Raw genomic sequence first — 144,179 nt, 5'->3', positions numbered from 1 at the left:
GTCATTTGGATGTAATGATGTAACTACATACCTGCGTAACACATGCATTACATGTGGCTGTTGTTAGCTAATAATAGTCATTTGGATGTAATGATGTAACTACATACCTGCGTAACACATGCATTAGATGTGGGCTGTTGTTAGCTAATAATAGTCATTTGGATGTAATGATGTAACTACATACCTGCGTAACACATGCATTAGATGTGGCTGTTGTTAGCTAATAATAGTCATTTGGATGTAATGATGTAACTACATACCTGCGTAACACATGCATTACATGAGGCTGTTGTTAGCTAATAATAGTCATTTGGATGTAATGATGTAACTACATACCTGCGTAACACATGCATTAGATGTTAGCTAATAATAGTCATTTGGATGTAATGATGTAACTACATACCTGCGTAACACATGCATTAGATGTGGCTGTTGTTAGCTAATAATAGTCATTTGGATGTAATGATGTAACTACATACCTGCGTAACACATGCATTACATGTGGCTGTTGTTAGCTAATAATAGTCATTTGGATGTAATGATGTAACTACATACCTGCGTAACACATGCATTACATGTGGCTGTTGTTAGCTAATAATAGTCATTTGGATGTAATGATGTAACTACATACCTGCGTAACACATGCATTAGATGTGGCTGTTGTTAGCTAATAATAGTCATTTGGATGTAATGATGTAACTACATACCTGCGTAACACATGCATTAGATGTGGCTGTTGTTTAGCTAATAATAGTCATTTGGATGTAATGATGTAACTACATACCTGCGTAACACATGCATTACATGTGGCTGTTGTTAGCTAATAATAGTCATTTGGATGTAATGATGTAACTACATACCTGCGTAACACATGCATTAGATGTGGCTGTTGTTAGCTAATAATAGTCATTTGGATGTAATGATGTAACTACATTCCTGCGTAACACATGCATTGGATGTGGCTGTTGTTAGCTAATAATAGTCATTTGGATGTAATGATGTAACTACATACCTGCGTAACACATGCATTAGATGTGGCTGTTGTTAGCTAATAATAGTCATTTGGATGTAATGATGTAACTACATACCTGCGTAACACATGCATTACATGTGGCTGTTGTTAGCTAATAATAGTCATTTGGATGTAATGATGTAACTACATACCTGCGTAACACATGCATTAGATGTGGCTGTTGTTAGCTAATAATAGTCATTTGGATGTAATGATGTAACTACATACCTGCGTAACACATGCATTAGTGTGTTAGCTAATAATAGTCATTTGGATGTAATGCTGTAACTACATACCTAGTAACACATGCATTACATGTGGCTGTTGTTAGCTAATAATAGTCATTTGGATGTAATGATGTAACTACATACCTGCGTAACACATGCATTAGTTGTTAGCTAATAATAGTCATTTGGATGTAATGATGTAACTACATACCTGCGTAACACATGCATTACATGTGGCTGTTGTTAGCTAATAATAGTCATTTGGATGTAATGATGTAACTACATACCTGCGTAACACATGCATTACATGTGGCTGTTGTTAGCTAATAATAGTCATTTGGATGTAATGATGTAACTACATACCTGCGTAACACATGCATTAGATGTGGCTGTTGTTAGCTAATAATAGTCATTTGGATGTAATGATGTAACTACATACCTGCGTAACACATGCACTAGATGTGGCTGTTGTTAGCTAATAATAGTCATTTGGATGTAATGATGTAACTACATACCTGCGTAACACATGCATTAGATGTGGCTGTTGTTAGCTAATAATAATCATTTGGATGTAATGATGTAACTACATACTTGCGTAACGCATGCATTACATGTGGCTGTTGATAGCTAATAATAGTCATTTGGATGTAATGATGTAACTACATACCTGCGTAACACATGCATTAGATGTGGCTGTTGTTAGCTAATAATAGTCATTTGGATGTAATGATGTAACTACATACCTGCGTAACACATGCATTAGATGTGGCTGTGTTAGCTAATAATAGTCATTTGGATGTAATGATGTAACTACATACCTGCGTAACCACATGCATTAGATGTTAGCTAATAATAGTCATTTGGATGTAATGATGTAACTACATACCTGCGTAACACATGCATTACATGTGGCTGTTGTTAGCTAATAATAGTCATTTGGATGTAATGATGTAACTACATACCTGCGTAACACATGCATTACATGTGGCTGTTGTTAGCTAATAATAGTCATTTGGATGTAATGATGTAACTACATACCTGCGTAACACATGCATTAGATGTGGCTGTTGTTAGCTAATAATAGTCATTTGGATGTAATGATGTAACTACATACCTGCGTAACACATGCATTACATGTGGCTGTTGTTAGCTAATAATAGTCCATTTGGATGTAATGATGTAACTACATACCTGCGTAACACATGCATTACATGTGGCTGTTGTTAGCTAATAATAGTCATTTGGATGTAATGATGTAACTACATACCTGCGTAACACATGCATTAGATGTGGCTGTTGTTAGCTAATAATAGTCATTTGGATGTAATGATGTAACTACATTCCTGCGTAACACATGCATTAGATGTGGCTGTTGTTAGCTAATAATAGTCATTTGGATGTAATGATGTAACTACATACCTGCGTAACACATGCATTAGATGTGGCTGTTGTTACTAATAATAGTCATTTAGATGTAATGATGTAACTACATACCTGCGTAACACATGCATTACATGTGGCTGTTGTTAGCTAATAATAGTCATTTGGATGTAATGATGTAACTACATACCTGCGTAACACATGCATTAGATGTGGCTGTTGTTAGCTAATAATAGTCATTTGGATGTAATGATGTAACTACATACCTGCGTAACACATGCATTAGTTGTTAGCTAATAATAGTCATTTGGATGTAATGCTGTAACTACATACCTAAGTAACACATGCATTACATGTGGCTGTTGTTAGCTAATAATAGTCATTTGGATGTAATGATGTAACTACATACCTGCGTAACACATGCATTAGTTGTTAGCTAATAATAGTCATTTGGATGTAATGATGTAACTACATACCTGCGTAACACATGCATTACATGTGGCTGTTGTTAGCTAATAATAGTCATTTGGATGTAATGATGTAACTACATACCTGCGTAACACATGCATTACATGTGGCTGTTGTTAGCTAATAATAGTCATTTGGATGTAATGATGTAACTACATACCTGCGTAACACATGCATTAGATGTGGCTGTTGTTAGCTAATAATAGTCATTTGGATGTAATGATGTAACTACATACCTGCGTAACACATGCACTAGATGTGGCTGTTGTTAGCTAATAATAGTCATTTGGATGTAATGATGTAACTACATACCTGCGTAACACATGCATTAGATGTGGCTGTTGTTAGCTAATAATAATCATTTGGATGTAATGATGTAACTACATACCTGCGTAACACATGCATTACATGTGGCTGTTGTTAGCTAATAATAGTCATTTGGATGTAATGATGTAACTACATACCTGCGTAACGCATGCATTACATGTGGCTGTTGATAGCTAATAATAGTCATTTGGATGTAATGATGTAACTACATACCTGCGTAACACATGCATTAGATGTGGCTGTTGTTAGCTAATAATAGTCATTTGGATGTAATGATGTAACTACATACCTGCGTAACACATGCATTGCATGGGGCTGTTGTTAGCTAATAATAGTCATTTGGATGTAATGATGTAACTACATACCTGCGTAACACATGCATTACATGTGGCTGTTGTTAGCTAATAATAGTCATTTGGATGTAATGATGTAACTACATACCTGCGTAACATGCATTACATGTGGCTGTTGTTAGCTAATAATAGTCATTTGGATGTAAAGATGTAACTACATACCTGCGTAACACATTCATTAGATGTGGCTGTTGTTAGCTAATAATAGTCATTTGGATGTAATGATGTAACTACATACCTGCGTAACACATGCATTAGATGTGGCTGTTGTTAGCTAATAATAGTCATTTGGATGTAATGATGTAACTACATACCTGCGTAACACATGCATTAGATGTGGCTGTTGTGAGCTATTAATAGTCATTTGGGTGTAATGATGTAACTACATACCTGCGTAACACATGCATTAGATGTGGCTGTTGTTAGCTAATAATAGTCATTTGGATGTAATGATGTAACTACATACCTGCGTAACACATGCATTAGTTGTTAGCTAATAATAGTCATTTGGATGTAATGATGTAACTACATACCTGCGTAACACATGCATTAGTTATTAGCTAATAATAGTCATTTGGATGTAATAATGTAACTACATACCTGCGTAACACATGCATTACATGTGGCTGTTGTTAGCTAATAATAGTCATTTGGATGTAATGATGTAACTACATACCTGCGTAACACATGCATTAGATGTGGCTGTTAGCTAATAATAGTCATTTGGATGTAATGATGTAACTACATACCTGCGTAACACATGCATTAGTTGTTAGCTAATAATAGTCATTTGGATGTAATGATGTAACTACATACCTGCGTAACACATGCATTAGTTGTTAGCTAATAATAGTCATTTGGATGTAATGATGTAACTACTTACCTGCGTAACACATGCATTACATGTGGCTGTTGTTAACTAATAATAGTCATTTGGATGTAATGATGTAACTACATACCTGCGTAACACATGCATTAGATGTGGCTGTTGTTAGCTAATAATAGTCATTTGGATGTAATGATGTAACTACATACCTGCGTAACACATGCATTAGATGTGGCTGTTGTTAGCTATTAATAGTCATTTGGATGTAAAGATGTAACTACATACCTGCGTAACACATGCATTAGATGTGGCTGTTGTTAGCTAATAATAGTCATTTGGATGTAATGATGTAACTACATACCTGCGTAACACATGCATTAGTTGTTAGCTAATAATAGTCATTTGGATGTAATGATGTAACTACATACCTGCGTAACACATGCATTAGTTGTTAGCTAATAATAGTCATTTGGATGTAATGCTGTAACTACATACCTGCGTAACACATGCATTACATGTGGCTGTTGTTAGCTAATAATAGTCATTTGGATGTAATGATGTAACTACATACCTGCGTAACACATGCATTAGTTGTTAGCTAATAATAGTCATTTGGATGTAATGATGTAACTACATACCTGCGTAACACATGCATTACATGTGGCTGTTGTTAGCTTATAATAGTCATTTGGATGTAATGATGTAACTACATACCTGCGTAACACATGCATTACATGTGGCTGTTGTTAGCTAATAATAGTCATTTGGATGTAATGATGTAACTACATACCTGCGTAACACATGCATTAGATGTGGCTGTTGTTAGCTAATAATAGTCATTTGGATGTAATGATGTAACTACATACCTGCGTAACACATGCACTAGATGTGGCTGTTGTTAGCTAATAATAGTCATTTGGATGTAATGATGTAACTACATACCTGCGTAACACATGCATTAGATGTGGCTGTTGTTAGCTAATAATAGTCATTTGGATGTAATGATGTAACTACATACTTGCGTAACGCATGCATTACATGTGGCTGTTGATAGCTAATAATAGTCATTTGGATGTAATGATGTAACTACATACCTGCGTAACACATGCATTAGATGTGGCTGTTGTTAGCTAATAATAGTCATTTGGATGTAATGATGTAACTACATACCTGCGTAACACATGCATTAGATGTGGCTGTTGTTAGCTAATAATAGTCATTTGGATGTAATGATGTAACTACATACCTGCGTAACACATGCATTAGATGTTAGCTAATAATAGTCATTTGGATGTAATGATGTAACTACATACCTGCGTAACACATGCATTAGATGTGGCTGTTGTTAGCTAATAATAGTCATTTGGATGTAATGATGTAACTACATACCTGCGTAACACATGCATTACATGTGGCTATTGTTAGCTAATAATAGTCATTTGGATGTAATGATGTAACTACATACCTGCGTAACACATGCATTACATGTGGCTGTTGTTAGCTAATAATAGTCATTTGGATGTAATGATGTAACTACATACCTGCGTAACACATGCATTACATGTGGCTGTTGTTAGCTAATAATAGTCATTTGGATGTAATTATGTAACTACATACCTGCGTAACACATGCATTACATGTGGCTGTTGTTAGCTAATAATAGTCATTTGGATGTAATGATGTAACTACATACCTGCGTAACACATGCATTACATGTGGCTGTTGTTAGCTAATAATAGTCATTTGGATGTAATGATGTAACTACATACCTGCGTAACCCATGCATTAGATGTGGCTGTTAGCTAATAATAGTCATTTGGATGTAATGATGTAACTACATACCTGCGTAACACATGCATTAGATGTGGCTGTTGTTAGCTAATAATAGTCATTTGGATGTAATGATGTAACTACATACCTGCGTAACACATGCATTACATGTGGCTGTTGTTAGCTAATAATAGTCATTTGGATGTAATGATGTAACTACATACCTGCGTAACACATGCATTAGTTGTGGCTGTTGTTAGCTAATAATAGTCATTTGGATGTAATGATGTAACTACATACCTGCGTAACACATGCATTAGATGTGGCTGTTGTTAGCTAATAATAGTCATTTGGATGTAATGATGTAACTACATACCTGCGTAACACATGCATTAAATGTGGCTGTTGTTAGCTAATAACAGTCATTTAAATGTAATGATGTAACTACATACCTGCGTAACACATGCATTACATGTGGCTGTTGTTAGCTAATAATAGTCATTTGGATGTAATGATGTAACTACATACCTGCGTAACACATGCATTAGATGTGGCTGTTGTTAGCTAATAATAGTCATTTGGATGTAATGATGTAACTACATACCTGCGTAACACATGCATTAGATGTGGCTGTTGTTAGCTATTAATAGTCATTTGGATGTAATGATGTAACTACATACCTGCGTAACACATGCATTAGATGTGGCTGTTGTTAGCTAATAATATTCATTTGGATGTAATGATGTAACTACATACCTGCGTAACACATGCATTAGTTGTTAGCTAATAATAGTCATTTGGATGTAATGATGTAACTACATACCTGCGTAACACATGCATTAGTTATTAGCTAATAATAGTCATTTGGATGTAATAATGTAACTACATACCTGCGTAACACATGCATTACATGTGGCTGTTGTTAGCTAATAATAGTCATTTGGATGTAATGATGTAACTACATACCTGCGTAACACATGCATTAGATGTGGCTGTTAGCTAATAATAGTCATTTGGATGTAATGATGTAACTACATACCTGCGTAACACATGCATTAGTTGTTAGCTAATAATAGTCATTTGGATGTAATGATGTAACTACATACCTGCGTAACACATGCATTAGTTGTTAGCTAATAATAGTCATTTGGATGTAATGATGTAACTACTTACCTGCGTAACACATGCATTACATGTGGCTGTTGTTAACTAATAATAGTCATTTGGATGTAATGATGTAACTACATACCTGCGTAACACATGCATTAGATGTGGCTGTTGTTAGCTAATAATAGTCATTTGGATGTAAAGATGTAACTACATACCTGCGTAACACATGCATTAGATGTGGCTGTTGTTAGCTAATAATAGTCATTTGGATGTAATGATGTAACTACATACCTGCGTAACACATGCATTAGTTGTTAGCTAATAATAGTCATTTGGATGTAATGATGTAACTACATGCCTGCGTAACACATGCATTAGTTGTTAGCTAATAATAGTCATTTGGATGTAATGCTGTAACTACATACCTGCGTAACACATGCATTACATGTGGCTGTTGTTAGCTAATAATAGTCATTTGGATGTAATGATGTAACTACATACCTGCGTAACACATGCATTAGTTGTTAGCTAATAATAGTCATTTGGATGTAATGATGTAACTACATACCTGCGTAACACATGCATTACATGTGGCTGTTGTTAGCTAATAATAGTCATTTGGATGTAATGATGTAACTACATACCTGCGTAACACATGCATTACATGTGGCTGTTGTTAGCTAATAATAGTCATTTGGATGTAATGATGTAACTACATACCTGCGTAACACATGCATTAGATGTGGCTGTTGTTAGCTAATAATAGTCATTTGGATGTAATGATGTAACTACATACCTGCGTAACACATGCACTAGATGTGGCTGTTGTTAGCTAATAATAGTCATTTGGATGTAATGATGTAACTACATACCTGCGTAACACATGCATTAGATGTGGCTGTTGTTAGCTAATAATAGTCATTTGGATGTAATGATGTAACTACATACTTGCGTAACGCATGCATTACATGTGGCTGTTGATAGCTAATAATAGTCATTTGGATGTAATGATGTAACTACATACCTGCGTAACACATGCATTAGATGTGGCTGTTGTTAGCTAATAATAGTCATTTGGATGTAATGATGTAACTACATACCTGCGTAACACATGCATTAGATGTGGCTGTTGTTAGCTAATAATAGTCATTTGGATGTAATGATGTAACTACATACCTGCGTAACACATGCATTAGATGTTAGCTAATAATAGTCATTTGGATGTAATGATGTAACTACATACCTGCGTAACACATGCATTAGATGTGGCTGTTGTTAGCTAATAATAGTCATTTGGATGTAATGATGTAACTACATACCTGCGTAACACATGCATTACATGTGGCTATTGTTAGCTAATAATAGTCATTTGGATGTAATGATGTAACTACATACCTGCGTAACACATGCATTACATGTGGCTGTTGTTAGCTAATAATAGTCATTTGGATGTAATGATGTAACTACATACCTGCGTAACACATGCATTACATGTGGCTGTTGTTAGCTAATAATAGTCATTTGGATGTAATGATGTAACTACATACCTGCGTAACACATGCATTACATGTGGCTGTTGTTAGCTAATAATAGTCATTTGGATGTAATGATGTAACTACATACCTGCGTAACACATGCATTAGATGTGGCTGTTGTTAGCTAATAATAGTCATTTGGATGTAATGATGTAACTACATACCTGCGTAACCCATGCATTAGATGTGGCTGTTAGCTAATAATAGTCATTTGGATGTAATGATGTAACTACATACCTGCGTAACACATGCATTAGATGTTAGCTAATAATAGTCATTTGGATGTAATGATGTAACTACATACCTGCGTAACACATGCATTACATGTGGCTGTTGTTAGCTAATAATAGTCATTTGGATGTAATGATGTAACTACATACCTGCGTAACACATGCATTAGTTGTGGCTGTTGTTAGCTAATAATAGTCATTTGGATGTAATGATGTAACTACATACCTGCGTAACACATTCATTAGATGTGGCTGTTGTTAGCTAATAATAGTCATTTGGATGTAATGATGTAACTACATACCTGCGTAACACATGCATTAGATGTGGCTGTTGTTAGCTAATAATAGTCATTTAAATGTAATGATGTAACTACATACCTGCGTAACACATGCATTACATGTGGCTGTTGTTAGCTAATAATAGTCATTTGGATGTAATGATGTAACTACATACCTGCGTAACACATGCATTAGATGTGGCTGTTGTTAGCTAATAATAGTCATTTGGATGTAATGATGTAAGTACATACCTGCGTAACACATGCATTAGATGTGGCTGTTGTTAGCTAATAATAGTCATTTGGATGTAATGATGTAACTACATACCTGCGTAACACATGCATTAGATGTGGCTGTTGTTAGGTAATAATAGTCATTTGGATGTAATGATGTAACTACATACCTGCGTAACACATGCATTAGATGTTAGCTAATAATAGTCATTTGGATGTAATGATGTAACTACATACCTGCGTAACACATGCATTAGATGTGGCTGTTAGCTAATAATAGTCATTTGGATGTAATGATGTAACTACATACCTGCGTAACGCATGCATTACATGTGGCTGTTGATAGCTAATAATAGTCATTTGGATGTATAATGTAACTACATACCTGCGTAACACATGCATTAGATGTGGCTGTTGTTAGCTAATAATAGTCATTTGGATGTAATGATGTAACTACATACCTGCGTAACACATGCATTACATGTGGCTGTTGTTAGCTAATAATAGTCATTTGGATGTAATGATGTAACTACATACCTGCGTAACACATGCATTAGATGTGGCTGTTGTTAGCTAATAATAGTCATTTGGATGTAATGATGTAACTACATACCTGCGTAACACATGCATTAGATGTTAGCTAATAATAGTCATTTGGATGTAATGATGTAACTACATACCTGCGTAACACATGCATTAGTTATTAGCTAATAATAGTCATTTGGATGTAATAATGTAACTACATACCTGCGTAACACATGCATTACATGTGGCTGTTGTTAGCTAATAATAGTCATTTGGATGTAATGATGTAACTACATACCTGCGTAACACATGCATTAGTTGTTAGCTAATAATAGTCATTTGGATGTAATGATGTAACTACATACCTGCGTAACACATGCATTAGTTGTTAGCTAATAATAGTCATTTGGATGTAATGATGTAACTACTTACCTGCGTAACACATGCATTACATGTGGCTGTTGTTAACTAATAATAGTCATTTGGATGTAATGATGTAACTACATACCTGCGTAACACATGCATTAGATGTGGCTGTTGTTAGCTAATAATAGTCATTTGGATGTAAAGATGTAACTACATACCTGCGTAACACATGCATTAGATGTGGCTGTTGTTAGCTAATAATAGTCATTTGGATGTAATGATGTAACTACATACCTGTGTAACACATGCATTAGTTGTTAGCTAATAATAGTCATTTGGATGTAATGATGTAACTACATGCCTGCGTAACACATGCATTAGTTGTTAGCTAATAATAGTCATTTGGATGTAATGCTGTAACTACATACCTGCGTAACACATGCATTACATGTGGCTGTTGTTAGCTAATAATAGTCATTTGGATGTAATGATGTAACTACATACCTGCGTAACACATGCATTAGTTGTTAGCTAATAATAGTCATTTGGATGTAATGATGTAACTACATACCTGCGTAACACATGCATTACATGTGGCTGTTGTTAGCTAATAATAGTCATTTGGATGTAATGATGTAACTACATACCTGCGTAACACATGCATTACATGTGGCTGTTGTTAGCTAATAATAGTCATTTGGATGTAATGATGTAACTACATACCTGCGTAACACATGCATTAGATGTGGCTGTTGTTAGCTAATAATAGTCATTTGGATGTAATGATGTAACTACATACCTGCGTAACACATGCACTAGATGTGGCTGTTGTTAGCTAATAATAGTCATTTGGATGTAATGATGTAACTACATACCTGCGTAACACATGCATTAGATGTGGCTGTTGTTAGCTAATAATAGTAATTTGGATGTAATGATGTAACTACATACTTGCGTAACGCATGCATTACATGTGGCTGTTGATAGCTAATAATAGTCATTTGGATGTAATGATGTAACTACATACCTGCGTAACACATGCATTAGATGTGGCTGTTGTTAGCTAATAATAGTCATTTGGATGTAATGATGTAACTACATACCTGCGTAACACATGCATTAGATGTGGCTGTTGTTAGCTAATAATAGTCATTTGGATGTAATGATGTAACTACATACCTGCGTAACACATGCATTAGATGTTAGCTAATAATAGTCATTTGGATGTAATGATGTAACTACATACCTGCGTAACACATGCATTAGATGTGGCTGTTGTTAGCTAATAATAGTCATTTGGATGTAATGATGTAACTACATACCTGCGTAACACATGCATTACATGTGGCTATTGTTAGCTAATAATAGTCATTTGGATGTAATGATGTAACTACATACCTGCGTAACACATGCATTACATGTGGCTGTTGTTAGCTAATAATAGTCATTTGGATGTAATGATGTAACTACATACCTGCGTAACACATGCATTACATGTGGCTGTTGTTAGCTAATAATAGTCATTTGGATGTAATGATGTAACTACATACCTGCGTAACACATGCATTACATGTGGCTGTTGTTAGCTAATAATAGTCATTTGGATGTAATGATGTAACTACATACCTGCGTAACCCATGCATTAGATGTGGCTGTTAGCTAATAATAGTCATTTGGATGTAATGATGTAACTACATACCTGCGTAACACATGCATTAGATGTTAGCTAATAATAGTCATTTGGATGTAATGATGTAACTACATACCTGCGTAACACATGCATTACATGTGGCTGTTGTTAGCTAATAATAGTCATTTGGATGTAATGATGTAACTACATACCTGCGTAACACATGCATTAGTTGTGGCTGTTGTTAGCTAATAATAGTCATTTGGATGTAATGATGTAACTACATACCTGCGTAACACATGCATTAGATGTGGCTGTTGTTAGCTAATAATAGTCATTTGGATGTAATGATGTAACTACATACCTGCGTAACACATGCATTAGATGTGGCTGTTGTTAGCTAATAATAGTCATTTAAATGTAATGATGTAACTACATACCTGCGTAACACATGCATTACATGTGGCTGTTGTTAGCTAATAATAGTCATTTGGATGTAATGATGTAACTACATACCTGCGTAACACACGCATTAGATGTGGCTGTTGTTAGCTAATAATAGTCATTTGGATGTAATGATGTAAGTACATACCTGCGTAACACATGCATTAGATGTGGCTGTTGTTAGCTAATAATAGTCATTTGGATGTAATGATGTAACTACATACCTGCGTAACACATGCATTAGATGTGGCTGTTGTTAGTTAATAATAGTCATTTGGATGTAATGATGTAACTACATACCTGCGTAACACATGCATTAGATGTTAGCTAATAATAGTCATTTGGATGTAATGATGTAACTACATACCTGCGTAACACATGCATTAGATGTGGCTGTTAGCTAATAATAGTCATTTGGATGTAATGATGTAACTACATACCTGCGTAACGCATGCATTACATGTGGCTGTTAATAGCTAATAATAGTCATTTGGATGTATAATGTAACTACATACCTGCGTAACACATGCATTAGATGTGGCTGTTGTTAGCTAATAATAGTCATTTGGATGTAATGATGTAACTACATACCTGCGTAACACATGCATTACATGTGGCTGTTGTTAGCTAATAATAATCATTTGGATGTAATGATGTAACTACATACCTGCGTAACACATGCATTAGATGTGGCTGTTGTTAGCTAATAATAGTCATTTGGATGTAATGATGTAACTACATACCTGCGTAACACATGCATTAGATGTTAGCTAATAATAGTCATTTGGATGTAATGATGTAACTACATACCTGCGTAACACATGCATTAGTTATTAGCTAATAATAGTCATTTGGATGTAATAATGTAACTACATACCTGCGTAACACATGCATTACATGTGGCTGTTGTTAGCTAATAATAGTCATTTGGATGTAATGATGTAACTACATACCTGCGTAACACATGCATTAGATGTGGCTGTTAGCTAATAATAGTCATTTGGATGTAATGATGTAACTACATACCTGCGTAACACATGCATTAGTTGTTAGCTAATAATAGTCATTTGGATGTAATGATGTAACTACATACCTGTGTAACACATGCATTAGTTGTTAGCTAATAATAGTCATTTGGATGTAATGATGTAACTACTTACCTGCGTAACACATGCATTACATGTGGCTGTTGTTAACTAATAATAGTCATTTGGATGTAATGATGTAACTACATACCTGCGTAACACATGCATTAGATGTGGCTGTTGTTAGCTAATAATAGTCATTTGGATGTAATGATGTAACTACATACCTGCGTAACACATGCATTAGTTGTTAGCTAATAATAGTCATTTGGATGTAATGCTGTAACTACATACCTAAGTAACACATGCATTACATGTGGCTGTTGTTAGCTAATAATAGTCATTTGGATGTAATGATGTAACTACATACCTGCGTAACACATGCATTAGTTGTTAGCTAATAATAGTCATTTGGATGTAATGATGTAACTACATACCTGCGTAACACATGCATTACATGTGGCTGTTGTTAGCTAATAATAGTCATTTGGATGTAATGATGTAACTACATACCTGCGTAACACATGCATTACATGTGGCTGTTGTTAGCTAATAATAGTCATTTGGATGTAATGATGTAACTACATACCTGCGTAACACATGCATTAGATGTGGCTGTTGTTAGCTAATAATAGTCATTTGGATGTAATGATGTAACTACATACCTGCGTAACACATGCACTAGATGTGGCTGTTGTTAGCTAATAATAGTCATTTGGATGTAATGATGTAACTACATACCTGCGTAACACATGCATTAGATGTGGCTGTTGTTAGCTAATAATAATCATTTGGATGTAATGATGTAACTACATACTTGCGTAACGCATGCATTACATGTGGCTGTTGATAGCTAATAATAGTCATTTGGATGTAATGATGTAACTACATACCTGCGTAACACATGCATTAGATGTGGCTGTTGTTAGCTAATAATAGTCATTTGGATGTAATGATGTAACTACATACCTGCGTAACACATGCATTAGATGTGGCTGTTGTTAGCTAATAATAGTCATTTGGATGTAATGATGTAACTACATACCTGCGTAACACATGCATTAGATGTTAGCTAATAATAGTCATTTGGATGTAATGATGTAACTACATACCTGCGTAACACATGCATTAGATGTGGCTGTTGTTAGCTAATAATAGTCATTTGGATGTAATGATGTAACTACATACCTGCGTAACACATGCATTACATGTGGCTGTTGTTAGCTAATAATAGTCATTTGGATGTAATGATGTAACTACATACCTGCGTAACACATGCATTACATGTGGCTGTTGTTAGCTAATAATAGTCATTTGGATGTAATGATGTAACTACATACCTGCGTAACACATGCATTAGATGTGGCTGTTGTTAGCTAATAATAGTCATTTGGATGTAATGATGTAACTACATACCTGCGTAACACATGCATTACATGTGGCTGTTGTTAGCTAATAATAGTCATTTGGATGTAATGATGTAACTACATACCTGCGTAACACATGCATTACATGTGGCTGTTGTTAGCTAATAATAGTCATTTGGATGTAATGATGTAACTACATACCTGCGTAACCCATGCATTAGATGTGGCTGTTAGCTAATAATAGTCATTTGGATGTAATGATGTAACTACATACCTGCGTAACACATGCATTAGATGTTAGCTAATAATAGTCATTTGGATGTAATGATGTAACTACATACCTGCGTAACACATGCATTACATGTGGCTGTTGTTAGCTAATAATAGTCATTTGGATGTAATGATGTAACTACATACCTGCGTAACACACGCATTAGATGTGGCTGTTGTTAGCTAATAATAGTCATTTGGATGTAATGATGTAAGTACATACCTGCGTAACACATGCATTAGATGTGGCTGTTGTTAGCTAATAATAGTCATTTGGATGTAATGATGTAACTACATACCTGCGTAACACATGCATTAGATGTGGCTGTTGTTAGTTAATAATAGTCATTTGGATGTAATGATGTAACTACATACCTGCGTAACACATGCATTAGATGTTAGCTAATAATAGTCATTTGGATGTAATGATGTAACTACATACCTGCGTAACACATGCATTACATGTGGCTGTTAGCTAATAATAGTCATTTGGATGTAATGATGTAACTACATACCTGCGTAACGCATGCATTACATGTGGCTATTAATAGCTAATAATAGTCATTTGGATGTATAATGTAACTACATACCTGCGTAACACATGCATTAGATGTGGCTGTTGTTAGCTAATAATAGTCATTTGGATGTAAGGATGTAACTACATACCTGCGTAACACATGCATTACATGTGGCTGTTGTTAGCTAATAATAGTCATTTGGATGTAATGATGTAACTACATACCTGCGTAACACATGCATTAGATGTGGCTGTTGTTAGCTAATAATAGTCATTTGGATGTAATGATGTAACTACATACCTGCGTAACACATGCATTAGATGTTAGCTAATAATAGTCATTTGGATGTAATGATGTAACTACATACCTGCGTAACACATGCATTAGTTATTAGCTAATAATAGTCATTTGGATGTAATAATGTAACTACATACCTGCGTAACACATGCATTACATGTGGCTGTTGTTAGCTAATAATAGTCATTTGGATGTAATGATGTAACTACATACCTGCGTAACACATGCATTAGATGTGGCTGTTAGCTAATAATAGTCATTTGGATGTAATGATGTAACTACATACCTGCGTAACACATGCATTAGTTGTTAGCTAATAATAGTCATTTGGATGTAATGATGTAACTACATACCTGTGTAACACATGCATTAGTTGTTAGCTAATAATAGTCATTTGGATGTAATGATGTAACTACTTACCTGCGTAACACATGCATTACATGTGGCTGTTGTTAACTAATAATAGTCATTTGGATGTAATGATGTAACTACATACCTGCGTAACACATGCATTAGATGTGGCTGTTGTTAGCTAATAATAGTCATTTGGATGTAATGATGTAACTACATACCTGCGTAACACATGCATTAGTTGTTAGCTAATAATAGTCATTTGGATGTAATGCTGTAACTACATACCTAAGTAACACATGCATTACATGTGGCTGTTGTTAGCTAATAATAGTCATTTGGATGTAATGATGTAACTACATACCTGCGTAACACATGCATTAGTTGTTAGCTAATAATAGTCATTTGGATGTAATGATGTAACTACATACCTGCGTAACACATGCATTACATGTGGCTGTTGTTAGCTAATAATAGTCATTTGGATGTAATGATGTAACTACATACCTGCGTAACACATGCATTACATGTGGCTGTTGTTAGCTAATAATAGTCATTTGGATGTAATGATGTAACTACATACCTGCGTAACACATGCATTAGATGTGGCTGTTGTTAGCTAATAATAGTCATTTGGATGTAATGATGTAACTACATACCTGCGTAACACATGCACTAGATGTGGCTGTTGTTAGCTAATAATAGTCATTTGGATGTAATGATGTAACTACATACCTGCGTAACACATGCATTAGATGTGGCTGTTGTTAGCTAATAATAATCATTTGGATGTAATGATGTAACTACATACTTGCGTAACGCATGCATTACATGTGGCTGTTGATAGCTAATAATAGTCATTTGGATGTAATGATGTAACTACATACCTGCGTAACACATGCATTAGATGTGGCTGTTGTTAGCTAATAATAGTCATTTGGATGTAATGATGTAACTACATACCTGCGTAACACATGCATTAGATGTGGCTGTTGTTAGCTAATAATAGTCATTTGGATGTAATGATGTAACTACATACCTGCGTAACACATGCATTAGATGTTAGCTAATAATAGTCATTTGGATGTAATGATGTAACTACATACCTGCGTAACACATGCATTAGATGTGGCTGTTGTTAGCTAATAATAGTCATTTGGATGTAATGATGTAACTACATACCTGCGTAACACATGCATTACATGTGGCTGTTGTTAGCTAATAATAGTCATTTGGATGTAATGATGTAACTACATACCTGCGTAACACATGCATTACATGTGGCTGTTGTTAGCTACTAATAGTCATTTGGATGTAATGATGTAACTACATACCTGCGTAACACATGCATTAGATGTGGCTGTTGTTAGCTAATAATAGTCATTTGGATGTAATGATGTAACTACATACCTGCGTAACACATGCATTACATGTGGCTGTTGTTAGCTAATAATAGTCATTTGGATGTAATGATGTAACTACATACCTGCGTAACACATGCATTACATGTGGCTGTTGTTAGCTAATAATAGTCATTTGGATGTAATGATGTAACTACATACCTGCGTAACCCATGCATTAGATGTGGCTGTTAGCTAATAATAGTCATTTGGATGTAATGATGTAACTACATACCTGCGTAACACATGCATTAGATGTTAGCTAATAATAGTCATTTGGATGTAATGATGTAACTACATACCTGCGTAACACATGCATTACATGTGGCTGTTGTTAGCTAATAATAGTCATTTGGATGTAATGATGTAACTACATACCTGCGTAACACATGCATTAGATGTGGCTGTTGTTAGCTAATACTAGTCATTTAAATGTAATGATGTAACTACATACCTGCGTAACACATGCATTACATGTGGCTGTTGTTAGCTAATAATAGTCATTTGGATGTAATGATGTAACTACATACCTGCGTAACACATGCATTAGATGTGGCTGTTGTTAGCTAATAATAGTCATTTGGATGTAATGATGTAAGTACATACCTGCGTTACACATGCATTAGATGTGGCTGTTGTTAGCTAATAATAGTCATTTGGATGTAATGATGTAACTACATACCTGCGTAACACATGCATTAGATGTGGCTGTTGTTAGCTAATAATAGTCATTTGGATGTAATGATGTAACTACATACCTGCGTAACACATGCATTAGATGTTAGCTAATAATAGTCATTTGGATGTAATGATGTAACTACATACCTGCGTAACACATGCATTAGATGTGGCTGTTAGCTAATAATAGTCATTTGGGTGTAATGATGTAACTACATACCTGCGTAACGCATGCATTACATGTGGCTGTTGATAGCTAATAATAGTCATTTGGATGTAATGATGTAACTACATACCTGCGTAACACATGCATTAGATGTGGCTGTTGTTAGCTAATAATAGTCATTTGGATGTAATGATGTAACTACATACCTGCGTAACACATGCATTACATGTGGCTGTTGTTAGCTAATAATAGTCATTTGGATGTAATGATGTAACTACATACCTGCGTAACACATGCATTAGATGTGGCTGTTGTTAGCTAATAATAGTCATTTGGATGTAATGATGTAACTACATACCTGCGTAACACATGCATTAGATGTTAGCTAATAATAGTCATTTGGATGTAATGATGTAACTACATACCTGCGTAACACATGCATTACATGTGGCTGTTGTTAGCTAATAATAGTCATTTGGATGTAATGATGTAACTACATACCTGCGTAACACATGCATTAGATGTGGCTGTTGTTAGCTAATAATAGTCATTTGGATGTAATGATGTAACTACATACCTGCGTAACACATGCATTACATGTGGCTGTTGTTAGCTAATAATAGTCATTTGGATGTAATGATGTAACTACATACCTGCGTAACACATGCATTAGATGTTAGCTAATAATAGTCATTTGGATGTAATGATGTAACTACATACCTGCGTAACACATGCATTACATGTGGCTGTTGTTAGCTAATAATAGTCATTTGGATGTAATGATGTAACTACATACCTGCGTAACACATGCATTAGATGTGGCTGTTGTTAGCTAATAATAGTCATTTGGATGTAATGATGTAACTACATACCTGCGTAACACATGCATTAGATGTGGCTGTTGTTAGCTAATAATAGTCATTTGGATGTAATGATGTAACTACATACCTGCGTAACACATGCATTAGATGTGGCTGTTGTTAGCTAATAATAGTCATTTGGATGTAATGATGTAACTACATACCTGCGTAACACATGCATTAGATGTGGCTGTTGTTAGCTAATAATAGTCATTTGGATGTAATGATGTAACTACATACCTGCGTAACACATGCATTAGATGTGGCTGTTGTTAGCTAATAATAGTCATTTGGATGTAATGATGTAACTACATACCTGCGTAACACATGCATTAGATGTTAGCTAATAATAGTCATTTGGATGTAATGATGTAACTACATACCTGCGTAACACATGCATTACATGTGGCTGTTGTTAGCTAATAATAATCATTTGGATGTAATGATGTAACTACATACCTGCGTAACACATGCATTAGATGTGGCTGTTGTTAGCTAATAATAGTCATTTGGATGTAATGATGTAACTACATACCTGTGTAACACATGCATTAGATGTTAGCTAATAATAGTCATTTGGATGTAATGATGTAACTACATACCTGCGTAACACATGCATTAGATGTGGCTGTTGTTAGCTAATAATAGTCATTTGGATGTAATGATGTAACTACATACCTGCGTAACACATGCATTAGATGTGGCTGTTGTTAGCTAATAATAGTCATTTGGATGTAATGATGTAACTACATACCTGCGTAACACATGCATTACATGTGGCTGTTGTTAGCTAATAATAGTCATTTGGATGTAATGATGTAACTACATACCTGCGTAACACATGCATTAGATGTGGCTGTTGTTAGCTAATAATAGTCATTTGGATGTAATGATGTAACTACATACCTGCGTAACACATGCATTAGATGTGGCTGTTGTTAGCTAATAATAGTCATTTGGATGTAATGATGTAACTACATACCTGCGTAACACATGCATTACATGAGGCTGTTGTTAGCTAATAATAGTCATTTGGATGTAATGATGTAACTACATACCTGCGTAACACATGCATTAGATGTTAGCTAATAATAGTCATTTGGATGTAATGATGTAACTACATACCTGCGTAACACATGCATTAGATGTGGCTGTTGTTAGCTAATAATAGTCATTTGGATGTAATGATGTAACTACATACCTGCGTAACACATGCATTACATGTGGCTGTTGTTAGCTAATAATAGTCATTTGGATGTAATGATGTAACTACATACCTGCGTAACACATGCATTACATGTGGCTGTTGTTAGCTAATAATAGTCATTTGGATGTAATGATGTAACTACATACCTGCGTAACACATGCATTAGATGTGGCTGTTGTTAGCTAATAATAGTCATTTGGATGTAATGATGTAATTACATACCTGCGTAACACATGCATTAGATGTGGCTGTTGTTAGCTAATAATAGTCATTTGGATGTAATGATGTAACTACATACCTGCGTAACACATGCATTACATGTGGCTGTTGTTAGCTAATAATAGTCATTTGGATGTAATGATGTAACTACATACCTGCGTAACACATGCATTAGATGTGGCTGTTGTTAGCTAATAATAGTCATTTGGATGTAATGATGTAACTACATTCCTGCGTAACACATGCATTAGATGTGGCTGTTGTTAGCTAATAATAGTCATTTGGATGTAATGATGTAACTACATACCTGCGTAACACATGCATTAGATGTGGCTGTTGTTAGCTAATAATAGTCATTTAGATGTAATGATGTAACTACATACCTGCGTAACACATGCATTACATGTGGCTGTTGTTAGCTAATAATAGTCATTTGGATGTAATGATGTAACTACATACCTGCGTAACACATGCATTAGATGTGGCTGTTGTTAGCTAATAATAGTCATTTGGATGTAATGATGTAACTACATACCTGCGTAACACATGCATTAGTTGTTAGCTAATAATAGTCATTTGGATGTAATGCTGTAACTACATACCTAAGTAACACATGCATTACATGTGGCTGTTGTTAGCTAATAATAGTCATTTGGATGTAATGATGTAACTACATACCTGCGTAACACATGCATTAGTTGTTAGCTAATAATAGTCATTTGGATGTAATGATGTAACTACATACCTGCGTAACACATGCATTACATGTGGCTGTTGTTAGCTAATAATAGTCATTTGGATGTAATGATGTAACTACATACCTGCGTAACACATGCATTACATGTGGCTGTTGTTAGCTAATAATAGTCATTTGGATGTAATGATGTAACTACATACCTGCGTAACACATGCATTAGATGTGGCTGTTGTTAGCTAATAATAGTCATTTGGATGTAATGATGTAACTACATACCTGCGTATCACATGCACTAGATGTGGCTGTTGTTAGCTAATAATAGTCATTTGGATGTAATGATGTAACTACATACCTGCGTAACACATGCATTAGATGTGGCTGTTGTTAGCTAATAATAATCATTTGGATGTAATGATGTAACTACATACTTGCGTAACGCATGCATTACATGTGGCTGTTGATAGCTAATAATAGTCATTTGGATGTAATGATGTAACTACATACCTGCGTAACACATGCATTAGATGTGGCTGTTGTTAGCTAATAATAGTCATTTGGATGTAATGATGTAACTACATACCTGCGTAACACATGCATTAGATGTGGCTGTTGTTAGCTAATAATGGTCATTTGGATGTAATGATGTAACTACATACCTGCGTAACACATGCATTAGATGTTAGCTAATAATAGTCATTTGGATGTAATGATGTAACTACATACCTGCGTAACACATGCATTAGATGTGGCTGTTGTTAGCTAATAATAGTCATTTGGATGTAATGATGTAACTACATACCTGCGTAACACATGCATTACATGTGGCTGTTGTTAGCTAATAATAGTCATTTGGATGTAATGATGTAACTACATACCTGCGTAACACATGCATTACATGTGGCTGTTGTTAGCTAATAATAGTCATTTGGATGTAATGATGTAACTACATACCTGCGTAACACATGCATTAGATGTGGCTGTTGTTAGCTAATAATAGTCATTTGGATGTAATGATGTAACTACATACCTGCGTAACACATGCATTACATGTGGCTGTTGTTAGCTAATAATAGTCATTTGGATGTAATGATGTAACTACATACCTGCGTAACACATGCATTACATGTGGCTGTTGTTAGCTAATAATAGTCATTTGGATGTAATGATGTAACTACATACCTGCGTAACCCATGCATTAGATGTGGCTGTTAGCTAATAATAGTCATTTGGATGTAATGATGTAACTACATACCTGCGTAACACATGCATTAGATGTTAGCTAATAATAGTCATTTGGATGTAATGATGTAACTACATACCTGCGTAACACATGCATTACATGTGGCTGTTGTTAGCTAATAATAGTCATTTGGATGTAATGATGTAACTACATACCTGCGTAACACATGCATTAGTTGTGGCTGTTGTTAGCTAATAATAGTCATTTGGATGTAATGATGTAACTACATACCTGCGTAACACATGCATTAGATGTGGCTGTTGTTAGCTAATAATAGTCATTTGGATGTAATGATGTAACTACATACCTGCGTAACACATGCATTAGATGTGGCTGTTGTTAGCTAATACTAGTCATTTAAATGTAATGATGTAACTACATACCTGCGTAACACATGCATTACATGTGGCTGTTGTTAGCTAATAATAGTCATTTGGATGTAATGATGTAACTACATACCTGCGTAACACATGCATTAGATGTGGCTGTTGTTAGCTAATAATAGTAATTTGGATGTAATGATGTAAGTACATACCTGCGTTACACATGCATTAGATGTGGCTGTTGTTAGCTAATAATAGTCATTTGGATGTAATGATGTAACTACACACCTGCGTGACACATGCATTAGATCTGGCTGTTGTTAGCTAATAATAGTCATTTGGATGTAATGATGTAACTACATACCTGCGTAACACATGCATTAGATGTTAGCTAATAATAGTCATTTGGATGTAATGATGTAACTACATACCTGCGTAACACATGCATTAGATGTGGCTGTTAGCTAATAATAGTCATTTGGGTGTAATGATGTAACTACATACCTGCGTAACGCATGCATTACATGTGGCTGTTGATAGCTAATAATAGTCATTTGGATGTAATGATGTAACTACATACCTGCGTAACACATGCATTAGATGTGGCTGTTGTTAGCTAATAATAGTCATTTGGATGTAATGATGTAACTACATACCTGCGTAACACATGCATTACATGTGGCTGTTGTTAGCTAATAATAGTCATTTGGATGTAATGATGTAACTACATACCTGCGTAACACATGCATTAGATGTGGCTGTTGTTAGCTAATAATAGTCATTTGGATGTAATGATGTAACTACATACCTGCGTAACACATGCATTAGATGTTAGCTAATAATAGTCATTTGGATGTAATGATGTAACTACATACCTGCGTAACACATGCATTACATGTGGCTGTTGTTAGCTAATAATAGTCATTTGGATGTAATGGTGTAACTACATACCTGCGTAACACATGCATTAGATGTGGCTGTTGTTAGCTAATAATAGTCATTTGGATGTAATGATGTAACTACATACCTGCGTAACACATGCATTACATGTGGCTGTTGTTAGCTAATAATAGTCATTTGGATGTAATGATGTAACTACATACCTGCGTAACACATGCATTAGATGTTAGCTAATAATAGTCATTTGGATGTAATGATGTAACTACATACCTGCGTAACACATGCATTACATGTGGCTGTTGTTAGCTAATAATAGTCATTTGGATGTAATGATGTAACTACATACCTGCGTAACACATGCATTAGATGTGGCTGTTGTTAGCTAATAATAGTCATTTGGATGTAATGATGTAACTACATACCTGCGTAACACATGCATTAGATGTGGCTGTTGTTAGCTAATAATAGTCATTTGGATGTAATGATGTAACTACATACCTGCGTAACACATGCATTAGATGTGGCTGTTGTTAGCTAATAATAGTCATTTGGATGTAATGATGTAACTACATACCTGCGTAACACATGCATTAGATGTTAGCTAATAATAGTCATTTGGATGTAATGATGTAACTACATACCTGCGTAACACATGCATTACATGTGGCTGTTGTTAGCTAATAATAGTCATTTGGATGTAATGATGTAACTACATACCTGCGTAACACATGCATTAGATGTGGCTGTTGTTAGCTAATAATAGTCATTTGGATGTAATGATGTAACTACATACCTGCGTAACACATGCATTAGATGTTAGCTAATAATAGTCATTTGGATGTAATGATGTAACTACATACCTGCGTAACACATGCATTACATGTGGCTGTTGTTAGCTAATAATAGTCATTTGGATGTAATGATGTAACTACATACCTGCGTAACACATGCATTAGATGTGGCTGTTGTTAGCTAATAATAGTCATTTGGATGTAATGATGTAACTACATACCTGCGTAACACATGCATTACATGTGGCTGTTGTTAGCTAATAATAGTCATTTGGATGTAATGATGTAACTACATACCTGCGTAACACATGCATTAGATGTGGCTGTTGTTAGCTAATAATAGTCATTTGGATGTAATGATGTAACTACATACCTGCGTAACACATGCATTAGATGTGGCTGTTGTTAGCTAATAATAGTCATTTGGATGTAATGATGTAACTACATACCTGCGTAACACATGCATTACATGAGGCTGTTGTTAGCTAATAATAGTCATTTGGATGTAATGATGTAACTACATACCTGCGTAACACATGCATTAGATGTTAGCTAATAATAGTCATTTGGATGTAATGATGTAACTACATACCTGCGTAACACATGCATTAGATTTGGCTGTTGTTAGCTAATAATAGTCATTTGGATGTAATGATGTAACTACATACCTGCGTAACACATGCATTACATGTGGCTGTTGTTAGCTAATAATAGTCATTTGGATGTAATGATGTAACTACATACCTGCGTAACACATGCATTACATGTGGCTGTTGTTAGCTAATAATAGTCATTTGGATGTAATGATGTAACTACATACCTGCGTAACACATGCATTAGATGTGGCTGTTGTTAGCTAATAATAGTCATTTGGATGTAATGATGTAATTACATACCTGCGTAACACATGCATTAGATGTGGCTGTTGTTAGCTAATAATAGTCATTTGGATGTAATGATGTAACTACATACCTGCGTAACACATGCATTAGATGTGGCTGTTGTTAGCTAATAATAGTCATTTAGATGTAATGATGTAACTACATACCTGCGTAACACATGCATTACATGTGGCTGTTGTTAGCTAATAATAGTCATTTGGATGTAATGATGTAACTACATACCTGCGTAACACATGCATTACATGTGGCTGTTGTTAGCTAATAATAGTCATTTGGATGTAATGATGTAACTACATACCTGCGTAACACATGCATTACATGTGGCTGTTGTTAGCTAATAATAGTCATTTGGATGTAATGATGTAACTACATACCTGCGTAACACTTGCATTACATGTGGCTGTTGTTAGCTAATAATAGTCATTTGGATGTAATGATGTAACTACATACCTGCGTAACACATGCATTACATGTGGCTGTTGTTAGCTAATAATAGTCATTTGGATGTAATGATGTAACTACATTCCTGCGTAACACATGCATTAGATGTGGCTGTTGTTAGCTAATAATAGTCATTTGGATGTAATGATGTAACTACATACCTGCGTAACACATGCATTAGTTGTTAGCTAATAATAGTCTTTGGATAGTTCAATTAAATGTAAATCCTATCTTAACAATAACATGATTGCAAATTGTTTGTGGCCTCTCTTGGACTGCTTTTGTACGTGTGCACGTGTTCTCTGCACGTACGTGTTGACCAGACAGGGTGAGTGACCGCCGTAAACACCAATCATTTTATACGCACTGGTTATTACACAACCTTAGTAATTGTAAAAGTAATAGTCTTTATGCCACAGTGCTAAACAACCATCTGCCCATATCAAACCTGACATTTTTGGGAAAAGTCCTGGAGAAGGTGTCTCCCAATTCTGGTGATGTGCAATACCACTGATTTTTATTCAGAACCGATACCAAGTAAAATCCATGCCGGTATCGGCAATATGGGTCTGATACTGATACTTTGCGCAAATATACTGTACATTATGGGTCTCGTATTGTTTAAAAAGTAGTGTAATTTAAGTGTTGCTGATCTTGGCACCACCTTAAAGGCACCTGGAATGCTGTCCTCCGAGTCCTCCACCATAGGGAGGATCTTAGTTGTGGCATTTCCAGTTTTGCTGGCTTCAATGCCACAGTGTACAGCCAGCTTGGCGTAGATTGAGTGGAATTGCTGTGTGTTGGCATTGTTGTTGCAGCCTCCTGTTTATAATAAGAGAAGAGAACATACATAAGATTGTGCATTAGCACCCTCATCTTACATTCTTATTGACATATACATATATAGTTATTAATATTGTATTTCTTGAAATGCCTTATGCCTATATAAAAGATGAAACAATCAAAACGTTTCTCTTCGTTTCATATTTTCAGTTATCAACACACAGCACATGATTTATGAAGGTGAACAAATGTAACAAACAATCCTTGATGTGATTAAATGAGTGACTCATTAAAATATATTTTTTTTATTATTTTTTAAGTTTAAGTCTCAACGATAGTCACACACACACTCGGTGTGGTGAATTTATCCTCTGCATTTAACCCATCACCATGTTCAGATCCTGGGAGGTGAGGGGAGCAGTGAGCAGCAGCGGTGGCCGCGCTCAGGAATCATTTTGGTGATTTAACCCCCAATTCCAAGCCTTGATGCTGAGTGCCAAGCAGGGAGGTAATGGCTCCCATTTTTATAGTCCTTGGTACGACTCGCCCAGGGTTTGAACTCTCCACCTTCCAGTCTCAGGGCGGGCACTCTAACCACAAGACCACTGAGCAGGTCTTATAGACTCTCCACCTTCCAGTCTCAGGGCGGACAATCTAACCACAAGACCACTGAGCAGGTCTTATAGACTCTCCACCTTCCAGTCTCAGGGCGGACACTCTAACCACAAGACCACTGAGCAGGTCTTATAGACTCTCCACCTTCCAGTCTCAGGGCGGACACTCTAACCACAAGGCCACTGAGCAGGTCTTATAAACTCTCCACCTTCCAGTCTCAGGGCGGACACTATAACCAGAAGGCCACTGAGCAGGTCTTATAAACTCTCCACCTTCCAGTCTCAGGGCGGACACTCTAACCACAAGACCACTGAGCAGGTCTTATAGACTCTCCACCTTCCAGTCTCAGGGCGGAGAATCTAACCACAAGACCACTGAGCAGGTCTTATAGACTCTCCACCTTCCAGTCTCAGGGCGGACACTCTAACCACAAGGCCACTGAGCAGGTCTTATAGACTCTCCACCTTCCAGTCTCAGGGCGGACACTCTAACCACAAGACCACTGAGCAGGTCTTATAAACTCTCCACCTTCCAGTCTCAGGGCGGACACTCTAACCACAAGGCCACTGAGCAGGTCTTATAGACTCTCCACCTTCCAGTCTCAGGGCGGGCACTCTAACCACAAGGCCACTGAGCAGGTCTTATAAACTCTCCACCTTCCAGTCTCAGGGCGGACACTCTAACCACAAGGCCACTGAGCAGGTCTTATAAACTCTCCACCTTCCAGTCTCAGGGCGGACACTCTAACCACAAGACCACTGAGCAGGTCTTATAGACTCTCCACCTTCCAGTCTCAGGGCGGACACTCTAACCACAAGACCACTGAGCAGGTCTTATAGACTCTCCACCTTCCAGTCTCAGGGCGGACACTCTAACCACAAGACCACTGAGCAGGTCTTATAAACTCTCCACCTTCCAGTCTCAGGGCGGACACTCTAACCACAAGACCACTGAGCAGGTCTTATAAACTCTCCACCTTCCAGTCTCAGGGCGGACACTCTAACCACAAGACCACTGAGCAGGTCTTATAGACTCTCCACCTTCCAGTCTCAGGGCGGACACTCTAACCACAAGACCACTGAGCAGGTCTTATAAACTCTCCACCTTCCAGTCTCAGGGCGGACACTCTAACCACAAGGCCACTGAGCAGGTCTTATAGACTCTCCACCTTCCAGTCTCAGGGCGGGCACTCTAACCACAAGGCCACTGAGCAGGTCTTATAAACTCTCCACCTTCCAGTCTCAGGGCGGACACTCTAACCACAAGGCCATTGAGCAGGTCTTATAAACTCTCCACCTTCCAGTCTCAGGGCGGGCACTCTAACCACAAGACCACTGAGCAGGTCTTATAGACTCTCCACCTTCCAGTCTCAGGGCGGACACTCTAACCACAAGACCACTGAGCAGGTCTTATAAACTCTCCACCTTCCAGTCTCAGGGCGGACACTCTAACCACAAGACCACTGAGCAGGTCTTATAAACTCTCCACCTTCCAGTCTCAGGGCGGACACTCTAACCACAAGACCACTGAGCAGGTCTTATAGACTCTCCACCTTCCAGTCTCAGGGCGGGCACTCTAACCACAAGGCCACTGAGCAGGTCTTATAAACTCTCCACCTTCCAGTCTCAGGGCGGACACTCTAACCACAAGACCACTGAGCAGGTCTTATAAACTCTCCACCTTCCAGTCTCAGGGCGGACACTCTAACCACAAGACCACTGAGCAGGTCTTATAGACTCTCCACCTTCCAGTCTCAGGGCGGACACTCTAACCACAAGGCCACTGAGCAGGTCTTATAAACTCTCCACCTTCCAGTCTCAGGGCGGACACTCTAACCACAAGACCACTGAGCAGGTCTTATAAACTCTCCACCTTCCAGTCTCAGGGCGGACACTCTAACCACAAGACCACTGAGCAGGTCTTATAGACTCTCCACCTTCCAGTCTCAGGGCGGACACTCTAACCACAAGACCACTGAGCAGGTCTTATAAACTCTCCACCTTCCAGTCTCAGGGCGGACACTCTAACCACAAGACCACTGAGCAGGTCTTATAGACTCTCCACCTTCCAGTCTCAGGGCGGGCACTCTAACCACAAGGCCACTGAGCAGGTCTTATAAACTCTCCACCTTCCAGTCTCAGGGCGGACACTCTAACCACAAGACCACTGAGCAGGTCTTATAGACTCTCCACCTTCCAGTCTCAGGGCGGACACTCTAACCACAAGGCCACTGAGCAGGTCTTATAAACTCTCCACCTTCCAGTCTCAGGGCGGGCACTCTAACCACAAGGCCACTGAGCAGGTCTTATAAACTCTCTACCTTCCAGTCTCAGGGCGGACACTCTAACCACAAGACCACTGAGCAGGTCTTATAGACTCTCCACCTTCCAGTCTCAGGGCGGACACTCTAACCACAAGACCACTGAGCAGGTCTTATAGACTCTCCACCTTCCAGTCTCAGGGCGGACACTCTAACCACAAGACCACTGAGCAGGTCTTATAAACTCTCCACCTTCCAGTCTCAGGGCGGACACTCTAACCACAAGACCACTGAGCAGGTCTTATAGACTCTCCACCTTCCAGTCTCAGGGCGGACACTCTAACCACAAGGCCACTGAGCAGGTCTTATAAACTCTCCACCTTCCAGTCTCAGGGCGGACACTCTAACCACAAGACCACTGAGCAGGTCTTATAAACTCTCCACCTTCCAGTCTCAGGGCGGACACTCTAACCACAAGACCACTGAGCAGGTCTTATAGACTCTCCACCTTCCAGTCTCAGGGCGGACACTCTAACCACAAGACCACTGAGCAGGTCTTATAAACTCTCCACCTTCCAGTCTCAGGGCGGACACTCTAACCACAAGACCACTGAGCAGGTCTTATAGACTCTCCACCTTCCAGTCTCAGGGCGGGCACTCTAACCACAAGGCCACTGAGCAGGTCTTATAAACTCTCCACCTTCCAGTCTCAGGGCGGACACTCTAACCACAAGACCACTGAGCAGGTCTTATAGACTCTCCACCTTCCAGTCTCAGGGCGGACACTCTAACCACAAGGCCACTGAGCAGGTCTTATAAACTCTCCACCTTCCAGTCTCAGGGCGGGCACTCTAACCACAAGGCCACTGAGCAGGTCTTATAAACTCTCTACCTTCCAGTCTCAGGGCGGACACTCTAACCACAAGACCACTGAGCAGGTCTTATAGACTCTCCACCTTCCAGTCTCAGGGCGGACACTCTAACCACAAGACCACTGAGCAGGTCTTATAGACTCTCCACCTTCCAGTCTCAGGGCGGACACTCTAACCACAAGACCACTGAGCAGGTCTTATAAACTCTCCACCTTCCAGTCTCAGGGCGGACACTCTAACCACAAGACCACTGAGCAGGTCTTATAGAAGCGTTTACACTGCACACCAAATCTGATTACTTTTTGCCCTCAAGTGACAAAGATCTGATTTTTTGTGACAGTCCAAACTCTCCAAAGTCCTTCAAATCTGATCTTTTGGCATCAGATTGAGGCCACATCAGGAAGTAGTCCTGATTCAAATTGGAATGTCATTTTTTTAAGTGGAACTTCTGTCTCAACGTAATGCGACCTGAATGTGACTTGCTCATCAGCTTTGGGCGAGCTACGTCATTCGTGTGTGCCGTGGATATTTGTTTGCTCACCACAACATCCGCTTTTGGTGAGCAAAGACCACCACATTTTGGGTGCATCACTTGTCAGTAGTGTTTAAATAATAGGCTACATATAATATATATATTTATTTGTATATATTATTTACTTTGTTTCCAAAGAAATAGCGATTGTTGAAGGACGGGAATTCACTCTGTGGCGAATTGAAAACTAAAGCTCCTGTAGATCCACGCTGATGTCCGTGTCTCCTCTGACTAAACACTGCATGAACGTAGCGGCCGAGTGCATCAAGTCTAGATGCAAAATTGTCCTAAAAATATACTTGATTGCAAGTTTATGAGCTGAAGTACAATAATAATTGGAGTTATTATTAGGAAAACTAACATGAAATGACTCAGTTGGTCCCCAACATCGCGTCTGTTGATTGCTTGTCCACACTCTCTCTAGACACCACTCTGGTCACCTTAGCTAGAGACCACCCCTAGTGGCCACCTCAGGTAAATGCTTGAGTGGCTTTTCTGGGAAATCACGTGACCTGGCAAGCACAACAGGTGTGTCAAGTTTGCAACCCAACTTCCTCATCAGCTGTTTTTCTTCAACTGAAGCCCAACCTATCCATTGAACAACTAGTCAAACATTTGACTTGATAAGACATCTTGAATGAAGATATCTCAAATCAACATCTCTACATCTAGAAATGAGCAGTGCCTCTGAAGCTGGAAATAAGTGTTTTATTCTGAAAACAATTAGGGAAGGCCAGTTTATTTATAGAGCACAATTCAAAGTGCTGTACAGAAAATGACAAGAAGGCAACAATAAAATGGAAGTAACCATGGAAAATACTTCAAAATAAAAGAAGAATAATCCTCATAAAACAAGGTTCTCAGAGCTAACATGTCAGAGATGTACTTTGGCACAAGACCATGAAAGGACTTGTACACAAGGAAAGCTGAGTAGCTACAGGAAGCCAGGACTGATATGGACTGATATGATCATATTTCCTAGTTCTAGTCAGGACTTGAGCAGCAGCATTCTGGGTTTACTGCAGTTGCTTTACAGCTGGTTTAAAGAGCCAAGTGAAAAGAGCATTACAGTAGTCCAAACTGCTGGAGACAAAGACTTAGTCTCTCCAAGTCTGATTCAGACATTATTCCTCTGATGTTGACAAAGTGTTTCAGGTGGTAAAAGCTGCCGATGTTATCGACTTCATGCGGCTGTTAAAGTTCAAGTCTGAGTCCATTATTACCTCCAGATTTATCACCTGATTATTAGGTTTCAGTGAGAGTCTCAAGGTGACTAACAATAGTTTCTCTCTGCTAAATCTAAATGGATTTAGTTTAAGTCAACCACATCACACAACATTTTAGTCAGCTAAAATGACAGTACATTTAGTCCACTCAAATAGAAAGTATAAAAGATAAGGTCTCTTTAAAGTTGATTTGAAAGCAGGTTTATCTAGACTATTGTACCTGCAAAACATTTGTTCAACAAAAGTAGCATGATCTAAAGCCTTTGCTAGGTTGGAAAAGTCAAAGATTTGTCCAATTCTGTGACATTAATGAGATTTTAAAGGACTTGTTGATGTTGATGTGTTACAAACCTCTTCCTTGTTTATAAGCTACATACAACATCAACTGTTCTTTGTTCATGCACATCATACATATCAATAAAGTGTTTGGATGTATTAATTCAATCAATGAATTGTTGGTTGCCAAAAAGTGATGCAAAGTAATATTTTGTTACTGACACATCTCATCTGTGCATAAGTGACTAGAATAACTTGGGCAAACTTTTTAACTGGCAGGCCACATCATCACACGCAGGCTTGACAACTCTCTGAAAAAATAAGTAGGAGACATTTTGTTGGCAGATTGTCTTCATCTCTACTGGCATGGTGATTTTTATGTTTGTTTGCTTGTTTTTGCCTTCTTTATTTATGTGTGTCAGAAATATTGTATGTAAATTATCAAAAAAACTTTCCGTTCTCTGAGTTCCCAGTGAACAGACGGAAGCTGTCTTTGTTGCAATAATCCAAAGGCTTGGAAAATACCACTGTGTACGATGGGAAGAGACGGGAAGGGTTAGCTATTGTGATCCAAGACTTGCCCAAGCTCGATCCAGGACCAGTACAAGCCTGAGGTATCTTTTTCTTTTGTGTTAATGTGACCGAAAACAATGGCTGTTTACATACCCCCATTCCTTTAGAAACAGCTGCTGTTATGTAAACAGGGAATATCCAAATAAAAGAGGAGACGTGAACATTTTTCCGTGAGCGCGTGGGTGACACTGTAAGAGGTTACAGGTCGACATGTTTCTCCTCAAACCGAGCAAAATTGAATTCCGTCTCTATTTCCTTGCTTCCTGTCTTGTTTAATAGATGTCATCGATGTTTGAACGTGACATTGTGAAAAACATGTTTTACTATTTGACTGAAACCTGTATTTAATTACACACGTCTCGGAGTAATAAGATCACATTGTAATAAAAACATGACCAAATAATTAATGTATGAGTGCAAAATAATACAATTAATAGAATTAAATCAGTAAATGTCTTTCATTTTTTCCCATGAAAGGTCGCCACAGCACAACAATCATGATGATTCAGATCAATGTTTACCTTCCCATCCTGACCTGGAATCGTACCCACACCCACTGTCACACACAGCAGATGTGTATACCATTCCACTACTAGCATCAACAGAAGAACAGGTGAATTACGTTATTTTACTCTCTTAAATTTGCAGTCATTTCCATTAAATATTGTGTTTTAATAAAGAGCTCTGTCATTCATTCTTTCTGTTGACATTTGACAAAATATTTCAAATTGTCACTTTTCCGACAAGGTAAAGGCTTAAGATCATTTAATACTTGTTTTGCATGACTGCAAGCTAAAAGTGTTATCATGTGTGTAATGACAAAGCACCTCCAAAACAGATTTGTATTTGACAAGTTTTTACTGAATAAAACCCCCAGAATGTACATGAAACATTGTACACATAAAACACTGAATATCAAGAGTATATGAACGGCCTACCTTGTTTACTTCCCAAATGACATCCTCGGCATGTTTGGCAATCAAGCAAAAATATGATTATGCAAAAAGGAACGGAAAAAACAGCAAATTGTTTCAAAAATATAAATATTTGACAATGCTTTGTCATAAACATTTTGTGTCACTGTCCCCCTCCGTCACACTAACTGGTAAGGTTGGCTACCCAATTCAGTACTTTTGTAGGTGATGACCCGATTCCCTCAGTACTATCAATTATGTAAAATCAAGTTGGATACCTGTATTGCATGTGACGTCATGTCTGCTTTCAGACTAAACACCGGCTCAGGTAAACAATCACTCAAGCAGCACTCAGGCCGGACTCAGCCAAACTCCCTCTAAGTCACCTTGCCATTTTCAACACCAACACAGTGCTTAATAAAAAAACAGCGCAAACATAAAGTAATGCGACACTCTTCCAAAATGCGCTAGCTTATTGTTAATTTACATAGGATTTGCCAAAGACAGGCTACTATTTACATGAAGGATTTTACATGGCGATTTCAACACCTTGGAATTTGGTAAAGGAAACAACTAAGATTATAGTTCGAATTTTACAATTTTGTGTAATAACTATTCTTACAGTATTGACACTTTGTAGGGGGCAACCTAAAAAGTTAATTTCCTGAAAAAAAAAGCTACTTTCTAGTTTGACAACATAGCATAAATAGTTATAGAGTGCTGCCATCTAATGGTCTTGGAAGTGCAATTGCATTGCAAATGAGACTAATGTCATCAGAAAAGAAGATATAACAACTGGACAGCAGTTCTCATAATCAACATTCTTAAATGTTACATCAAAAACAATTAATATTAGCATACGGAAGTAGTTAAAAATGGTACTATTGTTCCAAAATATTGTTAAAAATAATGATGAGATGTGACAAGGTGATATTCACTGATAAGCAGCTGTCTATTGGTTTGAAAAGGAAAGAAGAAATCCTTGTCAATGTGATGACACATGAGCCCCAAATGATGACATCACAACTACATGGACACAAAGATCAACATCTGACAAAATATTGTTGACAAATGCAGATTGAAGGTGTTTTGTCAGCCACAAACAGCCAAAGAAGACATGGTGTAAGACGAGGAGCAATTAGTGCAGATGTGAAAGAAAAGTCCAAGTGTGATGAGGTCCCTCAGCGATGGAGACATCTCTCTGTGTTCCAGTGCACAAAGCATCCTGGAGGAAGAAGATGACTCAGCACATTCCCAACAAAAGCAGGTGCAGATGTTAGCAGAGTGAACATCATCTTCACACAAAGTCAGAAGAACATTTGGAGGTGCGTGAAAAAGCAAAGTCCTCACTGTGCTGTGTGTCACTCAGCCTTCAGCCTTCACGTCTCTCTGAGAGCTGGTTACCACCGTCACCAGCTGGCGGAGCACAAAACGCACCGTGAGCTGCTTACGCTGCTCATGCTAAGCCCACACCTCACTCTGGTGAAGGAAGTCCATCTTCACTCATATCACATCTTTGCAGCTGGGAATTCTGCTCTTCTACTTCCTGACTAGTCTAAGACTAAGTCTCCAAACAGGTTCAGCTTGGCTTCAAGGCTCATGTGCAACCAACCCTCCAGTGTCTTAGTCAGGTCAAAAGTTTCCATACACCTGTAAAGAACATCATGTCATGGCTGACTTCAGTTCCCAATCATTTCTACAACTCTTATTTATTTGTGATGTAGTGATTGGAGCACATACTTGTTGCTCACAAAAAACATTCATTAAGTTTGCTTCTTTTATGAATTTATTATGGGTCTACTGTACATGTGAGCAAATGTGCTGGGTCAAAAGTGTACATACAGCAATGTTAATATTTGCTTACATGTCCTTTGGCAAGTTTCACTGCAATAAGGCGCTTTTGGTTTTTCACGCCTCTTGACAAAATTGGTGCAGTTAAGCTATATTAGTTGTTTTTCTGACATGGACTTGTTTCTTCAGCATTATCCACACATTTAAGTCTGGACTTTGGGAAGGCCATTCTAAGACCTTAATTCTAACCATTCCTTTACCACTTTTGAGGTGTGTTTGGGGTCATTGTCCTGTTGGAACACCCAACTGCGTCCAAGACCCAACCTCCAGGCTGATGATGTTAGCTTGTCCAGAAGAATTTGGAGCTAATCTTCCTTTTTCATTGTCCCATTTAAAGCACCAGTTTTATTGGCTGCAAAACAGGCCCAGAGCATAATACTACCACCACCATGCTTGACGGTAAGGATGGTGTTCCTGGGATTCAAGGACTCACCTTTTCTCCTCCAAACATATTGCTGGGTATTGTGGCCAAACAGCTCACTTTTTGTTTCACCTGACATGGCATGGACAAAGATAAGGCTTTCTGGAGGAAAGTTCTGTGGTCAGATTTAACAAAAATTGAGCTGTTTGGCCACAATACCCAGCAATATGTTTGGAGGAGAAAAGGTGAGTCCTTTAATCCCAGGAACACCATGCCAACCGTCAAGCATAGTGGTGGAAGTATTATGCTCTGGGCCTGTTTTGCTGTAAATGGAACTGGTGCTTTACAGAGAGTAAATGGGACAATGAAAAAAGGAGGATTACCTCCAATTTTTTCCGGACAACCTTAAATCATCAGCCAGGAGGTTGGGTCTTGGGCGGAGTTGGGTGTTCCAACAGGACAATGACCCCAAACACACGTCAAAAGTGGTCAAGGAATGGCTAAATCGTGTTAGAATGAAGGTTTTAGAATGGCCTTCCCAAAGTCCTGACTTAAACGTGTGGACAATGCACAAGAAACAAGTCCATGTCAGAACTGCCCCAATTTTGTCAAGAGAAGTGGTCAAAAATTCAAGCAGAAGCTTGTGGATGGCTACCAAAAGCGCCTTATTGCAGTGAAACTTGCCAAGGGACATGTAAGCAAATATTAACATTGCTGTATGTACACTTTTGACCCAGCACATTTGCTCACATGTACAGTAGACCCATAATAAATTCATAAAAGAAGCAAACTTCATGAATGTTTTTTGTGAGCAACAAGTATGTGCTCCAATCACTACATCACAAATAAATAAGAGTTGTAGAAATGATTGCAAACTGAAGTCAGCCATGACATGATGTTCTTTACAAGTGTGTGTAAACTTTGACCAGGACTGTACATGAAGACAGACACGCTCAATGGATTGCGCTCTCTATTTTGCTCATTTCAGAGACTCTGGGCAGGAGTTAAGTAGATGAGGTTTGCACATGTTTTAATACACACAAACCTTTAATAGATCAGGCCCTTGATGTTCATGATCATGAGCACTCATCAAAAGTTGGCTGTGATACTTTCTATTGTGTGGGCTTACACCAGTATCAAGCTACTCCTGATGGAGGGAAGCTTTTATTTCCCTGCTAAACTTGTAACACGTGTCTACATCACACCTTCAAACAGCAAGTTTGCAAGTTAACCCTTACAAAGATACCAACAATCCAGAATGTAACAGAAAGTCAATATTATATTGAATATAGCGGACATAAAAGGTGTATAACAAAGATGAATCAGTCATAAATGATCGTCTTTGTGGGGGTAAACTTACAAAGTGTGCTTTGTTTATTGTTCTGGTTTCCAAGAAAGAGAAGATGCTTTACTTACCAGAAGTTAAGATGGCAAAAAAAAAGGAGAGAATGGAGGTAAAGATGGAGAAAAAAAAGGAAACAATTAAGGTAAAAAGAAAGAGAAAAGGTGAGCATGAAGGTAAAGATGGAGAGAAAAGGAGAGAATGGAGGTAAAGATGGGGAGAACAAGAGATAAGGGAGGTACAGATGGAGCAAATGAAGGTAAAGAAGGAGAGGGAAGGAGAAAATTAAGGTGAAGAAGAAGAGAAAAGAAGAGAATGAAGGTAAAGATGAGGTGAAGAGGCAATAATGAAGTTAAAGATGGAGAGAAAAGAGAGAATAAAGGTATAAATGGAAAGAATGGAGGTAAAAATGGATAGAAAAGGAGAGAGTGGAGGCAAAAATGGAGAGAAGAACATGGAGGTAAAGATGGAGAGAAATTGAGAGAATGGACGTGAAGGAGAGATAAGGCGAGAATGAAGTTAAAGATAAAGAGAAAATGAGAGAAAGCAGGTGAAGATGGAGAGAATTGTCATAAAGATTGAGAGAAAGGTTGAGAATAAAAGTAAAAATGGAGAGACATTGAGAGAATGGGGTAAAGAAGGAGAGAGAAGGCGAGAATGAAGTTAAAGATAAAGAGAAAAGGAGAGAAAGAAGGTAAAGATGAAGAGAATTGACAAAGATTGAGAGAAAGGTTGAGAATAAAAGTAAAAATGGAGAGACATTGAGAGAATGGGGTAAAGAAGGAGAGAGAAGGTGAGAATGAAGTTAAAGATAAAGAGAAAAGGAGAGAAAGAAGGTAAAGATGAAGAGAATTGACATAAAGATTGAGAGAAAGGTTGAGAATAAAAGTAAAAATGGGGAGAAAAGGAGGAAAATAGATAGAAAAGGAGAGAAATAAGGTAAAAATGGAGACACAATGGGAGAAAGAAGATAAAGATGGAAAAAAATGAGAGAATGAATGTAAAGGAGAAAATGGAAGTAAAGATGGAGAGAAAAGGAGGGAATGGAGGTCAAGATGGAGAGAATTGACAAAGATTGAGAGAAAAGTTGAGAATAAAAGTAAAAATGGGGAGAAAAGGAGGAAGATGGAAAGAAAAGGAGAGAACGAAGGTCAAACCCGATAGAAAATGAGAGAGAGAAGGTAATGACGGAGACAAAAGGGGAGAATGAAGGTAAAGATGGAAACAAAATGAGAGAATGAAAAGAAGGAGAGGAGGAGAAATGGATGTAAAGATGGAGAAAAACAGAGAGAAAAAAGGTAAAGATGGGGAGAATAGGAGTGAATAAAGGTAAAGATGGATAGAAAAGGGGAGATTGGAGGTAAATATGGAGAGAAATGGAGAGCATGAAGGGAAAGATGGAAGAAAAGGACAGAAAGTGAGAATGAAGGTCAAGATGGAGAGAATGGATATAAAGATGGCGAGAAAAGGACAGAATGCAGGTAAAGATGGAGAGAAAAGGAGAGAATGACGGTAAAGATGGAGAGAAAAGGAGAATGAAGGTAAGGATGGAGCGAATAAAGGCAAAGAAGGAGAAAATGAAGGTAAAGATGGAGAGAAAAGAAGAGAAAGAAGGGAAAGATTCAGAAAAATGAGAAATGGAGGTAAAGATGGAGAAAAGGGGAGAACATTGTAGTAAAGAAAGAGGGAATGGAGGTTAAGATGGAGAGAAAAGGAGGTGAAGAGAAAAGAGTATGGAGAGAGAGAGAGAGTGTAATGTGAGTAATGTTCCTATAGGGGGAGTGCTAACATGTGAGAAGGTGAAAGTACAAGGTGTGCTTCTACCTGTTCTCATTAGGACCTTCTTCCCATACTCCACATACTTCTTCAAGTAAGAAGGACATATCTCAGTGTAATAATACTTAAGGTCGTCTAGATGAAGTGTGTCCTGGTCCCACTTGAGTTTGGTGGGGAAAGCTTGTTGTTTTGCTGCAGTAAATGTCCATGTCTTCATGTCCAACGATATGAAATCTTCTCCATCATAACTGAACTGATGCCAACCTTTAACTTCATCAGTCTCATCATTCCATTCACATCCTGTCATCTCCTGGAAAGTGTGAACACCTGAGAGACACAAAGTGTTGTAAAGCAGAGTGAAACTAACACACAACATGTCTTGGTTGCAGCTTATTATGGGATGGACGGAGACAAGGTAATGTGTGTTTTTAATACACTACCAAAATATCAAATATATTAGAATAGTAGAAAGTTCAACATAAACAAACCTCCAGTTTGGTTGAAATGCTTCCTAAGTCTTTCAATGTTGTCTTTGTAGACATGTTCTCTAACAAGATTGTACTCTGTTTCTATCTTCCAGTAGTTTGGATCCTCTGCTGTGATTTTGTTCATCCAGTCCTGTTTGGATTCTGTTTTCCTGATGTTGCTGTCATAGTAACTCACCTCAACTTCATCAACATAACCAACCTCCACATACTCTGGGAAGTTTGGAACTTGAGAGCATGCGGTGGTGAAATACTGCAGCGTGTGAATCACTGAAAGACAAAACAACATTTGATTCTTGACTTTCATGTTGAACAATTCCTATTTGAAATGATGCTGTCTTCATTTCAACTTCAAACACGGCTGCTTCTCCCAGTAAACAATCACTTCCTGTTCCAGGAGACAATAACAGCGTGTGTCTTTGATGTCATGCATCTCACATTTCTACCTCACTTTAAGACCACACACATGAACAACTGCACTTATTTCAAGTGTCAAATAAATAGATGACATTATTGCCGGCAGAGAAGTGAAAGTTGTTTTTCCAGGTGAGGGGAAGTTCCAACTAGTGATGTCACTGCCAAAGCATGGAAATATAGCACCGCCTGATGGAATGTTGGCAATGGAATACAACAACAATATTATAATACTCTTCTTTTACATATTAGGACTATTACCGGTAAAAAAGCATTTAAGAATCATATTGAGTCACTTTTTAGACTTAAGAGTTCATCTTTCATGTTTTTTCTTCTCTTTTATTGTAATTAGACGTGTGTACTGTTATTTTGTATTTTTATTTTTCCTTTCTTTTATTTGTAAATAAATGTGTGCATTATTATTTTACTTTGAACTTTTGAAAAGAGGATCCCCATTTGCCGTGTGTGCGTCGGCTAATGGGGATCCTCAATAAACAAACAATAAACAATAATCCATCCATCCATTTCCTACCGCTTGTCCCTTTGGGGTCAATTATATCCATTATTTCACAATAATTCCCACCAATAAAGTGATTTTTGTGTACATTAAATACTTCTGATCTACATCTCATCTTATAACTGATACTCCTGATTGTTTCCTGGATTAATTATTGTCATTTTCCTATTTAAAAGTGAAACCGACGTTTGCGGAAATGCTAAAGTAAAAAGTTGGATGTATGTTGCTGTTAAAGTGAGACAACTTGAACAAGTTTGACTCGTTCAAAGTTTGAGCAACAAAAGAAGATGCAAACTATTGACTGATGAGAAGAGAAGAGCGTCAATAATAATGAGAAGAAATAAAAGAGAGTATTTTGTATGGACTGAGCATGTAGGAATGAGGTGTATAAAGTTGTAAAGAAAGTGGACTTACCAGGCGTCACGCTGTGTGTTTGTACAACTAGGAGGAAGAAGCAAAGCAAGTTCATCATTAAATGTCACAAAAGTGCGGAAGTCCAGAAAAAAACAAAGTTTCTAGTTTTAATCCTCAGAGAAAAGCAAGGCGACGACAACTTGCTTGACGAGTAAACATGAAATGGACGCCAAGGCGGAAACCAGATTTTATATCAAATCTCCCCTGAGCCAATGAGAATTGTACACGTCATTGTCACCAGGTAAGCTGGTTTGCTTTGCGCACACATTTGCTAACGGCTGATTTCGGGGAAATCACGTGACTTGAAATCACTTCCTGGAGGAGGATAGAAATATTTGACAGCAAGGCAGTTCCTCCACTGCAGCTAACACATGAATATTAACTCCATAAAAGTCATGTCATCATTACAAGAATAAAAGTGTCCGAGGTGATGTCATGTTTCTTGAAGCAGCTTTATTATAATACACACACTAACTTTATAGGAACAATACACAACAACTAGATGAACATTTTACATAAGTGATATTGTAGCGTCTAAGTCAGGGGTCAGCAACCTTTTTGAAACCAAGAGCTACTTCTTGGGTACTGATTAATGCCAAGGGCTACCAGTTTGATACACACTTAAACAAATTGCCAGAAATAGCCAATCTGCTCAATTTACCTTTAATAAATAAATCTATGTATATAAAAAAATGGGTATTTCTGTCTGTCATTCCGTCGTACATTTTTTTTCCTTTTACGGAAGGTTTTTTGTAGAGAATAAATGATGAAAAAAAAACACTTACTTAAACGGTTTAAAAGAGGAGAAAACGGGAAAAAAAAAAGAAAATTAAATTTTGAAACATAGTTTATCTTCAATTTCGACTCTTTAAAATTCAAAATCCAATGGAAAAAAAGAAGAGAAAAACTGACTACTTCGAATCATTTTGAAAAAATTAAAAAAAGAATTTAAGGAACATGATTAGTAATTTTTCCTGATTAAGATTAATTTTTGAGTTTTGATGACATGTTTTAAATAGGTTAAAATCCAATCTGCACTTTGTTAGAATATATAACAAATTGGACCAAGCTATATTTCTAACAAAGACAAATCAGTTTCTTTTAGATTTTCCAGAACAAAAAATTTAAAAGAAATTCAAAATACTTTGAAATAAGATTTAAATTTGATTCTACAGATTTTCTAGATTTGCCAGAATATTTTTTTATTTATTTTAATCATAATAAGTTTCACAAATATTCTTCGTTGAAAAAACTGAATCTATTATAAAGAATTAAATTAAAATGTATTTATTATTCTTTATAATATTAAAATGAATATACTTGGACATTGATTTAAATTGTCAGGAAAGAAGAGGAAGGAATTTAAAAGGTAAAAAGGTATATGTGTTTAAAAATCATTTTGAAGGTTGTATTTTTTCTCTAAGATTGTCTTTCTGAAAGTAATAAAAAGCAAAGTAAAAAATAAATGAATTTATTTATGTCAGACATGGATTATTTGTGCTCCTTCGACGCAGAGGGATTACAGGACGAGCCAGGCGTGAATTCAGGTACATGTGTTTTATTTATACTCAAAATACAATAAATAAGGCAAAACAAAAAGCGCGCTCGATGGCGGATAATAATCTATACTAAAACTTAGAACAAAAACAGCACAATGGCAATACTATCTATAAACAAACAAAAGATACTATCAAAGGCATAGATACAAACACAAACTTACTTGGCGTGGATGAATCGAAAAGCATGGCATAAAGTATGAAAGGCAATGAAAGCGAAGTTCCCAGACTGATGAACAGAAAGAAAAATGACTTAAATACTAGCTGTGATCATCAGGAACTGGTGCGGGACTGAGGGCAGGGGCGTGACAAGGTGGGCACTAATGTGTTGGCATGGAAACAAACAAAACCAGGAAGTGCAAAACGTGACAATGTCCAAAATCAAAACAAAACATGATCCATAGGTGTGACAATTTAAACAAGTGAAGACCAAGTCTTTCAAATATTTTCTTGGATTTTCAAATTCTATGAGTTTTGTCTCTCTTAGAAATAAAAATGTCGAGCAAAGCGAGACCAGCTTGCTGGTAAATAAATAAAGTTTAAAAAAATAGAAGCAGCTCACTGGTAAGTGCTGCTATTTGAGCTATTTTTAGAACAGGCCAGCGGGCGACTCATCTTGGTCTAGAGTCCCATTAGGCTTCTGTTTATTTACCTGAATCCGTGCAGAAAAGGTTTAGCAACAAGTATGAAAGCGATCATTAAAAATAGATATTTAAAATGGGATGGAGTGGATTTTTGTACTCTTGATAAAAATATTGTTTTTAAAGATTTAAAGCATTTATGATCAGCAAGACGTTACTGCTCGCTGCGACCTCACTTCATGTGACACTCACAAGGATTTAGAGAAGAAAGCATTAGATGCACCAATGTCTTTACATCTGAGGATTCCACTAATTAAACATTCATCCCTGAAAGACAAAGTTGGATTTATTGGTGCTGCCGAGATCGTGACGCTAATGAGGAAAAGGATACGTTTGTTTGCAGTTGATTTCCTGCTACAAATAATAGTCTCATCTACAATTCATCGTTGGGACTTAAACTTAAAAAAAATGATACCAAAGATGTATTTTAATGAGTCACTCATTTAATCACATCAAGGATTGTTTGTTACATTTGTTCACCTTCATAAATCATGTGCTGTGTGTTGATAATTGAAAATATGAAATGAAGAGAAACATTTTAATTGTTTCATCTTTTATATAGGCATAAGGCATTTCAAGAAATGCAATATTAATTACTATATATGTATATGTCAATAAGAATGTAAGATGAGGGTGCTAATGCACAATCTTATGTATGTTCTCTTCTCTTATTATAAACAGGAGGCTGCAACAACAATGCCAACACACAGCAATTCCACTCAATCTACGCCAAGCTGGCTGTACACTGTGGCATTGAAGCCAGCAAAACTGGAAATGCCACAACTAAGATCCTCCCGATGACGAAGGACTCGGAGGACAGCATTCCAGGTGCCTTTAAGGTGGTGCCAAGAGTTCTTGTCCAGCACGACTATGCCAACTGGACGCCATCTCAGAACTGTCCGTGTCACATACATTGGTGGCTGGGTGGTAAGAAACATTCTCACCAGGCTAACATGTCACACATGTAGATTTATCTTAGTTACACAAGTTCTCACACAGTCATACCACTTATTAAAATGAATAAACAATGGCGGACTTGTTATGTCTTCCATGAATATTCATGGTGTCAAGGTGTGCAAGTTGCAGCATGTACAAGTTGAACAATAGGGTCCCAGAATAGAGCCCTGAGGAACCCCACAGGTCATAGCCATTTGGTCAGAAACACCGTTAGCAATTCTAAGAAGTGGATATTCCCACCCAGTTTTGTAACCTCTGTAATAAGATGGAATGGTCAACTGTGTCAAAGGCAGCCCTCAGGTCCAGCAGAACCAAGACTGAGACTTGTCCTGCATCTGTTTACAGGCAGACATCATTTGTCACCTTATCACTGTTTCAGTGCTGTGGTGGGACCTAAAGACTGATTGGAAAGTATCAAACACATTGTTGAACAGGAGAAAGTCACCAAGCTTTTGCTAGTGATGTACGGATCGATACTGAAATTTCAATACCAGCTCTTTATGCTCTAATATTGATTCTCAAGTCAAAATATTGATATTTTAGTTATTTGAGATCATGTATATCATTAACATGAACACAGTGTAAAGTTACTAAATCACTGAGATCTTGTCCAAATGAAACGTGATTGGTGGGAACTACTTTTTCTCCCGCAGAGGTAAGTACGTAGCGCAGCGGCACATTGTGCTGGGCTCAGTCTTTCAGAATTTCCGGCAAGTAAATTGTGTCAGTCAGTATTCTAAAAAAGCAGGTGTATGTTTCCTTTTATGTAGACTATTTGAAGACACTTCATACAGAGTTGAATATAGACAAGATAATGCATTTAGAGCAGAATAACACTACTATTTGTTTCGCCCTCTGACTTTATATCGTTTGAAAATGATTCCCCAAGATCAGCAGCACTCAAAACACACTACTTTTTAAATATTACCAGTTCCATTAAGTATCAGTATCAGACCCATATTGCCGATACCAGCCTGGATATTACTTGTTATAGGATCTGAATAAAAATCAGTGGTATTGCACATCACCAGATTTGGGAGACACCTTTTCCCAGGATTTTGCCCAAAAATGTCAGGTTTGATATGGGCAGATGGTTGTTCAGCACTGTGGCATAAAGACTATAACTTTTACAATTACTAAGGTTGTGTAATAACCAGTGCGTATAAAATGATTGGTGTTTACGGCGGTCACTCACCCTGTCTGGTCAACACGTACGTGCAGAGAACACGTGCACACGTACACAAGCAGTCCAAGAGAGGCCACAAACAATTTGCAATCATGTTATTATTAAGATAGGATTTACATTTAATCGAACTATCCAAATGACTATTATTAGCTAACAACAGCCACATGTAATGCATGTGTTACGCAGGTATGTAGTTACATCATTACATCCAAATGACTATTATTAGCTAACAACAGCCACATGTAATGCATGTGTTACGCAGGTATGTAGTTACATCATTACATCCAAATGACTATTATTAGCTAACAACAGCCACATGTAATGCATGTGTTACGCAGGTATGTAGTTACATCATTACATCCAAATGACAATTATTAGCTAACAACAGCCAGATGTAATGCATGTGTTACGCAGGTATGTAGTTACATCATTACATCCAAATGACTATTATTAGCTAACAACAGCCACATGTAATGCATGTGTTACGCAGGTATGTAGTTACATCATTACATCCAAATGACTATTATTAGCTAACAACAGCCACATGTAATGCATGTGTTACACAGGTATGTAGTTACATCATTACATCCAAATGACTATTATTAGCTAACAACAGCCACATGTAATGCATGTGTTACGCAGGTATATAGTTACATCATTACATCCAAATGACTATTATTAGCTAACAACAGCCACATGTAATGCATGTGTTACGCAGGTATGTAGTTACATCATTACATCCAAATGACTATTATTAGCTAACAACAGCCACATGTAATGCATGTGTTACGCAGGTATGTAGTTACATCATTACATTCAAATGACTATTAGCTAACAACTAATGCATGTGTTACACAGGTATGTAGTTACATCATTACATCCAAATGACTATTATTAGCTAACAACTAATGCATGTGTTACGCAGGTATGTAGTTACATCATTACATCCAAATGACTATTATTAGCTAACAACTAATGCATGTGTTACGCAGGTATGTAGTTACATCATTACATCCAAATGACTATTATTAGCTAGCAACTAATGCATGTGTTACGCAGGTATGCAGTTACATCATTACATCCAAATGACTATTATTAGCTAACAACTAATGCATGTGTTACGCAGGTATGTAGTTACATCATTACATCCAAATGACTATTATTAGCTAGCAACTAATGCATGTGTTACGCAGGTATGCAGTTACATCATTACATCCAAATGACTATTATTAGCTAACAACTAATGCATGTGTTACGCAGGTATGTAGTTACATCATTACATCCAAATGACTATTAGCTAACAACTAATGCATGTGTTACGCAGGTATGTAGTTACATCATTACATCCAAATGACTATTATTAGCTAACATCTAATGCATGTGTTACGCAGGTATGTAGTTACATAATTACATCCAAATGACTATTATTAGCTAACAACAGCCACATGTAATGCATGTGTTACGCAGGTATGTAGTTACATCATTACATCCAAATGACTATTATTAGCTAACAACAGCCACATGTAATGCATGTGTTACACAGGTATGTAGTTACATCATTACATCCAAATGACAATTATTAGCTAACAACAGCCAGATGTAATGCATGTGTTACGCAGGTATGTAGTTACATCATTACATCCAAATGACTATTATTAGCTAACAACAGCCACATGTAATGCATGTGTTACGCAGGTATGTAGTTACATCATTACATCCAAATGACTATTATTAGCTAACAACAGCCACATGTAATGCATGTGTTACACAGGTATGTAGTTACATCATTACATCCAAATGACTATTATTAGCTAACAACAGCCACATGTAATGCATGTGTTACGCAGGTATATAGTTACATCATTACATCCAAATGACTATTATTAGCTAACAACAGCCACATGTAATGCATGTGTTACGCAGGTATGTAGTTACATCATTACATCCAAATGACTATTATTAGCTAACAACAGCCACATGTAATGCATGTGTTACGCAGGTATGTAGTTACATCATTACATTCAAATGACTATTAGCTAACAACTAATGCATGTGTTACACAGGTATGTAGTTACATCATTACATCCAAATGACTATTATTAGCTAACAACTAATGCATGTGTTACGCAGGTATGTAGTTACATCATTACATCCAAATGACTATTATTAGCTAACAACTAATGCATGTGTTACGCAGGTATGTAGTTACATCATTACATCCAAATGACTATTATTAGCTAGCAACTAATGCATGTGTTACGCAGGTATGCAGTTACATCATTACATCCAAATGACTATTATTAGCTAACAACTAATGCATGTGTTACGCAGGTATGTAGTTACATCATTACATCCAAATGACTATTATTAGCTAGCAACTAATGCATGTGTTACGCAGGTATGCAGTTACATCATTACATCCAAATGACTATTATTAGCTAACAACTAATGCATGTGTTACGCAGGTATGTAGTTACATCATTACATCCAAATGACTATTAGCTAACAACTAATGCATGTGTTACGCAGGTATGTAGTTACATCATTACATCCAAATGACTATTATTAGCTAACAACTAATGCATGTGTTACGCAGGTATGTAGTTACATCATTACATCCAAATGACTATTATTAGCTAACAACTAATGCATGTGTTACGCAGGTATGTAGTTACATCATTACATCCAAATGACTATTATTAGCTAACAACTAATGCATGTGTTACGCAGGTATGTAGTTACATCATTACATCCAAATGACTATTATTAGCTAGCAACTAATGCATGTGTTACGCAGGTATGCAGTTACATCATTACATCCAAATGACTATTATTAGCTAACAACTAATGCATGTGTTACGCAGGTATGTAGTTACATCATTACATCCAAATGACTATTAGCTAACAACTAATGCATGTGTTACGCAGGTATGTAGTTACATCATTACATCCAAATGACTATTATTAGCTAACAACTAATGCATGTGTTACGCAGGTATGTAGTTACATCATTACATCCAAATGACTATTATTAGCTAACAACAGCCACATGTAATGCATGTGTTACGCAGGTATATAGTTACATCATTACATCCAAATGACTATTATTAGCTAACAACAGCCACATGTAATGCATGTGTTACGCAGGTATGTAGTTACATCATTACATCCAAATGACTATTATTAGCTAACAACAGCCACATGTAATGCATGTGTTACGCAGGTATATAGTTACATCATTACATCCAAATGACTATTATTAGCTAACAACAGCCACATGTAATGCATGTGTTACGCAGGTATGTAGTTACATCATTACATCCAAATGACTATTATTAGCTAACAACAGCCACATGTAATGCATGTGTTACGCAGGTATGTAGTTACATCATTACATCCAAATGACTATTAGCTAACAACTAATGCATGTGTTACGCAGGTATGTAGTTACATCATTACATCCAAATGACTATTATTAGCTAACAACTAATGCATGTGTTACGCAGGTATGTAGTTACATCATTACATCCAAATGACTATTATTAGCTAACAACAGCCACATGTAATGCATGTGTTACGCAGGTATGTAGTTACATCATTACATCCAAATGACTATTATTAGCTAACAACAGCCACATGTAATGCATGTGTTACGCAGGTATATAGTTACATCATTACATCCAAATGACTATTATTAGCTAACAACAGCCACATGTAATGCATGTGTTACGCAGGTATGTAGTTACATCATTACATCCAAATGACTATTATTAGCTAACAACAGCCACATGTAATGCATGTGTTACGCAGGTATGTAGTTACATCATTACATCCAAATGACTATTAGCTAACAACTAATGCATGTGTTACGCAGGTATGTAGTTACATCATTACATCCAAATGACTATTATTAGCTAACAACTAATGCATGTGTTACGCAGGTATGTAGTTACATCATTACATCCAAATGACTATTATTAGCTTACAACTAATGCATGTGTTACGCAGGTATGTAGTTACATCATTACATCCAAATGACTATTATTAGCTTACAACTAATGCATGTGTTACGCAGGTATGTAGTTACATCATTACATCCAAATGACTATTATTAGCTTACAACTAATGCATGTGTTACGCAGGTATGTAGTTACATCATTACATCCAAATGACTATTATTAGCTAACAACTAATGCATGTGTTACGCAGGTATGTAGTTACATCATTACATCCAAATGACTATTATTAGCTAACAACTAATGCATGTGTTACGCAGGTATGTAGTTACATCATTACATCCAAATGACTATTATTAGCTAACAACTAATGCATGTGTTACGCAGGTATGTAGTTACATCATTACGTCCTAGAAGCTGAAAGAAGGAGGGATATGCTGTGTGAAATCAATTGGAAAGTTAGCGCCCTCTAGACATCTGTGTAAATGTTGCAAACAGCCCCTTTAAGGCCTTTGCAAATGTTCCAGTCTGAAGTGAGACCTTAACGAGATGAAGGAATTGTGCTGACAAACTGCTCAGCACAGACTTTAGACATCTAGTGGGTAACTCATCAAGGTGTGTATGTTAATGTTAGATATGTGCCGTCTCCAAGCAGAAGAACATATTTCACCTTGGCTCTTGTTCGCTTTCTGCTGACTTCACCCATTTTATAGTTTTATTTCTGTTTATGATAGTCACCTTTGGCAGTTCTGCCTTGCATAGGTTAGAGTCCAAGCCAGGGATAAATTCCAAGCCAGGGTTGGTTCAGGAAGTAAAAACTAAAGCTGAAACAATTCATGCCATTGAATCGCTGTGGCCAAACTACTAAAAGTGGGAGGAGAGGAAAAGTGTGAGGCTGAATCTTCAGGTGGCAAAGCATCCAAGAAAAGGAAAGTGAAATGTGAAATCAGACACGGTAAAGCCAAACATTGACTGGACGCTTGTTTCAAGCCACTTAACCGCAGTGATTGATTACTTGTATTAGTAGATTGCACATTACAGTACATATTCCGTATAATTGACCACTAAATGTTAACACCCAAATAAGTTTTTCGACTTGTTTAAGTTGGGGTCCACGTTAATCAAGTCATGGTAAGTGACCATCATGAAAGATAAAGATGGTACATTTCAACATGATAAGATCTGCTGCTATGAATATTACTGAGTTACCTGTTACATCTCAGGACAACAGGTGTGTACTTGTGGTTTAAAGACTACTTTACACGCTATGTCAACCTTTTCCAGCGTGTCTTTACAGTAGCAAAATGTATGTTTGAGGACTATATCAGACAACATGGGTTGCCAGAGTGTAGTCACACAGACCAGGTAGGCAATTGGAGTCAGACCTTGTAAAACACTTTGGAAAACCTTGCTGGAATAGTTACCTCTACTGCCCCCCAGTGGCCGTTAGAAAGGATGCACACATTTTGTGTTGAAGTCCTTAAAGCTGTCTTTCACTTTTTGTCTTGTCCTTTGTGTCCCAGATGAAGTCGTGAGTGGCTCGGGGGAGGATAGGCGGGACATTAGCTTTTCTTTTTTACAAGAACTTTGCTGACAAAGTGCAAGTGTTTGTGGGCGTTACTGTACATGTTGGTATTGTTGTACAGACTTGACCTTTAAGCTGATACTGAGGGCGACTGTGTTGACTAGTTTGATGCGTGCAAATGATTCAATGTCCAGTACTGTGGAAATATGTTTGGATATGACAATCGGTTTATTTTAAGCTATCAAACTGAAATCAAATGTAGACTATAGAACATAAAGTATGCTGACCTTGGCTTGAATGGAACATTGTCACAGCAGCGAGACCTGACCACGCACGGCACCGTCCTAAACTGTTTGTGTCCTCCATGCAATCGCCCCGAATACTCCTACCTGAACCCGATTAAATGACGTTACCATGGCAACTGGACCATAGCAACCGTCCCATCCCTGTCAACATTTCCTGGTACTCAAGAGGAAGTGGGCGGAGCAATCTGCCAAAAAGGAAATTCCGCATCAACAGAGCCAGCAATCAAATGGAGAAAACAAAATAAAAACAAAATAAACAAATAAGGAAATTTGGCTCCAACAAAATGCAAAGTAAATATCTGTAGGATGATGTACAATATTGGCTTTTGCCTGACACTCCGAACTTTGATTGATATTGATATTGTTTTGGGGATGTTTAAAAAGAAAACACATTAAACACAAAACCCAATATTGGAATTTTTTGTTTTATCCACGAATGTAAGTTCGTAAAAAAAAAAAAAAATAAATAAATAAAAATAAACATCCTTCCACAAACAATTCAGCCATTTTCTCCCACTGTTATATTGCATAAAGGTCTGGGGACATACATATAAAATAATCACAACACAATCATCATACTACAAAAGAGAGTAATGAAGATAATTAATCAAATGGATTATAGAAACCCAACAAAAAAATCATGAAGTCACACATTTTAAAAATGAATAAAAGACAACTGTTTAAATGATGTATAAAGTAAATAATAAAATGTTTCCTGAAGTGGTCCAGAAGATGTTTCAGATGTGAACCAGTACATATGTATATCATATAAAGGTGATAATCTATGGGGTTATTAACAATTACAAATACAAGTATGTAATATTTTCATATTTCAAACTATGTAATCTATAAATGTAGAAGCATATCAAACAGATTGTTAGACAAACAACAATGTCACACATGTTATATGTGCTGATGTTGTTAGAAAGTCAAAATGAAAGTCTGGACAGTTTATTTCAAATCCTGCAGTTTCATTTGCTGCTGCTGTTCTCACCAGCACACTTGTGTTTCTTACACTGCTACTCATTAAAGACAGCACCGTTAAAGACAAACCGTGGATCACAAGAGGAATACTGAAGTCTTGCAAAAAGAAAAATTATCTTTACAGAAGACATTTAAAGCACAGAACCAAAGAAACTGAACACAAATATAAAACGTACAAAAATAAGTCAACACAAATAATAAAGCACTGCAAGCGAACATATTACTGTAACCTATTAGAACAACATCAAAATAGCATCCAGCGTACGTGGAAAGTTTTAAATGGTATCATTAAAAAAAAAGACATGACACATAAGGAACATCCTAGCTATTTTATAGAAAATAATCTAACTATAAATGACCCTAAAGGGATAACTGATGCTTTTAACAACTTTTTTGTAAATGTTGGACCTCATCTAGCAAATGAAATTGTACAACCTGAAAACAGTGCAAAATTTAATGAACAAACCATTCAAAACTTTTGAATCGTTTTTTATTTCCCCCCGTAAATGAAAGTGAAATCAAAACAATTGTAAATTCTCAGGAAAACAAGAAGTCAACAGACTGCTGTGACTTGGACTTTTCTCTGATCAAGGAAGTTGTTGATTTTATAGCTGTTCCCTTCACTTATATTTGCAATATTTCTTTTATAAAAGGTGTCTTCCCAAAGAAAATGAAAACGGCAAAAGTCATTCCCATCTTCAAAGTGGAGATAAGCATCAGTTCACAAACTATAGGCCTATTTCTTTACTCTCACAATTTTCAAAAGTCCTTGAAAAATTATTTGTGTCAAGACTTGACAGTTTTATTGATAAGCATCACTTGCTAAGTGAACACCAATACGGTTTTCGATCTAACAGGTCCACTTCCATGGCAGTGATGGAAGTAGTTGAGGAGGTAACCACTGCAATTGATAAGAGGGACTTTGCTGTTGGTGTTTTTATTGACCTGAGCAAGGCCTTTGACACCATCGATCACACATTGCTTTTAAACAAAATGCAGAGGTATGGTGTCAGAGGTCTTGCTCATGATTGGTTGAAAAGTTATCTTGGTGGCAGAGAGCAGTATGTGTATATGAACAATGTAGATTCAGACTAAAAGATCATAACACATGGAGTACCCCAAGGTTCTGTGCTGGGACCAAAATTGTTTTTACTATATATTAATGATATTTCCAAAATCCTTAAAAAACTCAACTGTATTCTTTTTGCTGATCATACAAGTCTGTATTATTCTGGACAAGACCTTGACCAACTCCTAGAGACTGTAGAGACTGAACTCCACATACTAAAGCAATGGTTTGATGGCAATAAACTATCAATCAACCTAAATAAAACTAAATATATAATTTTTGGAAATAGGAAAAATAACATACAGCGTCATATAAGAATTGATGATATGGAGATAGAAAGGGTGTATTTAATAACATTTTTGGGAATCTATATAGATGATAAATTAAATTGGAAACTGTACATAAATATACTTAAGACAAAGATGGCAAAAAATATTGCTATGTTACATAAAATTAAAAACTCTGTGAATCAAAAGGCTCTTATCATGTTATATAATTCTTTCATACTCCCATATCTTAATTATTGTGTTGAAATCTGGGGAAAGAATTACAAATCAAACATCAACTCTATATTTTCACTTCAAAAGAAAGCGATTAGAATTGTAACTTATGCGAATTATCATGACCATACCAATGCTCTGTTCATTCAATTAAAAACATTAAAACTGCACCATCTTGTTGACCTCAATACTACTATTGTGGCTTTCAAAGCTCATAACCACATGCTGCCTGGGTGTCTACAAGTGAGATTTAAACCCAGAGAGAATCCCTATGACCTCAGAGGTTCAGCCTTCTTTCAGAAAGCCAAAATAAGAACAAGCTTAAAAAGTAGATGTGTTTCTGTTAGAGGAGTTCAACTGTGGAACAGCTTGGATGATTCCTTCAAATGTTCCAGTTCCATTCACACATTGAAAAAACACTTTAAGACCAATGTCTTGAAAAAATATATCACTCTTGAATTAACATTGTAGTTAATACTATGATGAATGTTAATTAAAAATTAAACATGAGATATAAATAATAATAGAAGTACAATTGTTTGTATATATTGTATATATAATTAGTGCAAAGGTCTTATATGTACACAGGGATATTTCACATGCCTGTACTGTGTATAAAATTGAACTACGTTCATGTTGTTTATTATGTTGTTTATAATAAGTTGTGCAAAGGACATTTTGTAATTTTCCGAAGTTTATTTTGTACTTGAAATTGTTTACAGGGTTAGGCACAATAAGTGTTTAAGTTCAGCCTAAACCCTTTCGGTCTGTAACATTTTTAATTTTCAATCTCTGAATGTACAACTTTTTATTTTCAATCTATGAATGTACAACTGTTTGTTTGCTTTGTTGACCATTGACCGAAGAACAATAAACTTGAACTTGAACTAATTATTAGTAATAAAAGACACTTGTATATGTACATATCATGTATAATTGTGTGTGTAAACACAATAAGAGAAGAAGAATGGCGCCACATATGCTGTGTCCACATGTTGTCTGCTCACTATACATCCATTCATTGTTACCTCAGCAAACATGACGCAAAATACTTGCATATGTTTTTGAGAACGACAACGACTGAATGTCTGACGACAAACAAAAATAGAAATGTTGTATTATTACATGTTATAACATTCTTTGTACAGTAGATGACGCCCTTGTATTGTGCAAATGATCAAAGAGGGAAAAAACACCTGAAGTCTTGTGACTGACATCTATTCTGCTTTACTGGATCACACTTGGGAGAGTTTTGCATCATAATAAAGTACATTCAATACTTGTTGAAATTCCCTTTTAAAAGACTTCAAAATGTAACGCTTGCCAAAAAGTAATTTGGAGTATTGAAAAAAACGTAATGAACTTCAATATGATTTATTTCATTAAAATAACTGAGATTTAGGTTGTTTTTATTCCAGAAAAGATGTGTCAGTAAGTAAATATTTTCCACATCACTTTATGTTAAGTGCCATAATGTTTAGTTATGGGCTGATTCCAGGTTTTAAAAAGGTATTGAAACAAGTCAACAGTACTGAATAAGTTGTATTATATTTTTTAAATTTTTCCAATATCGATGCAGCAACTATAAAGCAGAAAATACGTGTCAATCATTTAGAAGATACTGCAAGTCACTTTTTTGCTGGCATCATGTCGTAATTAAGGGGTTATATTTCACATAAAGTCTATTTTTTAACGTTAAGGGTACTTATAGTGCTATACTATTTTAACATATTTCTGAACAATATAACAATACATAATATAAGACTACTAGATAATACAATTTATTATATCGCTTTTTTAAAGCACGAAACATCTCGCGAGAGCAGAGCAGCGGCGTCTCGTGACGTCAAGTGTGCCAACTGTCGTAAAAGCACATGGAAGAAGGACAAAGAAGTGAAGGCGGACGCTAATAAGTTAGTGTTGTTATTTGTTCGCTATGATGTAAATATTTATGTCGTAAAGAGACATATTTAATTATTTATTTCAGGGTAGAACGTCTCAGTCTGCGAACATATTTTCGTTGCTTTGCTAGTCAGGACTATAAAGCTGAGAAGCGTCACGTGCTAGTTAGCTTAGCTTGTTAGCTTAGCGTGTTAGCTGCTAACAAAGAAACGCAGACGTAATCAACACTTCGCTAAGTAGAAATCAAATGTGAGTGTAAAGTGTTGTGATTGTGTGAAAATGTGCGAAAGAACGGGAGCAAAGTGTGAGGAGGAACTTTCCAAAAGAAAAGAGGAGGACAATCAACTACTGGACGCTGTTTTCAAGAAACATCAAGTTGTGTTACACATAAAAGGTTTGTTGACTTCTTACTCTCACATCTTTACTAACTTTATATTTGATTATTAACACTATTCTTAAACATATTGTGTATAAGAAAGTAAATTGTCTTGTGGGGATGATGCACTGCCTCCAACTCGTACCTTTTTAAATGTCTTAATACTTTTAAATACATTGCCTCTCAATTTGTAACCTGTAAATATTAAGAAGCTTACAGAATATGTTTTTGTTGTTCTTATTATTATTCCACAGACATTATTACATGTCAAATTTAGAGGAAAAAAACCCCAGCATGTTTAAAGGAGATAAAATAAAAAGACTACTGAGTACATTTTGTTAATCAACTAATTCTAAATTGGATGTTATTTTAGAATGCTTAAGTGCAGTTCCCCTCTAATAATTTTGATTGACGGTACAGTTTGATGGTTGATAGGCGGAACCTTTTAATTGGCTATTGTCTACAGACGTCCACAAATTCAGAACACTCGATGTTTCCACAGACAAATACATATAAATTCTCAGATGAAACAGTCTAGAGAGCCAATTCCAATTCACTAGATGGTCAAAGTTAATGTAAACTTTTCAACTATTCAACATCATCATTGTCAAATGCTTACAATTACCGTATTTCCTTGAATTGCCACAGGGCATATAGTATGTGCCTGCCTTGAATTACTGCCGGGTCAAACTCGCTTGGCAAAATAATTAGCACATGCTTAGTATTACCGCGGGCTTCACGGTGGGAGAGGGGTTAGTGCGTCTGCCTCACAATACAAAGGTCCTGCAGTCCTGGGTTCAAATCCAGGCTCGGGATCTTTCTATGTGGAGTTTGCATGTTCTCCCCATGAATGCGTGGGTTCCCTCCGGGTACTCCGGCTTCCTCCCACTTCCAAAGACATGCACCTGGGGATAGGCCCCTCCCACCTCCAAAGACATGCACCTGGGGATAGGTTGATTGGCAACACTAAATTGGCCCTAGTGTGTGAATGTGAGTGTGAATGTTGTCTGTCTATCTGTGTTGGCCCTGCGATGAGGTGGCGACTTGTCCAGGGTGTACCCCGCCTTCCGCCCGATTGTAGCTGAGATAGGCGCCAGCGCCCCCCGCAACCCCAAAAGGGAATAAGCGGTAGAAAATGGATGGATGGATGGATAGTATTACCGCCTGGTCAAACTCGTGACGTCACGAGTGACACTTCCCCTGTCATCATTTTGAAAATGGAGGAGGCTGATTTCAATACCTGTAATTTTAAATCGCATAAAGGGAAGAAGATTAAGAGCTATTCAGTAAGATTTAAGGTCCAAGCTTACATCACACTCAAATTTTTACTGCATGCCTTTGGTAAGTGCCGGAAGGAGAAGAGGTTTTAAAATAATTAGCGCATGCTTACTTTTACCGCATCCCTTTTGATAAGCACAGGAGTGAGAAGATGTTTTAAATTAATTAGCGCCCCGGCGGAAATTCAAGGAAATACGGTATACAGTATGTATACAGACAAAATTACCAGAAATATCATTTTGTATTTCAACTATTTTCCCTCAAAGAAGCTTTGAGGCTAGAATGTGTGTTTTTTTATTACTCGATTAATTGAGCAAATAAATCAATGGATTAGTTGATTACTAAGATCATGGATAGCTGCAGCACTAATTATATGTGATCATGTGGGATCTCTTTGTGCAGCCCTTTGAGACACTCGTGATTTAGGGCTAAAAAAGTAAACGTTGATTGATTGATTCATAAAAACGAGACCGTTTAGCCACACACTATTTATTAGAGGTTTATGTCAGTGGCGTGTAGACTTTTTTTGAAGCAGTGTAACATTTCATCTGGTCTGGTTTTATTATTTATGTATGGAAAGTCTGGAATCTATACCAAAATGTATGTTGATTCTTTTCGGTACTTTTTGATACTTTTCTAAATAAAGGGCACCTCAAAAAAATGCATTACTGGCTTTATTTTAACACAAAATCTTAGGGTACATTAAACATATGTTTATTATGCAAGTTTGTCCTTAAATAAAATAGTGAACATACTAGACAACTTGCCTTTTAGTAGTAAGTAAACAAACAAAGGCTCCTAATTTAATCTGCTGACATATGCAGTAACATATTGTGTCTATTAAATTCTATTTTTTTGTCAAAATTATTAAGGACAAGTGGTAGAAAATTAATTATTAATCTACTTGTTCATTTACTGTCAATGTCTGCTTGCTTTATATCTTAACATGTTCTATCTACACTTCTGTTAAAATGTAATAATCACTTATTCTTCTCTTCTTTGATACTTTACATTAGTTTTTGGGTGATACCAAAAATTTGGGAATCAATCCGATACCAAGTAGTTACAGGATCATACATTGGTCATATTCAAAGTCCTCATGTGTCCAGGGACATATTTCCTGACTTTATAAATATAATATGAAATAAAAAAACTAAAGAAGATTTTGTGATGATAAATATCGATGTAATCATAGTATCGACGAGATACATTCCTGTACTTGGTTGCTTGCTTATGGTTGTCCATCGATTCGATGATGACCATCTTCTTTTATTTGTGAGTCTGCTGATGTTTGAACAGTCCGGTTCCTGGATCCACAGATACGGTTACAGACCGGGCATGTGAAGGAAGTGCTGGGGGGAGCAGGGGTGGCTCGGCAAGCATGCCTCTTCGCACGCTTTGCTGCACGGTGTTGTGTGCGCTGTTCCTCTATATAATCCACTCCCTGTGAGGAGTGGGAGCGCCAGAGGTCTCGGCAGGAAGCAAGTTCCTCCAGTGAAGAGGGGTTGATCTGGCATCTCTTCATTGTGGTCTTCATTTGGTCTTTGAACCGCTTCTTCTGCCCACCAGCACTGCGTTGGCCTAGGTGCAACTGACCATAGAGGATTTTGCGTGGGAGTCTATGGCTGGGCATTCGGATGACATGCCCCAACCACCTGAGTTGATGTCGGGTCATGATGGACTCCACACTGCAGCTGCCTGTGGAGTTTGAGGTTGCTGTTCTGAAAAACCCTTCTCCTTAGACGACCAAAAGATGCTGATGCTTGCTTGAGGCGGTTCTGGATCTCGTCATCCATTGAGCAGGTGTCAGACATTATGCTCCCCAGGTATTTAAAGGTGGGCACCGTGAGCAGCTGTTGCCCTGCTGCTGTGAGGGTTATTGTGGGGCTTTGTGGGAGGTCAGCACTAGACTGACAGAGTACCTCTGTCTTCTGGGTGTTGATCGTCAGTCCCATTCTGGTATATGCAGTTACAACTGCCGAGAGGATGTTTTGCAGAGCCTGTGGTGTATGGGCAACCAGGGCACAGTCATCGGCGTATTGCAGCTATATGATGGTCTCTGAGGTCCGCTTGGTAGTTGCCTGTAGCCTCCTGATGTTAAACAGGTTACCATCAAGCCTGAAGTCTATGGTAACTCCAGCCTGCTCCTCCATCCCCCTACGTAGCAGTGTTGTGACACAGACGAGGAAGATATTGAAGAGAACTGGAGCCAGCACACAGCCCTCCCTCACTCCGGTTTTCACACCAAAGGGATCTGAGCGGTGTCTTCCCACTACCACTCGGGCCATCATCCCAGAATGGAACTGTGCAAGGATAGTGAGAAACTTGGGTGGACACCCAAATCTCTTCAGGACTTGCCACAGTAGGTCCCTGTTTACTGTGTCAAATGCCTTTGAAAGGTCGACAAAGGCAATGAACAAGTCCTTGTGCTGCACCCGGCATTTCTCTTGGAGCTGACGTGTCACAAAGATCATGTGAACTCTCCCCCTGTCCTTCCGAAAACCACACTGCGACTCTGGGGTGACCCGTTCTGATATTGCGGGGATGAGTCTGCGGAGCATGACCTTGGCAAGGACCTTTCCAGCAATGGCCAACAGAGAGATACCCCTACTATTGGAGCAGATGGATTTGTCTCCTTTGTTCTTGTAGATGGTCACAATGTTGGCATCTTTCCACTGTTGCGGGACACACTCTCGTCTCCACACCTCTGAAATGTAGAGATGCAGTGTCCGTGTACAGAGGTAGCCTCCTTCCTTGTCAGGTCCAGGGGATTTATTGTTTTTCAGGGTTTTGACTGCATGCAGGATTTCTTTGAAGGTTGGGGGGAGGTCGAGATCTGGCAAGCTAGGATGTTCAGGGAGCTCTGCAAGGACAGTTGGGTCCACTGGGGTAGGCTGGTTGAGCACGGTGTTAAAATGCTCAGCCCACCGCTCCACTATCATAGCCTGATCCTTGATTAAAGATGTTCCATCAGCAGATCTAACAGGTGCCAGGGAGCAGTTTCTGGGGCCGTAGATGGTTTTCACTGCATCAACGAAACTGTGCATATCATTTCTATCAGCGTGAGACTGGATTTCATTGGCCTTTGAGATCCACCAATCATCTTTCAGTTTTCTGAGAGTTGTTTGGGCCTCAGAACGAAGGGCTTGCCATTGCCTTTTATGGAATTGGGATTGTGGGTTGTTCAGGGTGGCTCTGTGTGCCTTGTGCATTCTCTACAGGAGGGTGGAGATCTCTCCAGCATTCTGGTCGAACCAGTCCTGGTGTTTCTTAGCTTTGAAACCAATGACTTGGGCTGCAGTGTCAAAGAGGATGGTGGATAGGGAGGTCCACTTCTCATCCATCCCAGACTCTGGGGTGATCAGCGGCTCAATGTCTGCCAGCTTCTCAGCTAGGGAGCGACGGAAGTTGTCACGGGTGTCGCTGCTGGAGAGTCTGGCACAGTTGAGTGTTTTCCTCTTAGGTGCACCGTGACGTGTTAGGGGCCGAACATCCTTTCTGACCTTTGTCAGAATCATGCGGTGGTCGGTCCAGCAGTCTGCCCCTCGCATAGCTCTTGTAATGAGCACGTCCTTGAGGTCAGCCCTCTTCACGAACGCAAAGTCGATCAGGTGCCAGTGTTTGGACCTGGGATGCATCCAGGATGCCTTATATTTGTTCTTTTGTTGGAAGATGGTGTTTGTGATGGTAAGATTGTGTTCCGCACAGAGACTAAGGAGTCTCCTGCCACTGGGGTTGACTTTTCCAATGCCGTGGGCGCCTGTCACACCATTCCAGTTTTGCGTGTTCTTTCCGACTCTTGCATTGAAATCACCAAGCAGCATGGTTTTGTCACTCCTGACTGAAGATGTCATCGAGTGCCTGGTAGAAGCAATCCTTCTCTTCATTATTGGATGGCAGAGTTGGTGCATAGGCACTTACCAAAGTGACATGTCTGGATTTTGCAAGGGAGATGCGAAGAGTCATGAGCCTTTCACTTACACCCACTGGTGATTCTGTGAGCTTGAGCAGAAGGCTGTTCTTGATTGCAAAACCAACTCCGTGAAGGTGTTGTCCGCCCATGGGGTATCCTTTCCAAAATAATGTATAACCCTCTCCTACTTCATTGAGTGAGCCTTCCTCGAGGAATCGGGTCTCACTGAGTGCTGCCACATCCACATTGTAGGGCTTTAACTCGCTGGCAACAAGTGCTGTTCTGCGCTGTGGTCTGTCCGGACTGGCATCCAGGAGTGTCCTTATGTTCCATGCTGCAATTCTAAATGGTATAATCTTTGTATTTCGACCGCGTAATGGAATGTCCCGACAGGTGCGGTTTCCTGCCCGGGTACTGTGTTGAGTGGGCAATCTTTAGGCCACTATTTTCTAGGCCTTTCCCCAATTGGGGTGAGCAGTGCGGTCCCTAAATAGGGGCTGCTCAGACGCACAGGAGTCTGCCGGAAACAGCAACCACTCAATCCCAGCTGCTAACGACCGTTGTCCTGTGCCGCTGACGTGCAGAGTTCCAGCTAAGAGCTTCCAGCTCATTCAAACCTGCCCCCGTTACTGGACGCTCCATCGCCGTCAGACTTTTGGGGTCGGAGACTCAGGTAAAGAAGATACCTGCGCAATGATGGTTTTTAGAGCGGCATGAAGGGTGCGCTTTTCCCAACGCCACTACCTTGATTGTAAGAAGATCGTTCCAGTGGCAAGGGAGACCCTAGACGACCGGCATCTTCTTACAGCTGCAGGAAGCTGCCGGAATCCAGGTTTTTGGGAAACCTCCTCAAAGCTTGCCGCCACCAGCTTGCTTTTCTGTCGGGGTGTGCTCCCTTAGCCTTCATCCACTTTTACAGCCATTGTGGTGCTTCTCGCTGCTACCATCTTCTGCCTGCTCCACCGTTGAGGTCTTCGGGATCACTCTTAGTCTGGCCTCTACCCTTCGACCTGTTCGACTTGGGTAACCCTGCCAGGAGTACAAGACTCCAGCCGACATAGCTCTAGGGTTCATGGAGACATGCAAAGTGCCCCACCACGATAAGGTGGTGATCCTTTGTTTACATTGTGACTCTGGTGAGCTATTGTATCTTCCTACAGTGTGTAGTAAAGCATGTTTAGCTATTCCTCATCCTGCAGTGATGATAATACTTGTAAGAAACTTACTTTATTTGTCGCCATGGAGACGACGATTAGTGATTTAGAAGCAGCTAAAATATTGTCGACTGCAGAATGGGCTTTAGCTGCTAGCTAGCTTGCAATGTCTTAAAGCACCTCTTCCTCGGGGTGTTACAGTTATAACTTTACCTTTATTGTTAGTTTTAGACCAAAATGCGTCCATTCTCCTTTCTCTGTTTACACACTGTGTCTGCTTGTAAGTGCTGTGTGTGTGTGCGCTGCCGAACATGCTCCTCTACCCGTAAACCAGCAATGACACAGCATGACAACAGGGGACAAGGGGGGACCGGTACTTTTTCGAGGCGGTATCGTACCAAATATGATTCATTAGTATCGCGGTACTATACTAATACTGGTATACAATACAACCCGAGAAAGTCATTTACAGTATGATGTGCAGGACTTCTTATTTAGATGTTATTGGATCAGTTCACTGTCATTTTCATGTAACACATGTTGTATTTGTTTTGTTCATACCACGGGTGTCAAACTCATTTTAGATGGGGGGCCACATGGAGAAAAGTCTACTCCCAAGTGGGCCGGACTGGTAAAATCACGGCACAATAACTTAAAAACAGAGACAACTTCAGATTTCACAACAAAATTAGGCATAATAATGTGTTAATTACACAACTGTATATATCGGTATCGGTTGATATCGGAATGGGTAATTAAGAGTTGGACAATATCGGAATATCGGATATCGGCAAAAAAGCCATTATCGGACATCTCTAGTCGTTATTTATACTTTCTGAATAAATTATTTGATCATGTTCATCAGTCCACTCATTGGTGTTTATTATCAATCTATCAAGATAATAAAATATCAACATCAAATTACAGGATGTTATTTATGTAGTCTGCTAATTTTCCTCGACTGCTGCATTAACATTGTGTTTTTGTTTTTTTCCCATATGTAGCATCATCTACAACAGGGGTCGGCAACCTTTACCACTCAAAGAGCCATTTTGACCCCTTTCACTAAATAAAAAAAACAATGGGACCCACAAAAATCATTTGGAATTTTAAATGAAATAACACTGCAAACAGAGTTTTTTTTTGCTTTGTGTTATGTATAAACCAGAGGTCTCAGACACGCGGCCCGCACCTTAATATGAAAATGTAACGTTAGTGCGACCTGCAAGATTTATATGAATGCCGCTTGACGGCATCACACTAGCCAACCCTCCTAATTCTCCCGGGAGACTGTTGAATTTCAGAGCATCTATTCTCGTGAATGTCGGCTGGTTTTCACCCTGACAACAATAATAAGGGCATGCTATGATGGTGGTATCTTTAATGGCCCCTACAACCTGTGCTAACAGCTTACCGGCCCAGTCGCATGTTGATGTGTCTGCAGTGCATACTTGTTCAACAGCCATCCAGGTCACACCGACGGTACCCGTTTAAACAACTTTAACACTCTTACTAATATGCGCCACACTGTGAACCCACACCAAAGAAGAATGACATCCGGAGAACATCTGCAGTGTAACACAACATGAACACAACCAAACAAATACCCAGAATACTATGCATCACTGACTGTTCCGGGTAGATTATACACCCCCCCCAACCCCGCCTACCTCAACCGACGCACAGGGGGGGGGGGGGACATAATCCATACTTGCCAACCCTCTCCGATTTTCCGGGAGGCCCCCGAAATTCAGCGCCTCTCCCGAAAACCTCCCAGGACAAATTCAGGCGGAGCTGGAAGCCACGCCCCCTCCGCGTCGACAGCCTGTTTTCACGTCCACTTTCCCACACTATAAAGATCGTGTCTGTCCAATGATGTTATAACTGCAGAATGATGGAGGGCGAGTTCTTGGTTTCTTATGTGGGTTTATTGTTAGGCAGTTTCATTAACGTCCTCCTAGCGCGGTAATAACACACCACAACAGCAGTCACGTTTTCGTCTACCGTAAAGCTGTTCGTCTGCCGTAAAGCAATGTTGTGACACTCTTAAACAGGCAATACTGCAATCTACTGTACATAGAATAGAATGTAGAATAGAATGTACTTTATTGATCCTTGGGAGAAATTCAGCTCCACAGTTCACTCACAATAAACAATTATAATAAAAAATAATATATATAATATATTACATATATGATATATGAAAAATATACATTTATTCTACATATATTCTACATTCTAGGAGCTTTGCTAGACTTCTTCTCTCTGACACCACCGAAAGGATCACCACTGCCAGCTTCAGAGTTTCACACAGTTTTATTTTCCTTTTCCACACAACAGTTCGGCTTCTGCTTTTCAGCTCCCACACAACAGTTCTCGTCCTGCTGTGCAGCTCTCTGCCTCCTTCCTCCCTCATGGTCTCCAGGGCTGCCAAATAAAGGAACTGGTGATTAGATAACTCATTCCAGCTGAGGTATCCACTCACCTGTTGCCGCTTCGTGGCCGGCCCCTGCACATACCCCACCCGCAGGGAACGCATGCGTCACGCCCCTCTCCACATCAAGTATTTTTTATATATTTATGTATGTGTATATATATATATATATATATATATATATAAAATAGTTGACTCTTAACCACACCCCGCCCCCCAACCACGCCCCCCACCTCCCGAAATTGGAGGTCTCAAGGTTGGTAAGTATGGTATAATCTACCCGGAAGAGTCAGTGGTGCATAAGATTCTGGGTATTAGTTCTGTTGTGTTCATGTTGTGTTACAGTGCGGCTGTTCTCCCGAAATGTGTTTGTCATTTTTGTTTGGTGTGGGTTCACAGTGTGGCGCATATTAGTAAGAGTGTTAAAGTTATTTATACCACAACCATCAGTGTAACCTGTGTGGCTGTTGACCAAGTATGCCTTGCAGTCGATGATGTGTGCTATCAGGGGTCACATGCTACATGTGACCTGCCGGCACGCAGATAGCATGGCGTGAAGGCGGGCGCGACGAAATGTTTTAAAGATCGTTAAAAGCATTGTCACCATGACACACCTTCAAAACAATTATGCGGGTGTAAACCGGAGAATGTTAGCCCAGGGATATTTCTGGGAAAGGTACTGCAATCCGGACAACCTCCGGGAAAAATTTTGAGAGTCGGCAAGTACACAGCTTAGCCACATCAGAGTGATCAAAGAACCAGCATGCGAGAGCGGGTTGCCGACCCCTGATCTACAAAGATACACAGAATTTTTATTGTGACATCTAGTGGACGCATTCAGAACAGCCGTTTCTTTCATTAAAACATTTCGGCTCATTTTTATGTTTAGCAAACTCATTCCGCGGGCCGGATAAAACCTATTCATGGGCCTAATCTGGCCCGCGGGCAGTACGTTTGACACCCTTGGTTTATACAGTTTATACTTTGGTTATTTCCGGTTGTTTCCGTGTGCCCAAATAGGATCGGCCGGATAAGAGGAAAAAAAACAAGAGAGCGGGAGACTTGTGAAGACAACAAAACTATTCTAAACTCAACTGTAACTGGCATTACTTTGCTAGCGTGACAAATGAGGCTGATGGTTCTGTAATTTTGGCACTGCCTTGAATTCTCTTTCTTAGGGAGGGGGGTCAATTTTTGGGGCCACTGCTTTGTTTCCCAAAATCTTTTGGCAGAAGTGTGTCAGTGCTCTTATAGTGCTTTATATATATATATATATATATATATATATATATATATATATATATATATATATATATATATATATATATATATGTGTGTATTTAAAGTTAAAGTATCAATGATTGTCACACACCTACTAGGTGTGGCGAAATTTGTCCTCTGCATTTGACCCATATACTGGATACAATCATGTTCTGCTAAAATACATCAACTAATAGTTAATACGTTTCTTAACTAAATTGCCGACAAATTTAAAGTGCACATAAAAAACAGTTTCACCACTTTTGTCAGAACTTCTCTATGACTTCTTCTGTTTGTTTGAGGTTGTCAATACTGCCACAACTGGTGGAAAAGTGTATTACAATTGAGTACCATACAAAACACAGCCGGGAAACATGTGTTTTTGCACTCTATGCTTGAGACAGGGTGTTTTAAACTAAGTATAATCATATGATGTTGGACATGGGCATTCATTTTTTGAAGTGGTATTAAAAATGGCATTAATTAATAGACAGAAACATTATATTTGCTGGTACTTGTAGAAACCCTGCTGCTGCCCGTCAACAAAAAGTTCCACCTCCTCTCTGTAGTGCTTCTCCTTGTCGTCATGTATGAGACCCACCACTGTTGTGTCTTCCACATACCTAACCAAGTGGTTTGTGTTGTACTGAGCACAACAGTCATGGGTCATCAGGATGTAACAAGTAAGGGGCTGAGCACACAGCCCTGTGGAGAGGCTGTGCTCAGCATAATGCTGTCTGATCTGTTATTGCCTCTCCGTACAAATAATTAAAAAGTCCTTTATTTAGTTTTGCAGGGGTGTTTCAGTCCTAGTGAGTCCATTTTGTTGATCAGGAGCTGTGGGATTATGGTATTGTAGTCCAAACTGAAATCCACAAACAGCATCTGGACCAATGTGGTCATTTTTTTCCCCCAGGTGTTGCGGGGACAGGTGTACTGCGGTGGTTATGGCATCCCTTACCACCACCTCGTGTGAACATGGAGTGAGTGAATGCTGGATTCTCACTTCTCTGTCAAGCGCTTTGAGTAAAAGCGCTGCATAAATCTAATCCATTATTAGTCTTATTATTATTATCCTTGGTGAAACACTTGGATATGCAAAGTGAAGGGGGGTTGGGTAGAGGTGATGTGACCTTTGACCAGCCTGTCAAAGCACTTCATGGTTAGATTATGAATTAGGAACGCCTTGATCAATGCTGATTAGTTCTTAGAAGGACTTTTCAAATTGGCCCCCCTCAAATTTCCTAGCCTGTTTCTTTTACTCACTGTACCACTTTTGAAGTCATTTTAGAGGCTGGGACAAAAGGAAGTCTTTCTTGTGTTTTTATTAACTACACACTTTTAACACAACACACAAAAGAACTCATTAACACGTTAACAGTGTCAGTCCAAAACTATTTCTATTCTCTCTTAATTGTATTGACTTATTGACCCAACAGATGTCCAGCAGCCCCCTCACATAAAAAAGGAAGAGGAGGATCCGCTCGTCCGCCCCGGCTTTTCAGCTTTGTGCGTCGTCTTCTTCCTTGCGCTCTCAGTCTCTCGCGATCAGCGTCAGATTCCCTCAAGCTCCTTCACTTCTCTTCGCCTCTTCCCCTCACGACCACAGCTGCCGCCCTTTGACACAATGCGACAGGATTGTTTAATCGTGCCCAGCTGGGCGATCTACTCACCTGATAATATTTGCGACGTCAATCTTGGCGCGTTCCGCCTTGCTGCTTGCTCGCCGTCTAAGCCTCCTCGCTGCCATCTTGCAACGGGTGTGCCCTGCCTCGCTGTCGGACTGCCGGCTCCGCCTCTCCACAGTTTGCTTGGGCATTTTGCAGGTGTGGCACCAAACTGAGATGTTGACATGCAGATTTCCAAGCACTCCTCATTATTTTAAATTGATGCTACACATTAGCAGTGCTGCTACTTTTTGGAGCAACGCGTTTGCCGCATACTTGACATATTATGGTTGTCTGTTCAACATCTTCCTGCTTGAAGCCAAACCACCGCCAGACGATGGACTCCCTGCTGTTTTTCTTTGGAATTAAATTTTCCTTCATTTGTTACCAGATTAGCACCTTCTTTCTCACGTATTACCACTCGCACCACACCGTTAGCACCACAGCTAACGTTATAATGCCGCTACCTGTCTGCTCTGCGAGGGCGTATGACGTTGCACACGCGACAGTATGTGACGTATGTGAGAAGGTGCGCTTGTTTTATGTCTCTGTGAGAAGGAGAGACAAGGAGTGAGAAGAGGATGTAGTGTAATGCCCGCGGCTAAAAGCAACTGCGTGAGAATCTATACTCCAATACTAACAATATAGTCATTTTCTATAGCGCACAGAGACAAACCCACGATATATGGAGTATATTCCATACATTGCCCAGCCCTAATTCTAACTCATAAATATAAATAAAAGTCCACTTGCAATGGAGCCAATGGGAGGTCCTCTATAACCATCCAAAAAAGGCCAACCAAGTATTAGTTGAGTTGAGTTTGAGTTTATTTGGAACATGCAAGCATCCAACATGTTACTTCACAATTTCCAGTTTGTCTTTTCAACATGTTGGAAAAGGAGTAGGAATAAGCAGAGCTTATTAAAGGGGAACATTATCAGTAGACCTATGTAAGCGTCAATATATACCTTGATGGTGCAGAAAAAAGACCATATATTTTTTTAACCGATTTCCGAACTCTAAATGGGTGAATTTTGGCGAATTAAACGCCTTTCTGTTCATCGCTCTGGAGGCGATGACATCAGAATGTGACGTCGCCGAGGTAACACAGCCGCCATTTTCATTTTCAACACATTGTAAACTTTGGGTCTCAGCTCTGTTATTTTCCGTTTTTTCGACTATTTTTTGGAACCTTGGAGACATCATGCCTCGTCGGTGTGTTGTCGGAGGGTGTAACAACACTAACAGGGAGGGATTCAAGTTGCACCACTGGCCCGAAGATGCGATAGTGTCTGCCGCCAGACCCCCATTGAATGTGCCAGAGTGTCTGCACATTTTACCGGCGATAACAGACATGGCACAGAGATGTATGGATAACCTGCAGATGCATTTGAAACGATAAAGTCAACTAAATCACAAAGGGGAGTTTTGTTGATGTTGACTTATGTGCTAATCAGACATATTTGGTCGCGGCGTGACTGCCAGCTAATCGATGCTAACATGCTACGCTAATCAACGCTAACATGCTATTTACCGGCGGTGCGAAGACAGACATGGCACAGAGATGTATAGATAACCTGCAGATGCATTTGCAATGATAGTCAACGAAATCACAAAGGTGAGTTTTGTTGATGTTGACTGCCAGCTAATCGATGCTAACATGCTACGCTAATCAACGCTAACATGCTATTTACCAGGGGTGCTAAAGCAGACATGGCACAGAGATGTATGGATAACCTGGAGAGACATTTGCAACTATATCAAGTTTCCTTCCACCCACATTTAATGCGAAAAAATCACTTGCCAATCGACGGATTTAAGTTGCTCCAGCGTCACAAGATGCGAAAGTCCTGAGCGTTTGGTCCGCACATTTTACCGGCGATGCTAACGCAGGTATTCGGCCATGCTATGGCTATGAATAGCGTCAATAGCTATTCGCTCAATAGCTCCAGTTTCTTCTTCAATACTTTCATACTCCAACCATCCGTTTCAATACATGCGTAATCTGTTGAATCGCTTGAGCCGCTGAAATCTGAGTGTGAATCCGAGCTAATGTCGCTATATCTTGCTGTGCTATTCCCATTGTTTGTTTACATTGGCAGCACTGTATGACGTCACAGGGAAATGGATAGTCGCATCGCAAATAGCGAAAATCAAGAACTTTAAAGCTTTTTTTAGGGATATTCCGAGACCGGTAAAATTTTGGAAAAAAAACTTCCAAAAATACAACAAGCCACTGGGAACTGATTTTTATTGTTTTTAACCCTTTTGAAATTGTGATAATGTTCCCCTTTAAATCCTACCCCTTTTCTTTTACATAACAGTTGCTAAAACTGTTGTTCACTTCTATTTCTCAATTTATTGACAATAGTGAAGTGAAGTGAATTATATTTATATAGCACTTTTCTCTAGTGACTCAAAGCGCTTTACATAGTGAAACCCAATATCTAAGTTACATTTAAAGCAGTGTGGGTGGCACTGGGAGCAGGTGGGTAAAGTGTCTTGCCCAAGGACACAACGGCAGTGACTAGGATGGCGGAAGCGGGAATCGAACCTGCAACCCTCAAGTTGCTGGCACGGCTGCTCTACCAACCGAGCTATACTCCATAAGTAATCACAATAAAAATAAATAAATAATTCTCAGTGAAGTAAGTTCCATTTCATATGGTGAGATGAGTAAGAACATCTAGAAAATGAATGGATGGATGAAATACATTCAGAATGTTTATTATCATGGTTCTTTTTCTTTCTACTTTGTAAACACTTTAGGTTTGAAGAGTTTCTTGAAGTGGATGATATTAGTACATTGTTTGATTGCTTTGCTTAATCCATTCCATCATTTAATTCCACATCCTGATATACTGAAGGTCTTAAGTGTTGTACGTGCATACAAATGTTTGAAATTACATTTTTCTCTAAGATTATTTTCCTCCTCTTTTTTTTGAGAATATTTTTTGTACATTCTTGGCTAGCAAGTTATAGTTTGGTTTGTGTATAATTTTAGCTGTTTGCAAATTCACTATGTCGTGGAATTTCAGTATTTTCGATTCAATGATTAAAGTGTTTGAATGTTCTCTATATCCAACATGATGTATTATTCTAACTGATCTTTTTTGTAACACAGTTAATGAATGAAGTGTACTTTTGCAGTTATTTCCCCATTTTTCTGCACAATAACTCAGATATGGTAACACTAGTGAGCAGTAGAGAATATGAAGTGATTTTTGGGCCAGAACATGTTTTGCTTTATTCATTATTGACGTGTTTCTTGCTGCTTTATGTTGTATATTTTTTATATGAGATTTCCAGTTCATTTTATCATCAATCATTATAATTTTTATCATTTTAATTTCTATTCCGTCTATTTGTAATTGTGTTTGACATTTCTTTTCTACTGTTACCAAATAGCATTATTTTAGTTTTACCGAGATTCAAAGAGAGTCTGTTTTTGTCAAACCATCTTTTCAATTAAATTTCTTCTGTTATTATTTGTATTATCTTCTGTGTGTTCTCTCCTGAACAAAACACTGTTGTATCATCCGCAAATAATACTAACTTTCAATATTTTATAACTTTACAAATGTCATTTTCTATAAAGATTGAATAATGTTGGTCCTAGTATTGATCCCTGAGGTACACCACAGGATATATTTAGTGTTGTAGAAGTGTGTTCGCCTAGCTTCACGTATTGTTTCCTGTTGGTTAAATAACTTCTAATCCAGTTTAAGACCAGCCCTCTGGTGCCATATCGTTCTAGTTTTTTGATGAACATATTGTAATTAATTGTGTGAAATGCTTAAGTTGGATCCATAAACACTGCTGCCGCATATTTTTTTTTTTACTATCTATTGCATTGGTCATTTCTTCTGTCATTTCTATTACAGCCATCGTAGTTGAAATATTAGCTCTGTATACATATGGGTTCTCATCTAATATTCTATGTTGGTTTGTGGAACTCTCTAATCTGTTATTGGACAGTTTTTCCATGATTTTAGAAAATATTGGAAGTAAAGAAACAGGTCTATAATTTGTAAATTGGTGTTTGTCTCCAGTCTGATGAATTGGTGCAATTTTAGCTATTTTCATTTTGTTTGGGAATTTACCTGTTTGAGATGATGGGTATTTTTACGCTGCTTTTGCAGTGTAGCGTGTAGTGTAGCTTGCTACAATTCTCTGAGGATAGCTTAGCTACATTTAATGGAGAGTAACTTATAGCCTAGCTTACTACATTTTCCAGGTAGTTTGCCCATCACTGTCTATTTGGCCTGGATTAGATAGTACTTTTTTTATTCCGTCAGGAGAGTTCCTTCAGGAAAATTAAAATTTTCAGCACAATCCCATTCAAGATTAGACAAACATTAAAGGGAGACAGAACAGGATCGTTGACGGGTCTGCCGGCTTCCAGCGCCCCTTACAAAAAAGATGAGATACAGGTAAACAAGGGCGGGGAATGGGAGAAAAAAATAGAAGATTAAAATAAGATAAAATAAAAATCGGTCTTAGCCTGGGCCCTGGAAAGGGGGTGCAGACTGAGGCCAAGGGAAAAAACAACAACTCATAGCCATAGTACACATCCCTCTTACATGTGTGTAAGAGGGAAACATCAAACATCAAAGAACACAGAGGACATTAAAGACATTAAAGCAGCAGATCCAACCAGACACTTCTACATACATACATGAATAAAAAGTTAAAGAAACATATACACTTTGGTGGCCTCTGCGGTGTTCCACACCATCGTCCGCTGGGGTGGAGGGAGCATGGCCAGAGACAGAAGCAGACCCAATAAAGCAACCAAGACAGCCGACTCCACTCTCGACCAGTGTCCAGTCCGCATGGATGAGCGAGGATACGTCCAAGGTGACTGAGGTGTCCGACACCTGCTCACCCAGCCAAGACACCGCGAGGCCTCTCCGTCCCGGCGCTCAGTGCTAGCTCCGCAGTCCTGTCCCCTCATCCGCATCTCCTCCAGTCCCTCCAAACAGACTCCGGTGTGGCAAAGACCCTGCAACTGGTCTCCATGGCCAAAAGGCACCCGGGAGGCAGATCAGAAGTCCACAAAAAAAGCACCACAGAGGTCACGAAAGTGCCACCCCTTGTCACACAGTCCCGAAGGGTCCTGGACCAAAAAGCAAAAAAAAATATAATAACACATGAAAACAAGAGGGAAACACAAAAGGATGACACAAGAGCACAGAGATCCTGCCTATAGCAGCAGCCACTACAGCAGCGCCATCTTGGAAAAAAAAAAAAAAAAAAGCTCACATGTGAATAGTTTGAATACTGCAAACTTCAATAGAGTAACACCTCATTTGTGTTTTATGTTCTGCAGACGTCCAGCAGGTGTCAGCAGAGAGTCATGAAGAGATTCCCTCCAAACAGCAGGAGTGGAGCTCCAGTGTGGGACAGAAGGAGCTACAGGCCCCCTCCCACATTAAAGAGGAAGAGGAGGAACTGTGGGAGCAGCTTCAAAGGTTGGTGAAGGATAATGATGAATATGAAGCTCAGTCCTTACAGCTTCATCACAGTCAAAGTGAGGAGAACAGAGGGGCGGAGCTTGTAAGTCAACACATCACAGAAGCTGATGGAGAGCATTGTGAAGATATAAAGTCGGAACCAGACAGCATCTTTGCTCCACTGTCAGACATGGACCACATGATGTCACACTCTTCTGATCACAGTGACCACATCCAAGAACCTTTGGAGAGTAAAAATGACTCTAAAGGTGATACGAGACATCACACTAACAACAAACACTTGGACTGCTCTGAATGTGGGAAATCATTTAGACTGAAGACTGATTTTACAAGACACACGAGAATACATACTGGAGAGAAACCTTTTACTTGCTCTGTTTGTAAAAAAAGTTTCTCCACAAAGCAACACATGACCACACACATGAGAACACACACTGGAGAGAAACTTTTTACTTGCTCTGTTTGTAAGAAGAGTTTCTCCATTAAGCCTGCCATGACCAGACACATGAGAACGCACACTGGAGAGAAACCGTTTACTTGCTCTGTTTGTAAGAAGAGTTTCTTCAGAAAGTATAACATGTCCTCACACATGAGAACACATACTGGAGAGAAACTTTTGTCTTGCTCTGTCTGTAAGAAGAGTTTCTCCACAACGCAACATATGATCACACACATGAGAACACATACTGGAGAGAAACCTTTTACTTGCTCTGTTTGTAAGAAGTGTTTCTCCAGAAAGCAATACATGACACCACACATGAGAACACACACTGGAGAGAAACCTTTTACTTGCTCTGTTTGTAAGAAGAGTTTCTCCACAAAGTCTAACATGTCCTCACACATGAGAACACATACTGGAGGGAAACCTTTTACTTGCTCTGTTTGTAAGAAGCATTTCTCCACAAATCTTGTCATGACCAGACACATGAGAACACACACTGGAGAGAAACCATTTAGTTGCACTGTGTGTGATAAGATGTTCTGGCATAAGTATCAGGTCAGTAAACACAAGTGTGTAACAGTCATGGAAGCTGCAGGGATTTAAAAACACTTAGTGATTGTGCTAAATGTACTTTAAAAACACAGCATGTTTAATATGAATGTATATTTGATGTTGTATGTAGTGCCTCTCATCTTCTACTGTTAAATTTAAAGGCCTACTGAAAGCCACTACTACCGACCACGCAGTCTGATAGTTTATATATCAATGATGAAATATTAACATTGCAACACATGCCAATACGACCTTTTTAGTTTACTAAATTGCAATTTTAAAGGAGAACATTATCACCAGACATATGTAAGAGTCAATATATACCTTGATATTGCAGAAAAAAGCCCATATGTTTTTTTAACGGATTTCCGAACTCTAAAATGGTGAATTTGGCGATTTAAACGCCTTTCAATTGTTCGCTGTCGGAGCAATGACCTTTCACCTGTGACGTTACAACGGGAAGCAATCCACTATTTTCTCAAACACATTACACACACAAGTCAAATCAGCTCTGTTATTTTTTTTTTTTTTTACTACTGTTTTCCGTCCCTTGGAGACATCATGCCTCGTCGGTGTGTTGTTGGAGGGTGTAACAACATGATCAGGGACGGATTCAAGTTGACTTACGTGGCGTGTGCATCGATTAGCATGGCATGCTAATCGATGCTAACATGCTATTTAGGCTAGCTGTATGTACATATTGCATCGTTATGCCTCATTTGTAACTATATTTGCATCCAGCCTTTCCCTCCACCCACATTGAATGTCAAACAAACACATACCAATCGACGGATTCAAGTACACCAAAGGTCAAAAGATGCGAAAGTCCCTTGTTTGTTCTGCACATTTTACCGACGACAGCTATGCTACGACAGATGGCACAGAGATGTGTGGATATCCTGCGACACTCAAAGTAGATGCATTTCCAACGATAAAGTCTACGAAATCCCAAAGGTGAGTTTTGTTGATGTTATTGACTTATGTGCTAATCAGACATATTTGGTCACGGCATGACTGCCAGCTAATTGATGCTAACATGCTATTTAGGCTAGCTGTATGTACATTTGTAGCTATATTTGCCTGCAGCCTTTCCCTCCACCCACATTTAATGCCAAACAAACACTTACCAATCGACGGATTTAAGTTGCTCCAGTGGTCAAAAGATGCAATCGTCGGTTAGAAGGTGATCGCCGAATAGCTTCAATAGCTATTCACTCAAAAGCTTCAGTTTCTTCTTCAATTTCGTTTTCGCTATCTGCCTCCACACTCCAACCATCCGTTTCAATACATGTGTAATCTGTTAAATCACCTAAATCGCTGAAATCCACGTCTGAATCCGAGCTAATGTTGCTATATCTTGCTGTTCTATCCACCATGTTTGGTTGTATTGGCATCACTATGTGACATCACAGGAAAATGGACGGTGGATTTACAGATAGCGAAAATCAGGCACTTTTAAGCCTTTTTTCGGGACATTCCATGATTGGAAAAATTTGGAAAAAAACTTAGAAAAATAAAATAAGCCACTGGGAACTGATTTTTGTTGGTTTTAACTCTTCTGAAATTGTGATAATGTTACCCTTTTATATGAATGTATATTTGATGATGTATGTAGTGCTTCTCATCTTCTACTGTTATATGTTGTCCTGGAGTTTTTAAGTTGTGTGCATGTATTGAATATCATGTATGTAGCTACTAATTTATTTGATTTTCTCATTGTCATCTTTATTTCACAAAATGTGGACTCTAGTAGATGAGCAGCATTGTTACATCATGGATGTTAACTACAGCAAAACATCAACAAAGAAGAAAAAGGCTGAAGTTAGCAACACATCACTGAACTTTAGAGTCACCGTGAGTGGAGTTGCTTGTTTTTATTGCTGCATTTGTACTTATTTCACCTCACATCTTCACTTTCAACCCTAAAGTCTTTTTCAAATATATTGTTGTATGCTTCTAAGATTGATGTTTATTATGTGTGTGTAGTCTGTGGAAAGGGTTGTTGTCCCTTGTGGATCAATTTGTTCACCTGAACAGATACAACAACATCATCATCATCATCATTATCAAAATACAGATTTAAGCACTGTATTAGAGTGCCTCTTGTAGTACTCCAACTCGCCACACTGAGAAGTGGGGGCAATCCTGAGCTAGCAGATGCATGTTGCTCTCATGTTTTATCAGCGAGGAAGACAGCATTTGTGTTTACTTTTTTGTCAGATCCAAGTGGTATTGCTCCGCTGAATAAATGAATCACTATGGCTGCCAATATGGAGGATTTTATTTACACACACACATATATATATATATATATATATATATATATATATATATATATTTAAAGGCCTACTGAAATGAGATTTTCTTATCTAAACGATGTGTCATACTTGATCATTTCGCGATATTGCCATATTTTTGCTGAAAGGATTTAGTAGAGAACATCAACGATAAAGTTTGCAACTTTTGCTTGCTAAGAGAAAAGCCTTGCCACTACCGGAAGTCGCATACGATGACGTCACATGTTGATGGCTCCTCACATCCTCACATTGATTTTAATGGGAGCCTCCAACAAAAATAGCTATTCGGACCGAGAAAATTACAATTTCCCCATTAATTTGAGCGAGGATGAAAGATTCGTGTTTGAGTATATTGATAACCAAGGACAAGAAAAAAAAAATAAGTTAAAAAAAAAATGCGATTGCATTGGGACGGATTCAGATGTTTTTAAACACATGGACTTGGATAATTCTGGGAAATCCCTTATCTTTCTATTGTGTTGCTAGTGTTTTAGTGAGTTTAACAGTACCTGATAGTCAGATGTGTGTGTTCACGGGTGTGTTGACGTCAGTGTCTCAGGGAAGTCGACGGCTGCTTTATGGGCGGCACAAGCTGACCTAAGAAGAGACTTTTTACCACAATTTTCTCACCGAAACCTGCTGGTTGACATTCGTTTGGGATCCATGTTCGCTGTGATCCATAGTAAAGTTTCACCTCTGTGAATTTTAAACAAGGAATCACCGTGTGTTTGTGTGGCTAAAGGCTAAAGCCTCCCAACTCCATCTTTCTACTTTGACTTCTGCAATATTAATTGAACAAATTGCAAAAGATTCAGCAACACAGATCTCCAAAATACTGTGTAATTATGCGATTAAAGCAGACGACTTTTAGCTGTGTGTGTGCGCAGCGCTCATATTTCCTAACAGTCTGTGACGTCAAGCGTACACGTCATCATTACGTGGCGTTTTCAGGAAAAAACTTCCGGGAAATTTAAATTGCAATTTAGTAAACTAAAGCGGCCGTATTGGCATGTGTTGCAATGTTAATATTTCATCTTTGATATATAAACTATCAGACTGCGTGGTGGCTAGTAGTGGCTTTCAGTAGGCCTTTAGGTCGGGGTCTGATCATCTAGTCATTGATATCGACACCAACATCGCCCCCTTGTGGTGGAAAATTATAACAGTCATAACTTCCTTCCACATGCTCCAATCTTCCTGTTTTGTTTTATGGTGGGTGAAGATCATCGTCATTCTACATCCTGTACGCAAATTCAAAATGACTTTTTTCATACTCAGCACATTTTCTAACATAATCTTGTTAATATGCTCAATAAGGTTCTATTCAAATGTAATACAAGTAATACGTAAGACTTTATTTGCACACTTAAGGAGATAAGTTTCCAGGTAAAAAAGATTGTTTATCAATTTATTTTCCATGAATTAATTTAGATCCAGAACACACATTGTTATATAGCCTATTATATTATAATCATTACTATAATTGAATGTAAGTTTGTGTAAAATATTTTCACACAACAAAGTGTGAATACATGTTATAAAGTGTGGGGTTGAGTTATAATTGATATAATACAATTAGGTATGGCAAATGTATTTTGTTTACTTGCCAACTATTCAAATTATATTTAATATACATATTTATATAATGTCATGTAATATGACTTCAACATTATTTTTGTTAATATAAGAGTTTATTTGCTAGCCAGTTTTGGTTCTGAGTATTTATTTTATTTTGTTATTGAACAATTAAACACACATAAACAATGTTTAGACACATTAAGGTACTTTCAATACAATATGAGTGTCAGGCCTTGACATGGATTGAGTGTGCTCCTTCGACGCAGCGGGATTACAGGACGAGCCAGGCGTGAATTCAGGTACATGTTTTTATTTAAACACTCTAATCAAAAATAATCAAACTAAGGGCGCTCACAAAGAGGAAGAAACTTGGCTAAACAGTACAAACGTGAAACAAAAACACCTGCTCAAGGGCATGAAAGAACATTTAACTATAAACTTAAACAGCACGATGGCAAGACTAAAGACATGAAACAAAAGAGTGCACTGTGGCATAAATATATAAACTTACTCGGCATGGAACTGTGGACAGGGCGTAAAGGTTTGGACAGCATGGGTAGGGTGCGTGTGAGTGTGAAGATCCCAGGACGAAGACAAGAAAAAGAGTGACTTAAATAGCTGTGACTATTAGTGAAAACAGGTGTGAGGCTGAGAACAGGGATGTGACAGGTGAAAACTAATGAGGTTGGCATGGAAACAAACAAAACCAGGAAGTGCAAAACGTGACTGATTGTCCAAAATCAAAAACATAACATGACAAAACAAAACATGATCCATAGGTGTGACAATGAGTCAATGTTTTTTCAATATTTTACTCAGCAATATAAAAAAAACATTACCATCCATCCATCCATCCATCTTCTTACGCTTATCCGAGGTCGGGTCGCGGGGGCAACAGCATAAGCAGGGAAACCCAGACTTCCCTCTCCCCAGTCACTTTGTCTAGCTCTTCCCGGGGGATCCCGAGGCGTTCCCAGGCCAGCCGGGAGACATAGTCTTCCCAACGTGTCCTGGGTCTTCCCCGAGGCCTCCTACCGGTTGGACGTGCCCTAAACACCTCCCTAGGGAGGCGTTCGGGTGGCATCCTGACCAGATGCCCGAACCACCTCATCTGGCTCCTCTCCATGTGAAGGAGCAGCGGCTTTACTTTGAGTTCCTCCCGGATGGTAGAGCTTCTCACCCTATCTCTAAGGGAGAGCCCCGCCACACCGCGGAGGAAACTCATTTCGGCCGCTTGTACCCGTGATCTTATCCTTTCGGTCATGACCCAAAGCTCATGACCATAGGTGAGGATGGGAACGTAGATCGACCGGTAAATTGAGAGCTTTGCCTTCCTGCTCAGCTCCTTCTTCACCACAACGGATCGGTACAACGTCCGCATTACTGAAGACGCCGCACCGATCCGGCTGTCGATCTCACGATCCACTCTTCCCCCACTCGTGAACAAGACTCCTAGGTACTTGAACTCCTCCACTTGGGGCAGGGTCTCCTCCCCAACCCGGAGATGGCACTCCACCCTTTTCCGGGCGAGAACCATGGACTCGGACTTGGAGGTGCTGATTCTCATTCCGGTCACTTCACACACGGCTGCAAACCGATCCAGTGAGAGCTGAAGATCCCGGTCAGATGAAGCCATCAGGACCACATCATCTGCAAAAAGCAAAGACCTAATCCTGCGGTTACCAAACAGGAACCTCTCAGCGCCTTGACTGTGCCTAGAAATTCTGTCCATAAAAGTTATGAACAGAATCGGTGACAAAGGACAGCCTTGGCGGAGTCCAACCCTCACTGGAAACGTGTCCGACTTACTGCCAGCAATACGGACCAAGCTCTGACACTGATCATACAGGGAGCGGACCGCCACAATAAGACAGTCCGGTACCCCATACTCTCTGAGCACTCCCAACAGGACTTCCCGAGGGACACGGTCGAATGCCTTCTCCAAGTCCACAAAGCACATGTAGACTGGTTGGGCAAACTCCCATGCACCCTCAAGAACCCTGCCGAGAGTATAGAGCTGGTCCACAGTTCCACGACCAGGACGAAAACCACACTGTTCCTCCTGAATCCGAGGTTGGACTATCCGGCGTAGCCTCCTCTCCAGTACACCTGAATAAACCTTACCGGGAAGGCTGAGGAGTGTGATCCCACGATAGTTGGAACACACCCTCCGGTCCCCCTTCTTAAAGAGAGGAACCACCACCCCGGTCTGCCAATCCAGAGGTACCGCCCCCGATGTCCACGTGATGCTGCAGAGTCTTGTCAACCAAGACAGCCCCACAGCATCCGGAGCCTTAAGGAACTCCGGGCGGATCTCATCCACCCCCGGGGCCTTGCCACCGAGGAGCTTTTTAACTACCTCAGCGACCTCAGCCCCAGAAATAGGAGAGTCCACCACAGATTCCCCAGGCACTGCTTCCTCATAGGAAGACGTGTTGGTGGGATTGAGGAGGTCTTCGAAGTATTCCCTCCACCGATCCACAACATCCACATTTGAGGTCAGCAGAACACCATCCGCACCATACACGGTGTTGATAGTGCACTGCTTCCCCTTCCTGAGGCGGCGGACGGTGGTCCAGAATCGCTTCGAAGCCGTCCGGAAGTCGTTTTCCATGGCTTCCCCGAACTCTTCCCATGTCCGAGTTTTTGCCTCCGCTTCCGCTGAAGCTGCACACCGCTTGGCCCGTCGGTACCTGTCCACTGCCTCCGGAGTCCTATGAGCCAAAAGGACCCGATAGGACTCCTTCTTCAGCTTGAGGGCATCCCTCACCGCTGGTGTCCACCAAGGGGTTTTAGGATTGCCGCCCCGACAGGCACCAACTACCTTGCGGCCACAGCTCCGATCTGCCCCCTCGACAATTGAGGTGCGGAACATGGTCCACTCGGACTCAATGTCCAGCACCTCCCTCGTGACATGTACAAAGTTCTTCCGGAGGTGGGAATTGAAACTTTGTCTGACAGGAGACTCTGCCAGACGTTCCCAGCAGACCCTCACAATGCGTTTGGGCCTCCCATGTCTGTCCGGCATCCTCCCCCACCATCGCAGCCAACTCACCACCAGGTGGTGATCGGTAGAAAGCTCCGCCCCTCTCTCCACCCGAGTGTCCAAAACATATTATTGTACATGTTATACTGTACAATTGAATAAATCAGAAACTGATGACATAGTGCTGTATTTTACTTCTTTGTCTTTTTTTCAACCAAAAATGCTTTGCTCTGATTTACTTGAATTAAAAATTTTTTCCCAGGGGGTACATCACTGAAAAAAGTTTGAGAACCACTGTTGTAGTAATTTGCTCCCTGGCCCCCAAAGTCCTAGTGGCAGGTGCTAACCACCGACAGGCAATCAGCCTAATTCTTACCTGTATGATAAGGCTATGGAACGCCTCTACCTTGGAAGTCTGGTGTTTACTCGACAGCATGGCGATATCTTTCAGCAGGGACTTGTTGTTGACAACCTCCTCCAGTTTCACTGCTGAGCGTGAGACTAAACATACATTTAAAATAGAACAATGTTTATACAAAATGTTCCAGTCAACTTGAAAACTGGTTATCTATTCACAAGTTTATCTGAATTTTTTGACTTTCAAAAGATCCATCCATCCATTTTTCTACCGCTTATTCCCTTTGGGTTTGCGGGGGGAGCTGGTGCCTACCTCAGCTACAATCGGGCGGAAGGCGGCGTACAGCCTGTACAAGTCGCCACCTCAACGCAGGGCACTTTCAAAAGATGTGCAGTAAAATATTGCTATTCCCTCACTGCTTTCGGGCAACTTATTTGCCTACTTACTTGGTTTGAGACATTTCTTTTGCATACTTCTACCGTGCAGTTGTCCAAGAGCACAAATTGGGAAGAGGTGGCCATGGTCCTTGTGGATGTTCTGAATGTGACTTCCACTAGGCAACCAGAAGTTCCCCCTCTCCAGGCGGTGTAGACGCTGCACTCCCATGCTGTTCAGCACTTGCAATACCTTGCCAGAAGATCCGCCAGCCAAGAGAATGCCAGCAGATAGCAGGATGTTGCCCGCGGCATAAGGGCCAATGTTTGGCTGGCTGCTCCACCTACTCCTCCGGTCACATGATGTACATTGTATGGTCATGATCAGCTGTGTACCGTTCCAATCCCAAGAAGGGCTTATGTCCTGGCTGCCACAGGCTGGACAGTGACACCACTTGACGAGACTCTGGAGGCACGACTCAAAGATGATGTACTTCGGTACCTTGTGGGCGCCCTCTTCCCGCATCTTGGGAGTACGTGTGGGATCTGGCGGCCCGTCAGATTGACACGGATCCGACGTCGATGACCCACTCGGCACGTAGCTGACATGGGAAGAACCACTATCAGAAGGACTTGATGCTGGTCCTTCATCAAACAATGCAGGAGGTGGTCGTAGCTTGGCTTGCATTCCAGACACACCTGGAGATGCTATGTTGGGCTGCATCTCGGGGCTGCTGCACTTGACGATGGGACTTCACTAACCCTGGCTGGCCCAGCTCTAACCCTCTCGAGGATCTCTGGGGTCACCTGCTGTCCTAGCAATAAAATAAAACACAAGGTGTTTTATATAATCTGTTAAATTTGAACTAGGATCACATACTAATTATTATCTTTGAATCCACTGCTTTCCACCAACAACTTTCTTCTTCGTAGTCTCCATTATTAATTGAACAAGTTGCAAAAGATTCAGCAACACAGATGTCCAAAATACTCTGTAATTACGCGTTGAACAGAGACGACTATTAGCCGTGTGTGGACGTGAGCCAAGATGTCCCCAACAATTTGTGACGTCACGCGCACGCGTAATCATAAACGTCATCATTCCGCCACGTTTTAACTCCGCGGGAAATTTAAAATTGCAATTTAGTAAACTAAAAAGGCCGTATTGGCATGTGTTGCAGTGTTAATATTTCATCATTGATATATAAACTATCAGACTGTGTGGTCGCTAGTAGTGGCTTTCAGTAGGCCTTTAAAGATGTTCTGTGAAAAACTCGAACAAAATAATGCACAATGAAGAAAAACAATTAATGTGCTCAGTTTGTAATAAAATATTTTCTGTGAAAAACTTGATAAACAAAAGTATGCGGATTGGAGAATAAACATTCAAAAGCTCAATTTGTAAACAAGGATTCTCTGCGAATAATCTATTGATAACAGATTAAAAAAATACACACAGAAGTAAAAACATTATTGTGCTCAGTTTGTAATAAAATAGTCTTTGTGAAAAAACTTGATGAACAAAATAATGCACACTGAAGAAAAAACATTAATGTACTCAGTTTGTGATAAAAGATGCTCTGTAAAAAAAAGTGCTAACAAACAAAAGAATGCACACTCGGGAAAAACCATTAATGTACTCAGTTTGTGAAAAAGGATTCTGCGTGAAGAAACTTTTGATAACAGACAAAATACAAACTAAAGAAAACCCATTAAAGTGCTCGGTTTGTAATAAAAGATGCTCTGGAAAAAAACATAACAAGCAAAATAATGTACACTGGAGAAACACTCATGTGCTCAGTTTGTAAAAAAAAAGGATTATCTGTGAAGAAACTATTGATAACAAATAAAACAAATTACACACTGGGTAAAACCATAAATGTGCTTAGTTTGTAATAAAAATATTATCTGTGAAGAAACGTATGATAACAGAAAAAATTATGCACACTGAAGAAAAACCATTAATGTGCTCAGTTTGTTACAAAGATGCTGTGTAAACAAAACTTGATAAACAAACAAATTCACACAGGAGAAAAACACATTAATGAGCTCAGTTTGTAATACAAGATTCTGTGTTGAAGAGTTTAAGATTCTATGCACACATGGAGACAAACCATTAATGTGCTCAGTTTGTGAAAAAAAAAAAAAAAAAAAGATGCTCTAAGAAAAACTTGATAAACAAAAGAATGCACACTGGAAAATCAAGTGCTCAGTTTGTAAACAAAGATTCTCTGTGAAGAATCTATTAATAACAGATTAGAGAAATTCTAAAGGAATCATAATTAAAGGGAGAGAGTATAAATTGGCCAGATGTGGATGACATTTTAGTCTTCCTCTGGCACCCAACATACTCTCTTCCTAAATGAATGCACTCATTTGAACGGTAGGGTCTATTATCAGGATATAAAATCAACATCGGTAAAACTCAACTCCTCTCGTATAATTATAACCCAGAAGCAGTGAAATTATGTACAAAAATCACACACAAAGGAATATTTTCTTATATTGTTTTTTTAATCTCTATAGTTCAAGTTTTACTTAGCTATTGTCTCCATCCAAAATGGATGGAGACTATATATATATATATATATATATATATATATATATATATATATATATATATATATATATATATACCCCCTGATATGTCTTTTAAATACCTGGGCCTCATTTTATCAAAATATATAACAACATTATCAGTATAAAATTATCTACCCATACATAAGAAAATAAAAGATGACATAGCACGATGGAACTTAATTCCTTTTTTTCGCCTTAGCTGTAGAATTGATTGTATTAAAAGGAATGCACTTCCAAGACTGCTGTACCGATTTCAAACTCTGCCAATAGAGATCAACAAAAATAATTCAGCTTCATGTAGTGTAATGAAAGATTAAAAAATGCTCAGTTTTGAAACTATTAAAGGGGAACATTATCAGCAGACCTATGTAAGCGTCAATATATACCTTGATGGTGCAGAAAAAATACCATATATTTTTTTAACCGATTTCCGAACTCTAAATGGGTAAATTTTGGCGAATTAAACGCCTTTTTGTTTATTGCGCTGGAGGCGATGACGTCAGAATGTGACGTCGCCGAGGTAATACAGCCGCCATTTTCATTTTCAACACATTACAAAGACCAGGTCTCAGCTCTGTTATTTTCCGTTTTTTCGACTATTTTTTGGAACCTTGGTGACATCATGCCTCGTTGGTGTGTTGTCGGAGGGTGTAACAACACTAACAGGGAGGGATTCAAGTTGCACCACTGGCCCCAAGATGCCAAAGTGTCTGCCGCCAGACCCCCATTGAATGTGCCAGAGTGTCTCCACATTTTACCGGCGATGACAGACATGGCACAGAGATGTATGGATAACCTGCAGATGCATTTGCAACGATAGTCAACGAAATCACAAAGGTGAGTTTTGTTGATGTTGTTGACATATGTGCTAATCAGACATATTTGGTCGCGGCATGACTGCCAGCTAATCGATGCTAACATGCTATTTACTGGCGGTTGTAAAGCAGACATGGCACAGAGATGTATGGATAACCTGCAGATGCATTTGCAACGATAAAGTCAACGAAATCATAAAGGTGAGTTTTGTTGATGTTGACTGCCAGCTAATCGATGCTAACATGCTATGCTAATCGATGCTAACATGCTATTTACCGGCGGTGCTAAAGCAGACATGGCACAGAGATGTATGGATAACCTGCAGATGCATTTGCAACTATATTACGTTTCCTTCCACCCACATTTTATGTGAAAAAAACACTTACCAATCGACGGATTTAAGTTGCTCCAGTGTCACAAGATGCGAAAGTCCTGATCGTTTGGTCCGCACATTTTACCGGCGATGCTAACGCAGCTACTCGGCCATGCTATGGCTATGAATAGCGTCAATAGCTATTCGCTCAATAGCTTCAGTTTCTTCTTCAATACTTTCATACTCCAACCATCTGTTTCAATACATGCGTAATCTGTTGAATCGCTTAAATCGCTGAAATCCGAGTGTGAATCCGAGCTAATGTCGCTATATCTTGCTGTGGTATTCGCCACTGTTTGTTTACATTGGCAGCACTGTGTGACGTCACAGGGAAATGGCCAGTGTCTTCGTAGAGAGCGAAAATAAGGCAATTTAAAGCTTTATTTAGGGATATTCCGAGACCGGTAAAATTTTGAGTAAAACTTCAAAAAATATAACAAGCCCCTGGGAACTGATTTTTATTGTTTTAACCCTTTTGAAATTGTGATAATGTTCCCCTTTAAAAGGACACATTTTAAAAAAAAACAAGACTTATATCAATATCTGCAGTTGCAGCATTTTGTTAATATGAAGGTGAAAAATGTAACAAAGACAAGCATTTGTTTCATTGAACTGTTTACAAAAGCATATAATTCAGAAACTATTGATAGAAGTGTTTCATGCTTGTATAAGAAATCATATTTAACTTCATATGTTAAAACAAAATGGGAGAAGGAAGGAGGGATAACTACATCTGAGGAAGAATGGACAATGAAATGGAGATATCAATGGACTTGTAGCAGCTCACCCAAGTGGAGAGTTTGGCTGGGAAAGTTTTATTCCACCTTCTCAGAAGTCTCAGTATGATAACAACTCCCCTGCCTGTTGGACAAATTGTGGGAATCTAAAGGCAAACCACTAGCATGTTTTCTGGGACTGCTCTGCCATAAAGGACTATTGGAAAGAGATACACCAAGCTCTACAGGATATTTTCAAATCACCCCTTGAAAGTAACATTCTGTTTTTCACACATCGCACCTCAGGATTGGCTGAAAAAAGAGAAATACTTCATGAATATCCTACTAGTGGTTTGTAAAAAGAGCATTACCAGGAAATGGATATTACAGGAGAGCCCGACTTTGAAGAAATGGATGGAAATCACAATGGACATTTATAAAACACAGGAGATAACAGCTTTTATTATTTATAAACTAGAGATATTTACTTCATACTGGGAATACTGGGTTGATTATGTCACGCCACATAAGACTAATTTTTTTTCTAATTAGTGATTAAACTGTTTTAAAAAAAAAAAAGATTACTCCCTATATGTATATAGTTTTATCTGTTTATATTATTTGTTATTAATATTATTATTACTTTGTTTTTTGTTTTCGTTTTTTTGCTGTCTTTCTTTTTTTGTGGCGGAGGGGTGCAGGTGTCATCGTTGGGAAATAAACAAAAAATAATATTTTGATCTTTCAGGCAGACAATAGATGTATGATGTATGCACATATGATGTAATGGATAACAATGTCAGATGATGGATGTCCATGAAAAAAACAATAATAATAATAATTTGTAAGTAAAAAATACATTTAAATGAAATAAGAGTAGTTGTAGTAGTGACTTCTGTCATGCGGACTGTAGTCTCCACATGAGAGAGAAGTGAGAAGAAGATTGTGTGAATCCTGCCTTCCAGTCCCAGTGTGCTGACATGACACTAGATTGCTTCTCCCTCATTATCCAGCCTGTCAATCTTGGCTCAGCTCATTTCTGACACTCCATTTGTCACATCTGGCAAATTTTGTTCACATTTTGTTCGTGTTTTCCGCTGTTTAATGTTTGAATTCCTGTCCTGTGCTTTTATTTTGGTGGCTCTCCCAGTTTTGTTGGTGTTTTCCCGTGGCAGCTTCACTTCTGTCCCCGAGCATTTCCCCTCACCTTTTTTCTGTTTGCAATCAAGACTATTTCAATTGATCCTCTTGCTACCTTTGTTGTCCGGACATTATTCTTTGTTCACGGGTGACTATCCTTTTTGATGTCAAGCTCGAGTACGCACATATTTTGTGGACGCCGTCTGCTCCACATTTCCTGTGAGAGTTTTGCTGGGTTTCAGCGGTTTGTTTTGTTGTCTTCACAGTTCCCTGTTGCTCTCGGTTTTTGTTCGTTTATCAAAAACATCCGTTTTTTTTTACTGCATGGTGCCACCTGGTTCGTCTGCATCTTAAGAAATCATTCCCAATTTCCGATTTTTGGTGAATTATTGTGAAATTTCCACCGTCATGTTACTCTTTAAGGCTTCACGGTGGAAGAGGGGTTAGTGTGTCTGCCTCACAATACGAAGGTCCTGAGTAGTCAGGGTTCAATCCCGGGCTCAGGATCTTTCTGTGGGGAGTTTGCATGTTCTCCCCGTGAATGTGTGGGTTCCCTCTGGGTACTCCGGCTTCCTCCCACTTCCAAAGACATGCACCTGGGGATAGGCCCCTCCCACCTCCAAAGACATGCACCTGGGGATAGGCCCCTCCCACCTCCAAAGACATGCATCTGGGGATAGGCCCCTCCCACCTCCAAAGACATGCACCTGGGGATAGGCCCCTCCCACTTCCAAAGACATGCACCTGGGGATAGGTTGATTGGCAACACTGAATGGTCCCTAATGTGTGAATGTGAGTGTGAATGTTGTCTGTCTATCTGTGTTGGCCCTGCGATGAGACGGCAACTTGACCAGGGTGTACAACGCCTTCCGCCTGATTGTAGCTGAGGTAGGCAGCAGCGCCCCCCGCGACCCCAAAGGGGAATAAGCGGTAGAAAATGGATGGATGTTACTCTTTATAGTTAACTAATTAGAAAATTTAAAAAATATTTACTGAGTCAGCTGCTAGTTCACATTTTGTGGAGTCATTTTGCTACCTGTCAAAGAGGGAATTTGTTCTTAAATATCTATAAATAATCCTTAATATTGCCAGCCATAGTGATTAATTTATTAATGAAAAGAACATTAAAACTTGAATCTGACAAAAAAGTAAAGACAAATGCTGTCTTCCTCGCTGATAAAACATGATAAAAACATGCAACTGCTAGCCCCCACTTCTCACAATGTGGCGAGGTGGAATACTACAAGAGGCACTCTAATATGGTACTTAAATCTATATTTTTAGTCTTATTATCGAGGAATATTGAGGTCACACTTATATTAAAAAAAGTAATGTTAAAGTTTCATCCAGTATTCTGATGATGATGATGATGATGACGATGAATCTGTGTCCGAACTTAGGGTCCAAATTGTTTTAACAATGTTATTAATTCATACTTTTAATTGGAAAATAACATCAATAAAGTGCAATGGAGAAAATGTGTTGGAAAAAAAAAATAAAAAATAAGATGACCTCTCTTTAACAATGGGAAAATAGAATAAAAATTTAGCAACATATATAATATTCAATAAATGCACACAACTTAAAAAGTCATTACAGGACAACATATAAGAGTAGAAGATAAGAAGCACAACATTGAACATAAAATATACGTTCATATTAATCATGCTGTGTTTTTAAAGTACATTTAGCACAATCACTGTTTATAAGTGTTTTTAAATCCCTGCAGCTTCCATGACTGTTACACACTTGTGTTTACTGACCTGATACTTAAACCTGATTGTTTTATCACACAAACGGTTTCTCTCCATTGTGTGTTCTCATGTGTTTGGTCACACATTGCTTTCTGGAGAAACTCTTCTTACAAACAGGGCAAGTAAAAGGTTTCTCTCCAGTATGTATTCTCATGTGTGTGGTCATGTCAGGCTTCATGGAGAAACTCTTCTTACAAACAGAGCAAGGAAAAGGTTTCTCACCAGTGTGTGTCCTCATGTGTGTGGTCATGTGTTGCCATCTGGAGAAACTCTTCTTACAAACAGAGCAAATAAAAGGTTTCTCTCCAGTGTGTGTTCTCATGTGTGTGGTCATGTTACGCTTTGTGGAGAAACTCTTCTTACAAACAGAGCAAGTAAAAGGTTTTTCTCCAGTATGTATTCTCATGTGTGTGGTCATGTCAGGCTTCATGGAGAAACTCTTCTTACAGACAGAGCAAGTAAAAGGTTTCTCTCCAGTGTGTGTTCTCATGTGTGTGGTCATGTGATGCTTTCTGGTGAAGCTCTTCTTACAGACAGAGCAAGTGAAAGGTTTCTCACCTGTGTGTATTTTCATGTGTAATGTCATGATACTCTTAGCGTTGAATCTTTTAGCACAAATTGAGCAAGCAAAAGGTTTCTCTCCAGTATGTGTTCTCATGTGTGTGGTCATGTCATTCTTTCTGGGGAAACTCTTTTTACAAACAGAGCAAGTAAAAGGTTTCTCTCCAGTATGTATTGTCATGTGTGTGGTCATGTATTGCTTTCTGGAGAAACTCTTCTTACAAACAGGGCAAGTATAAGGTTTCTCTCCAGTATGTGTTCTCATGTGTACTGTAAAATTACTCTTATGTCTAAAAGATTTTTCACATTCAGAGCAGTCAAAGTGTTTGCTGTTATTTTGATGTCTCGTATCACCTTCAGAGTCATTTTTACTCTTCAAAGGTTTTTGGATGTGGTCACTGTGATCAGAAGAGTCTGACATCATGTGGTCCATGTCTGACAGTGGAGCAAAGATGCTGTCTGGTTCTGACTTTATATCATCTTCGTCATTAACCTCCTCCAACCTTGGAAGCTGCTCCCACAGTTCCTCTTCTTCCTCTATATGAGTGGGCTCGAGCTTCTTCTGTCCCACACTGGAGCTCCACTCCTGCTGCTTGGAGGGAATCTCTTCATGACTCTCTGCTGACACCTGCTGGACGTCTGCAGAACATACAACACAAATGAGGTGTTACTTATTGAAGTTTGCAGTATTCAAACTATTCACAGGTGAGTTAGGCCAAATAGACAGCACTCCACGTTATGCATTTATTTAGTTTACCTTTTCTTTGGCCCACCCCTATAAAGTTATTCATTTTCTCCACCTACATTAAAAAGACAGCATCCATCTATATCTTGAAAAACAAAAACAATGATGTGTGTGGAGTTTGAGAACAGTTTGTAAGAGCTTGACAGTAAAACTTTTCATGAACTTTAACTCACCTTAATGTGCTGGACGTCTTTGATCATTATGATTTTGGTTTAGGTTTAGAGCAGGGGTCTCAAACATGCGGCCCGCGGGCAAAATTGCGTTCCGCGAAACGTTATTATGCGGCGCGCGCTTTGATGTGACAATTTTATGTTGGTGCGGCCCATGAGTTTAATCTGAACGGCGCTTGATAGGTCATGCTTGCCCACGTCCCCAATTTTCCCGGGAGACCCCTGAATTTCAGGGCACCAATTCTCTCGAAGCCCCTGTCAATTTTTACCGGATCAACAATATTCAGGGAGTGCCATAAAGGCACTGCCTTTAGCGCCCCCTATATCCTGAATTGACAGCGTGCAAGCCTAATTAGAATAGAATAGAATAAAATAGACTTTATTGTCATTATATTTGCATATAACGAGATTAAAGACTCCAACTTGAGTGGCGGTTGTGGGAACAAATATGGGGTGAAATAAATAACACAAGAGGTAATAAAGGAAAAACTAACAATTGAAATAAACAGACAACTATCCAATAAAAATAACAAGCAATCCTGTACAATATACAGCACACTGTAGAAATACAAAATACTGTACAATATACAGAACAAGACAAGAGTACGGAAGTAATAAATACCAATCAGTATTGCACAGTAGGGTATTAGGGCATGATATTGTACAGGGGTGAATTATTATTATTATTATAAGTTAGATTTTAACATGGTGACAGCTCTGGAGAAGAAGCTGTCTCTGAGCCTGTTTGTTCTGGCTCTGATGCACCTGTAGCACCTGTAGCGCCTGCCTGATGGTAGCAGGTGGAACAGGTGGTAGCCAGGGTGTGTGCTGTCTTTGGTGATGGTTTTTGCTTTCTTGAGGCAACGGGAGTTATGTAAATGCTTCAAGGAGGGGAGGGGGCAGCCGATAATTTTTTGTGCAGACTTTATGACCCTCTAATTCGCCTGTTTGTCTGCTTCAGTGCAGCTGGCGTACCACACTGTTATGCAGAGTGGTCCAGAGTCCAGAAGAAAGCTAATTTTGTATTTCATTTGGAAGTCAAGGCGCTATAGTCTGGAGGAAAGCTGGAGAGGAGCAAAATCCAAGTTGCTTGAAATCCAGTGTGTTCCCACAGTCAGCAATGGTTTGGGGAGCCATGTCAGCTGCTGGTTTTTGTCCACTGTGTTTAATCAAGTCTAGAGTCAATGCAGCTGTGTACCAAGAGCACTCCATGCTTCCATCTGTTGTAAAGCTCAATGGAGATGATGACTTCATCTTCCAGCATGATCTGCCAAAACCAGCAGTAACTGGTGTACTGACCATGGCATTACTGTCCGCGATTGGCCTGCCAACTCCCCTGACCTGAACCCCTTAGAGAATTTGTGGAGTATTGTGAAGAAGAAGCTGTAAGACACCAGACCCAATAATGCTAATGAGTTTAAGGCCACTAGCGAAGCATCCTGAGCATCCATAACACCTCAGCAATGCCACAGGCCGATTGCCTCCATGCCACGCCGCATTGATGCAGTAATCCATGCGAAAGGATTCCCAACCAAGTACTTAGTGCATTATTTGACATTTTCAAATGTTTGATTTTGTTTTGCTATTATAAATCTTTTTGTTTTACTTGGTCCTAGGAAATATTCTAATTTTTTGAGATAGGATTTTTGAGTTTTCTTAAGCTGTATGCCATAATCAGCAATATTAAAATAATAAAAGGCTTGCAATATTTCAGTTGATGTGTAATGCATCCAGAATGTCTGACATTTCCATGTTTTTAGTTTCATTACAGAAAATAAAGGACTTTATCACAATATTATAATTTTCTGAGACAGTCCTGTGTGTGTGTGTGTGTGTGTATATATATATATATATATATATATATGTTTTGATTGGATTATCCGGAGAATAGTGCATTCATTATTAGTCTGGGGGTAGGCAGTCCTGCCTACCCCTAGACTAAACGACTCTGAAACCAATAATGAATGTAACTGTCGCAAGAAACCTGATTGCCCTCTCAACGGAAGGTGCTTACAGACATCAGTCGTTTACCAAGCAAAGGTAATACGCAAGGACATTAACACATCCGACACATACGTAGGATTAACCGAAGGAGCGTTCAAAACAAGATGGAATAATCACAATGCCTCCTTTAAAAACCAGACTTTGCAGAATTCTACAGAACTCAGCAAGCACATTTGGAACCTCAAAGACAATAATGTTGAATATTCAATAACATGGCAAATTCTTGCATCCAGCACACCTTACAACAGTGGTAATAAAAGATGCAACTTATGCTTAAAAGAGAAACTGTTTATTATATATCATCCAGATCTATCATCCCTCAACAAGCGCAGTGAAATCATTTCAACATGTCGTCACAGACGGAAACACCTCCTAGGTAACACATGAGCCAATCACCACACCCTACGCCTGCTTGTACCCACCCACTCTGTGCTCTATATAAACCATTGTATGTGAATACTTCCATTAAAATCTCCTGATGATTGAGGGAACCCCTCATGAAACAGATCTGTAGAGATGAAGTAGTCTTGTGGTTTTTTTCCCACACCTACACATGTATATATATATATATATATATATATATATATATATATATATATATATATATATATACATACATACATAAGAGAGAGAGACAGAGGTATTGTAATAACTTGAAGTAAATAATGAAGATTGAAAACCAATTACAAAAAACAGAATCCCAAACAAATTTACTAAAAGCTTACCTTTTTTAATTTGGCATAGTATGTATATATTATTAATGTTGTAAATAAACTCTTAATACATCTAGAACAGGGGTGGGCAACCCGCAGCTCCGGAGCCGCATGCAGCTCTTTGGCCACTCTGATGAGGCTCAGCTGCATAATCACCGACCCCCTTGGTTATTTCGGGAGGTTTCCTTATTTTGGTGCATCTCCCGGACATCACCCGGGGCTAATAGTCTCCGATTTTCAGTCGGACTACAATATTGAGGGCGCGCCGTGATGGCTTTACTTTTAACATCCTCTGCGACATGTCATCGCGCCCGCTTTTACACCATGCTATCTGTGTGCCAGCCCGACGCATGCATTTCACCGCTTCTGTCATCACACGTACGAGATTGCAAGGCATATAGTCAACAGCCACACAGGTTACACTCAAGGTTGTGATATAAACAACTTAAACACTCATACTAATATGCGTCACACTGTGAACCCACACCAAACAAGAATGACAAACACATTTCGGGAGGACATCCTCACAGTAACACCGAACAGAACAGATACCCACAATCCCAGGCATCCGTGACCATTCCCGGCTATATTATACACCCCGCTGGCACCAACCCCCCCCCGTGTGTCGCTTGAGGTGGGCGGGGTTGGGGGGGGCAGGGTTTGGTGCTAGCGGGGTGCATAATGTAGCCAGGAATAGTCACGGATGCATTGGATTGTGGGTATTTGTTCTGTTCTGTTTATGTTGTGTTACTGTGAGAATGTCCTCCTGAAATGTGTTTGTCATTCTTGTATAATCTTGTATAATGTTGTGCTTACTTGGACTGTGATGAAGCTGTGAGGACTCAGGTGGTTTGTCTTCATGCTCTTCAGTCTTCACAGAGACAACAGTCAGTGGAAACTTGCTGACATCAGCCTCCTCCTGCCCTATAGGACACTCTCCCTCCTGACTCATCCACACTTCCTCCTCTTCCTCTTTAATGTGTGGGGGCTGTGGATCCTCTTCTTCCTCTTTAATGTGAGGAGGCTGCTGGACGTCTGTTGGGTAAATAAGTAAATAAGATAAAGAGAGTATAGAAATAGTTTTGAACTGACACTGTTAACACAATGACATGATTTGTGTTCTTTTGTGTGTTGTGTTAAAAGTGTGTAGCAAAACAACCAATAAAAACACTGGAAATACCTACTTTTTTCCTAAAAATTATTCAAAAGTGGTACAGTGAGTACAAAAACAGACTTGGAAATTTGATGGGGGGCAATTTGAAAAGTTTGTATAAGTACGAGGCAGGATTGATTGAAGCATTCTTAACTTCACTGATGTAAAGTGGGTAAATATTGTTTTGTGTATACGGTCTATGACACCTAAACTTTATCTGTAAACTTAACCATAATATTATAATGATATTGTCATTACCATAACTTCAATATCATGGAAATAAAAAAAATATAATTCCAAAATCACTAAAAAAACAAAAAAAACATTCATGGTATGTTTTTGTTATCATGCAACATACTTTCTTGAGGTCATTTTGTTGGCTGGGCCAAAAGGAACTTTTACCAAAACATGTTTTACTATGTGCTGTTTTATGGAGTATCTCCATCAACAATTCCTCTTTAGGAATTGGAGACCATCTACGACACGCTGAAGGAAAGTCAGTCACCTTTATGTTCTTTTAATAATTCAAGTTTTGACTACTTTAGTTATTGAAAATAATTGTTTACGTTCACTTATTGATACTTGTAAGTCAGATTTAAGAAGTGAAATTATAACTTTGATTAGATTTGTTTACAGTATAAAATGTATTTAGTGACTGTGTGAGTTTTATGTAAACATGTTGATACAGGTTTACTTCTTGGGGACTGGAACACTGATATGTCCTGAAAGGATGCACCCATTTTTAAAACCTTCACTAAACTGTGCCACCAACATAGTCTCACTTAGCTCATTAAGCAAACTACCAGGGTGAGTGAGTCCTGTTAAACCTTCATAGACCTCCTTGTTACTTCTGACCAGTCTCAAATCACCACAAGTGGAACTACTGTATGCGGCTTAAGTGATCATTCCATCATTTTCTGTACCCATGAAGAACAGAACCGAGGCTAACGGCCACAATACAAGAGAAGCTAGAATCCTCAAGACCTAGACTAGCAAGGCTTTCAATGACAAACTGCCGAAATAAGACTTGCCTCGGTACTTGCAAGTACACAGGTCTTTGGGTCAATTCCTAACCTCAGAAAAGTAGACAACTTCACAGTCAAAGTGGGCGACAATATTATAACAAACAAAAATTAGATTAACTTTCTTGGCTGCATCGTAGAGACTAATCTCTCCAGTGAAAAAATGACTACTCAGGTAGTGAAAGAATCAACCGACAAATTATATTCTTACTAATGTTGTCCCAATAACAATATTTTGGTACCGGGACCTTTACAAAAATGGATTTTGATACTTTTCTAAAAAAAAGGGATCACAGAAAAGTGCATTATTGGCTTTTTTAAATAAAAAATGTTTTGGGGGTACATCAAACATGTTTCCTATTGCAAGTTTGTGAACATACTGGACAACTTGTCTTTTAGTAGTAAGTATATAAAGAAAAACTCCTAATTTAGTCCGTTGACGTATGCAGTAACATATTGTGTCATTTATATTCTATTATTATTAGGTCAAAATTATTAAGGACAAGTGGTAAAAAATGGATTATTAATTTACTTGTTCATTAACTGTAAATATCTGCTTATTTTCTGTTTTAACATGTTCTACCTACACTTCTGTTAAAATGTAATAATCACTTATGTTTCTGTTGTTTGGATACTTTACATTAGTTTTGGATGATACCATAAATGTGGGTATCAATCTGATACCAAGTAGTTACAGGATCATATATTGGTCATATTCAAAGTCCTCATGTGTCCAGTGACATTTTTCCTGAGTTTATAAACATAATATAAATAATTACAAATAAAAAAACGAAAGAAGATGTGATGGCAAAACATTGTGATGTAAACATAGAAGTAGTACTTTTTAGAGGCGGTTTAGTACCGAATATGATTAATGCAGTTGAGATGGGCTCCAACACCCCCCGCGACCCCAAACGTGACAAGCAGTAGAAAATGGATGGATGGATAGTATCACGGTACTTTACCAATACCGGCATTCCGTACACCCTTACTTCTTATATAGTAGGATCACCCCGCTGGTGGGTAGAAATACACTTAAGACTCTGACACAAGCACTCATTTAAAGGCCTACTGAAAGCCACTACTACCGACCACACAGTCTGATAGTTTATATATCAATGATGAAATATTAACATTGCAACACATGCCAATACGGCCACTTTAGTTTACTAAATTGCAATTTTAAATTTCCCGCCGAAGTATCCTGTTGAAAACGTCACGGAATGATAACGCACGCGCGTGACGTCACGGACTGTAAGGAAATATTAGCGGTGCACCACACACAGCTAAAAGTTGTCTGCTTTAACGGCATAATTACACAGTATTTTGGACATCTGTGTTGCTGAATCTTTTGCAATTTGTTCAATTAATAATGGAGAAGTCAAAGTAGAAAGATGCAGTTGGGAAGCTTTAACTTTTAGCCACACAAACACACGGTGATTCCTTGTTTAAAATTCCCGGAGGTGAAACTTTACTATGGATCAGAGCGGTCAAGCAGGTTTCGGTGAGAAAATTGTGGTTAAAAAGTCACTTCTTACCGGAGATCAGCTAAGCTTGCGCCGTCCATACAGCTGCCGTCGACTTCCCTCAGAGACTGGCCTCAAGACACCCGTGGACACACCCCTCCGACTATCAGATAATGTTAAACTCACTAATACGTCACTTCCTGTTCATGAGAAAGGACACAAAAGAAAAAGGCTCCGCTTTTGCTACCGGACTTTTTCTTTATTTTGAAGATTTTGACCACTGATTTGCGATCACAGCCACAGGAGAGTCACCTGGCATCCTTGACCTCATTTTGGTCAGTTGTGAGGCACTGATACGCCGAAATAAGGCAAGTTGGGTGAGACGTTTGCCACAAGCCATCGGCGCCTTACCGCAGCTCAAAGCGGTTGCCTAGCAACCAAAAGCTACGGCGAGTTTACAGCTGTTTTAAAGTGCTTCCAACGTCGCAGAGTTATAAGTTGACAGACTAACACCTGAAATCGATCTGTGAACAACGCAATGCACGCATTGTTGGAACAAACAAGTTAAACGTGCTGCAAGTTGCTAAAGTAACTGCCGTTTAAGACACAAGAGTCACTGATGTCATCGATCTGCCACGATGCCAAAAGTTAAAGAGAAGACTGAAACCCAAAACCTTCGGTGTCAGCCGACACAGGACACAACTGGGACCAAGATTTGAGACTGGAAACAGGACATGATGGGAATCAAGAAGGAGTACTACTAAAAATACTCCATGAATTAAAAGAAGATTGGAAAGAAATGAAAGAAATAAAAAAAGATCTGAAAAAAGCAATGGAAGAACACAAACAAGATGTGAAAAGTCTGCAAACTCAAATCATCACCAGAAAAAATGAAGTCTCTGATACGTGCCAACAATTGAAGACCTTTCAAGAAGATATGCGCCAACAAATGAAGACCCTTCAAGAAGACAACTCCATGCTGTGGAATATCATAGATGAAATGGAGCAGGATAAACGAATGAATGATATCATGGTGACAGGGCACCGAATTAAACCAAGATCCTATGCGAAGGCTGTGAATAATGAAGGTGAACCAGATGAAATGGACCTTGTCTCGGCAGAACAGCAAGTGGTCAACTTTCTGCAATCGAAGGAAATTGAAATCGACATTAATACCATCGAAACATGCATCCCACTGAACAGAAGAGACAACAACGCCACTCCAGTCATGCTCGTGAAACTCGTAAACAGAACATCTAAAATGGCATTGCTGAGACAGGGAAAGAAGCTGAAGGGAACAAATGTGTACATGAATGAGCATCTCACTAAACATAATGCTGGAATCGCCAAGAAAGCACGCGACTTGAGAAAGCAGGGAAAAATCCAGGGAACTTGGAGCGCCAACTGTAAAATCTACATCAAGCTGAATGGAGGTCCAGAGGCAAGAGTAATTGTTGTCAATGACATCAAAGACCTGGACAAATTTGAAGTTTACACAGCTTCCACAACAACGATGATAATGGACTCTGGCAGAAAACAAGCACCTAAATTCAACATCAACACTACTACGCTGCAAGGGACGACTAAAAAAGAAGACCTAGATTCAGGACTGCATCCATCTACACTTATAGACATTATTGAAACGACATCAAAGATTGTTGAGCAAGGAAATATGGAAGTACAAAACTTCTGCAACAAAGAGCACAAAAACAAGGATTTGGAAAACGATATAGATCCAGATACAATTTTTTTCCCCCACATTAGTAATAATTGTTTTTATTACAAAGATGAGCAATACAATAGCATCATTAAAAGTGATAACAAATTGTCAATTGTTCATTTTAATAGCAGAAGCTTGTATGCAAACTACAACAACATTAAGAACTTTTTGAAATACATCAAAAAACCCTTCAAAGTGATCGCCGTCACAGAAACATGGATTGATGATAAAAAAAGGAATAGATTTTGATCTGGAAGGATATGAACTAAACTACATCAACAGAGCCAACAAAAATGGAGGAGGAGTAGTTGTGTATGTGATGAAGAACCCGAACCTCAAAGTGTTAAAAAACATGTCATTAGCTATAGATAATATCTTAGAATGTATTACCATTGAAATATGTCAGGAAAATAGCAAAAACATAGTAATCAGTTGTATATATAGATCACCTAAGTCAAGTATAGAAACATTTGAAGAATGGATCAAGGCAACTTACATGGACAATGGTCAAAAAATAATTTTCTTATGTGGTGACTTTAATATTGACTTATTGAACCCTAACAAGCAAAGGTCTATTGATGACTTCATTGATACAATGTACAGCATCAGTTTATATCCTAAAATCACAAAGCCAAGCAGCATCACAGGACACTGTGCCACACTTATTGATCATATTTTACCAATGATTTTGATAATAACACTACAAGTGGTCTACTTATAACCGACTTTAGGGATCATCTGCCAGTTTTTACAATATATGATGGAAACTGCAAAAAGAACATGGAAGACAAAAGGACATTTCAAAGACTGTGCACAGAGAAGAGGATGATTGCTTTCAAAATGGAGCAACAAAAGCAAGATTGGGACAATGTGTACAATGAAGAAGAGGTTGATGAAGCATATGAACATTTCTTAAACAAGTTCATAATACTTTATGACAAACATTGTCCATGGAGACAACTCAGTAGTAAACATAGAAAGAATAATCAACCATGGATGACACAAGGATTAAACAATGCTTGTAAGAAGAAGAATACGCTATATAGAAAATTTATAGTACAAAGAACTACAGAGGCAGAAGTTAAGTACAAAAAGTATAAAAACAAGTTAACAAACATACTACGATCATGTAGAAAAGAATATTACATGAGAGCAACATGGGGCATTCTCAATAGCATTATTAAAAATGGCACTAAGAGGGATTACCCCCAATACTTCTTAGATCAGGAGTGTCAAACTCAAATACTGAGTGGGCCAAAATTTAAAACTGAACAAATCCGCGGGCCAAGGTTGAACACATTGCCTTTTAATAGGGACCCAAACAAGTTTTGCAATGAATATTAAACAAGCAAGGCTTAAATATGGCAGCATGGTGGAACAGGGGTTAGTGCATTTGCCTCACAATACGAAGGTCCTGAGTAATCCTGGGTTCTTTCTGTGTGGAGTTTGCATGTTCTCCCTGTGACTGCGTGGGTTCCCTCCGGGTATTCAGGCTTCCTCCCATGGAACAGGCAGAGCTTATATAACGTAATAGTGCAAAATCAACTTTTAAAAAACAAAGGAAAAAACTTCAGTGGTATATTAAATAGAATTTAACTTAAAAAATTAAGGCCTCTTTTCTATTTGCAGCCTTCTGAGGTAAATACCAACATTAACTTTTTCCACAGGCTAATAAATTTGAAAATAAAATTAAAATGAGGTGGGCGGGGATTTGGTGGTATATTGTAGAGTTGGTGCTGCAAAGGGTTCTTGGTATTTGTTCTGTTGTGTTTATGTTGTGTTACGGTGCGGGTGTTCTCCCGAAATATGTTTTGTCATTCTTGTTTGGTGTGGGTTCATAGCTCGGCATAGCTCGGTTGGTAGAGTGGCCGTGCCAGCAATTTGAGGGTTGCAGGTTCGATTCCCGCTTCCGCCATCCTAGTCACTGCTGTTGTGTCCTTGGGCAAGGCACTTTACCCACCTGCTCCCAGTGCCACCCACACTGGTTTAAATGTAACTTAGATATTGGGTTTCACTATGTAAAGCGCTTTGAGTCACTGGAGAAAAGCGCTATATAAATGTAATTCACTTCACTTCACACAGTGTGGCGCATATTTGTAACAGTGTTAAAGTTGTTTATACGGCCACCCTCAGTGTGACCTGTATGGCTGTTGGCCAAGTATGTGTGTGTGAAAGCCGCATATATTATGTGACTTGGCCAGCACGCTGTTTATATGGAGGAAAAGAGGACATGACGGCATGTTGTAGAGGACGCTAAAGGCATCGCCTTTAAAGCACGCTACCAATATTGTTGTCCGGGTGCAAATCAGGAAAATGGTTGCCCAGAGAGATTTTCGAGAAGGGCACTAAACTTCGGGAGTCTCCCGGGAAAATCGGGAGGGTTGGCAAGTATGAGTATTAGCGGTGAATGTGGTGTTACCGGCGGGCCAGCTCTAATGTTAATTTGATATTGCCTCAAGGGCCAAATGAAATTAAACGGTGGGCCAATGTTTGGCCCGCGGACCAGAGTTTCACACCCATGTCTTAGATGGAAATAAACATAATGACAACATAAAGGAAGTAGTCGAAAGCTTTAATAACTACTTTGTAAATATTGGACCAAAATTGGAAGAAAGGATTCCAGACCCAGTTTCAATTGAGGACTATAATGATACCATAGAGCGAAATCCCAACTCCATGTTCCTCAGAAATGTGACACAGGAGGAAATAGTTAAAATCGTGAAAAAATGTAAATCAAAGTCTTCAACTGATTGTAACGGAATTGATATGGATACGATAAAAAAGGTTATTGATGAGATCTCAGGACCATTAATGTATATTAGTAACCTATCATTTCAAACAGGTACATCTCCAAACAAAATGAAAATAGCTAAAGTTGCACCAATTTATAAGACTGGAGATAAACATATATTTACAAATTATAGACCTGTTTCTTTACTTTCACAAATTTCTAAAATCATTGAAAAACTGTTCAATAAAAGATTAGAGTTTCATAAATAAAAATAGAATACTCGAAGAGAACCAATATGGATACAGAGCTAATGTTTCAACTTCAAAGGCTTTAATTGAAATCACAGAAGAAATGACCAATGCAATAGATAGTAAAAAATGTGCAGCAGCAGTGTTTATGGATCTAACTAAAGCATTTGACACAATTAATCACAATATTTTAATCAAAAAACTGGAACGATATGGCATCAGAGGGTTAGTCTTCAATTGGATAAGAAGTTATCTAACCAACAGGAAACAATACGTGAAACTAGGCGAACACACTTCTACAACACTAAATATATCCTGTGGTGTACCTCAGGGATCAATACTGGGACTTAAATTATTCAATCTCTATATAAATGACGTTTGTAAAGTTACAAGAGATTTAAAGTTAGTATTATTTGCGGATGAAACAACAGCGTTTTGTTGAGGAGAGAACACAAAGAGGATAATACAAATAATAACAGAAGAAATGAACAAATTAAAAAAATGGTTTGACAAAAACAGACTATCATTGAATCTCAGTAAGACTAAAATAATGCTATTTGGTAACAGTAGAAAAGAAGTGTCAAACACAAATACAAATAGACGGAATAGAAATTGAAAGAGTAAATGAAACCAAATTTCTAGGTATAATGATTGATGATAAATTGAACTGGAAATCTCATGTAAAGAATATACAACATAAAAGTAACAAGAAATACGTCAATAATGTATAAAGCCAAAATATGTTCTGGACCGAAAATCAGTTTATATTCTCTACTGCTCACTAGTGTTACCATATCTGAGTTACTGTGTAGAAATATGGGGAAATAACTACAAAAGTACACTTCATTCACTAACAGTGTTACAAAAAAGATCAGTTAGAATAATACATCATGTTGGATATAGACAACATACAAACCCTTTATTTATTGAATTAAAGATACTGAAATTCCACCACATAGTGAAATTGCAAACAGAAAAAATTATACACAAAGCAAACTATAACCTGCTTCCCAAGAATATACAACGATTCTTCTCAACAAAAGAGAAATATAATCTTAGAGCAAAATGTAATTTCAAACATTTGTATGCACGTACAACACTTAAGACCTTCAGTATATCAGTATGTAGAATTAAATGATGGAATGGATTAAGCAAAGCAATCAAACAATGTACTAATATCATCCACTTCAAGAAACTCTTCAAACTGGAAGTGTTTACAAAGTAGAAAGAAAAAGAACCATGATAATAAACATTCTGATTTTATTCACCCATTCATTCTCAAAATAATCGTACTTATCTCATCGTATGGAATAAAACTTACTTCACCAATTATTTATTTATTTAATTTTATTGTGATTACTTATTACTTATGGAGTATACATTGTGAATACATTGAGAACAGGAAGTGAACAAAAGTTTTAGCAACTGTTATGTAAAGAAAAGGGGTAGGAATAAATAAGCTCTGCTTCTTCCTACTCCTTTTCCAACATGTTGAAAATAGAAACTGGAAATTGTGATGTATCATGTTGTATGTGTGATGTATCATGTTGTATGTGTGATGTATCATGTTGCATGTGTGATGTATCATGTTGTATACATGCATGTGTGATGTATCATGTTGTATGCATGCATGTGTGATGTATCATGTTGTATACATGCATGTGTGATGTATCATGTTGTATGTGTGATGTATCATGTTGTATGTGTGATGTAACATGTTGTCTAAATGCATGTGTGATGTATCATGTTGTATGTGTGATGTATCATGTTGTATGTGTGATGTATCATGTTGTATGTGTGATGTATCATGTTGTATGTGTGATGTATCATGTTGTATGTGTGATGTATCATGTTGTATACATGCATGTGTGATGTATCATGTTGCATGTGTGATGTATCATGTTGTATACATGCATGTGTGATGTATCAGATTGTATGTGTGATGTATCATGTTGTATGTGTGATGTATCATGTTGCATGTGTGATATATCATGTTGTATCATGTTGCATGTGTGATGTATCATGTTGTATACATGCATGTGTGATGTATCATGTTGTATGTGTGATGTATCATGTTGTATACATGCATGTGTGATGTATCATGTTGTATGTGTGATGTATCATGTTGTATACATGCATGTGTGATGTATCATGTTGCATGTGTGATATATCATGTTGTATACATGCATGTGTGATGTATCATGTTGTATGTGTGATGTATCATGTTGTATACATGCATGTGTGATGTATCATGTTGCATGTGTGATGTATCATGTTGTATACATGCATGTGTGATGTATCATGTTGTATGTGTGATGTATCATGTTGTATGTGTGATGTATCATGTTGCATGTGTGATATATCATGTTGTATCATGTTGCATGTGTGATGTATCATGTTGTATACATGCATGTGTGATGTATCATGTTGTATGTGTGATGTATCATGTTGTATACATGCATGTGTGATGTATCATGTTGTATGTGTGATGTATCATGTTGTATACATGCATGTGTGATGTATCATGTTGTATGTGTGATGTATCATGTTGTATACATGCATGTGTGATGTATCATGTTGTATGTGTGATGTATCATGTTGTATGTGTGATGTATCATGTTGTATACATGCATGTGTGATGTATCATGTTGTATGTGTGATGTATCATGTTGTATGCATGCATGTGTGATGTATCATGTTGTATGCATGCATGTGTGATGTATCATGTTGTATGCATGCATGTGTGATGTATCATGTTGTATGCATGCATGTGTGATGTATGTAAGGGACGACGTGGCGCAGTGGGAGAGTGGCCGTGCGCAACCCGAGGGTCCCTGGTTCAAATCCCACCTAGTACCAACTTGGTCACGTCCGTTGTGTCCTGAGCAAGACACTTCACCCTTGCTCCTGATGGGTTCTGGTTGGCGCCTTGCATGGCAGCTCCCTCCATCAGTGTGTGAATGTGTGTGTGAATGGGTAAATGTGGAAGTAGTGTCAAAGCGCTTTGAGTACCTTGAAGGTAGAAAAGCGCTATACAAGTACAACCCATTTATCAAATTATCATTTATCATGTTGTATGTGTGATGTATCATGTTGTATACATGCATGTGTGATGTATCATGTTGTATGTGTGATGTATCATGTTGTATGTATCATGTTGTATACATGCATGTGTGATGTATCATGTTGTATGTGTGATGTATCATGTTGTATGTGTGATGTATCATGTTGTATGTGTGATGTATCATGTTGTATGTGTGATGTATCATGTTGTATACATGCATGTGTGATGTATCATGTTGTATGTGTGATGTATCATGTTGTATGCTTGCATGTTCCAAATAAACTCAAACTCAACTCACTAAAACACAAGCAACACAATAGAAAGATAAGGGATTTCCCAGAATTATCCTAGTAAATGTGTCTAAAAACATCTGAATCAGTCCCAATGCAATAACCTTTTTTTTTTAACTTGATTTTTTATTTTATTTTCTAGTCCGTCGCTATCAATATCCTCAAACACGAATCTTTCATCCTCGCTCATATTAATGGGGAAATTGTCATTTTCTCAGTCCGAATAGCTCTTGCTGCTGGAGGCTCCCAGTAAAAAGAGTGTGAGGTTGTGAGGAGCCCCCACACTTGTGACGTCATTGTCTGCGACATCCGGTAAAGGCAAGGCTTTTTTGTCAGCACCAAAAGTTGCGAACTTTATCGTGGATGTTCTCTACTAAATTATTTCAGCAAAAATATGTCAATATCGCAAAATGATCAAGTATGACACAGAATGGACCTGCTATCCCCGTTTGAATAAGAAAATCTAATTTCAGTAGGCCTTTAACCCCACTTTGACTACAGAGTTCATGTTTGGTACCGTGATGCCTTAAAAGCCCTGAAAAACAAACTCCAGACAGCCCAAAACAAAATGATTGGGCTTCTGCTTAACCGTCCATCTCGGCCTCACCTTTCAGCCAACCATTTCCTTAACGTGGGGAGGCTCTTGGTGGCCGACAGAGTACATCTTCTTGCAGTTGGTCTGGTGTACAAGATACACCATACCACTAAAATACCCATGTACCTGTCTAGATACTTCAAAATATATTCACCATTATAACACCAAAGGTAGTTGTACAAATCACATTCAACCTAGATCTCACTCCAAAAATGTTCTAATGTGTTTGCCTGCCATACCTGGAAGTCCCTATCAAAAAGAAACATATTACTGCTTGCGGCTACTCGTAACTGGGAATAAACATAGCCTTTTATCTATTTGAAATTATATTTGCATGTATTTTCTTGCAGTATATTTGTATTTTAAATGCTACTTTCTACATAGTACTGTGTGAGTTCAAATATATATTTCAACTGAAAGCATCTCAGGCTTTCTTGCAGCAGTGAATGTGTACCGTGATGAAAGTGTACCCTTTCCTATGCAAACTTCTCATAACTCCTTCAATCAATCAATCACACATTGTTACAAACTGAGAGGAACATCAACCTCAAACTGTCTCCTTTTCGTGAAGAATCTAAGTCAGGGGTCTCAAACTCAATTTACCTGGGGGCCACTGGATGCAGAAACCGGGTGAGGCTGGGCTGCAAGAAAATATTTCTTAAAAAATCCAACATGCACTTTTTAATGAATTCACCTTCTTTGAATGGCTTTCCCGCCCTCGTAACATACTTGCCAACTGTGGCGATCTCTCCGGGAAACACCCAAATATCAGTGCCTCTCCCGACAATCCGCCGGGGCAAGCATTCTCCCGGTTTTAACCCGGACAACAATATTAAGGGCGTGTCGCGATGTCACAGCCTTTAGCGTCCTCTACAACCTGCCGTCTCGTCCGCCTTTCCACCATGGCGCACATTAGTAACAGTGTTAAAGTTGTTTATACGGCCACCCTCAGTGTGACCTGTATGGCTGTTGATCAACTATGTCTTGCAGTTGTTTACTGCATCTACAGAAGCCAAATACGGCATGTGGCTGGGCTGGCACGCTGTTTGTACAGGTTGTAGAGGATGCTAAAAGCAGTTCCTCCACGGTGCCCCCTTAATATTGTTATTTTGGATGAAATTCGGGAGAATGATTACCTCAGGAGGGGCACTGAAGAATTGGGAGTCTCCCGGAAGAATCAAGAGTATGCAAGTACACCGCTGTTAGGCGCCGTTCATATAAAACACGCGGGCTGCACTAACATTAATTTTTCATATTAATCAATCAATCAATCAATCAATGTTTATTTATATAGCCCCAAATCACAAATGTCTCAAAGGACTGCACAAATCATTACGACTACAACATCCTCGGAAGAACCCACAAAAGGGCAAGGAAAACTCACACCCAGTGGGCAGGGAGAATTCACATCCAGTGGGACGCCAGTGACAATGCTGACTATGAGAAACCTTGGAGAGGACCTCAGATGTGGGCAACCCCCCCCCCTCTAGGGGACCAAAAGCAATGGATGTCGAGCGGGTCTAACATGATACTGTGAAAGTTCAATCCATGGTGGCTCCAACACAGCCGCGAGAGTTCAGTTCAAAACGGATCCAAGACAGCAGCGAGAGTCCCGTCCACAGGAGACCATCTCAAGCGGAGGCCGGTCAGCAGCGTAGAGATGTCCCCAACCGATACAGGCGAGCGGTCCATCCTGGGTCCCGACGAGCGGTCCATCCTGGGTCTCGACTCTGGACAGCCAGCACTTCATCCATGGTTATCGGACCGGATCCCCTCCACAAGGGAGGGGGGGACATAGGAGAAAGAAAAGAAGCGGCAGATCAACTGGTCTAAAAAGGAGGTCTATTTAAAGGCTAGAGTATACAGATGAGTTTTAAGGTGAGACTTAAATGCTTCTACTGAGGTAGCATCTCGAACTGTTACCGGGAGGGCATTCCAGAGTACTGGAGCCCGAACGGGTGCGGGCCGCAAAATAACGTCTCGCGTGCCGTGTTTGAGATCCCTGATCTAAATCAAAGCATTGCATCATCCCCACAAGACAAAGCATCTTCCTACTGAAGAAGTGTTAATAATGAAATGTAAAGTTAGTAAAGATGTGAGAGTAAGAAGTAAACTAACCTGTTCTGTGTAACACAACTTGATGTTTCTTGAAAACAGCGTCCAGTAGTTTGTAGTTTTGTAAGACAAAGTTCCTCCTCATACTTTGCTATAGTTCTTTCGCACATTTTCACACAATCACAACACTTTACTCACACATTTGATCTCTACTTAGCGATGTGTTGATAGCGTCCGCGTCTCTTTGTTAGCAGCTAACAAGCTAAGCTAACTAGCGAGCTAAGCTAACTAACAAGCAAAGATAGCACGAGAAGCGGCACAGTGCTTCTAGCGCATCGAGACCACTTTATCCTTAAAGAAAGAATCAAAGATGTATTTTATACGACGTAAATATTTCAAACTGGATAACAAATACTAAGACTGTCTTTCTCCGTCCATGTGCTGCACACTTGACGTTACAAGGCAGTACTGCTCTGTTCTACTGTTTTCCGTTTACACCGGAAGCTTGGAATGACGTCACAGCCGAGTGGACGAAGAGGTAGCTCTATATAAGATATTGCCTGCTGTCACTGTTACCATGCTTTTATAACCTGTAATATTTATTTGAACAGCAATGTGATACAAACGAGTGTCTTGTTTTTCAAAAATAAATTCAAAGTATATCAAACACAGCTTTAATGTTGGGGTTCAGTGGCGCCCCCGTGCGACATTCATTGCAATGACAAGAGTGAAAGTGCTAGAAATTGTAGCGATATTACTGCCTGATTCCACGTGTTTTTATTGTGGTTCCCTTTTACTCCTAGATAATCTATGTTCATACAAAACATTGATAAAACATTCAAATATCACAGAACGTGATGTCACACGAACCAGAGGTGTGGACTCGAGTCACATGAATTGGACTCGAGTCAGTCTCGAGTCATACAATTGATGACTTTAGACTCGACTTGACCACATTTAAAAAGACTTGCAATTCGACTTAGACTTTAACATCAATGACTTGTGACTTGACTTGGACTTGAGCCTTTTGACTTGACATGACTTGCTACTTTCCCCGAAACCCAAAGATTAAAAAATTATTCAGGAGCGCTCCGTATCTTTCATTTAGTATTTGTGTGTGTCTGCGTGTTGTTCCCGTCAGCTTGTATGCTCTCAGTACAACAGCCAATCACATTGCAGGTCAGCTTGTATGCTCTCAGTACAACAGCCAATCACATTGCAGGTCAGCTTGTATGCTCTCAGTACAACAGCCAATCACATTGCAGGTCAGCTTGTATGCTCTCAGTACAACAGCCAATCACATTGCAGGTCAGCTTGTATGCTCTCAGTACAACAGCCAATCACATTGCAGGTCAGCTTGTATGCTCTCAGTACAACAGCCAATCACATTGCAGGTCAGCTTGTATGCTCTCAGTACAACAGCCAATCAAATTAGTACTGCTCTTTTGCTCCCACAGCACTCATCCAATCACATTGCAGGAAAACCAAGGAAGAATAATTCTCAAACAACGCGCCATTGAGATAAAATATGCCAAAGTTGGTTTCGTTCGGGTATAAAAACTACGACTTGTTCAACAAAAAACGAATTGCCGTATGCAAAACATGCAGTTCGAATATGTAGACGCAACAACTTCCGATTTCGTTCGACATTTGAAGATGCACAAAGAAGGGTAAGTTTTGATTGTAAGCTAAAGCTTATTGGCTGAGTAATGTGACTTTTATTTGCTGTGTAGTTAAATGAGTGAGGCTGTAAACTCACTGCTAACGTAATAACCATAGTCATCTTATAAGTAGACGCGGTATAGAGCACTTCTGCTACTGGCGCCGAGGAGACGAGACGCGCGGCCGCCATCTTGGAGTGGTGATCCGCTTCACTCAGTGCAATTAATTTGGCAGGAGCAATGAACAGTCGGCCGCCATCTTGGAGTGGTGATCCACTCCACTCAGTGCAATTAATTTGGCAGGAGCAATGAACAGTCGGCGCATTTAATTAATCTTACCTCACTAAAAACCACTGATTTTCGTCATACGTGTAACTATGATAAAAGGACACATGTTTTGGTGTGTTTTATTATTCATTGTTTGCTTAACAGTAACAGAATATGTGTATATGCTATAAGTGACCAGACGTCCAAGATCAATACTGGGAATATAATCCCAGAGAAGGGGAAAAAAACATATGCATGTACATATGTATATACATGCATATGTTCTACATAAAAAATGTATGAATACATTAGATATCTATGTATCTTACGGACCTATAGACTATCTCTGTTGCTGCAGCAGCAGGGAGTTCATTCTGTCTTGGCATTTTGTATTGATATTCTATTATATTCTTCCCTTAAATGATCATGTTTTCAGTGATTGTTTTATATGTATTTTTTATGTATGTCACTTTGGATAAATGCGTCTGCCAAATACTTCAACATAAACATATATTAACATACCAAAGACTATAAAAATGGGACTCATTACCTCCCTGCTTGGCACTCAGCATCAAGGGTTGGAATTGGGGGTTAAATCGCCCAAAATGTTTCCCGGGCGCCCACTGCACCCCTAACCTCCCAGGGGGTGAACAAGGGGATGGGTCAAATGCGGAAGACAGATTTCACCATACCTAGTGTGTGTGTGACAATCATTGCTACTTTAACTTTAACCTGTAAGTTTTTATATCAGCTAAAACCACCAATCTGTTTGACTGGATTCAGAATAAAACTAAATTCTGTTGTACCCAACAATGTTAGTATTTGAATATTGTTACTTGAAAACTTATTCCTGGTTACATACATACTGTTAAGAAAGTATTGTCTTATATTTTGCCTAAAATGAGAATGCATCATAATCATTGGCAACTGGTGAATGTTGTTTTAGGTGGGGCTGAAAGTTTGTAAAGCAAATACCTGTAGGGGCGTCATCCTCCCCCTGAAGATTTCTTTGTGATTTTCACATACAAATATTGAAGATCTTTGCTCCTTCACAACTCTGTTGTAATATTATTTTCACAAAATACAACCATCCATCCATCCATTTTCTACTGCTTATTCCCTTTGGGTAGCGGGGGGCACTGGTGCCTATCTCAGCTACAATCAGGCGGAAGGCAATAGTACGTTAATGTTAAATCTTACTTGTGAAAAGTAATCCCCCAATTCCTATTTTCAACAGTCCGCTAATATTAACAGGAAAACGCTGAACACCGCCCGGCATCTTTGTTTTCTACCTGTCAACTGTCAGTTTAAGCTGCTCGCCAGCTCCTCATCACCACTTCAAGATGGCGGCCAAATTGCTCGCGTCACAGCAGCCAATGCGGCGTCTACTTATAAGATGTCTCTGGTTATAACGTCATTGCAAACACGACAATCTGTTGCGTCCACTGCAGTTTGCTACCGTATTCATACTTTTTGTAAAGTGATTTTTTTCAAGCAGGGTTGCATGAGGTACCTACACATAGTGTTACGTTAGTCAGTGTATCACAAACTGTAACGTAACGTTATACGGTGGTCAGCAGCACCGCATATTTTAGCCACCTACAAAAAGACAAACATAGTCAAATAAAGGTCAGTTAAAATGTACCCTATATTAAGAATATGTGTACAGATTGCTTTTGCATAGGGCCCTGAAATCTAAACAGTAAATTATTCATTGTTATTTTCATGTATTTGTTATGTTTTTCATGTGTACGCAGACATAAACACACAAACAGAATGAGATGAGATCAATGACATAAGGTAAGAACAGGATAGAAACTGCTGTGGAACTAACTAGCTACAATGCAATATGACATGGAAATACAATGTTAACACTTTTGTACAAATAAGTACAGTTCAACTTGTTTTTCCAAATGTGTTTATTCTGTAAAGCAATGAGTTAAATGTTTAAAATGACTGGTTAATAGTGTTATTATGAATTGCAAGGTCAGCACTATTTTTTTTCCTGCAATTTCAAATGCACTTGGTTTTAATAAATAAATACAGCATTTTAAAAACATACATAATCTGTGTAAATGTATTAGTCTGTGATTAAAATGACTTGAAAGGACTCGAAACTCAAAATGCAGGACTTGGGACTTGACTTGAGACTTTCCAGTCTTGACTTTGGACTTGACTCGGGACTTGCCTGTCTTGACTCGAGAGTTGAGGGCAAAGACTTGAGACTTACTTGTGACTTGCAAAACAATGACTTGGTCCCACCTCTGGCATGAACTCTGACATAAAACAAATTGTAAGTCCAGGAAGTGACGTACTCTTCGCGCATGCGTGGATCGATCGTGTCGTGAATTTATATCAATTTTTAAAAAGTGTGAAACATTTGCTCTCATACACAAAAGTGTCTTTCTTAAAGTGAAATCCAAATTCTAACATTGTGTTAATGATTTGAATTTATTAATTCAATCTTGGAAGATTGTACAAAATAGAAAAAGCCCTTATTATATTTACTGAAATAATTTAAGTGTATCATTTATTTATATATATTTTATTTTAATCTTATTCGAATGGTCTCTCATATTTACTTTTACTTTCTTTAACGGGTTTTGTTTGTAAGAGGATTGGATTTAATGTGATGTTTTTTATATTGCTGAGTAAAATATTGAAAAAGCATTGACTCATATTGTATTGAAAGTACCTTAATGTGTCTAAACATTGTTTATGTGTGTTTAATTGTTCAATAACAAAATAAAATAAATACTCAGAAGTAGAACTGGTTAGCAAATAAAGTCTTATTTTAACATAAATAATGTTGAAGTCATATTACATGACATTATATAAATATGTATATTAAATATAATTTGAATAGTTGGCAAGTAAACAAAATGCATTTGCCATACCTAATTGTATTATATCAATTATAACTCAACCCCACACTTTACAACATGTATTCACACTTTGTTGTGTGAAAATATTTTTACACAAACTTACATTCAATTATAGTAATGATTATAATATAATAAGAAATTTAACAATGTGTGTTCTGGATGTAAATTAATTCATGGAAAATAAATTGATTAACAATTAATCTTTTTAGCGAGGTAGCATCTTTTTTTACCTGGAAACTTATCTCCATAAGTGTGCAAATAAAGTCTTACGTATTACTTGTATTACATTTGAATAGAACCTTATTGAGCATATTAACAAGATTACGTTAGAAAATGTGCCAAGTATGAAAAATGTCCTTTTGAATTTGCGTACAGGATGTAGAATGACAATGATCTTCACCCACCTTAAAACAAATCAGGAAGATTGGAGCATGTGGAAGGAAGTTATGACTGTTATAATTTTCCACCACAAGGGGGCGATGTTGGTGTCGATATTTATGACTAGTCATGATCAGACCCCGACCTAAAGGCCTACTGAAAGCCACTACTAGCCACCACGCAGTCTGATAGTTTATATATCAATGATGAAATATTAACATTGCAACACATGCCAATACGGCCTTTTTAGTTTACTAAATTGCAATTTTACATTTCCCGGGAGTTTTTTTGTTGAAAATGTTGCGGAATGATGACGTATACGCGTTACGTTAAGGACTGTCAGGAAATATTAGCGCTGCGCACACACACAGCTAAAAGTTGTCTCCTTTAATCGCATAATTACTGAGAATTTTGGACATCTGTGTTGCTGAATCTTTTGCAATTTGTTCAATTAATAATGGAGACTATAAAGAAGAATGCTGTCGGTGGAAAGCGGTGGATTGCAGCTGTCTTTAGCACCGAGACACAGCCGGTGTTTCTTTGTTTGTTGTGAAAGCAGAGCGGTCAAGCGAACATGTTTTCTCTACGTCAACCAGCATGTTTTTGGATGGGAAAATGGTGATATATATCTTACCGAAGACATCAGTGGATTATTTGTCGTTCTGCAGCAGCTGTGAGCTTGGCTCCTCGGCTTCTCTCTTAGACTCGAGGTATGCCTTTACAATCTTTAAAACCTCACTAAAACACTATTAAAACAATAAGCAGATAAGGGATCTTTCAGAATTATCCTAGTAAATGTGTCTAATTGCATCTGAAACGCTCACACTGCCGTCGCCCGGAGCTGTCGCTTTTTTTTTCCCCTTTCTATTCCTTCACTTTCAATATCCTAATTCAAGAATCTTTCATCCTCACTCAAATTAATGGGGAAATTGTTGCTTTCTCGGTCCGAATTGCTCTTACTGCTGGTGGCTCCCATTAAAAACAATGGGAATATGTGTGGAACCCTGCAACTCGTGACATCACGCGCACATACTTCCGGTAAAGGCAAGGCTTTTCTATTAGCGACCAAAAGTTGCGAACTTTATCGTCGATGTTCTCTACTAAATCCTTTCAGCAAAAATATGGCAGTATCGCGAAATGATCAAGTATGACACATAGAATGGACCTGCTATCCCCGTTTAAATAAGAACATCTCATTTCAGTAGAGATTTTCAATGAGATTTTGTTATTTAAACGGGGATAGCAGGTCCATTCTATGTGTCATACTTCATCATTTCGTGATCTTGCCATATTTTTGCTGAAAGGATTTAGTAGAGAACATCCACCATAAAGTTCGCAACTATTGGTCGCTAATAGAAAAGCCTTGCCTGTACCGGAAGTATGTGCGCGTGACGTCACGAGTTGTAGGACTCCACACATATTCACATTGTTTTTAATGGGAGCCACCAGCAGTAAGAGCAATTTGGACCGAGAAAGCGACAATTTCCCCATTAATTTGAGCGAGGATGAAAGATTTGTGAATTAGGATATTGAAACTAAAGGACTAGAAGAAAAATGGCAAAAAAAAAAAAAAATGTGACGGCTCCGGGCGACGGCAGTGTGAGCGTTTCAGATGTAATTAGACACATTTAGTAGGATAATTCTGGAAAATCCCTTATCTGCTTATTGTTTTAATAGTGTTTTAGTGAGGTTTTAAAGATTGTAAAGGCATACCTCGAGGTCGGATGGCTGCGGTGAACACACTGTGTCTCAGAGAGAAGCCGAGGAGCCAAGCTCACAGCTGCTGCAGAACGACGAATAATCCAATGATTTCTCCGGTAAGATATATATCACAATTTTCCCATCCAAAAACATGCTGGTTGACGTAGAGAAAACATGTTCGCTTGACCGCTCTGTGTTAAAAACAAACAAAGAAACACCGGCTGTGTCTCGGTGCTAAAGACAGCTGCAATCCACCGCTTTCCACCAACAGCATTCTTATTTATAGTCTCCATTATTAAATGAACAAATTGCAAAAGATTCAGCAACACAGGTGTCCAAAATACTTTGTAATTGCACGATGAAAAGAGACGACTTTTAGCCGTGTTTGGTGCTACGCTAACATGTCCCCTCCAACAGGTGATGTCACGCGTATGAGTCATCATTCCGCAACGTTTTTAAAGGGGAACATTATCAGCAGACCTATGTAAGCGTCAATATATACCTTGATGGTGCAGAAAAAATACCATATATTTTTTTAACCGATTTCCGAACTCTAAATGGGTGAATTTTGGCGAATTAAACGCCTTTCTGTTTATCGCTCTGGAGGGGATGACGTCAGAATGTGACGCAGCTATTCGGCCATGCTATGGCTATGAATAGCGTCAATAGCTATTCACTCAATAGCTTCAGTTTCTTCTTCAATACTTTCATACTCCAACCATCCGTTTCAATACATGCGTAATCTGTTGAATCGCTTGAGCCGCTGAAATCCGAGTCAAAATCAGAGCTAATGTCGCTATATCTTGCTGTGCTATTTGCCATTGTTTGTTTATATTGGCAGCACTGTATGACATCACAGGGAAATTATGGACAGTGGCATCGCAAATAGCAAAAATCAAGCACTTTGAAGCTTTTTTTAGGGATATTCGGAGACCGGCAAAATTTTGAAAAAAACTTCAAAAAATACAACATGCCACTGGGAACTAATTTTTATTGTTTTTAACCCTTTTGAAATAGTGATAATGTTCCCCTTTAACAAGAAACTCAAGGAAAATTTAAAGGGTAACATTATCACAATTTCAGAAGGGTTGAAACCAATAAAAATCAGTTCGCAGTGGCTTATTTTATTTTTCGAAGTTTTTTTCAAAATTTTACCAATCATGGAATATCCCAAAAAAGGGTTTAAAAAGCCTGATTTTCGCTATCTGTAAATCCACCGTCCATTTTCCTGTGACGTCACATGGTGACGCCAATACAACCAAACATGGTGGATAGAACAGCAAGATATAGCAACATTAGCTCGGATTCAGACGTGGATTTCAGCGATTTAGGTGATTTAACAGATTACGCATGTATTGAAACGGATGGTTGGAGTGTGGAGGCAGATAGCGAAAGCGAAATTGAAAAAGAAACTGAAGTTATTGAGCAAATAGCTTTTGAAGCTATTCGGCGATCGCCTTCTAACCAACGATTGCATCTTTTGACCACTGGAGCAACTTAAATCCATCGATTGGTAAAAGTTTGTTTGGCATAACATGTGGGTGGAGGGAAAGGCTGGATGCAAATATAGCTACAAATGTACATACAGCTAGCCTAAATAGCATGTTAACATGGATTAGCTGGCAGTCATGCCGTGACCAAATATGTCTGATTAGCACATAAGTCAATAACATCAACAAAACTCACCTTTGTGATTTCGTTGTCTTTATCGTTGGAAATGCATCTGCTTTGAGTGTCGCAAGATATCCACACATCTCTGTGCCATCTGTCGTAGCATAGCTGTCGTCGGTAAAATGTGCAGAACAAACAAGGGACTTTCGCATCTTTTGACCACTGGTGTACTTGAATCCGTCGATTGGTATGTGTTTGTTTGGCATTAAATGTGGGTGGAGGGAAAGGCTGGATGCAAATATAGCTACAAATGAGGCATAACGATGCAATATGTACATACAGCTAGCCTAAATAGCATGTTAGCATCGATTAGCATGCCATGCTAATCGATGCACACGCCACGTAAGTCACCTTGAATCCGTCCCTGATCGTGTTGTTACACCCTCCGACAACACACCGACGAGGCATGATGTCTCCAAGGTACGGAAAACAGTAGAAAAAAACAAAAAATAACAGAGCTGATTTGACTTGTGTGTGTAATGTGTTTGAGAAAATAGTGGATTGCTTCCCGTTGTAACGTCACAGGTGAAAGGTCATTGCTCCGACAGCGAACAATTGAAAGGCGTTTAAATCGCCAAATTCACCCTTTTAGAAATCGGAAATCCGTTAAAAAAACATATGGTCTTTTTTCGGCAACATCAAGGTATATATGGACTCTTACATAGGTTTGGTGATAATGTTCTCCTTTAAAATTGCAATTTAGTAAACTAAAGCGGCCGTATTGGCATGTGTTGCAATGTTAATATTTCATCATTGATATATAAACTATCAGACTGTGTGGTCGGTAGTAGTGGCTTTCAGTAGGCCTTTAAATTTAACAGTAGAAGATGAGAGGCACTACATACAACATCAAATATACATTCATATTAAACATGCTGTGTTTTTAAAGTACATTTAGCACAATCACTAAGTGTTTTTAAATCCCTGCAGCTTCCATGACTGTTACACACTTGTGTTTACTGTCCTGACACTTATGCCAGAACATCTTATCACACACAGTGCAACTAAATGGTTTCTCTCCAGTGTGTGTTCTCATGTGTCTGGTCATGACAAGATTTGTGGAGAAATGCTTCTTACAAACAGGGCAAGTAAAAGGTTTCTCGCCAGTATGTGTTCTCATGTGTGCGGACATCTTAGGCTTTGTGGAGAAAGTCTTCTTACAAACAGAGCAAGTAAAAGGTTTCTCTCCAGTATGTGTTCTCATGTGTGAGGTCATGTTAGACTTTGTGGAGAAACTCTTCTGACAAACAGAGCAAGTAAAAGGTTTCTCTCCAGTGTGTGTTCTCATGTGTATGGGGATGTCAGGGTTTCTGGAAAAACACTTATTACAAACAGAGCAAGTAAAAGGTTTCTCTCCAGTATGTGTTTGCATGTGTGTGATCATATGCTGCTTTGTGGAGAAACGCTTCTTACAAACAGAGCAAGTAAAAGGTTTCTCTCCAGTATGTGTTCTCATGTGTTCGGTCATGTTAGACTTTCTGGAGAAATTCTTCTTACAAACAGAGCAAGTAAAAAGTTTCTCTCCAGTGTGTGTTCTCATGTGTCTGGTCATGGCAGGCTTAACGGAGAAACTCTTCTTACAAACAGAGCAAGTAAAAGGTTTCTCTCCGGTGTGTGTTCTCATGTGTGTGGTCATGTGTTGCTTTGTGGAGAAACTTTTCTTACAAACAGAGCAAGTAAAAGGTTTCTCTCCAGTATGTATCCTCATGTGTATTGTAAAATCACTCTTCAGTCTAAATGATTTCCCACATTCAGAGCAGTCCAAGTGTTTGTTGTTAGTGTGATGTCTCGTATCACCTTTAGAGTCATTTTTACTCTCCAAAGGTTTTTGGATGTGGTCACTGTGATCAGAAGAGTGTGACATCATGTGGTCCATGTCTGACAGTGGAGCAAAGATGCTGTCTGGTTCCGACTTTATATCTTCACAATGCTCTCCATCAGCTTCTGTGATGTGTTGACTTACAAGCTCCGCCCCTCTGTTCTCCTCACTTTGACTGTGATGAAGCTGTAAGGACTGAGCTTCATCTTCATCATTATCCTCCACCAACATTTGAAGCTGCTTCCACAGTTCCTCCTCTTCCTCTTTAATGTGGGAGGGGGCCTGTAGCTCCTTCTGTCCCACACTGGAGCTCCACTCCTGCTGCTTAGAGGGAATCTCTTCATGACTCTCTGCTGACACCTGCTGGACGTCTGCAGAACATAAAACACAAATGAGGTCTTACTGTATTGAAGTTTGCAGTATTCAAACTATTCACATGTGAGCTAGGCCAAACAGACAGTGATGGGCAAGCGACCTGGAAAATGTAGTAAGCTAAGCTACAAGTTACTCTCCATTAAATGTAGTTAAGATATCCTCAGAGAATTGTAGCAAGCTACACTACACGCTACACTGCAATAGTAGCTTGCCACATCAAAGCTACATTTAACAGCATTTCTATCTATTGGCCCACATGTATAATATCAAAGTTAATGTAACTGAGAGTGTACAAATGGACCCAGTGAGGTTCCATTGCTGTTAACTACCTGTCATTCAGCTGGGGATACCTTACAACTACCTCAAGGGGTCCCCGCAATCCAATGTATGTATTTATTCATTTATTTTATTTCTACCATTCTTGAGAAACCATCAAGGAAAAGTAGCTTCCGTATGAGCAGGTGTGAACAAGTGAGGACATACATCATGGTCCCAATACGGAAAACCATTGCATCGAATAGAGAATGTCTCATTTGCACCCCTGCTGGTGAAATCTATCAAAATGAGGGTGGTCCCAAAAAGGAGGAATTTTTCAAATTGACTGTGTGTCAGTTTTGAATGTGTTCCCCTTCTGAGCAACGTATGAAATAACAAGTGTATGTAAGACATTGAAATGTGCCCCTTTTGGCCAAAATTATTAAAAAAAATATGTTTACACACACAGAGAGAAAGAGAGAGAGAGATCGTAATAACATCAAATAAATAATGTATCAATCAATGATTATTTATATAGCCCTAAAACACTAGTGTCTCAAAGGGCTGCACAAACCACAACACAAACCACAACGACATCCTCGGTAGAGCCCACATAATGTAGAATAAAAACCAGTTAAAAAACAGAATCCAAAAGAAATTTACAAAAAGCTTATTTTTTTATATTGGAATAGTATGTATATATTAATAATGTTGTAAATATAAATCTTGATATATCTAAAAAGGGGGAACCTAAAGAGGTAGGCATTTTTCAGAGGTCTCAAGAAGGTCACACATACAATAATGTACAGTATGTGTGTGTGTATGTGTGTGTGTGTGTGTGTGTATGTGTGTGTGTATGTGTGTGTGTGTGTGTTTTGTACAAACCCTGTTTCCATATGAGATTGGAAATGGTGTTAGATGTAAATATAAACAGAATACAATGATTTGCAAATCATTTTCAAGCCATATTCAGTTGAATATGCTACAAAGACAACACATTTGATGTTCAAACTGATAAACATTTTTTTTTGCAAATCATTAACTTTAGAATTTGATGCCAGCAACACGTGACAAAGAAGTTGGGAAAGGTGGCAATAAACACTGATAAAGTTGAGGAATGCTCATCAAACACTTATTTGGAACATCCCACAGGTGTGCAGGCTAATTGGGAACAAGTGGGTGCTATGATTGGGTATAAAAGCAGCTTCCATGAAATGCTAAGTAATTCACAAACAAGGATGGGGTGAGGGTCACCAATTTGTAAGCAAATTGTCGAACAGTTTTAGAACAACATTTTTCAACGAGCTAATGCCAGGAATTTAGGGATTTTACCATCTACGGTCTGTAAAATTATCAAAAATTTCAGAAAATTTGGAGAAATCACTGCACGTAAGCGATGATATTACGGACTTTTGATCCCTCAGGCGGTACTGCATCAAAAAATGACATCAGTGTGTAAAGGATATCACCACATGGGCTCAGGAACACTTCATAAGACCACTGTTAGTAACTACAGTTGGTCGCTACATCTGTAAGTGCAAGTTAAAACTCTACTATGCAAAGCCAAACCCATTTATCAACAATATCCTGAAATGCCACAGGCTTGGCTGGCCCCGAGCTCACCTAAGATGGACTGATGCAAAGTGGAAAAGTGTTCTGTGGTCTGACGAGTCCACATTTCAAATTATATTTGGAAACTGTGGACGTGTTGTCCTCCAGAACAAAGAGGAAAATAACCATCTGGATTGTTATAGGCGCAAAGTTGAAAAGCCAGCATGTGTGATGGTATGGGGGTGTATTAGTGCCCAAGGCATGGGTAACTTACACATGTGTGATGGTATGGGGGTGTATTAGTGCCCAAGGCATGGGTAACTTACACATGTGTGATGGTATGGGGGTGTATTAGTGCCCAAGGCATGGGTAACTTACACATGTGTGATGGTATGGGGGTGTATTAGTGAACAAGGCATGGGTAACTTACACATGTGTGATGGTATGGGGGTGTATTAGTGCCCAAGGCATGGGTAACTTACACATGTGTGATGGTATGGGGGTGTATTAGTGCCCAAGGCATGGGTAACTTACACATGTGTGATGGTATGGGGGTGTATTAGTGAACAAGGCATGGGTAACTTACACATGTGTGATGGTATGGGGGTGTATTAGTGCCCAAGGCATGGGTAACTTACACATCTGTGATGGTATGGGGGTGTATTAGTGCCCAAGGCATGGGTAACTTACACATGTGTGATGGTATGGGGGTGTATTAGTGCCCAAGGCATGGGTAACTTACACATGTGTGATGGTATGGGGGTGTATTAGTGAACAAGACATGGGTAACTTACACATGTGTGATGGTATGGGGGTGTATTAGTGCCCAAGGCATGGGTAACTTACACATGTGTGATGGTATGGGGGTGTATTAGTGGCCAAGACATGGGTAACTTACACATCTGTGATGGTATGGGGGTGTATTAGTGCCCAAGGCATGGGTAACTTACACATCTGTGATGGTATGGGGGTGTATTAGTGCCCAAGGCATGGGTAACTTACACATGTGTGATGGTATGGGGGTGTATTAGTGAACAAGACATGACTAACTTACACATGTGTGATGGTATGGGGGTGTATTAGTGCCCAAGGCATGGGTAACTGAATGGGAAAGAATTCCACTTTCAAAGCTTCAACAATTAATTTCCTCAGTTCCCAAAGGTGCCCTGTGATGAGGTGGCGACTTGTCCAGGGTGTACCCCGCCTTCCGCCCGATTGTAGCTGAGATAGGCGCCAGCGCCCCCCGCGACCCCAAAAGGGAATAAGCGGTAGAAAATGGATGGATGGAGTTCCCAAAGGTTTATTGAGTGTTGTTAAAAGAAAAGGTGATGTAACACAGTGGTGAACATGCCCTTGCCCAACTACTTTGGCGCGTGTTGAAACCATGAAATTATAAGTTAATTATTTTTTCCCCCAAAAAAACAAAGTTTATGAGTTTGAACATCAAATATGTTGTCTTTGTAGTGCATTCAATTGAATATGGGTTGAAAAGGATTTGCAAATCATTGTATTCCATTTATATTTACATCTAACACAATTTCCCAACTCATATGGAAAGGGGGTTTGTAGATCAGGCCCTTGATGTTCTTTATCATGAGCACTCATCAAAAGTTGGCTGTGATACTTTCTATTGTGTGGGCTTACACCAGTATCAAGGAGGGAAGCTTTTATTTCCCTGCTAAACTTGTAACAGGTGTCTACATCACACCTTCAAACAGCAAGTTTGCAAGTTAACCCTTACAAAGATACCAACAATCCAGAATGTAACAGAAGGTCAATATTATATTGAATATAGCTGACATAAAGGTGTATAACAAAGATGAATAAATGATATTAATAACTTCAACTTACAAAGTGTGTGAGTGATGCTTCTTCACCACTGCTTTGTTTATTGTTCTGGTTTCCAAGAAAGAGAAGATGTTTTACTTAGCAGCTGGATGGTATTGGGCTGAAATGAAAGAGAAAGCAGGTGAAATTCACATCTCATGAATGACAGCAGATACTTTTGTGTCCCTCACCTTGTCTGCTTGGGCGACGCTTGATGATGAAGATGAAGATGATGATGGGGGTGGGGGCTGCCAGGAGGAGCACCACAGCCAGCGTGGCAGTGACGCTCACGTTGCCTGTTGGTATGGTATGATTGATTGGTTTGACAAGTCACATGAAGGAACATCAGGTGCTTCCATTGACACTATTCAACATGTCCTAGATGTGTCTTTCTCACCTTCATGGCTTGCTTCTTCCCTCCAGCTTGGTGACCAGGTCCTCCTTCACGCCAGACAGCTGGAACACACATTCCTACTTGCCCTCCACCTCCACCCACATCTGGAAGGTTCCGTCGTGGTTAAGGAGCAGCTCTCCGTGCTCCACCTCCTCCATCTGCTCGCCATCTTTCCTCCAAAACAAGTGGGCTCGGTCGGGGTAGAAACCTGTCGCCGTGCAGCTGACCGGAGAGGATGGACTCTTCTGGAGGAGGAACACCTTTGGAAGCTCTGCCCAGGAAGTCACGTGTGAATGGAGGAGGACAGGGAGAGAAGATGGATGTAAAGATGGAGAGAAATGGAGAGAATGGAGGAATAGATGTAGAGAATAGAAGCGAATAAAGGTAAAGATGGAGAAAAAAGGAGAAAACGGAGGTAAAGATGGAGAGAAAAGGTGAGAATGAAGGTAAGGATGGAGCAAATAAAAGGTAAAGAAGGAGAAAATGCAGTTAAGATAGAGAAAAAAGGAGAGAATAGAAGTAAAAAGAAAGAGAAAAGGAGAGAATGGAGGGTATTATGGAGAGAAGAGGCAATAATGAAGATAAAGATAGAGAGAAAAGGAGGAAAGGGAGAATGAAGGTAAAGATGGAAAGAATGGAGGTAAAGATATATAAGGCTTGAAAACAAATTGAAATCACATTTTTCAGGACCTTACTCGGCACCAAAACTCTCCAAATCTTGCAAGCAAAAAATGATTTAGTTTAGGAGCCCCGAAGCCAAACATCAAATATTAACTCTTGAAAATGTGAATGATTGTGCCCCTCGCCCCAGATTCACGTATCGCCACCAACATCACCAGCGGCATCTATCGTGACAGGAGGAACGTAAAAGTCTCAAGAAGCCATATTTGAAAACCAAAAGGAAGTCAGCCATTTTGGTTTCCATCAGCCATGTTGAAGTCAAAAAGGGGTGGTACTTGAACAAACTCCTCCTCGGGACTTTGACCAAACTTTGACCTGATGGCTCGCCACACAACTTTACACATTTATATCTCGGCTCCACAAACTGGGATTGTACTCAGAGTTGGTACAAATGATGATGATGACACACTGTCGTGCAGAATGGGTCAGTACCTGTTGGTACCCATTGGTGGTGGGCGGAGCCTGGCAGCCAAAACTGCCCCTCGCCATCACCCATCAAGTTGTCTTTACTTCTCTTTAGATGATGGGATCTCCTTGCAAACTGATATGAGACCTTTAATTCGGGGTCTGATCATGACTAGTCATTGATATCGACACCAACATCGCCCCCTTGTGGTGGAAAATTATAACAGTCATAACTTCCTTCCACATTCTCCAATCTTCCTTTTTATTTTATTTATGGTGGGTCGAGATCATCGTCATTCTACATCCTGTACGCAAATTCAAAATGACTTTTTCATACTCGGCACATTTTCTAAAATAATCTTGTTAATATGCTCAATAAGGTTCTATTCAAATGTAATACAAGTAATACGTAAGACTTTATTTGCACACTTAAGGAGATAAGTTTTCAGGTGAAAAAGATGCCACCTCACTAAAAAGATTATTGTTTAACTATTTATTTTCCATGCATTAATTTAGATCCAGAACAAACATTGTTATATATCTTATTATATTATAATCATTACTATAATTGAATGTAAGTTTGTGTAAGATATTTTCACACAACAAAGTGTGAGTACATGTTGTAATGTGTGGGGTTGAGTTATAATTGATATAATACAATTAGGTATGGAAAATGCATTTTGTTTACCTGCCAACTATTCAAATTATATTTAATATACATATTTAAATAATGTCATGTAATAGGACTTCAACATTATTTATGTTAATGAAATAGTTTATTTGCTAACCAGTTCTACTTCTGATTATCTTTTTTTTTTTTATTGAACAATTAAAAATACATAAACAATGTTTAGACACATTAAGGTACTTTCAATACAATATGAGTCAATGTTTTTTTAATATTTTACTCAGCAATATAATAAACATCACATTAAATCCAATCCTCCGACAAACAAAACCCGTCAAAGAAAGTAAAAGTAAATATGAGAGACCATACCAATAAAATTAAATTTAAAAATATAAATAAATAATAAACTTGTGCTTGAACATACTTATTTAAAACCACTTAAATTATTTCAGTAAATATAATAATTTAAGTGTTTTTTCTATTTTGTACAATCTTCCAAGACTGAATTAATAAATTGAAATCATTAACACAATGTTAGAATTTGTATTTCACTTTAAGAAAGAGACTTTTGTTTATGAGAGCAAATGTTTCACACTTTATAAACATTGAAATTAATTCACGACACGATTCACGCATGCGCGAAGATCACGTCACTTCCTGGACTTACAATTGGTTTTATGACGGAGGTCCTGCGACATCACGTTCTGTGATATTTGAATGTTTTATTAATGTTTTGTATAGAAATAGATTATCTAGGAGTAAACGGGAATAACAATAAAAACACGTGGAAGGGTACATTTAAATAAATCAGGCAGTAATATCGCTACATTTTCTAGCACTTTCACTCTTGTCATTGCAATAAATGTCGCAGGGGGGCGCCACTGAACCCCAACATTAAAGCTTTGTTTGATATACTTTGAATTTATTTTTGAAAAACAAGACACTCTTTTACATCACGTTGTATTTCAAATAAATATTACAGGTTATAAAAGCATGGTAACAGTGACAGCAGGCAATATCTTATATAGAGCTACCTCTTCGTCCACTCGGCTGTGACGTCATTCCCAGCTTCCGGGGAAAACAGAAGACATCAGAAAGAGAACATCGAAGGAGAAAGACGCTAATAAGTCAGTCCTATTATTTGTTCTCCAGTTTGAAATATTTTTGTCTTATAAAATACATCTTTGATTCTTTATTTAAGGATAAAGTGCTAGATGCACTGTGCCGCTTCTGGTGCTATCTTTGCTTGTTAGTTAGCTTAGCTCGCTAGTTAGCTTAGCTTGTTAGCTGCTAACAAAGAGACGCGGACGCTATCAACACATCGCTAAGTAGAGATCAAGTGATTGATTGATTGATACTTTTATTAGTAGATTGCACAGTACAGTACATATTCCGTACAATTGACCACTAAATGGTAACACCCGAATACGTTTTTCAACTTGTTTAAGTCTGGGTCCACGTTAATCAATTCATGGTAAGTGTGAGTAAAGTGTTGTGATTGTGTGAAAATGTGCCAAAGAACCATAGCAAAGTATGAGGAGGAACTCATACAGTACTATGTAGAAAGTAGCATTTAAAGTACAAAAATACTGCAGGAAAATAAATGAAAATATAATTTCAAATAGATAAAAGGCTATGTATATTCTTAGTTATAAGTAGCCGCAACCTGTATATTTTCTTTTGGATAAGGACTTCCACATATTGGTGGTATAGCAGGCAAACAAATTAGAACCTTTTATTGAGTGAAATCTGGGTTGAATGTGATTTTTACAACTACCTTTGGTGTTATAATGGTGAATATATTTTGAAGTATCTAGACAGGTACATGGGTATTTTAGTGGTATGGTGTATCTTGTACACCAGACCAACTGCAAGAAGATGTACTCTGTCGGCCACCAAGAGCCTCCCCATGTTAAGGAAATGGTTGGCTGAAAGGTGAGCCCGAGATGGACGGTTGAGTAGAAGCCCAATCATTTGGTTTTGGGCTGTCTAGAGTTGGTTTTTCAGGGCTTTTAAGGCGTCAAGGTACCAAACATGAACTCCGTAGTCAAAGTGAAGTTAAATGAGTGCTTGTGTTAGAGTCTTAAAGGGGAACATTATCACCACACCTATGTAAGCATCAATATGTACCTTGAGGTTGCAGAAAAAAGACCATACATTTTTTTAACCGATTTCCAAACTCTAGATGGGTGAATTTTGCTGAATTAAACGCCTTTTTATTATTCGCTCTCGGAGTCAATAATAGAGGGAATCAATCTGCAATTTTCTCAATCGCATTACAAACACCGAGTCAAATCAGCTGTTATTTTCCATTTCTTCGACAGTTTTCCGTACCTTGGAGACATAATGCCTCGTCGGTGTGTTGTCGGAGGGTGTAACAACACTAACAGGGAGGGATTCAAGTTGCACCACTGGCCCAAAGATGCCAAAGTGGCAAGAAATTGGACGAAATTTGTTCAAAATACGAGGGTGTGGGGAAAGCCGACGAAATGGTCAGTGGTTTGTTCCGCACACTTTACCGACGACAGCTATGCTACGACAGAGATGGCAAGAATGTTTGGATATCCACTGACACTCAAAGCAGATGCATTTCCAACTATAAAGTCAAATAAATCTGCCGCCAGACCCCCATTGAACGTGCCGAAGTGTGTGAGCTATTCAGGGACAAAGGACCTCGATAGCACGGCAAGCAGTTTGTTCCGGCAGATGAGCGAGCTAAACCCCCTTGATGTCTTGGCTCACACCGCTTCTACCGAAGATGATCAAGTGAAGAATATGGGCCCTAGTTTCCCTGGCCTGCCGACATCAACTCCAAAACTGGACGGAACAGCTTTCAGGAAAAGAGAGCGGATGAGGGTATGTCTACAGAATATATTAATTGATGAAAACTTTGATTACTCACGGTTTTACGTAAATTAATATGCATGTACTGTGTTTACCAATAATTTAGCTTAAAAGCATTAATTTTTTTCAATCATTCGAGTACATTCGGGTAGTCTTGTGTAATGCAGTATTTTGTGTCTATTTGGGTATGGTTAACCTGAGTGAAGTCTCCCCATTATTTTGTTACAGGTGTTACAGGACATGTTTTCGAACTCTTATCAACATTCGACTGAAGAGGATGATTATCAAACTTTTTCAAGAGCGCATATTGGAGTTCAGATATACCCTGATGTGAAGTCTAAAGGTAACATTTAATGTTCGAGTACGCTGTGGAATACTCATGATACTGGAGATGGCAAATAGTACAAGTAAAATACTTATCGCAATGATCAATTTATATTTCACAGGTGTCCAGGTATTTCTACCCACCAGCGGGGTGATCCTACTATGTAAGAACTAGGGTTGTACGGTATACTGGTATTAGTATAGTACCACGATACTAATTAATCATATTGGGTACTATACCACCTCTAAAAAGTACTACTTCTATGAGTACATCAATATTTTTAGGCATCACAACATCTTCTTTCATTTAAAAAAAAAAAAATGTATGTTTATAAACTAAGAAAATATGTCTCTGGACACATGAACACTTGAATATGACCAATGTATGATCATGTATACCTGGTATCAGATTGATACCCATATTTGTGGTATCATCCAAAACTAATGTAAAGTATCCCAACTACAGAAGAATAAGTGATTATTAAAGTGTAGATGGAACATGTCGAAACAGAAAATAAGCAGATATTAACAGTAAATGAACAAGTAGATTCATAATAAATTTTCTATCACTTGTCCTTTGTAATTTTGACAAAATAATAGAATATAAATGACACAATATGTTGCTGCATATGTGAGCAGAATACATTAGGAGCTTTTGTTTGTTTACTTACTACTAAAAGACAAGTTGTCTTGTATGTTGACTATTTTATTTAAGGATAAACTTGCAATAAGAAACATATGTTTAATGTACCCTAAGATTTTTTTGTTAAAGCCAATAATGCAGCTTTTTGTGGTCACTTTTATTTAGAAAATTATCGAAATACATTTTGGTACAGGTCCCGGTACCAAAATATTGGTATCGGGACAAAACTAGTAAGAACAGAACTCGTTGGTCGATTCTTTGACTAATTTAGTAGTAATGTTTTCACTGGAGAGATTAGTCTCTACGATGCAGCCAAGATAGGTAATCTCATTTTTGTTTGTTATAATATTGTCACCCACTTTGACTGTGAAGTTATCTACTTTTCTGAGGTTAGGATTAGGAATTGACCCACAGACCTGTGTACTTGCAAGTACCGGGGAGAGTCTTATTTTGGCAGTTTGTCATTGAAAGCCTTGCTAGTCTAGGTCTTGAGGATTCTAACTTCGCTTGTTTTGTGACCGTTAGCCTCGGTTCTATGTTCTTTATGGGTATAGAAAATGATGGAGTGATCACTTAAGCCTCATGCAGTAGTTCCACTTGTGGTGATCTGAGACTGGTCAGAAGTAACAAGGAGGTCTATGAAGGTTTAAAAGGACTCACTCACCCTGGTAGTGTGCTTAATGAGCTAAGTGAGACAATGTTGGTGGCACAGCTTAGTGAAGGTTTTAAAAATGGGTGCATCCTTTCAGGACATATCTGTTCCAGTCCCCAAGAAGTAAACCTGTATCAACATGTTTACACTAAACTCACACACTCACCAAATACATTTTATACTGTAAACAAATCTAATAATTTCGCTTCCTGATTTTCACTTACATGCATCAATAAGTGAAAGTAAACATTTATTTTCAATAACCAAAGTAGTCAACACTTGATTTATTAAAAGAACATAAAGGTGACTGACTTTCCTTCAGCGTGTTGTAGATGGTCTCCAATTCCTAAAGTGGAATTGTTGATGAAGATACTCCATGAAACAGCACATATTAAAACATGCTTTTGGTAAAAGTTCCTTTTGGCCCAGCCAACAAAATGACCACCAAAACGTATTTTGCATGATAACAAAAACATACCATGAATGTTTTTTTTAGTGATTTTGGTATTAGGTTTTTTTTTATTTCCATGATATTGAAATTATGGTAATGACAATGTCATTATAATATTATGGTTAAGTTTAGAGATAAAGATTAGGTGTAATAGACCGTATAGAGAATAAAATATTTACACACTTTACCTCAGTGACCCAATCAATGCTGCCTCGTACTTATAAAACCTTTTCAAATTGCCCCTCATCAAATTTCCAAGTCTGTTGTTTGTACTCACTGTACCACTTTTGAATAGTTTTAGGAAACAAATAGGTATTTCTGTGTTTTTATTGGTTGTTTTGCTACACACTTTTAACACAACACACAAAAGAACACAAATAATGTCATTGTGTTAACAGTGTCAGTTCAAAACTATTTCTATACTCTCTTTATCTTATTTACTTATTTACCCAACAGACGTCCAGCAGCCCCCTCACATCATAGAGGTAGAGGAGGAAGTGTGGATGAGTCAGGAGGGAGAGTGTCCTGTAGGGCAGGAGGAGGCTGATGTCAGCAAGTTTCCACTGACTGTTGTCTCTGTGAAGACTGAAGAGCATGAAGACAAACCACCTGAGTCCTCACAGCTTCATCACAGTCCAAGTAAGCACAACATTTTATTCTCAGGGCATTCAATCCATCACAACTGGACTCTTCACTTTGTCTTACAAGACCTTTGTCCTCTCATCCAAGTAGGCTTCATCACTTCATGCTCATACACTTTAAGTCTTGAATATAATCACTGGAATTTAGAGAAAAACTGCAGTTTTTGGAGAAATGTTTTTTATTGTTCACAATCATTATAAACGACATGACTATATATATATATATATATATATATATATATATATATATATATATATACATACAGCACATTCTAACTCATAAATGTAAATAAAAGTCTACATGCAATGGAGCCAATGAGAGGTCCTCTATAACCATCCAAAAAGCACCAACAATACTACATTTGCATTTTGAGGTTTGGATACCAACCAAGTATTAGTGATATTGTTATTATGAGTGCTAACGCAAACAAACTATTTATAGCTTGTGTGTCTATGTTGACATCACCGGCTGGTGAGCTCCTTCCTTGCCTCGGTGCTGGTGAAAGATTATTCCAGATCATGAATCGTGCCTCTCACCTGGATAGTAGAAGGATGAGGACATACTCTGACAAGTTGTTACCCTTTTGAAAGCCAGTTGAGGCCCGAATAGGTGCTTGGCTTCACCCCCCATATCGTGCGACGATTATGAGTCTTTCTCCATCCAAACGAGAATATAACAAGAGTCTATCAGTCTGCGTCATAGTGACAGCAGACCTTGTACAGTAAGTGGTGTTTTAGAAAGTAGGTTGGCTCTCATGAAGTCTGCAGTGTGTAATATTCAGTGATGTTAAAAAAAAAAAAAGCAAATGTAGTGATGCTTTTTTGAAAGTAATGCGCTAATAAGCTAAAATATGTAAATATTCCATCTTTTTAAAAATGTGCCTGTTACTAAATGACATATATACCTACTGCATGTACATAAAACCTTAATGGAGGTGTTTGGATGCTTTTTAAGTTCTTTGTAGGCACAATCAATCAATCAATGGAGTGGGGGGCAGAGGAGAAAACGAAAAGAAAAGAAACGGCAGATCAACTGGTCTAAAAGGGGATCTATTTAAAGGCTAGAGTATACAAATGAGTTTTAAGATGAGACTTAAATCCTTCTACTGAGGTAGCATCTCGAACTGTTACCGGGAGGGCATTCCAGAGTACTGGAGCCCCAATGGAAAATGCTCTATAGCCCGCAGACTTTTTTTGGGCTCTGGGAATCACTAATAAGCCGGAGTCCTTTGAAGGCAGATTTCTTGCCGGGACATATGGTACAATACAATCGGAAAGATAGGATGGAGCTAGACTGTGTAGTATTTTATAGGTAAGTAGTAAAACCTTAAAGTCACATCTTAAGTGCACAGGAAGCCAGTGCAGGTGAGCCAGTACAGGTATATATGTATGTATATATGTATATAAAGGTATATACAGTATAGGTATATATGTATGTATATATGTATATAAAGGTATATACAGTATAGGTATATATGTATGTATATAAAGGTATATACAGTATAGGTATATATGTATGTATATATGTATATAAAGGTATATACAGTACAGGCGTAATATGATCAAACTTTCTTGTTCTTGTCAAAAGTCTAGCAGCCGCATTTTGTACCAACTGTAATCTTTTAATGCTAGACATGGGGAGACCCCAAAATAATACGTTACAGTAATCGAGACGAGACGAGACGTAACAAACGCATGGATAATGATCTCGGCGTCGTTAGTGGACAATTTGGAGCAAATTTTAGCGATATTACGTAGATGAAAGAAGGTCGTTTTAGTAACGCTCTTCATGTGTGACTCAAAGGAGAGAGTTGGGTGGAAGATAATACCCAGATTCTTTACCTAGTTGCCTTGTTTAATTGTTTGGTTTATTATTAGTGGTTTAAAGGCCTACTGAAATGAGATTTTCTTATGTAAACGGGGACAGCAGGTCCATTCTATGTGTCATACTTGATCATTTCGCGATATTGCCATATTTTTGCTGAAAGGATTTAGTAGAGAACATCCACGATAAAGTTCGCAACGTTCGGTGCTAACAGAAAAGCCCTGCCTTTACAGGAAGTCGTAGACGATGACGTCACATGTTGATGGCTCCTCACATATTCACATTGTTTTTAATGGGAGCTTCCAACAAAACTTCGATTCGGACCGAGAAAACGACAATTTCCCCATTAATTTGAGCGAGGATGAAAGATTTGTGTTTGAGGCTATTGACTTCTACAAAAAACAAACAAAACAAAAAAACAAGTTAAAAATGAAAAACGCGACTGCATTGGGACGGATTCTCATGTTTTTAGACACATTTACTAGGTTAATTCTGGGAAATCCCTTATCTTTCTATTGTGTTGCTAGTGTTTTAGTGAGTTTAATAGTACCTGATAGTCGGAGGTGTGTGTCCACAGGTGTGTTGACGCCAATATCTGAGGGGAGTCGACGGCAGCTATGGACAGCACAAGCTCAGCTTTTCTCCGGTAAGAAGCGACGTTTTTACCACAATTTTCTCACCGAAACCTGCTGGTTGACATTCCGTCGTGATTCATGTTGGCTTGACCGCGCTCTGATCCATAGGAAAGTTTCACCTCCAGGAATTTTAAACAAGGAGTCACTGTGTGTTTGTGTGGCTAAAACTTCCCAACTCCATCTTTCTACTTTGACTCCTCCAATATTAATTGAACAAATTGCAAAAGATTCAGCAACACAGATCTCCAAAATACTGTGTAATTATGCCGTTAAAGCAGACGACTTTTAGCTGTGTGTGTGTGCAGCGCTCATACTTCCTAAAAACCCGTGATGTCTTGCGTACACGTCATCGTAACACAACGTTTTCAAGACGAAACTCCCGGGAAATTTAAAATTGCAATTTAGTAAACTAAAAAGGCCGTATTGGCATGTGTTGCAATGTTAATATTTCATCATTGATATATAAACTATCAGACTGCGTGGTGGCTAGTAGTGGCTTTCAGTAGGCCTTTAACAGAACGTATACATATTTTTAAATGTCCATTTTTTTTTCACAATGACTAACTGAGATAGGCCCCTGCGCCCCCGAAAGGGACAAGCCGTAAAAAATGGACGGATAATTATATTGAATAAAAATGGTTAGGAATGAGTTTGGCGTTCATGCTTGTCACTTACTGCTGTGTCGTCCACACACTGGGAGCGTGTGCAAATGTGCAATGTTTCGGATTAAAAAAATCACATTTATTTTTCATAGTTTGGCTTGGGGTGCGACTTATACTCTGGAGGGACTTATGTGTGAAATTATTAACACATTACTGTAAAATATCAAAAAATATTGATCTTATTCACATAAGTGCCTAGACGTACCGATAGAAGATGAAGCGGCACATTGTCTACTTTGGACTTGGCAGCGTTGTTTAGAAGCGACACCGACTAAGTAGATTTCATCAGATTTAGCAATTTGGAATGACAGATTGTTTGGTAAATGTATAGCGTGTTCTATAAGTTATAGTTATTTGAATGACTCTTAGCATAATATGTTAGGTTAACATAGCACGCACCTTCTCAGTTGGTTATTTATGCCTCATATAACCTACACTTATTCAGCCTGTTGTTCACTATTCTTTATTTATTTTAAATTGCCTATCTAATGTCTATTCTTGGTGTTGGATTTTATCAAATAAATGTCCCCAAAAAATGCGACTTATTCTCCGGTGCGACCTAGATGTTTTTTTTCCTTCTTTATTATGCATTTTCGGCTGGTGCGATTTATTCTCCGGAGCGACCTGTAATTCGAAAAATACGGTAAAGGGAAACCAATCCAAATCCATTGCTACTCTTTATAAAGTAAAACATGCTGAATAAGACATGTCTGCATATGTTATATTATTCTATTGTTTTTCCACATTTAACATATTGTGTTGAAGTTTGGGGAAATGTTTATAAAACAAATATAGACCCAATTATTCAACTTCAAAAAAGGGTCATCAGAATAATACACAAAGCGTGCTACTATGGACATACAAATCCATTATTTATGAGTTCTAATGTGTCAAAATTTTCAGATATTGTGTTTTTAAAAACCTTGGAAATTATATTTCGAGTAAAGCAACAGTCTTCCAGCTTGTATTTTTAGGTTATTTCAATTAAGAAAAGAAAACTATCATTTACGGGGATATTGATTTTTGAAATAGGTAAAGTAAGAAGGAATACAAAATACAAATGTATTTCAGTTTTAGGAGTTAAATGGTGGAACAAGCTCAGTGATGAGTTGAAGACATGTAGTTCTCTCACTGGGTCCATGTGTACACTCTCAGTTACATTAACACTGATATTATACATGTGGGCCAATAGATAGAAATGCTGTTAAATGTAGCTTTGATGTGGCAAGCTACTTTTGCAGTGTAGCGTGTAGGTTAGCTTGCTACAATTCTCTGAGGATAGCTTAGCTACATTTAATTGGGAGTAACTTGTAGCTCAGCTTACTACATTTTCCAGGTCGCTTGCCCATCACTGTCTATTTGGCCTAGCTCACATGTGAATAGTTTGAATACTGCAAACTTCTATACAGTAACACCTCATTTGTGTTGTATGTTCTGCAGACGTCCAGCAGGTGTCAGCAGAGAGTCATGAAGAGATTCCCTCCAAGCAGCAGGAGTGGAGCTCCAGTGTGGGACAGAAGGAGCTACAGGCCCCCTCCCACATTAAAGAGGAAGAGGAGGAACTGTGGAAGCAGCTTCAAAGGTTGGTGGAGGATAATGATGAAGATGAAGCTCAGTCCTTACAGCTTCATCACAGTCAAAGTGAGGAGAACAGAGGGGCGGAGCTTGTAAGTCAACACATCACAGAAGCTGATGGAGAGCATTGTGAAGATATAAAGTCAGAACCAGACAGCATCTTTGCTCCTCTGTCAGACATGGACCACATGATGTCACACTCTTCTGATCACAGTGACCACATCCAACAACCTTTGGAGAGTAAAAATGACTCCAAAGGTGATACGAGACATCACACTAACAACAAACACTTTGACTGCTCTGAATGTGGGAAATCATTTAGACACAAGAGTTATATTACAATACACATGAGGATACATACTGGAGAGAAACCTTTTACTTGCTCTGTTTGTAAGAAGAGTTTCTCCAGAAAGCTTGACATGACCACACACATGAGAACACACACTGGAGAGAAACCTTTTACTTGCTCTGTTTGTAAGAAGAGTTTCTCCACAAAGCTTGTCATGTCCACACACATGAGAACACATACTGGAGAGAAACCTGTTACTTGCTCTATTTGTAAGAAGAGTTTCTCCAGAAAGCAATACATGACCAAACACATGAGAACACACACTGGAGAGAACCCGTTGAGTTGCACTGTGTGTGATAAAAGGTTCAGGTATAAGTATCAGGTCAGTAAACACAAGTGTGTAACAGTCATGGAAGCTGCAGGGATTTAAAAACACTTATAAACAGTGATTGTGCTAAATGTACTCTAATACCACAGCATGTTTAAAGGGGAACATTATTACCAGACCTATGTAAGCGTCAATATATACCTTGATGTTGCAGAAGAAAGACCACATGTTTTTTAACCGATTTCCGAACTCTAAAAGGGCGAATTTGGCGATTTAAACACCTCTCAATTGTTCGCTGTCGGAGCGATGACCTTTCACCCGTGACATCACAATGGGAAGCAATCCGCCATTTCCTCAAACACATTACACACACAAGTCAAAACAGCTCTGTTATTTTCCGTTTTTTCGACTGTTTTCCGTACCTTGGAGACATCATGAATCGTCGATGGGTTGTCTGAGGGTGTAACAACACGATCAGGGATGGATTCAAGTTGGAATGTGCATTGATTAGAACGTCATGCTAACATGCTATTTAGGCTAGCTGTAGGTACATATCGCATCGCTATGCCTCATTTACACCTACATTTGCATCCAGCCTTTCCCTCCACCCACATTTAAGGCCAAACAAACACATACCAATCGACAGATTCAAGTTGCACCATTGTCAAAAGATGCGAAAGTCCCTTGTTTGTTCTGCACATTTTACCGCCGATGCTACGACAGACATGGCACAGAGATGTGTGGATATCCTGCAACACTCAAAGCAGATGCATTTCCAACGATAAAGTCAACGAAATCACAACGGTGAGTTTTGTTGATGTTATTGACTTATGTGCTAATCAGACATATTTGTACACGGCATGACTACCAGCTAATCGATGCTAACATGCTATTTAGGCTAGTTGTATGTACATTTGTAGCTATATTTGCATCCAGCCTTTCCCTCCACCCACATTTAATGCAAAACAAACACTTACCAATCGACATATTTAAGTTGCTCCAGTGGTCAAAAGATGCAATCTTTGGTTAGAAGGCGATCGCCGAATAGCTTCAATAGCTATTTGCTCAATAGCTTCAGTTTCTTCTTGAATTTCATTTTTGCTATCTGCTTCCACACTCCAACCATCCGTTTCAATACATGCGATATCTGTTGAATCGCTTAAAGGGGAACATTATCATCAAACCTATGTAAGCGTCAATATATACCTTGAAAAAAAGACCATATATTTTCTTAACCGATTTTCGAACTCTAAATGGGTGAACTTTGGCGAATTAAACGCCTTTCTATTATTCTTTGTGATGTCACATAGGGAGTCAAGCCGCAATTTTTTCAAACACATTGCAAACACTGAGTCATATCAGCTCAGTTATTTTCCGTTTTTTCGACTGTTTTCCGTACCTTGGAGACATTCTGCCTTGTCGGTGTGTTGTCAGAGGGTGTAACAACACGATCAGGGACGGATTCAAGTTGATTTGCGTGGAGTCTGCATCGATTAGCACGGCATGCTAACCGATGCTAAAATGCTATGTAGGCTAGCTGTATGTACATTTGTAGCTATATTTGCATCCAGCCTTTCCCTCCACCCACATTTGATGCCAAACAAACACATACCAATCGACGGATTTATGTTGCTCCAGTGTCAAAAGATGCGAAAGTCCCTCGTTTGGTCTGCACATTTTACTGGCGATGCTACGACAGACATGGCTCAGAGATGTATGGATATCTTGCGACACTCAAAGCAGATGCATTTCCAACGATAAAGTCAACGAAATCACAGAGGTGAGTTTTGTTGATGTTATTGACTTATGTGCTAATCAGACATATTTGGTCGCGGCATGACTGCCAGTTAATCGATGCTAACATGCTATTTAGGCTAGCTCTATGTACATTTGTAGCTATATTTGCATCCAGCCTTTCCCTCCACCCACATTTAATGCCAAACAAACACTTACCAATCGACGGATTTAAGTTGCTCCAGTGGTCAAAAGATGCACTCTTTGGTTAGAAGGCAATCGCCGAATAGCTTCAATAGCTATTCACTCAAAAGCTTCAGTTTCTTCTTCAATTTCGTTTTCGCTATCTGCCTCCACACTCCAACCCTCCGTTTCAATACATGCGTAATCTGTTGAATCGCTTAAGCCGCCGAAATCCGAATCTGAATCCGAGCTAATGTCGCTATATCTTGCTGGTCTGTCCGCCATGTTTGATTGTATTGGCATCACTATGTGACATCACAGGAAAATGGACGGTGGATTTACAGATAGCGAAAATCAGGCACTTTAAAGCCTTTTTTTGGGATATTCCATGATTGGTAAAATTTTGAAAAAAACTTCGAAAAATAAAATAAGCCACTGGGAACTGATTTTTGTTGGTTTTAACTCTTCTGAAATTGTGATAATGTCCCCCTTTAATATGAATGTATATTTGATGTTGTATGTAGTGCTTCTCATCTTCTACTGTTATATGTTATCCTGGAGTTACTTTTTAAGTTGTGTGCATGTATTGAATATCATGTATGTAGCTACTAATTTATTTGATTTTCTCATTGTTAAAGAGAGGACATCTTTATTTTCACTTGGGGTTTTTTTTCACACATTTTCTTCCTATGTATTTTTATTGATGTTATTATCCAATTAAAAGTATGAATGAATAAAATATTTAACAAAATGTGGACTCTAGTAGATTAGCAGCATTGTTACATCATGGATGTTAACTACAGCAAAACATCAACAAAGAAGAAAAAGGCTGAAGTTAGCAACACATCACTGAACTTTAGAGCACTCGTGACTGGAGTTGCTTGTTTTTATTGCTGCATTTGTACTTATTTCACCTCACATCAATCACTTTCAACTCTAAAGTCTTTTTCAAATATATTGTTGTATGCTTCTAAGATTGATGTTTATGATGTGTGTGTAGTCTGTGGAAAGTGTTGTTGTCCCTTGTGGATCCATTTGTTGACTTGAACAGATACATCATCATCATCATCATCATCATCATTATCAAAATACAGATGTAAGCACTGTATTAGAGTGCCTCTTGTAGTACTCCAACTCGCCACATTGAGAAGTGGGGGCGATCGTGAGCTAGCAGATGCATGTTGCTATCATGTTTTATCAGCGAGGAAGACAGCATTTGTGTTAACTTTTTTGTCAGATCCAAGTGGTATTGCTCTGCTGAATAAATGAATCACTATGGCTGCCAATATGGAGGATTTTATATATATATATATATATATATATATATATATATATATATAAAGGCCTACTGAAATGAGATTTTCTTATCCAAACGATGTGTCATACTTGATCATTTCGCGATATTGCCATATTTTTGCTGAAAGGATTTAGTAGAGAACATCCACGATAAAGTTCGCAACTTTTGCTTGCTAACAGAAAAGCCTTGCCACTACCGGAAGTCGCAGACGATGACGTCACATGTTGATGGCTCTTCACATCCTCACAATGATTTTAATGGGAGCCTCCAACAAAAACAGCTATTTGGACCGAGAAAACAAAAATTTCCCCATTAGTTTGAGCGAGGATGAAAGGTTCGTCCATCCATCATCCATCCATCATCTTCCGCTTATCCGAGGTCGGGTCGCGGGGGCAGCAGCCTAAGCAGGGAAGCCCAGACTTCCCTCTCTCCAGCCACTTCGTCTAGCTCTTCCCGGGGGATCCCAAGGCGTTCCCAGGCCAGCCGGGAGACATAGTCTTCCCAACGTGTCCTGGGTCTTCCCCTTGCCCTCCTGCCAGCTGGACGTGCCCTAAACACCTCCCTAGGGAGGCGTTCGGGTGGCATCCTGACCAGATGCCCGAACCACCTCATCTGGCTCCTCTCGATGTGAAGGAGCAGCGGCTTTACTTTGAGTCCCTCTCGGATGACAGAGCTTCTCACCCTATCTCTAAGGGAGAGCCCCGCCACACGGCGGAGGAAACTCCTTTGGGCCGCTTGTACCCGTGATCTTATCCTTTCGGTCATGACCCAAAGCTCATGACCATAGGTGAAGATGGGAACGTAGATCGACCGGTAAATTGAGAGCTTTGCCTTCCGGCTCAGCTCTTTCTTCACCACAACGGATCGATACAACATCCGCATTACTGAAGACGCCGCACCGATCCGCCTGTCGATCTCACGATCCACTTTTCCCCACCTGTGAACAAGACTCCTAGGTACTTGAACTCCTCCACTTGGGGCAGGGTCTCCTCCCCAACCCGGAGATGGCACTCCACCCTTTTCCGGGCGAGAACCATGGACTCGGACTTGGAGGAGCTGATTCTCATTCCGGTCGCTTCACACTCGGCTGCGAACCGATCCAGTGAGAGCTGAAGATCCCGGCCAGATGAAGCCATCAGGACTACATCATCTGCAAAAAGCAAAGACCTAATCCCGTGGCCACCAAACCGGAACCCCTCAACGCCTTGGCTGCGCCTAGAAATTCTGTCCATAAAAGTTATGAACAGAATGGGTGACAAAGGACAGCATTGGCGGAGTCCAACCCTCACTGGAAACGTGTCCGACTTACTGCCAGCAATGCGGACCAAGCTCTGACACTGATCATACAGGGAGCGGACTGCCACAATAAGACAGTCCGGCACCCCATACTCTCTGAGCACTCCCCACAGGGCTTCCCGAGGGACACAGTCGAATCCCTTCTCCAAGTCCACAAAGCACATGTAGACTGGTTGGGAAAACTCCCATGCACCCTCAAGAACCCTGCCGAGAGTATAGAGCTGGTCCACAGTTCCACGACCAGGACGAAAACCACACTGTTCCTCCTGAATCCGAGGTTCGACTATCCGGCGAAGCCTCCTCTCCAGTAGACCTGAATAAACCTTACCGGGAAGTCTGAGGAGTGTGATCCCACGATAGTTGGAACACACCCTCCAGTCCCCCTTCTTAAAGAGAGGGACTACCACCCCAGTCTGCCAATCCAAAGGTACCGCCCCCGATGTCCACGCGATGCTGCAGAGTCTTGTCAACCAAGACAGCCCCACAGCATCCAGAGCCTTAAGGAACCCATCCACCCCCAGGGCCTTGCCGCCGAGGAGCTTTTTAACTACCTCAGCTACCTCAGCCCCAGAAATAGGAGAGTCCACCACAGAATCCCCAGGCACCGCTTCCTCAAAGGAAGACGTGTTGGTGGGATTGAGGAGGTCTTCGAAGTATTCCCTCCACCGATCCACAACATCCGCAGTCGAAGTCAGCAGAACACCATCCGCACCATACACGGTGTTGACAGTGCACTGCTTCCCCTTACTGAGGCGGCGTATGGTGGTCCAGAATCGCTTCGAAGCCGTCCGGAAGTCGTTTTCCATGGCTTCTCCGAACTCTTCCCATGTCCGAGTTTTTGCCTCCGCGACTGCTAAAGCTGCACACCGCTTAGCCCGTCGGTACCTGTCCACTGCCTCCGGAGTCCTATGAGCCAAAAGAACCCGATAGGACTCCTTCTTCAGCTTGACGGCATCCCTCACTGCTGGTGTCCACCAACGGGTTCTGGGATTACCGCCACAACAGGCACCAACAACCTTGCGGCCACAGCTCCGATCAGCCGCCTCGACAATAGAGGTTCAGAACATGGTCCACTCGGACTCAATGTCCAGCACCTCCCTCGTGACATGTTCAAAGTTCTCCCGGAGGTGTGAATTGAAACTCTCTCTGACAGGAGACTCTGCCAGACGTTCCTAGCAGACCCTCACAATGCACTTGGGCCTGCCAGGTCTGTCCGGCATCCTCCCCCACCATCGCAGCCAACTCACCACCAGGTTGTGATCGGTAGAAAGCTCCGCCCCTCTCTTCACCCGAGTGTCCAGAACATGAGGTCGCAAATCCGATGACACAACTACAAAGTCGATCATGGAACTGCGGCCTAGGGTGTCCTGGTGCCAAGTGCACATATGGACACCCTTATGTTTGAACATGGTGTTTGTTATGGACAAACTGTGACGAGCACAAAAGTCCAATAACAAAACACCACTCGGGTTTGGATCCGGGCGACCATTCTTCCCGATCACGCCTCTCCAGGTTTCACTGTCGGTGCCAATGTGAGCGTTGAAGTCTCCCAGTAGGACAAGGGAATCACCCAGGGGAGCACTTTCCAGTACTCCCTCGAGTGTACCCAAAAAGGGTGGGTACTCTGAACTGCCGTTTGGTGCGTAAGCACAAACAGTCAGGACCCGTCCCCCCACCCGAAGGCGAAGGGAAGCTACCCTCTCGCCCACTGGGTTGAACTCAAACGTGCAGGCTTTGAACCGGGGGGCAACGAGAATTGCCAACCCAGCCCGTCGCCTCTCACTGCCGGCAACGCCAGTGTAGAAGAGAGTCCAGTCCCTCTCGAGAGAACTGGTTCCAGAGCCCTTGCTGTGCGTCAAGGTGAGTCCGACTATATCCAGCCGGAACTTCTCTACCTCGCGGACTAGCTCAGGCTCCTTCCCCCCCCAGTGAGGTGACGTTCCACGTCCCAAGAGCTAGCTTCTGTAGCCGAGGATCGGACCGCCAAGTGCCCTGCCTTCGGCTGCCGCCCAGCTCACAATGCACCCGACCTCTATGGCCCCTCCCATGAGTGGTGAGCCCATTGGAGGGATGACCCACGTTGCCTCTTCGGGCTGTGCCCGGCCGGGCCCCACGGGGACAGGCCCAGCCACCAGGCGCTCGCCATCGTGCCCCAACTCCGGGCCTGGCTCCAGAGCGGGGCCCCGGTGACCCGCGTCCGGGCGAGGGAAATCTGAGTTCATTTTGTTGTAATTCCATAGAAGTCTTTGAGCTGCTCTTTGTCTGATCACTCACCTAGGACCTGTTTGTCTTGGGAGACCCTACCAGGGGGCTTTATGCCCCCAGACAACATAGCTCCTAGGATCATTGGGACACGCAAACTCCTCTACCACGATAAGGTGGCAGCTCAGAGAGGAGCAAGGTTCGTGTTTGAGGATATTGATAGCGACGGACAAGAAAAAAAAAAAAAAAAGTTTAAAAAAAAACGCGATTGCATTGGGACGGATTCAGATGTTTTTAAACACATTTACTTAGACAATTCTGGGAAATCCCTTATCTTTCTATTGTGTTGCTAGTGTTTTAGTGAGTTTAACAGTACCTGATAGTCGGAGGTGTGTGTTCACGGGTGTGTTGACGCCAGTGTCTCAGGGAAGTCGACGGCTGCTTTATGGGCGGCACAAGCTGACCTAAGAAGAGACTTTTTACCACAATTTTCTCACCGAAACCTGCTGGTTGACATTGGGTCGGGATCCATGTTCGCTGTGATCCATAGTAAAGTTTCACCTCTGTGAATTTTAAACAAGGAATCACCGTGTGTTTGTGTGGCTAAAGGCTAAAGCTTCCCAACTCCCTCTTTCTACTTTGTCTTCTCCATTATCAATTGAACAAATTGCAAAAGATTCAACAACACAGATCTCCAAAATACTGTGTAATTATGCGATTAAAGCAGACGACTTTTAGCTGTGTGTGTGTGCAGCGCTCATATTTCCTAACAGTCTGTGACGTCAAGCATACACGTCATCATTACGCGGCGTTTTCAGGAAAAAACTCCCGGGAAATTTTAAATTGCAATTTAGTAAACTAAAGTGGCCGTTTTGGCATGTGTTGCAATGTTAATATTTCATCATTGATATATAAACTATCAGACTGCGTGGTGGCTAGTAGTGGCTTTCAGTGGGCCTTTAGGTCGGGGTCTGATCATGACTAGTCATTGATATCGACACCAACATCGCCCCCTTGTGGTGGAAAATTATAACAGTCATAACTTCCTTCCACATGCTCCAATCTTCCTGATTTGTTTTATGGTGGGTCGAGATCATCGTCATTCTACATCCTGTACGCAAATTCAAAATGACTTTTTTCATACTCAGCACATTTTCTAACAGAATCTTGTTAATATGCTCAATAAGGTTCTATTCAAATGTAATACAAGTAATACGTAAGACTTTATTTGCACACTTAAGGAGATAAGTTTCCAGGTAAAAAAGATTAATTGTTTATCAATTTATTTTCCATGAATTAATTTAGATCCAGAACACACATTGTTATATATCTTATTATATTATAATCATTATTATAATTGAATGTAAGTTTGTGTAAAATATTTTCACACAACAAAGTGTGAATACATGTTATAAAGTGTGGGGTTGAGTTATAATTGATATAATACAATTAGGTATGGCAAATGCATTTTGTTTACTTGCCAACTATTCAAATTATATTTAATATACATATTTATATAATGTCATGTAATATGAATTCAACATGTCTTATGTTAACATAAGAGTTTATTTGCTAACCAGTTCTACTTCTGAGTATTTATTTTATTTTCTTATTGAACAATTAAACATACATAAACAATGTTTAGACACATTAAGGTACTTTCAATACAATATGAGTCAATGTTTTTTCAATATTTTACACAGCAATATAAAAAACAACACATTAAATCCAATCCTCTTACAAACAAAACCCGTTAAAGAAAGTAAAAGTAAAAATGAGAGACCATTCGAATAAGATTAAAATAAAATATATATAAAT

At 39.0% G+C, this 144,179-nt stretch overlaps 5 protein-coding genes across 8 annotated transcripts; 2 read left to right on the top strand and 3 right to left on the bottom strand.

Moving 5' to 3' along the window:
• Nucleotides 1-26,922: 26,922 nt before the first annotated feature.
• LOC133547323 (class I histocompatibility antigen, F10 alpha chain-like) lies at nt 26,923-41,808 on the bottom strand. 3 transcript variants are annotated; one of them, XM_061893053.1, is made up of 5 exons: nt 41,639-41,808; nt 40,297-40,563; nt 39,857-40,135; nt 35,829-35,894; nt 34,404-35,703 (listed from the first exon to the last, which is right to left on the bottom strand). In XM_061893053.1, exons 1-4 carry the CDS (start codon nt 41,694-41,696, stop codon nt 35,851-35,853), a joined length of 648 nt encoding a protein of 215 aa, XP_061749037.1. In that variant the 5' UTR covers nt 41,697-41,808; the 3' UTR covers nt 34,404-35,703; nt 35,829-35,850. The 3 variants fall into 3 exon arrangements, with proteins under 3 accessions (XP_061749035.1, XP_061749037.1, XP_061749038.1); XM_061893051.1 differs by lacking the exons at nt 34,404-35,703; nt 35,829-35,894 and adding an exon at nt 26,923-27,249; XM_061893054.1 differs by lacking the exon at nt 35,829-35,894.
• A 2,824-nt stretch (nt 41,809-44,632) lies between these two features.
• Nucleotides 44,633-77,034, top strand: LOC133547312 (zinc finger protein 180-like). Its single transcript, XM_061893042.1, has 5 exons — nt 44,633-44,762; nt 51,458-51,465; nt 56,121-56,230; nt 56,510-56,613; nt 73,635-77,034. Exons 1-5 carry the CDS (start codon nt 44,633-44,635, stop codon nt 74,822-74,824), a joined length of 1,542 nt encoding a protein of 513 aa, XP_061749026.1. The 3' UTR covers nt 74,825-77,034.
• A 4,897-nt stretch (nt 77,035-81,931) lies between these two features.
• LOC133547313 (zinc finger protein OZF-like) lies at nt 81,932-108,760 on the bottom strand. 2 transcript variants are annotated; one of them, XM_061893044.1, is made up of 3 exons: nt 108,346-108,760; nt 94,755-94,973; nt 81,932-83,181 (listed from the first exon to the last, which is right to left on the bottom strand). In XM_061893044.1, exons 1-3 carry the CDS (start codon nt 108,425-108,427, stop codon nt 83,075-83,077), a joined length of 408 nt encoding a protein of 135 aa, XP_061749028.1. In that variant the 5' UTR covers nt 108,428-108,760; the 3' UTR covers nt 81,932-83,074. The 2 variants fall into 2 exon arrangements, with proteins under 2 accessions (XP_061749028.1, XP_061749027.1); XM_061893043.1 differs by lacking the exon at nt 81,932-83,181 and adding an exon at nt 87,421-90,945.
• Nucleotides 108,761-117,622: 8,862 nt separating this feature from the next.
• Nucleotides 117,623-119,028, bottom strand: LOC133547319 (gastrula zinc finger protein XlCGF17.1-like). Its single transcript, XM_061893049.1, has one exon. It carries the CDS (start codon nt 118,893-118,895, stop codon nt 117,762-117,764), a length of 1,134 nt encoding a protein of 377 aa, XP_061749033.1. The 5' UTR covers nt 118,896-119,028; the 3' UTR covers nt 117,623-117,761.
• Nucleotides 119,029-125,849: 6,821 nt separating this feature from the next.
• LOC133547316 (zinc finger protein 771-like) lies at nt 125,850-138,582 on the top strand. Its single transcript, XM_061893046.1, has 6 exons — nt 125,850-125,907; nt 127,405-127,636; nt 127,853-127,967; nt 130,151-130,333; nt 132,738-132,806; nt 134,898-138,582. Exons 2-6 carry the CDS (start codon nt 127,487-127,489, stop codon nt 135,749-135,751), a joined length of 1,371 nt encoding a protein of 456 aa, XP_061749030.1. The 5' UTR covers nt 125,850-125,907; nt 127,405-127,486; the 3' UTR covers nt 135,752-138,582.
• Nucleotides 138,583-144,179: the final 5,597 nt, after the last annotated feature.

This window comes from Nerophis ophidion, unplaced genomic scaffold (assembly GCF_033978795.1).
Source record: "Nerophis ophidion isolate RoL-2023_Sa unplaced genomic scaffold, RoL_Noph_v1.0 HiC_scaffold_87, whole genome shotgun sequence".
In the NCBI taxonomy this organism is placed as follows: Eukaryota; Metazoa; Chordata; class Actinopteri; order Syngnathiformes; family Syngnathidae; genus Nerophis; species Nerophis ophidion.
This window is presented reverse-complemented; position numbering and strand designations above follow the sequence as displayed.

Coding starts and splice junctions, on each gene's coding strand:
- LOC133547323 (XM_061893051.1), bottom strand. CDS start 41,696: ATGATGAACTTGCTTTGCTTCTTCCTCCTAGTTGTACAAACACACAGC. Junction 40,564..41,638: donor AACACACAGCGTGACGCCTG/GTAAGTCCACTT, acceptor TTTGTCTTTCAG/TGATTCACACGCTGCAGTAT. Junction 27,250..39,856: donor GAAGGTCCTAATGAGAACAG/GTAGAAGCACAC, acceptor TATTATAAACAG/GAGGCTGCAACAACAATGCC.
- LOC133547312 (XM_061893042.1), top strand. CDS start 44,633: ATGACGAAGGACTCGGAGGACAGCATTCCAGGTGCCTTTAAGGTGGTG. Junction 56,231..56,509: donor GTGAAGGCGGACGCTAATAA/GTTAGTGTTGTT, acceptor AATGTGCGAAAG/AACGGGAGCAAAGTGTGAGG. Junction 56,614..73,634: donor AGTTGTGTTACACATAAAAG/GTTTGTTGACTT, acceptor TATGTTCTGCAG/ACGTCCAGCAGGTGTCAGCA.
- LOC133547313 (XM_061893043.1), bottom strand. CDS start 108,427: ATGAGGAGGAACTTTGTCTTACAAAACTACAAACTACTGGACGCTGTT. Junction 94,974..108,345: donor AGTTGTGTTACACAGAACAG/GTTAGTTTACTT, acceptor TTTACCCAACAG/ACGTCCAGCAGCCTCCTCAC. Junction 90,946..94,754: donor ACAGCTTCATCACAGTCCAA/GTAAGCACAACA, acceptor TATGTTCTGCAG/ACGTCCAGCAGGTGTCAGCA.
- LOC133547319 (XM_061893049.1), bottom strand. CDS start 118,895: ATGTTGGTGGAGGATAATGATGAAGATGAAGCTCAGTCCTTACAGCTT.
- LOC133547316 (XM_061893046.1), top strand. CDS start 127,487: ATGAGCGAGCTAAACCCCCTTGATGTCTTGGCTCACACCGCTTCTACC. Junction 127,637..127,852: donor GGAAAAGAGAGCGGATGAGG/GTATGTCTACAG, acceptor ATTTTGTTACAG/GTGTTACAGGACATGTTTTC. Junction 127,968..130,150: donor CCCTGATGTGAAGTCTAAAG/GTAACATTTAAT, acceptor TTTACCCAACAG/ACGTCCAGCAGCCCCCTCAC.